Source organism: Glandiceps talaboti, chromosome 16 (genome assembly GCF_964340395.1).
Source record: "Glandiceps talaboti chromosome 16, keGlaTala1.1, whole genome shotgun sequence".
Lineage (NCBI taxonomy): Eukaryota > Metazoa > Hemichordata > Enteropneusta > Spengelidae > Glandiceps > Glandiceps talaboti.
Genome location: NC_135564.1, coordinates 21,231,743 through 21,375,921, shown reverse-complemented (window position 1 = coordinate 21,375,921; position 144,179 = coordinate 21,231,743). Strand labels below are relative to the sequence as shown.

General features: G+C 36.3%; 6 protein-coding genes across 8 annotated transcripts in view; 3 read left to right on the top strand and 3 right to left on the bottom strand.

The window, feature by feature from the left end:
• LOC144447234 (transient receptor potential cation channel subfamily M member 2-like) overlaps nt 1-10,823 on the bottom strand; it is a 24,411-nt gene extending 13,588 nt beyond the window's left edge. Inside the window, exons 1-11 of the mRNA XM_078137136.1 lie at nt 10,685-10,823; nt 9,376-9,514; nt 8,771-8,826; nt 6,903-7,062; nt 6,106-6,286; nt 5,262-5,440; nt 4,295-4,481; nt 3,727-3,916; nt 2,884-3,077; nt 1,741-1,829; nt 511-645 (exon numbers count right to left, since the gene is read on the bottom strand). Coding sequence (XP_077993262.1) covers nt 511-645; nt 1,741-1,829; nt 2,884-3,077; nt 3,727-3,916; nt 4,295-4,481; nt 5,262-5,440; nt 6,106-6,286; nt 6,903-7,062; nt 8,771-8,826; nt 9,376-9,483 — 1,479 coding nt within the window. The 5' untranslated portion in view covers nt 9,484-9,514; nt 10,685-10,823. The remainder of the gene's footprint in view (nt 1-510; nt 646-1,740; nt 1,830-2,883; nt 3,078-3,726; nt 3,917-4,294; nt 4,482-5,261; nt 5,441-6,105; nt 6,287-6,902; nt 7,063-8,770; nt 8,827-9,375; nt 9,515-10,684) is intronic.
• Nucleotides 10,824-24,425: 13,602 nt separating this feature from the next.
• LOC144447547 (uncharacterized) lies at nt 24,426-29,286 on the top strand. The gene is made up of 4 exons (XM_078137595.1): nt 24,426-24,826; nt 25,609-25,680; nt 26,199-26,614; nt 27,699-29,286. Exons 1-4 carry the CDS (start codon nt 24,499-24,501, stop codon nt 28,062-28,064), a joined length of 1,182 nt encoding a protein of 393 aa, XP_077993721.1. The 5' UTR covers nt 24,426-24,498; the 3' UTR covers nt 28,065-29,286.
• Nucleotides 29,287-31,952: 2,666 nt separating this feature from the next.
• LOC144447828 (hematopoietic prostaglandin D synthase-like) lies at nt 31,953-51,568 on the top strand. 2 transcript variants are annotated; one of them, XM_078137932.1, is made up of 5 exons: nt 31,953-32,198; nt 38,928-39,020; nt 49,511-49,629; nt 50,021-50,131; nt 51,009-51,568. In XM_078137932.1, the coding sequence occupies exons 1-5, from the start codon at nt 32,054-32,056 to the stop codon at nt 51,171-51,173; spliced, it is 633 nt and encodes a 210-aa protein (XP_077994058.1). In that variant the 5' UTR covers nt 31,953-32,053; the 3' UTR covers nt 51,174-51,568. The 2 variants fall into 2 exon arrangements, with proteins under 2 accessions (XP_077994058.1, XP_077994059.1); XM_078137933.1 differs by lacking the exon at nt 38,928-39,020.
• Nucleotides 51,569-51,912: 344 nt separating this feature from the next.
• On the bottom strand, nt 51,913-63,054 carry LOC144447826 (uncharacterized). Its single transcript, XM_078137931.1, has 4 exons — nt 62,839-63,054; nt 58,370-58,463; nt 56,201-56,282; nt 51,913-55,493 (listed from the first exon to the last, which is right to left on the bottom strand). The coding sequence occupies exons 1-4, from the start codon at nt 62,918-62,920 to the stop codon at nt 52,431-52,433; spliced, it is 3,321 nt and encodes a 1,106-aa protein (XP_077994057.1). The 5' UTR covers nt 62,921-63,054; the 3' UTR covers nt 51,913-52,430.
• A 7,301-nt stretch (nt 63,055-70,355) lies between these two features.
• Nucleotides 70,356-88,649, bottom strand: LOC144447364 (carbonyl reductase [NADPH] 1-like). The gene is made up of 6 exons (XM_078137348.1): nt 88,527-88,649; nt 81,916-82,176; nt 81,167-81,279; nt 80,762-80,890; nt 74,180-74,321; nt 70,356-72,004 (listed from the first exon to the last, which is right to left on the bottom strand). Exons 1-6 carry the CDS (start codon nt 88,545-88,547, stop codon nt 71,837-71,839), a joined length of 834 nt encoding a protein of 277 aa, XP_077993474.1. The 5' UTR covers nt 88,548-88,649; the 3' UTR covers nt 70,356-71,836.
• A 32,205-nt stretch (nt 88,650-120,854) lies between these two features.
• Nucleotides 120,855-143,368, top strand: LOC144447603 (aspartate aminotransferase-like). Of its 2 annotated transcripts, XM_078137680.1 has the most exons (13): nt 120,855-120,901; nt 128,359-128,647; nt 129,960-130,097; nt 130,874-131,001; nt 132,199-132,262; nt 135,292-135,331; nt 137,961-138,051; nt 138,698-138,763; nt 139,993-140,106; nt 140,539-140,621; nt 141,325-141,478; nt 142,314-142,490; nt 143,227-143,368. In XM_078137680.1, the coding sequence occupies exons 2-13, from the start codon at nt 128,383-128,385 to the stop codon at nt 143,272-143,274; spliced, it is 1,368 nt and encodes a 455-aa protein (XP_077993806.1). In that variant the 5' UTR covers nt 120,855-120,901; nt 128,359-128,382; the 3' UTR covers nt 143,275-143,368. The 2 variants fall into 2 exon arrangements, with proteins under 2 accessions (XP_077993806.1, XP_077993807.1); XM_078137681.1 differs by lacking the exons at nt 120,855-120,901; nt 128,359-128,647 and adding an exon at nt 129,407-129,479.
• The last annotated feature ends 811 nt before the right edge of the window (nt 143,369-144,179 follow it).

The following is a 144,179-nucleotide window of genomic DNA, read 5'->3' as shown; positions in this document are numbered from 1 at the left end:
ACATGATATATTGAATCGATTAAGCATTATTGTGTCAATTTGGGGTTCTGACGTTGAAATGTGATTTTTCATAACTTTATATATATGACATGGTGTATATTAAACAGTAAACATCCCAAAATCTATCTTCGAATTGTGGAAAAATTGACAATTGACCAAATGCATTCATCGATTGATTCATCATTGCATTGATTTTGACTTTTTATCTAATTGATTGATTGATTGATTGATTGATTGATTGATTGATTGATTGATTGATTGATTGATTGATTGATTGATTGATTGATTGATTGATTGATTGCTTTGATTTGATTTGATTTGATTTGATTTGATTTGATTTGATTTGATTTGATTGATTGATTGATTGATTGATTGATTGATTGATTGATTGATTGATTGATTGATTGATTGATTGATTGATTGATTGATTGATTGATTGATTGATTGATTGATTGATTGATAGATACGGCTAAAACAGCCTTTTTACCAAATGCAAGATAGGAAACCTACCTGGTTATACAGACAGCAAAGTATTTCACTTTGGAGAAATTCCTGTAGACAGACTCCATTTTCAAGAAATAACTTTACGAATTCCTTTTGGCCGTTTGTAAGAGCAATTTGTAAAGGTTTACCTAACATATCCAGCTGTAAAAAATAATAGAACTTAATTATCAGAGTTTAACAAATATTCTGACTTGTATTATGCAATAAACAGTCTTTCTCAAAACATGCTCGCTTTGGCCGAGTTCCTGTGGGAGAAACAAAGGTCACACTGGATCGAGTGTTTTAAGCAACACAATACTTAGATAATGTTATTTGATATATCTGTATAGTTTTGTATTGTATCTGCATTGACCATTAGCTACACAGGGGCAGATTCGTTACTTACAATGATAATCAAACAAGTTAATGAGGAATATAACATAAATAAATGCTGCTAGGAAAAAAAGAAGTGTACACCAGATTTAAACTGAATGCCTTCCATAAGGGTACAGTCTTTCAATTTCATGATTTATGCAAGAAATTTAGCTCTATATGAATGAAAGTTAGTTGTCAAAAATGTTGTTCCTATTATCAGCACAGGAAAGCTTGCCATCCTCGCATTGCTAGTTTTTACAGGCATTTGTTGTTTCCCACTGTTACCCCACTACCACAGTCAGTTTGTGTATGTATTAAATCAATTCCTACAGTTGAACGTAATTGGCTAAGCTGAAGGCCAGAACTCATATAGACTAGATGAGCACTTAACTAACTACCCCAGGACCGAGTTAAATCATCTCCACTCCACCACATTATCCCCCAATATCTTGCTACGCCTCTCATCACACTACCACTGACAACTAATTCTGAATCACTGCATTTCACTGATACATTGTGATATTATTTTATAATGGTGGTAGTAATACGTGGTGGGAATGTGGTAGCAGTAGGATTTGGAACTGGTGGCAGTGGTGGGATCATGCCAAAATCACACAATAGTGCAAAGTTAGATTTTGAATATGAAACAAAGTAAAACGTTACCCTCCCTTAACTTCCGTTTTCTATTATATGGCCCTCCCCCGAGGACAAATTTGTAAGGAATGACTCATCCCCTAATTTCCCCTTGTCATTACTGAAGGTTCCCTTAACCTCTGTTTATGATCGAGAAATGTTAAGCGAACTTCACATCTTTGAGGTTTGTTTTACATACGTTTTCTATTAGTTAATGACGAAGTCTGACATCATATCAAGGCGTCTTACCTTGTTCCATTTCTTCGAATCCGAAAACAATAACTCTGACGCAATGTCAATTCTGTTCCAGGCTACTGCTAAGTGCAACTCGTTGGTTTCTGGAAAATAGAATATGTTAAGCATAGTAGTAATTCATAATTCGTCAATAACCTTACAGAAAAATGAAAATGAATTTGTACTTATACTTTCTCCACTTTACAATTAACAATTGATAAAATGTTGTTTTGCTGTTAATTCACAAGATTTTGCTGAATTTTGTCCTTAGCCTCTATCTGCCAGTAACTTATGATTTGAATGGTAATTATCTTTCATAAAAATCGAACGATTTGTTAGTTCACTTTGAATATGAAGATCGGTGTCAAAGCTCAGTGTCCGGATTTTAAGGTAGCCCCTATAAGCATAGGCTCAAGACTTTGCATGGTGTCCCTCGATACAAAACTTCATATGTTATTGAGAAATTTGCTGTGTGACCTTGAGGATGGCGGTCAGGGTCAAAGGTATATGTCATTGTATAAAAGAAAATTCGCCTTTAATAACATGGTTCTAGACACGTGGGGAGTCTCTATATATTCAATTCCTGATTTTTAATATAAAGAGAATTTCGGCTATTTTCCCTCAAAGATATTGGTCAATGTCAAAGGTCAAGGTCTCATTAGAATGCTTACGATTTATAATATGAGGTAGACACCTGAATGGTGTCTCTATGTGTAAAGCATTTTGAGATAACAGCCAACATTTCCATTTTGTCACACTATGGCCACCGTATTTGTCAGACAGGTAAAGTCGTTAAATTAAATGACGTACTAGGAACCGTGTAGTGTTTGATTTTTTGTCAAATATGGTTGAAATTCAGTTATATGTCAGAAATATTGCTGAAAACGCACACACGTACAGACAGACAAGGTCATTCCTGTAACGTTGCTCGTTTGGGTTAATAAAAATTAACCTGACTGCCAAGAAGAAAGAGTTGGCGTAAACAGTAATGGTTTATGACAGGGTATGCTGCCCTACAGTAAGATTTGGTATCGCTGTTGATTATATAAATGTGGTAGAGTAATGGCTGTGCCTGGATAGATGGAACCAGTTACAATAGCCTCCATCATGCGGGACACATTAAGAGTTTTCCTTTTAAATCACAATAGTTCTACTCACTCTTCAAATTAGGTTGGATTTGACTTTTCTTCAATACTGCTTTCAATAACGCCAAATCGAAACCTATTGTTGATCCCTTTGAGTCCAAGTCAAATATCGTTATGAGAGCTAGGTTCTCTGGTTCCAAGCAAACTTTCACAGAGTCACTCTTGTCAGTATTTCCCAAAGCTTTCATCAGCCGTTCTTTCAGTCCTCTACGAAAAGTTATCAATGCCAAACTGATATTTATCGAAACCATATTTAAACTACATAGGAGTACAGATGTGCCGTGTATGAAGTTCAGTTACATTATTTATGATATTTTTAAAACATTGGTAATTGTTAACTAAGTCTTGTGCATTCCGAGATAAATTTCGGTAATATGTAATATTGAAAATTAATCTCCATTCGGTCAAAATCTGGATTAAGGCCATACCACAAAAGTGCATTGGTTTGATAAGTACAATAACCCTTTATGTCCAGCTATACACACCATTTACATACCTGAGCACAAAACAAAGAGTTCTAATTATGAGTGATACGAAGTTACGGGTCCATTATGAAGGTTAGCGTTTTATGAAGATTGGCGTTTTATGAAGGTTAGCGTTTTATGAAGGTTGGCATTTTATGAAGGTTAGCGTTTTATGAAGTTTGACATTTTATGAAGGTTAGCGTTTTATGAAGGTTGGCATTTTATGAAGGTTGGCATTTTATGACGTGACCTAACCTTACCTGACCTAAGTGGGTCTAGCGCGTGATCCTTCAATGTACTGAAAATCACGTGAACACACAATAGTGTTGTTACGAAATATAGAATCCCACTAAAAGTTGGTTCATGTGTTAAGTATTCAGTGTTTTACTCACTGATCAAAACTTCCATCCTTTTTGTGCTTGGTTGCCTGTTTTACTGCCCATGCGAGTACATCAGCTGCACGCCCTGACCCCGCGACGATGACAACTGGTATCTTTTTTGATAAAGCTGATTTAACAGTTTCAATCGTTCCTGGCCCACCTTCTAGCGCCAGACATACTGTGGGTATTTTGATTTCACCATCTTGTGATAAAATAGAATAGACGGACTTTAAAAAAATGGAGTTGTCTCCGTCACCAACAAATATCCAACCTCTCATGAACTGGTTGATACAGTTTGCATGTCATATAAAAGATCATCAAAATAATACATGAGATTTAAACGACGAACATTTTACACTGAATAAATAATAAAAGGCAGCTGAAGAACGAATATTCATGGCGTTTTCACCGAAGGTAATTAGTAATCCGGATTTTGAAATTACGCGTGATGTAGATCATGTAAATCATGAATTGACTAAAGTTTATGAAAATATCTTTATTTCCTGGAGTAATGTTCCCCATTAAGGCATACGATAAGTTACTTACCAACTCCCATTAAGGCATACGATAAGTTACTTACCAACTCCCACATGTTTCTTAGATATTGCCTCCTCTATTGCACTACGTAAAGATATTTCTGTTTCAAATTTGTATTCGGTACCATCATCTACCAGTATAAAATGTGTATGGTTTGGGTCGAGGGACGCTTCGTTTCCTTCTGGGTCATCAACTTTGTAGTGCACCGGTTTCAAGTCACGTGCACGGTTCTGAAATATAGGTTTCATTCTGTAAAGACTGCGTATACATACTGCACTGAATTTTTTTTTTCATTTTACTATAGTGGAAAGTTTCGAGTCTCTTTTTGAGAAATAAAGAAATACAAAAACACAACCATTTCACATCGTCAACAAGAGAATCGATAGTGATGGCGAAGGTGCAATCTTGTGAGAGACACAGTATATCGAACGCCCTGCCTGGTGAATTTATTGGAAACTTCAAAGAGGGAAGTCTACTGGGACAGGTTACATATCTGTGGTGGCCCAGGACTGCCATACATGTCTGGGAACTGAACTCTTTTCTACATTACATACTCACATAACTTAATTCAATATTGCTTTAATGAAGATGCAAGCAATGAACCACTAATTCCTCACTAGGATTTATAAACAATTTGTTTTATCAACATATGAACAATTATTGCACACCTGTATTTTTCGGGAGAGAAAGTGATTTTATTGAGATTGAAATTAATGTTTGTATATGTGCAGTCCCCTGTGCTCTAATAATTACCGTCATAGGGGTCAAGCAGTACGAGATTTCATATGTTGATTTGTAGGTAATATTAGTCTTCATTGTACGAGTTATAGAAACCAGTGACTAGTAATACCTAGGCATGTTTCAGTTAATACTAAAACATAAAGTAACGTATGATCATGATGAAAGGAAAACGACGAAACATACGTACAAATTCAAGGCCATGTCCGTTTACTGTTAAAATGCAACATAATAGCACAACAGAAACCCAAGAGCTTTATATATTTACTCACAGTGTCATCCTTGTTGATAAGTGATGTATTTCGGTGATGTACAATACCCCACGGAGCAATACCGATAGTGACAATACTTGATTCCTCCGTTGACCGACTACCCATCGTATAATCACGTACTGTTTCCCCTACATGTTTCATAATACCAGTATGTGTACCACCAGTTATAATCCACACATCTTAGAGACAAATACACAGAATCTCCAAATCAACGCACATAATTGTAAGAAGTACCAGGGTTAAGAAAGACCAACATCTTGACATGGAAGATTGTCGGTTTTTAGCAAGAAAATCAATTGATATGCATGGATGATGAATAATCTATTGAAAGCATTTTGGGCTGTTGAGATGACTGTGTGATTGACACTAGTTAAATGATAGGTAGGTAGGTAGATAGATAGATAGATAGATAGATAGATAGATAGATAGATAGATAGATAGATAGATAGATAGATAGATAGATAGATAGATAGATGGGTGGGTGGGTGGGTGGGTGGGCGGGCGGGCGGGCGGGCGGGCGGGCGGGCAGGCAGACAGACAGACAGACAGACAGACAGACAGACAGACAGACAGACAGACAGACACGTCTAGCACACCTTCTTTAAGCTATGACAAACGCATGATTACTAGCAAATTAAGTACACGTCCGAACAAAGGCAAATACAGCCATGTGATCAAAGGGAAATGTAGCATAAATTAAAAGGTAAATAAAAAACATTGTCAAATTTTTATGTCAGATGGTTCATAGTCATATGGAATAAATCGATTTATACATTTTCTAATCTAAAATTATTTATAGATAAAGTCATTTGCCTTAACAATTACTATTTATTATATTGCTTACTTGTGCTCAGTGCAACTTGTGTCAAACCACGACGTAAAACCTGTTTCAGTTTACTGGTCATAGTAAAGTCTTTGGCACCACCAGTGACAGATATCAACAGACTTGGCAATGTCAAATTCCATTGTCCAACTAGTAAATCCACAATCTCGTTGGCTTTGGTCTTGTAATCCAATCTGATGTACTGTAAATACATAAATAAATGCATAACTCTTCATTGCAGTGCAGATCAATTAATTATCACATGCTATTTAAACCCTCAATTTTATTTAAGTTTAATATATTAGGATTAAGTTGTTGATAGGTATATGTTCTTCTGTTGTTGTTTACTCGGTCCTAATACTTATAAATATCACACCAAGTTTGTGAATATGTACGTGTGTGGACATCACTAGTAATGGTGAAAAGAATTAAATGCATTCTGATACTTGTTCTTTGAATACTTCAGTAGATGCAGAGCAGACAATGTCATTTGTGAGATTATTCCAGTCATTTACGGTGCGGGAATAATAGGAGTATTTGTATGTATTTGTTTTTGATGATATTCCATGGAACGTGTGTGAATGAGATCGTCTGGTTGGTTTTGTTGTACGTTTGAAGAAGTATTGTTCTGTAGTGTCCTTCACTGAAATTGAACAAAAAACAACAACAACAACAACAACAACAACAACAACAACAACAAATGTAAATGCAATTATTGTGTACATAATCCTCACAAAAATATTTATATATATAAACGAAAACATGACATCATATTTAATACATCACATTAAGTGGAATTTCATAAAATATATATTTACCCTAGCAGGTCTTTTACTATAACCAGGAAATTCAATTTCTCCATATGCATCTGTTTTAGATGTTTGTGTGTGTAAATCACGATTCCATGTTTCCTCTTCCTTCAGTATTTTTGCGTGCTTGGTCTGGCTTCTTCCACATCCGCAAATTGGATCTTGACCCCTTAATCAACAGGAACATACAGATTGTTGTAAAGTGTTGTCTAATAAACATATCATCATCATCATCATCATCATCATCATCATCCTCCTCCTCCTCCTCCTCCTCACCATCATCATCATCATTAGCAGCAGCAGCAGCAGCAGCACCACCACCACCACCACCACCATCACCTATCATGTTGAGTTCAAGTTTGGGTACGTTTACACGTGAAGTCACGTGAACTCTACAATGTATGTCTAAATTAATTTACAATTTGTCTGCTTTAAGTTGAAGGGACGCAAATAGCTATGATGAGGATGACGACGACGACGACAAGGAAGATGATAATGATGATGATGATGATGACTAATAGATAATGCCTAGGAAGAGGAAGGAGAAGAAACCAATGGGAGGTCATGAACACGTTATAAATATTAGTAAAGGGAATTTGTAAGTTGTTTCTGTTTAGGCTGCCTTGTCACGTTTTTCTTCGCCTTAGGGGGGGGGGGTGAATTGAGCGAAGAAAATAAGACTGTAACATACTGAACAGTGACAAATAAATATTAAACAAGGATCACACACCACTTGACAGGTCTAGTACGTCATTTTGCTATTTTAATTTGAAACCAGAGACATATTATTTCATAAAGTAACAAAAGTTAAGTTTGCTTCAATTTGTTCAATGAAAAATATCCATTGCAGCTTTTAATTAGTGTTAGAATTTATTCATAGGTAGAAAGTTGTAATCTTGAGCGAAAAGCTTGGTTTGAAATCCAGAGGCATTTAGTTTTGATTTAACCACACACACACACACACACACACACACACACACACACACACACACACACACACACACACACACATTCGCTTGGCCATTGAATGCCTCATAATTAAATGTATGGTAGGTAACCGAAGTGAACAATTTTGTAAAGTACAAGGTAAACGACTGCTCCTGAGATTTGAATGTTCCAAAAAGTCTCCACAGAGAGAGATATGATAGAGCTAGAGAAGGAGACATACAGAGACGGAGATGAGAGAGAGAGAGAGAGAGAGAGAGAGAGAGAGAGAGAGAGAGAGAGAGAGAGAGAGAGAGAGAGAGAGAGAGAGAGAGAGAGAGAGAGAGACAGACAGACAGACAGACAGACAGACAGACAGGCATAGGAAAGCATACACTTAGACAAATGCATTCGCATGGCTGTCAACCAACTCAGCACTGAATATAGGCTGTAGAAGTAATCGCGGCGAAGCCGCGAGAATTTGTTTAAATTTACTCGGTAAACAGCAACACAACACAACACAACACAACACAACACAACACAACACAACACAACATAGCACGACAGCACAGCACCATACAATACAAAACACAACGCATCACACTACACCATGCTACAAAATACATCACACAACACAGCACAGCACAACACAACACAACACAACACAACACAGCACAGCACAGCACAGCACAGTACAATACAATACAATACAATACAATACAATACAATACATAACGCAACACAACACCACACCACACCACACCACACCATGCTACAAAAAACATCACACCACACCACTCCACAAAGACAAGACAAGACAACACATAATGGAACACTACACTACACTACACTACAAAATACAACATAACCACTCCACATTACACCACACCACACCACACAACACAACACAACACATTGTGATGATAATGATGGTGGGATGGGCATAAACGTACCTCGATTTTTTGTCTTGTATAAAGCATATGCATTCTCGTTTTTGAAATTTAGACATCTGAAAGAAACAGTTGTATTAGAATTAGCAAACCGTTACACTTCCATACAGTTGTGATTTACGTACAGAAAAGATGTATAAGAGCACACATCAAAAAATGCTCATTTTGTTATTTTGTCTAAGATATTTACTTATTTGATTTGATAGTTTGATGTGATGATTAGTTTAAAACTAAGAGCACATATTCGTACAAGCTGACGTTTCAATAGTGCGCGGATGAGCGTACTGATAATTTATATCTTGTGCTATTATATTTTTAGGAAATAAAATTTTGCATATTTAAACCCATCGAATTGTTTCAGCCTCCATGTCAATTTCTCATGCATAGCCACGCATTTATATCTAATTATATGTTGGGTGAGTCATAACAAGAGAAGTCATTCATTACGGAGTAACAGATGGTAATCGAGGTCAAAGGTTATTCTCGTATTATTCTGACATATCATGGATATCTTGCATAACTGAAACCTTGCTGGGTTTCTTTATACAGCATTACTGAGAACTGTGTAACCTGACCAATAGTGAAAGGTTAAACATGAGTTTACTTACCGCAAACACTTTTTGAACTGTACGTCTGAAAAGGCTTGGATTGTACTTAGATCTTCCAACATGTCGAGATAATGCCTTGACAGCGAGGGGTTCCATTGGTACCTCCATCGATGATTAATTTGAAATATCAACCCTTAGGCTGAAAGAAATGAAATGAGAATTTGAAGTATAAATTCCAATATTAATATTTATCCGGGTGGTGTGGAAAATAAAAGTGAACGGTTTACAATCATAGGAATCAGCGGTGAACTGACACATTACGTGATAAAGTAAAATAATAAAAGTTTATTCTCTCGCTTCAAAGTTTGTGTCTGATGTTTTATTTGCCTATTCCGAAGTACTAATTTTAATAACCATTTATTTGTACAACTCTAAAGGATAATCCCGCACATTCTATCTGGACTGGACAAATGACATTTATTGCATTGTAAATGTATAGACGAAAATCGAAACTTTATCTCGTCATCTTGTTATCTTTATTAACATTCTGCGATTGTGCAGTTTTTTTTTATCCCATGTAATTTTAATGCAACCTTATAGAATTTCATATAGAATGCTATCTCCTTTCATGTGCCTCTTATAACAGTCATCAATAGCGTTGTGAAAACCTTTGAAAATTTATAAGCACTCATATTTACGAATCACAACCTGTGGTGTATCTGCACATGCACGACACAACGTTCAGCAACGTTCAGCAAGGTTTTGTCAATACAGGTTCATTATACATGGCTTCCAGATAATGTGATTATTATGGGATAGTACATGCTTTAGTAAGTACAATAACATAAATAAAGTTCAATATAATGAACAATTTAAAAGTATTGTAGCAATCTTTGCTGATTACACGTGATTATTTTGATGATTAATAGTTTACATTGTATTGCATCGTCACAAAATGAATTCAGAAATGTTAGGATTTACATCTATCAAGGGCGTCGTCATTATATTTATACAGTAGTATTTTTCACCAATTCGACAAATATACATTCAAGTTCTTGTGATACATAGAGTGACATTTTTGTCGAAATACCTCCCTCCTCCCCTCCATCCAAAAACCACGATCCTCTCCTGTTAATGAAACATGATCGAAGCCCTGCCTTAGCATAAACTTACATTATGTTAGAAACGTCATAGTTATATCAGTTGCTGATCGAACTTGTTAAATCCCCCGATCTGGTGGATTCATGTTCGCTTTAATTGTTTCAAATCCACATAGATACATTGTAATAGGACATCTATTTACTTCATTCTAAAAATTACACAAACGTTACTATCCAACGAGTGGATATCTAAAATAAAATAGACCTACCCTTCCAGATTAGTTCTCCCCAGGCACTGCCTGTAACATTTGCTCTCTTACTATTAACTCGTCACTGCCAGCAGCACAACCGTTGCTGTCACGATGTTTTCAAAAGTCAAAGCTTGTAGAACCTTCGAGTACGTAGCAGTTCTTTTAAACGAACTAATACGTTTGTCGTTTTGTGGCTATTTAAGGAGAGGATGACGGTATTACATATTTGTATTTCTTCGAAGTAGAAACCAAAAGAGAAAGTTTCATCTGAATAGGAGTGTGTGTACTTCCAAAAACTCGTTTATACCGCAGTGCTTCATATATGAATAGTTGTATTGGCTCAAATAGACAGTACATTGTAAATCAAAACGTCACTACCACTGTGTGTAATGAACACCGGACTACAATATTTCCAAGTAATATAACCCGGTAGAAGATGGTCGTTAATCCGAAGAATGCATGTTTGACGTCTAAAGCATATACAGTTCACAGTGTTTTTTTGAAAGTGCTCTAAACTTACAATTGGATGACGAGGAAACACAAGTTTTAGTATTGTAAACAGCTGGAGTATATCTCTGTTACTGGTACTAAAGCCAGATACCTTTTAGCCCCCTTAAACTATCATGAACTTAGTATATGCCTTGATATTAAGAAAGTACTCCAAAAGGTTTCTAGGTAAAAGGAAATGGAGTCCCAAAATATTGTATCATTACACATGAATAATGAAAAAAGTTGATATTCATTGGTGCAAACTAGTCTATTTGATATAGAGGGGCCACATAAGGAAAGTATTACCTAGTTGTGTGTAATTTGAGATCCCTAAAAAAAAAGTTATATCCTTCCAATTTTTTTTCTTCCCAGGCAATATGCCTGCAGCATTTGTTCATTCCAAACCGTGAGGTAAACCGTCGTTGTAACGATGTTTTTTAAAATGAAAGCTAGGGGCAACTTAGAGTAGTAGTTCTTTCAAACAAACTAGTACTGTGATCGTTTTTGTGTGTGGCTATTTAAGGTCAGGATGACGGTATCACATATTTGTATTTCTTCGAATGAGAAACGAAAAGGGAAAGTTTCATCTGAATAGGGGTTTGTATACGCCCAAAACGCGTTTATACCACAGTGGCTAAAAGTATAGCAAATCGAAAAGTCACTAACATGTAATTTGTACATGTGTAATAAACATCAGACCACAATATTTCCATGTAAGACAGCCCGGTAGAAGATGCTTGTTAAACCGGAGAATGCATGTCTGACGTCTAAAGCATATACAGTTAATACGTGTAATGTTTTAATGAGAGGGCTTTAAATAAACTTATAAACCGAATGAAGAGGCAACACAGATGTTATTATTGTAAACAGATCGAATTATATATCTCTGTCATTCAGCTTCACTCCGATAAGATTTACATCATAGCATTAGCAATAACGGTATAAAATAACAAGTCTTCTAAGTAAGGCAGTATTGTAGTATTTGTTACTAACGACATATACCGTTTAGACCCTTTAAACTATCATGAACGTATCAGATTACCTGATGTAATCTGAAAGTGCTCCAAAAAGGATGGTTATGAAGTCACAAAGTATTTATTATAATACCTGAATAATGAAAAAATAAATTGTTAATAATTGGTGTAAACTAGCCTATATGATGTACAAGGGCTACATAAGTAACATATGCACTAGCTATGAGTAATTTTGAGATAATTCTTTTTTAAAAAGTTATTAATTATAATGTTAATTATGCAAATGACCAGATTACACTCACGAAATGAACATTTGCCAAATATTTTGTTATTTAATCAAGTCCTTGATAGTGACACATAGAAAATGAACACATTTTGAAAATGATTATTTTATTTTGTATTGTTGCATTTGGTGGTGAGGATATGATATAATATAATAGGTGAGGATATGATATAATATAATAGGTGAGGATATGATATAATATAATAGGTGAGGATATGATATAATATAATAGGTGAGGATATGATATAATATAATAGGTGAGGATATGATATAATATAATAGGTGAGGATATGATATAATATAATAGGTGAGGATATGATATAATATAATAGGTGAGGATATGATATAATATAATAGGTGAGGATATGATATAATATAATAGGTGAGGATATGATATAATATAATAGGTGAGGATATGATATAATATAATAGGTGAGGATATGATATAATATAATAGGTGAGGATATGATATAATATAATAGGTGAGGATATGATATAATATAATAGGTGAGGATATGATATAATATAATAGGTGAGGATATGATATAATATAATAGGTGAGGATATGATATAATATAATAGGTGAGGATATGATATAATATAATAGGTGAGGATATGATATAATATAATAGGTGAGGATATGATATAATATAATAGGTGAGGATATGATATAATATAATAGGTGAGGATATGATATAATATAATAGGTGAGGATATGATATAATATAATAGGTGAGGATATGATATAATATAATAGGCTTCAAGTTTATTCTTATAGATAACAGACATGACCATCTAACATAATCTGAAATAATTATGTTGCTGACTCAAGTCTGAAGATTTCAATGATAACTAAACAGGTCAGAGTGCTCCTTTGGACAATAACAATCGATTGTGTCGATACAATTTCTTTGTTGAATACTGAATAGAAATTAATAATAATACATTTTACATGATGTAATCGCCTTGCTGATGACAAACATAAATATGTCGTTCTTAACTTTACACTCAAATATCCCTTTAACTGCTTAATATATGTCTCTGACATAAACTGCAAGCCACATCCGAACGACTGACAATAATTAAAAAGAATCGTGATGGAATTTTTAAGAGAAGAAATGTATTGACAATAATGCAATTATTCTCTTCTTCAATTTGATAAGTTCAAAAGTGATATGTACACCACTGAATACTTTCTTTGACCATACTAAACAATACATATATTTGAGTTTCCACTAAACTGTCAACAGTCGTCTTGACTTTTTTGTTATTTATCTTTAATGATATTGTGGCCGCTGAAATTAATAGAATTAATTATTAAATATGATGTGCGCTGGGCGTTCCATAAATTTTGTCATAGTAGGAATGATTTCCAGAACGGTTTACAAACGAAAACGTCATAATTTGAACGAGAGTTTTTTGCTCATTCCCGATCTAACGCATCTATTTCTTGAAAGTAATACCGTGTTGTTCACGCGTAAACTGGCTAAGTAGGCAACATATGCTTAGAGCTTTTGTCCTATCAGGAAGAGATAGACATTTTGTGCTGTAATTAGCTATTCTCTCAAGCCACTCTCTGTCAGTAGCTGTGACTTGTTAGCAACTTTAATGAATATTCAGTAATCAATGCGTAACTTGCGTGGTCAACAACAAAGGCCATGTAGATATGAAATCACTGTGGACCCTCTATCCATGCCATGGTATAATTCTAGGTACACTCTTATCACATTATTCACAGCTTCCCCTATACACTTTGTTTGACACACATATCAACCTGACCACCAGCGCAACAGAAATAACAGCCGACTTTAGGAATCTGATAAACGTGATAGCCATGATTTATACCCTACTGAAATTACACAATTCCTTCAGAAGAATGGTCTCGAATAACGCGGCCGAGTCCCTGCGAGGACACTCATGATCAGTATTATAACTATTAGTGTCGACATTTTGATATGTTATTAAAACTAACTTCTATAATAAAGACATTGTGAATATTCCCTCTTCCGTTTATTAGTTGCAAGCCTAACCTTCATTCTACAACAAATATAATGTACTTGTGTCATCTCTGTCTAGCAACATTCCCCATTGCCATCACACTCAGCTTTGCAATCACCATCCACTACATGTATTTCCTTTAATTACGGTATGAACTAGTCTCAGTTGTATAGTATTCGCATAATTAACTCCAAATGCAGAATGCACGCACGACGGATATTTATCTTCTATGTCACTTAGTTGTGTTTTGACAGTTCATTGCGTTGATATCTGCTTTGAATTGCTGAATTGTAACGACTCTATCGGGGGCAAAAACCTTTATTATTATATTTTAAGCATTGGCTCTGGCACTAAAATGGCTTTGAAAGTTATTTACAGATTTGGTGGATGCGGTTAATTTATTGATTATAGTGACATGAGGTTTTGGCTCAATGGGCCTATACAAAGTCACTTTGAAATATTTACAAAATAATGAGGGAAAAAGTACAAATAATCTGAATAGTAAAATAAATAATATTTAAATGTGTCTATGCGAACTGTTTTCTTCTTCTGAGAAATGCAGCCATAATGAATTTATACTAGAGGTAATTGAACTTTATCATCGAGTAAATATTTCAGAAAGATTTACAAATTTAATGTCATCGGCAAAATCAAACTACAGTGCTCCCAAATCAGTATAAAAATCACAACTCAAAAGAAAATGTGTTTCATCTTCAACGGCATCCATAGCATGACAGAACTCACATATACTCTCCTTCCGACAGGTTCATGTCGAAACCTACCGATGTGGAGAGGCAACACACCTGAAAGTTGAGCCATGAGCGGGCGTTGACTCCTAGAGAGATTTAACACTACATACAGTTCAAAACTGATTATAAAGCTGAAAAGTATGTATTGCTTTAAGTTCGTAATCTAGTTTTCTGAATGGCTTTCACCAACCATTCGGACTACATAAATTGACGCCTTACCAGGGAGAGATAAACATACAGTAAATAAAAAAATCAGCGAATCCAAAATATATCATTTTGTCAATCTCTGTTCATCTAAGTTGAGTAGCCTATTCCAGTACCGTAACAGTATATTGATATGCCTGTAACTCCTACATGAGTTCCACACCGTATCGCCAGTAACTGTGTGCGTTGTAGTAAAACTGTCTATTTCAAGGTAGAACTCTTTTTTGAACTGTATCACATTTAAATTTGTGTCATGGATAATCACACTAGTATTTAATTAAGAAATGAAGGTAGTAGTGTCTGATGACGACAATTTTGATTTTGAGAAACGGGTCAAAGTAGCCTTCTGGGCACTTACTAGTCAAATTTTATTTGCGGTATTTTCCCTTTGTCTGTCTCCAAGCGCAACACATACTGGTAAGATCATAGTAGAGAAGAAGCAATACACTATCATGAAATATCGGAAAATATGTCCCTTTTAGAATATTACAAAATAATTTTTTATCACTAGACACTTTTTCCTCTGGACCAACTTGAAATCAAGTTTGTCGATTGCTTTAAATGTGTAAAAATTACAAAAAAGTGGACATGGGTCTACCTTCGGCTTCATCCCATTCAATTGAAAATTAATGTAACTTTAAATGATTAAAGTAACCTCGTACATAGCTTATATTTTACTCTCGTGTAAAACAAAACGAGGTTAAAATGTTATAAACACAAAATACAGGCCATAACAAGATTTTTAGGATTGTTTGCGATACTGAGGTAACAGAAAGATATTGAAATTTAAGGCCAAAAATGTAAACTACATTGTGTAAAAACTTTAAACGCTGGGGAACAGGCCATCCATTTAACAGTCATTTCCCATCTTACCCTTGCTCAACATCTATAGCTAAGGAACCGGTCAGTTTCTTCGGCCTAGGAGGGGGGGGGGGTGGGGGTGGATTGGGAGGGGGTCACCCTGTTTTTGAAATTGACAGGGGGGTCATGCTGTTTTGAAAATTGTGGATAGGGGGGCATTGTGCTTTGGATTGTGATGGAAGAAAAAAATCCCTTTCTACAATGGCATATAGCCTGACTGAACTGACTGGTACATGTATAATTTATTATTGTCCCTGTTTCTTACATAAATTCTTTAACGTTACTTCATGTAAGAGTTCAAACATAACTATACATATACATATATATGTATTATCTACCTACCACACTAGTTACAGAACATTTCATGTAAATGCTTGGCTGTTTCACAATCAATGCTTCACTTATATTGCAGTTTGGGGCAAAAGTGAACTTGAAGGTTTCGTAATGGTAATCTTCAGAGATAGTTTATAAAAGAAGTTAATCTAAATCGTTCTACTCTTCAGTATGAAGAGGACATGCACTTTCTATTTTGGACTCTACATGTTATCAACACTACAAATCACCGCATCTCATCAGATTCCAGTTTCTATTAAGTATTATACACTAGGTATGACCACCTAAAGTTCTCTAACGTACCAGTAACTTTACTATACATGCAATATTAATGCCCCATTTAAGTAAGATTTGAAATATTACCACAAAGGCTATGAATAGCATAAAAATTGCCTTAATAGAACCAAATATTCTCCGGATCTAGCAGGGGAGACCCCTAGGACTCCCTCACCTCCAGAGGTCACTCATGCATTCAACCAACCAACAATCAGTATGGTATTAAACTTTTCTTAAGGATTTTCACCCAATGCTAATTTGAGATGATATTGTCTTTTAAGATGTGAAATGTTTGCCAAGATAGTCAAAAAAATTGCCTTAAAACTCCAAATCTCTCCTACCAATGATACTACCATTAGATGTGCTGACCTTTACTATAATGATTAAGAACATATTTCAACTCTATGTAAGTATGTAAGTTATAAATAATAGTGTGTGATACTTGATGGTACTGTCTTGTAAAGCTTGGAAATTATTGCCTGAAAGTGTCTGAATAGCCTAAAATGGGCTTTAAGAGTAAACAAAACCTGTAAAGCTTCTAGGGGGAGACCCCTAGACCCGTATGTATGTATGTATGTATGTATGTATGTATGTATGTATGTATGTATGTATGTATGTATGTAATATGTATGTATGTATGTATGTATGTATGTAGGTATGTATGTAGGTAGGTAGGTAGGTAGGTAGGTAGGTAGGTAGGTATGTATGTATGTATGTTTGGTTTATTGATTTCACCAGGAAAAAAACATACATAACAAATAAATTAACAAAATATATAAATTAAATTAAGTCAAAGAATATTCAATCAAATACATGTACATCAGTAATTACATGGACCTGGTGGGGGTTGTAGGAATAGTTCTACAGAACTAGTCAAGCCCACAACCCTTACAGAATGAGTTATAAAGTCGAAAATACTGGGTAAAACTCAGGTAGCGGAAAAATAAACAAAATGTGATAAGAATAATTGTCAAAATAATGCTTGCATGAACGAATAAATAGGATTTACAACAACAACAACAACAACAACAACAACAACAACAACAACAACAACAACAACAGCAAGATAGACATACATACATACATTGAAGTACCTATTACTAAGTACTTACTTACTTATTGAAGTAAGTAAGCTTTTAAGGCATGTTTGAATGAATGTCTGTAGGATATGTTTTTTATGTAGTCTGGGAGTGAATTCCAGTGTGTTACAGCTGCATACTTGATATTGTGTTGACTATGAGATAAGCTAACTTTAGGGACAGAGAAATTATTTTGAGTCGCGAAACGGGTGGGATACATGTGAGGAGGTTTTTTAAAGTAATGCGTTATATCATGGGCAAAGTGATTATTCAACAAGTCAAAGATGAAAACGCATGTGTGCAGTTTACATAGTTTATAAATGTCTAAAATACCAAGTTGTCTGAAAAGAGGGTCGCTATGAGCATGAAAGTCAGAAAAAGTAATGAGGCGAGCAATTTTCTTTTGAAGTAAAAGTATTGGCTGTAAGGAAGTTGCATAGGTATTACCCCATATTTCTAGGCAGTAAGTAATGTGTGGTAAAATGAGTGTGTTATATAATAACAAGAGAATGGCTTTCGGTACATAGTGTCGCAACTGTGCAATAAGTCCAACTTTTCGGGTGATAGCATTAACAACATTTTGGATATGTGATTTCCATGTAAGATTGCGATCAAGAGTAACTCCTAGATAGGTTGATGACATGACGCACTGCATTTCATTCCCGTCTATTCCTATATTACCCTCAACTGAGATTTTCCTGTGGGATGTATTAATAATCATGTAATTTGTTTTTTCAGCATTGATCGTAAGTTTATTTGCTTGACACCAATCATAAACCTTTTGAAAGTCACAATTGGTTTGGGTAAGGTTTATATTATTATCCTTCATAAATTTAAATAAATTCGTGTCGTCTGCGAATAGACGGAATTGAAATTGGTCAGTTGCATTTGCGATGTCATTAATATAAATTATAAATAAAATGGGGCCAAGAATCGATCCTTGTGGAACGCCACACTGTAACTGTCTATAGGGTGATGAGACACTATTAATTGTTACGGACTGTTGTCGGTTACTGAGATAGCTTTTAAACCATGCTAAAGGGAGACCTCTAATCCCATAATGATGTAGCTTACTGATTAATATTTCGTGGTTAATAGTGTCGAACGCTTTTTTGAGGTCAATAAAGACCCCAAAAGTAGAAAACCCGTTGTCAAGATGATCACTAATTTCTGAGACCAAGTCTGCCATGGCAAGCTTTGTACTAAATTTCTTACGGAAGCCGAATTGTGTGTTAATGAGTATATGTTTAATGTCAAGATAGTGAACAAGTTGCTTGTTAATGATAGATTCAAAGATTTTACTGAAAATTGGAAGAATTGAAATAGGTCTGTAGTTATTGATTTCTTCAGCGTTGCCTTTTTTATAGATTGGTATTATTTTGGCTATTTTTAGTGAACTAGGAAAAATCCCTTGGCTCAGTGAACAGTTGATAACATGTGCAAGGGGGCTTGAAATAACATTTCCAGCATGTATAACTAATTTTGGATGAATTGTATCAAGGCCAACGGCTTTGCGTGGGTCAAGACTGTTAATTTCATTCAGGACATCTTGTTCGGTCACTGGGTGAAAGAAAATTGACTCACTCAGGATAGTTGCCACGAAGATACTGAGAGAAGTTAGTAGATGAAGTAATGCCTGCTGCTAGATTTGTGCCAATATTTACAAAGAACTCGTTAAATTCGTCAGCGATATCAAGACTTTGGGTTACAGCACCTTTACCAGAAATCTGGGAGTTTATTTTACGTGGAGAGAGTTTGTTAGTAGTTTTATTTAGAACTTCATTGATCACTTGCCATGTTTTATTTGTGTTACCGTTTGCCCACTGAAACCTGTTCATGAAATACCTTTTTTTGGATGACTTCAGAAGCCTAGTTAAAATATTTCTGTATACCTTGTATTTTGTTTTGTGATATGCATTGTGAGAATTATCTCGCATTACTTTGAATAGTCTATGTTTTGTACGTATCGACTTGATAAGTCCGTTTGAAAGCCATGGTTTACGAGTAGGCTTAGACTGGTTATTATAATTTTTATAGGGAAGGTGTTTTGAATGAATTTTGTAAAAAATGTCATAAAAGGCTAAGTATGCACTATTAGCATCCGTGCAATTATACATAGGTTGCCATGACGTATTTGTCAAGTCATTTAAGAAGGCGTCCTGGTTATACTTATTAAAATTGAACAATGATGCGGGGGCTTCCTGATACATTACAGAGTTGAGTTGATTAATAAGGCAGAAAATAGGATAATGGTCTGATATATCTGACTGAATTGTTCCAAAGTTGATAAAATAGTCCATGATGTTTGAAAGGCAGTGATCAATGATTGTTCGAGAAGTTTCCGTGACACGGGTGGGGGAGTTAATTAACTGATGAAAGTTGTAAGAATTTAGGAGATTGTTATACTCAGGAACAGGTGTGTTATTCATGGATGTATCAATATTCACATCTCCAAGGATTATACAAGCTTTACCTGTGACAGACAGCTGGTCAAGACACAAATCTAGACTATTTAAAAATTCTTGGTGGGATGTATTTGGTTTCCTATAATTAACACCAACAATAATCGTTTTGTTGTTTATGACTGTCTCCATGTATGTATGTATGTATGTATGTATGTATGTATGTATGTATGTATGTATGTATGTATGTGTGTGTGTATGTATGTATGTATGTATGTATGTATGTATGTATGTATGTATGTAGGTAGGTAGGTAGGTAGGTAGGTAGGTAGGTAGGTAGGTGTGTGTGTGTGTGTATGTGTGTGTATGCATGTGTGTGCAGTGTTTGTAATGTAAATAAATGAATTTTCCGAAATTGTGACTAGACATCACACCTTTTTGATATGTATTGTACCTTTGTATATTTTCCACCGACAGGTTCAAGTTTTTATAAATTTTATGATTGTGACGTATTCTATGAAATTGAAAGCCAAATAGCATTGTTTCAATCCCTAGGCAAGGTTATTGTCGTAGGTGATACTAATAGTCGAACCCGCCTTTGTAATGATTTTATTCTGTTGGATACTTTACATGATTCTGTTATTAATAACACTGATAATTTGCTAAGATATGAGAGTGATACAAATCTATCACCTCGTGTTAATCCTGATACAGGATATAATGAGTATGGTTCTAGATTGATTAATTTATGCAAGGCTACTGGTTTACGAATTTTAAATGGTCGACATGAAAAAGGTCAAAGTGGTGATTTTACTTTCAATGGTGCACGTGGGACGAGTGTTATTGATTATGTGTTGTCACCAACATAAGTTTTTCCTTTGATAAACAAATTTATAGTTTCTAACTTTACTGAATATTCAGACCATGCATCTTTGCATATCGAACTGGTGATAAAACATCTGCATATGTCTGAAGATACCAATGGGGATACAGACATCGGGACGGTACGTGAAGTGTACAGATGGTGTAGTGATAACACACCACAGTGCCGCGAGGCAGTTAGGGTCAACCTTGACCAACTGAAATCATCTTACAACGAGGCTGAAATTGTCACACAAGCTACAGTGGACAGTAACATTAACAGGTTTACAGAAGCTTTGACTGGGATTTTCAAACCATTTTGTAAAACGAACCAAGCTAGACATCGCTCAAATGAAACTGGTGCATTTAATCGACATAATTTGACACAGTGTGTACCTGACAAACCTTGGTTCAACGATGAACTCAAACGTTGTTATCGAGATTACAAATATGCACTTAAGCAATTTAATGGTAATAAAACAAATGGTCATCATGTTATACTAAATGACAAGAAACGAAAATATAAGACATTAGAACGTAAGCGTAAGAGATCATACTTACGTACAGAGGGTAACATGTTAGACAAGTTGAAAATGAATAATCCTAAAGAGTTTTTTAAAAAGTTTTCACGTCGGAAAAGGGTGAAAACTGAGGTAAATTTATGTAATTTTTTTGAGTTTTTCAAAACTTTATCTTCAACCGATGTTGATGCGGAGCCAGTTGCTGAAAACCTGGTAGACTCACAAAATATTCTTTTTGATGAACTTGAGAATGATATTTCAGAGGATGAGATTCGTAAGGCTATTTATAAGTTGAAAAGGGGTAAGAGTCATGGACCAGACGGTATCCTAAATGAGCTTTTCATTGAGTGTAAAGATTTTCTTCTACCAATTTTGCAGAGAATATTTAACAGTGTACTGATAACAGGGTACTTTCCTGAAAGTTGGTCGTCTTCAGTAATTATACCTATCTTTAAAAAAGGAGACTGTAAAATTGCCAATAACTATCGTGGAATTAGTCTGGTTAGTCATTTAGGGAAACTTTTTACATCAATTATAAATCACCGACTTTTCACATGGTCTTCATCTCAAAATATAATTACTGATGCACAGTTTGGGTTTATGCCTGGTTTTGGCACAGTAGATGCTATTTTTGTCTTAAATACCCTTGTCTCTAAATCGCTGTCATCTAAGAAGCGCCTATATTGTGCTTTCATTGATTTCAAAAAGGCATTCGACTCTGTAAATCGATGTAAACTGTTGCATAAACTTTCAAAAATTGGAATTAGAGGGAAGATTCTATCTATCATTCGTTCTATGTATGCCAACGTCAGATCTTGTGTTGCAGTAGATCATTTTATAAGTAAAGTAGGTTTAATGCAAGGGGAAGTTTTATCTCCTATATTATTTTCTATGTATATTAACGACTTAGAAATGGGTTTTCTAAACAATGATTGTATACCTCTAGAGTGTAAATCTCTAAGTTTATTCTTGTTGATGTATGCTGACGATTTAGCTTTATTTTCGGAAAGTGTACAAGGATTGCAGCAACAGTTAAATTACCTTTTGGACTACTCGAGAAACTGGAATTTAGAAGTCAATATTGAAAAGACAAAGATTATGGTTTTCAGGAATGGTGGTAGACTGAGAATTAATGAGCAATGGGTTTACGATGGACAATTTGTCGAAGTTGTTGATAAGTTTACTTATTTAGGAATGTTGCTGAGTTATAATAACAAGTTTTCTTGCACGGAAAAACAATTTGCGGACCAGGGTAGGAAGGCACTTTTTGCATTACACCGTAACACCTCTTCACTATCCCTGAACCATGAAACTTTGTTATTTTTGTTTGACTGTTACGTTGGTAGTATTCTCTCATATGCGTCAGAAGTTTGGGGATTACACAAGGGTCAAAATATTGAAAGAGTTCACCTTGATTTCTGTAAACGCATTCTTGGAGTAAAAAAGTCGACATGTAATGTTATGGTATAGAGTGAGCTTGGTAGATACCCTCTTAAATATACCAGAACTTACAATATGATAAAATATTGGAGTAAATTGTTAGTTTCCAGTAACTGTATTTTGAAATCTTGTTATGAATACATGTACGACAGAGTTGAAAACTACAGAGAAGTTAACTGGGGTTCGTTCATAAAGCAGGAACTGCTATCTCTAGGTTTTGGTGAAGTTTGGATAAATCAGTGTACTAATAAAAGTCATCTTGAAATTATAAAGCAACGCATTTTTGACCAGGCACAACAAACTATCAGAGCTCAAATTGAAGCTTCACCAAAGTGTATATTATATAAGCATTTAAATGATTTGTTTTGTATTCAATATTATTTATGCAAATCCCTACCACTGCATTTAAAGAAGTTAATCGCTAAATATAGATTGTCGTCACATAGTTTAGCCATAGAAACCGGACGCTATCAAGCTACAGCCAGGAATTTGAGAAATTGCCCAAAGTGTAACAATGACATTAAGGACGAGTACCATTTTGTTCTTAAATGTCCTTTCTACACCGACCTTCGCTCCAAATACATTAAACCATATTATTGGAAGAAACCATCTGTGTTCAAACTTGTACAGTTATTCTCTGTCCGTAATGTAAAGCAAACGTATAACTTAGGACAATTCTTGAGACATGCAGGAAATTTAAGAATCCTGTAAGGTGTTATTTGCAATATATATACTTTTGGGGTTTTTGTTTTTGTTTTTTTGTTTTTTCATTCTCCACGATATGTTTTCCTGTGTACAGTCATGTATATTTTTCTTGTTTTTTGTACGTTACTGATGAGCAGTAATGCTCAAGGTGAATAAATAATTGTAAATAATTGTAATTGTACACTGCTAAATGACGGCGTATATCATTCTCACGCAGTGAGCCCATGATAGTAATTCTCGTGGGGGTCAATGGTCGGGAAATCCCCGATAGTTTCCGTATTTTACACTTCTTTCGGAGGGGTGTGCTAATGTACTTCGCGTACAAGTAAGTACGTCTGGTATTCACAATTACGGGCTATGTATATGAAGGCCGTGACGTCATCAACTATATTAATATATCAATCATTTAACCCTTCTTAACTGGAGATCGCTGAATAAGTTACGGTTGAAATACATTTTGTGTGATAGTATATACGGTCTTCCTTACCCGAACATTGAATAGTTGTACCCTACATTGAAACGCCCCTTTGTTGTATGAAATCTTGAGTCGTACGTACGATGTGACAGACCGCAACAACAACGATGAATAGTTGGCAACGCGCGACATTATTCCCTCGATATCTCGTCGTAGTTTTTACGAGTGTAACATAACTCTCGATGCCTTTACCGACACAACTGACAATCGGCAGCGTGCAATTTCAAAAACTTCCCTTCTGTGTTGAATTGAGCCAAGAATTAAGTCTATCTCTTGAAAATGAACACCCACTAGGACGCGACTGTCGTTTATTAGCAGAAAAGCTAGGGATAGCACTGAAATGTGTGAATTACCTGAGAAGAAATAAGCAAGCTACTCTTGCAATTTTGCTTGAATGTTGGAAGGGAAGCCTTGAGGATCTTGTACACGCTATAAGACTGATAAAACGAGAAGACTGTGTTGAACAAGTGAAAGAAGTCATTGTAAAATATTTCAATGATGATTCAACAGGTAGGAACAAATTGTTTGATTAAGTGCCACTTGGAAGAGTCCTACAATTGTTTTTATTTTGCGCACTTTGCCGTTTTTTTTTCAAGACTTGCCAGTTCATTTTGACGGCGATCAGTCATAGTTGTTGACAGAGGCACATCATTTTTCTGACACTAAATGCACTCTAGCCGTCAAATCATGATGATACGAAGTGAAATGCTACAAAGTACCATGGACTCACGGCAATAAATACTAACAGCATAATATGAATTTATGTTGTTTCCTTTACATTCAACAAGTTGTTAACACACAATGTAGATTAAAACACGACGTACAGACAACAACACGTTGCAATATCTTGTGACGTGTTTTATTAGTTATTATTGTTATATGTATTTATATGTATTTGGGTCAGCAGTGTGCAGCTAATGAGAGGGCGTCTTGGGCCCAGGTCTGTTATTGAACACGTGATTCGTCTATGGACTATGCATGTCCATACAGGTGATGAGTTATCAGTTGCATGAGTCACCTTCACATGACTACAGATCTAGATTAAATGGTTGTAAGATAGCAAAATACACTATGTAAAGGGGATGTGTACAATCACTACCTGTGCGTTTCCCAACTTATCGTGAACTACGAGGACACCACCACCACCACCACTACAACCACCACCACCACCACCACCACCACCACCAATACCACCATCATCATCTTATTATATAACATCAAGTATACGAAAGATTGCCACTTTGCATAATTAAACCATTACGTTGACTGTCATGTTTTTTTTCTTACCAAAGATTACAGTGACTTGACAATTGAAGATATCTTGAATCTACGGAAAGACATCTTACCTGGCCAATCATTTGCTCGTAAGTAATACACGTATATTGTCATTTAATAATTGTCTTTTATTTTATAACATCACAATGAATTATGATAGTGTCAGCCATAAAACGATCGTATACAGGTATCTCAATAAATATACAACCAAGTTACTCACAATAGATCTAGAATTAATATCGAGAATTACGACTACCGACATTGCTGCTGCTGCCGCTGCATCACAACCCCAGACAACAACAACAACAACAACAACAACAACAACAACAACAACGACGACGACGACGACGCCGACGACGACGACGACAATAACAACAACCCCGCCGCCGCCACCACCATTATCATCATCATCATCAACAACAACAACAACAACAACAACAACAACAACAACATTACGACTCAGTATTACTACCAGCACTATAACAGCAGCTACGACAATGACGATGATAACAACAGCAACAACAACAACACGCAAGTCAATACAGTAAAAACATTTTGAATGTAAGTTAACTTAGGTTTTTAATCCAGATTACTATCATTTCCATAGGTCAAAGTCCTACCGATTGTCACGAATGTCGGTACCCGATAACACCTATCATAATGAAAGCATTGACCGCCTTATTCACCATGCTACAAACTGAAATGGTTTTTGTTGGCAGAGCTATCGATCGCAATATTAAGTTCATTATGTCTAAATACATCATTCGGCGTCGAACCGATGATGGTTTTAAGTCCTTCGTTCTCTCATCTCTGACGACTGCTGAGAGGTTCGTTTTAATCTTCCTTATCTTCAACGACATTGTTGTCATGACACCAGTATGGGAGACCGTGCATGCATTCAGTATATTGGAGCATCTGGTGGTGATTTTGCCTGTGTATGGAGCCTGGTTCATGGAACCAAAAATCAAAAAATTATATGCACTTAATAAGAAGAAAAGTGGTTGGAATCTTCTCAGGAGAATGGTAAGCTGAGCGTGTAACTTGGTTTTGCTGTATTGAAGTACTCTCGTCTATCAGCAAAACGTTTGTACTTTTCTTTAATTCATAGTATCCGAATTTACATTCTTACATGGCTTCTAAAGTAAGGAATTCATAACATCAGAATTTACAGTCTTGCATGGCTTCTAAAGTAAAAGGAATTCATAACATCCGAATTTACAGTCTTGCATGGCTTCTAAAGTAAGGAATTCATAGCATCCGAATTTACAGTCTTGCATGGCTTCTAAAGTAAGGAATTCATAACATCAGAATTTACAGTCTTACATGGCTTCTAAAGTAAGGAATTCATAGCATCCGAATTTACAGTCTTACATGGCTTCTAAAGTAAGGAATTCATAACATCAGAATTTACAGTCTTACATGGCTTCTAAAGTAAGGAATTCATAGCATCCGAATTTACAGTCTTACATGGCTTCTAAAGTAAGGAATTCATAACATCCAAATTTACAGTCTTACATGGCTTCTAAAGTAAGGAATTCATAGCATCCGAATTTACAGTCTTACATGGCTTCTAAGTTATATTGTACGTTATGATGAAAACTCATCAACACAGGTGAAATAAATTAAAACTTTGTTTTTCATCAAACATAACCCTATCTTTCAAACTGACTCGTCAAGTCATCTTTAAGGACGTGAAATCATGTTGAGTACGCATGCATGACTTCAAAATACTGTCCCAGACAGAAAGTAAAGTGTACAACCTTAGAGATGGTTGCAATGTTCTAATTGACATAGCTACATTGATCCCTCTAACAAATCAGTCCTGTTCTCTATCTAGGATACAAACATTGTCCATCCCACTATATAGTTTACATAAGTACCGGTAACACTTCAGTATTTCGCGTAAAAGAGTATTCTTTTCCAGTGCAGCATATTTACAACTCAAATACTTTAATCATGGAAGCACGCCATGTTAATAAAATATGTAGACTGCCTTACCGTATTAATTTTACTTTAAAAATCCACCGTGAGCTATCTATTTTACAAGTTTAGTATTCGTAGAGTGGTCATTGGTTGAGTAAAGTATATCAAATATTTTACATTTTAGGGGTCATTTGAAGAAGAGAACATGATATGTCGCAAGCAGATATCAGAGCTAGAAGACGAAGAAAAGAGTGAGATGGGAGAAATTCGGAAGGCCCTCTTCTGTATTTTACCATCTCAATTTATGGTTTTGATAGCATGTTTCTGGGCCTCAATGTGTGACACGGATCAGAACCCTCGGTGTCTGAAATACCAAAGTGATTTTTTCCTAATGATTATCTTTATTCACTTGGTTGATTTTTGTTACAAGGTTATATTGTTTTATTGTCACTACATAACCCTTGACCTGAATGGCCGTTTTCATTACACGTCACATGACTTGGAAACTGAAGTTGAAAACATTCGGAAAGAAATGAATGCTGAAATGTAGTATATATCGAGTTCTATTTACAAGATATTTAATCAAGTAACATCTGAAACGGATAGCTGTAACTAAATTTAGGTTCAGAAGACTACATGTCCAAGTACTTGATAACTTTTACCATATCAGGGATTATTTTCCCCGATTACTGTCTGTACCCGTTCCTCCTTTCCCCTCAAACATTTCGTTTGTTTCATCTGCATCTAAATGAGGAATATTCTCTCTCCCTCGCCTCAGTGTCTCCGCTTTTTCTTCCTCTCTTCCACAACCTTCTAATGTCTGTCTGTCTGTCTGTCTGTCTGTCTGTCTGTCTGTCTGTCTGTCGATCGATCGATCGACCAACTTATGGCACTCAGTCATTAAATATTGCCCTTTTCCGTCCGCTTTTTCAATGTGCAACTTATAGATGCAATGCAATTCACTGCCACTTAGTCACTGACTTACTTTTGCCAATCAATGCAAAAAGACCAAATTAAATTTGTACATATTTGTCATCTGCTTCAGTTTAAACATTTCCAATCATTTGATGTAGTATACTGTCGGTTAGGCTTACTTATGACACACAAAAAGTTTAGAAATAAAGTCATTTTTTATTCTCTACATCAACTAAATATTGAATGATTTCCGTTGTCGAGACCGTGTCAAATCTTACAGCTATTCGACTTCATAATGCTATTGTTATCGAATTTGAATATCAATATAATACTAATCAATGTAAAATAAGTAAATTGACATGATTTTGATGTAGTCACCCCGATTTGTTATAACCGGAGAACTAGTTCATCGCTTGGTCTACGACAAATTTATTGGAAGTGTGATAGTCTTAAACTTGTTGGCGCATCTTTGATTGATACAGGGATACGATGTAAAATAAAACTTGCCCGTAAAAGTACGAAGGAATGTGACATTTTCCGCTAGTAGATTGTGCATTTTTTCGTGCCTTCTTAAGAGTTTTGAACAAGGTTGTCATTTTAGAATTTTTCAAGCTGTTTAAACCTGCAGTGCAGTCATTGTGTACAGTTTAAAGATGAGTTAATTAATCAGTTAGTCTTAATTAATGGCAGTTAATCAATTAGTCTTAATTAATGGCAGTTAATCAAGTAGTCTTTTTTGCGTCTAAACTTTTACGGATCGACAAACTTGACATTTTATTGTATTTCATAGCAGTTCATGATTTTCTGTTACTTTACACATCCCACGTCATAACTTTGTACATTTTATGAGTCGATATTAAAGAGTGAAATCACATGTTTATATCTACACATACTTTGAATTTGGCGTATTTTCATTCCGATGTGCATCTTTGTTGTCCATTGTTGATGTCAATCAAATTCGATAAAGACTGAGTGTGAAGTATTAGGCTATACTGTCTCCGACAGCAAGTGAACGATTAATTTAAACATTGTAGTGATATGATTCGATATATAAATTTTGCAATTTTACTAGACAGTTTTGTTTACATTCATATCTTTCATAAAAGGACTTCACACACACACATACGTATATACATACATACATACATACGTACATACATACATACATACACACACACATACACAGATAGACAGACACACACACACACACACTCGTGTTTTCAGTCACCAAATCTTGCATTGACATCACATATATCGTGATATTTTACCCTCTGGGACATTGCAATAGGGAAGTATACACGACAGAGTCTTTACTTGCTGAAGCATTTTCGACTAATTTAAAATAGTACTGTGTTGGAACGTGCTTTGATCAACTACTTTAAATGTTTGGTCCAGCTAATGCTTTGTTTGTTTGTATTTTCTTTTGAGACAACATGTCCATACAAAGCAGGATACATGCATATAGCTTGAGGTACCGGTTGCACCTCCCCCTCCCCGTCCACGCATTGTCCCAAATGTCGAATGCAAAAACATGTCACTTCAGAAAGATGCACTTTGTAAAGATGCAATCATGTAATTATATCGTCCTAATCTTTAAACCATCCTAAATGATATTATGATAGTTCTACCTTCATTTTACTTCCCCTTCAATATTTTGTATGCCACTTTTCAGAACCAATCAAGCCATCGTGTATAATAACTCTGTGATTGTTGTTTTCACTTTTATATAAAGACGACTGTCACATTCTATCTACATGGGGCACAATCGTGGTATAGATCTCCCAAAGGACGTTTGTCGTTCAGAAAAAACCGACAGTGGTGAGGATCAATCTTGAAGATTTTGAGGTAGCCGCGCCAACCATTTGATCATGTTAGATTTGATTACTTTGATTTCGAAAATTATAGCAAATAATACATTAACACAAATCAACCTCACATCACAACTAGGTAGCAATATTTCGTGGATTGGGCATGTGTGTGTGTGTGTGTGTGTGTGTGTGGTGGGGGGGATAATGACAGATAAATCTGTCGAATTGTTGGAAGGTGTTGCGGACCATTGTTTGAATATCTCCACTTGGACGCTTGACGTACATGTACATACCATCTAGTGATAAGAAAGTGGTTAACTTAGATGTTGGAGGCAACAACTTTCGCTGCGCTCGTTTCATTTTTGACAAACTGTTTTATGTTGAATTTTTTCTAGATATCTATCAACAATACGCCTGAACTAATCGTAGCTGGCGCGCCGTGATTTGACACAATAATCACACGAGCAGCGTGATGAAAGGACATGAGAGCATCTTCAGCAGTGTCAGTGACAGCATCTTGATCGTAGATTGAAATATTTACTTTGCATTCAATATAACGGATTTACCGATATAACCCGTAATAATTTGAATTGTAGTATACTCAAAATGAAGAAAAAAAAACTATTTACACAACATTTCTACATGGGAATAGAAAGTCACAGAACAGATCAAAGTATAAGCCCTATTTCAAACAGACAGTTTGAGATATATTCTTGTCCTCACCAATAAGTGTAATAATTCCGTTTCGAGGTACTCTCTGTCGTGATCCAATTATCATAATCTTCTACCTACATTAATGGTTACTTTCAAGCTACTACAATATGTTTAAAGGTGATTCAAAATGCTCAGATTCACAATATTGACGTCGGCAATCAAGGTCGTGACCCCAGCACATGATTATGAAAGAATGCCTGCAACTAGATACTTGGCTAGCCACGTCCGGTCCAGTTTCTCAGGGTTTGTTTTGAAGTTAGAGACGTTATTTCTGTACGACTTGAAGAATTTTACAATATATCTGATTGATGGATTACATCAACACGTGGATAAATTTAACCCGACACGAATGTGCGCTGTGCTCTCCCGATTCCATACGTACATTGTACATACACTGCTTCAGCTTTGATCGGCGGAACTATTCTAGTATAAGCTTACTGCCGCGGCCGCGGTGACTGCACAAAACTTGACAACACTACCCCTCTACCGATATATAATAATCACCTGTATACCGTGATAAAAACAAGCAATAATTCGAGTCCCCAACAAGTCGATGAGACCTACTTCTGTTCTGTCCGATCCGAATGCGAGTTTCTTAGGTTTTATATGGGTTTCAGACTCGGACTAGAGTATTACGCCCTAGACAATAATAGATGTAAACTCGTGTTCACAAGCCAAACATGTGACAATACAAGACCACAACGAAAACTGTGAAAAATTTACAGGTCACTCTCATTTTATATATGGACAACAAAATTAGGTCGGTCACAGTTCCATTTACATGATGCATTGACTCGGAGCGTACTTCCATATGCTGGGAGCAAATCGAATCAATTAGTGTATTATGGGACCAACAAATATATTGTGGCACTGTCGCACATGTCCCCATACGCCTTCTTGAATGTGAGCATTTTGAATCACCTTTAAGGTCAAATGTCATGCATATGAATGGCCTATGACGATCGGATTTGCATACAAATACATGAATGGTGAAGTAAGGTCATCTCACTGTGTGACTGTCTGGCTATAGTGACTCGCTACGTTGACATGCAAGTTATATATCTACCCTTCTATCAACCGGGAATCGAATCTTAAAGTCACAATGCCTCAATATCGACTGACATATTACAATTGCCGTAGCATTGCTGAAACAGCACGGTTGATATTTGCTGTCGCTGGTGTGGATTATGAAGATGTCCGTTTTGAAATTAGAGGCGAACAGTGGGCGAAAGAAAAGAAGACTGACAGTAAGTACATGGAATACATACAAATAGTGACAATGCTTCAATGCTACTGTGTCTAGTATATATGGATAGTCCATAAATAGCAGTACTCGTAGAATAAACTATAGACGTTGCATTTACATTTATTATACACCGGAATTATTATTCACATTGTCCAAGCCACCATAGTCGTCACTTAAAGTGGCTTAAGCTGAGTTTATAAGCTATTTGACAAGAGTGAAAAAAACCCACTTAAAACAAAGATTCAACTGTAGTCGTACAAAGTTAATGTCATATGCTGTCATGACACTGGCATCGTGTTATGTTGTTGTTAGCATACAATAGAATAACACTTATAATAAAATTATATTATCGATATCGTATGTGTGTTATTTCTAAATACCTGTTTGGGTTCTACCAATAACAGGTGGTAAGAGAACAACAAGAATCTTTTAATCTACTACAAAATTGCGCACCCCAACCCTAAAAAAACAACCACGGTATAAAACTCAGCTTATGTCCCTTTATAGTCCAGTCATTTTATGCCAAAAAAGGTCAACACATCACTAATTTGAACAGAATTTATTTTGTCACCACATATCTCACAAATGTCTGCAAGTGGTGGAACAATACCTAATTTACATAAATAGAATATGGCCGCCACTATTTTGTAGTTCACTATGATTGACCATATTAACTATTTAAACCTATTTCAGCGTGTAAATATGTTTTGAATACCTAATATTGCAAAGTAGTTATGTTGACACAATTGAAAGTTGAAATTAAGGAAGTTTATCAATCCAAGTTTAATTTTTTGTTTAAATATTACAAATTCGTGTTGGTGTTCTGTAGTATTATTTCCACATTTTTCAATAGTTCGCCCATATCTCAAATGTAAACCTGCAAATTCCTAATGTTGGACTATTCTGTCTCTTCCCCTTAGGTTAATGAAAGAAGTTCAAAAACTTCATATCTTGCTATCAAATAAGCAACCTATGTGACTGTATACAGCATACTTGTATTGTCAGGGCAATCCAATGTCATTAACAATACTGCGTATACACTGTATAGTGTTTGCGTAATTAATTTTAATTTTAACTTTATTTGAAACATCAAGATAACATAACAGTTTACAGTAAATACGTGCAGAAATGTAGGTCATATTCTTGAATTGACCCTGCCATGAATTAAGTACAATTTATGTATCACAACCATTATCTCCATCATCACCACCACCACCACCACCACCACCACCATCGCCGTCGTCGTCTCGTCATCAACATCATTGTCAATGCCATCGTCATCTATGTTTGTCACATTGGTGCACACATTTCTGCAATGACCACATCCAGTGGAACAATCACGACCATGCTTTCTACAGCTGCACTACCTAGTGCCACAGCCTGTCTTGCAGTTACACCTAATCACTTCCAGGAGTTTTATTGGGGCAGCATCCTTATCAGTTACAACTGGCACTTACTTCCTACCTTGCACATACCATCCCCATTCTTCCCCGGTTTTCAATGTTCTCTGCCCATCCATTGCTGCACTTGCAAGTAGACATTCATGCTGTGGAACTTGGCAGCTTTTGATGATGAGGGAAGCACCTGTAGCTGCACACAGGGTGTACTCATGCCTACCTTTGGTGGAACCGCTGCAGTCCTAGAAAATCTAGTTGAACATGACAATGGCATTTTCACCAGCTGCTATTACATCCACTTTTGTGCTGTTTTGATTTGTAAATACCTCCGCAATTTCCCGGAACAGTTGACTGGTACACATCAACTTCAGTGCAACTCCTTTCCCAACCCATAGCTGTGAGATGTGGTAGCACACCCTAGAATAGCATGTATGAATAATACATTATCACATACTTGTGGGCCAAGTACAGTTCTCAAGAGAGTAATATTCCAGCATTTTGGTTAGTCTTGCTGCTAGACGTTCGGGCTTTCTTTCGATACTATAAGCGAACGAAGTTCGCAGTGAGGGCTTGCCCGAACATGTTCCATCCTCGATAACGATGTTCGGTCGTGTGTCGTATTCTATCGGAAGAACATCCGAGGTCTAGCAGATAGACTACATTTTGGTGTGCTATTCATGCCATGATGGGGTTGTGGTCTTAAGTGTACATTTGATTTTGTGATCTGTGAATGTAAGCAAAGAAGAATCAGGAGATCTGTGTCATCACAAACAAGGACAGTTGGCTTAAGTTGTCGCTTGTGCAGAAGCCATGTCTGTATGATTAAGAAGAGATCAGCATCCCCCTGGCATACTTTGTGTGACATCCCTGACGCTCCAGGTGTCAATTCACTGAGCAGTGTAAGGAATCATTTTTTATTCTCCTTGTTTGATATGAATTCTTTCTTGCTTCCTGTGAAAAACATGGACTCTGAAAAATGCACGGTTGGTCAAACTGCTGTCCTTGTCCTCCTTTGTTGGGTGGTGTCCTGTGTACTTGTTCCGCCCAGATATCCATCAAACACTACTAGTACTACTGGCCGACAATAGTGAGACTCCAAATAACTGCAGTACTGCTGACACATTTCGTCATATGTTGATCCACGATGCCATGGGATTCTATGTAGCAATGCCCCTCCATCTAATATGCACAGAGGCAGAGACAGAGGCCGCTCGCCCAGGTAGACGGACTGGAAACTTCGTGTCCAAGAAGTCACAGTTTGCTGCGGTCTAAACTGTTCGAGAAACCGTTTATCATGAGCAATGACTTCATAAGTATTCAAAGACACTAAATGTTATCTCGGCTAGTTTTTGTTATCCTGCATCTGTTATTCCAGAGAATTAGAAGAAATTGCGTGCTAGTCAGTGTACGTGTTGTATACACGTTTTCAAGATGGCGGCCGCCCGTATCACAAGGAGCAATGGTCTGTCATGGAAGTATAACCCACTTCCATGGTCTGCCGAAGACAAAGTCTATGAAGGAAGCTCGTAACTGTGGTACATGTAGCAAAGAAGTGAGTAGTAAAGAAGATATTCTACAGTGCGAAGTGTACATGTGTATGTCAGTCTTTCATACAAAATGCCAAAGTATAACAAGTGAACTCTATACAGTTTTATCGTCAACTGACCCTGACAATACAATACACTGGTTTTGCAAAGGCTGCAGCAAAGGGACAGTGAAGCTGTTTAACGTGATGAATAACTTGCAGATGCGACAGGCAAGACTTGAATGTGATGTACAGGATTTAAGAGAAGAATTCCACAGCTATAAAGAGTCAACATGTAGAAGAAATGAAGTTGAACTACTAGTTTCTAAAGCATTACAGAAAGACAAAAGAAAATTAAATTTGATTGTAAATAATCTGCCAAAACCGGATGAAGACATAGTAACACAGGGTATATGAGCGAGATGAAAATATAAATGGTCTTTTAGCTGATATTGGGCTGGATGACGTAGGTGTGACAGAGATAGAAAGAATACCTGCTGGTCAGAAGAATACAACTACGAGTAGAAAGCAACCCAGACTACTGAAGATTAAACTAAGATATATGAAAGCAGAGCGTACAATTTTACAGAAAGCCAAGAATTTATCTAAGTCTTCAAACAAAGTGTAGAAAAATGTGTATATCTCCCCAGACCTCACTTATGAGCAACGTGAGATAGACAGAAAACTAAGAGAAGAGCTTAGAAGTAGGAAAGAGAATGAAGAAGTGAACATCAAGATTTACAAAGAAAGAATTGTCAACACTCAGCACCGAGATGAAAGAGGTCCATCAAAAAACGACTAACTGACAAAAATACAAGTAAAACTGTAAATGTACATGTACATAATCTAATGTAAGTCTGCTGAATAAATTTGATGAATTTGAGCTGTAGTAAATGAATTACAACCTGATATTATTGGAGTGACTGCATCCTGGGCCACAGAGGATCTTACAACTACTGAACTAAATCTCCAAGGATACAATGTGTTAAGAAAGGATAGAATATTGGAAGGAGAGGTGGGGGTGTACTGCTGTATGTAAAAGACTGTTTTGTAATCAGTCACAGAGAAGACCTGTCAAACAGTGGTTTTGAAGAGAGTGTATGGTGCGAGTTAAAATGTAACCATAGAGACAATTTAATAAGGCTCTCTTCCCTGTCTTGCCATGGTTAATTTACAACCATGGCAATCACGTTAAATCACGTTAAATGTACTGAATATTCTCTGATGGCACAGGTATGTCATGAGGCATCATCTTCCAATGAGCACTTGCCAGGAAAGCTTTATTTGCAAGTCTCGGTGTGTATTTATTGTCAAACAGACATAAATAATATCGTCAAAACTAATATAACCGTTTTCGGATATTGAAGGTTTTTGTTCAAAACATGGTGCAGTGTTAGGCTGTGTAAGATTGGTTGTATATCAGACTACGGAAAACAAGACACACATTAGGCCTGTACAACAATAGGTTTATCTACTTTTATTTATGATAATATATTTATCGCCTACATGTGATGACTACTAAATCTTGCAAACATTTGTTGACAAATGCCTTTGTTTGAACCAAAACAATTCATAGAGCACTAGTTTAATATTTCAGTCCTACCGAGTGCGTCGTGCCTATATACACAATGCAATTGCAAAACGCGCAAATGTCCTTAGTCATGTCCTGTAAACAAATTTAACAATTGACATCCTCTACATCAGGATTAGTAAAAAAGTGACTTTTTTGTCATCTTGGTGGGAATTATCATTTATTGCCGAAATTGAGAACCTTTAAAAAACAAATGACTTTAATTGTAATTTCTAAGTCATCTAGTAAATTATAGCCGCCCAAACAGCATTGAAACTTATAATTCAAAATAATCAAACCTTTATTCAAAAGTAATTCTGGGAGATAGCTATTTCGAAGTGATTATTAAAAATAATCGATTGCATGCTGTTTGAATAGATAAGAACCATTGGTTGCTTATACGCTGGTCATGTACAAAACTGGCCACAGAGACATGAATATACACGAGGCGTTGATATGACATGACCTATATTTCGAACAGTTTGACAGGCCTAAAGAAACCAGATGAAATATGAATTCTTAAATACCCCAAATCATTAAATATACAAATTACTCATTTATTCAAATTGCCGCATGACGAACAAGCTCCAATGGACATGAGTAACTGTTATCGTCGACTTTTGTACTAAATTAGATGACATTTGTTGATAGTATCAATTAATTGATATAATCGTTACGGCCCAGATAATGGTTTTTGCGAGGTTGTATGGCAGAAGGGCACGACTTTAAAGAGGGCCTGTACTATTTAGTGATTTCTGTTTGACATTACTTAAAGTTGCCATATGTGGATGACGATTGGGATTTATTTTGGATTTTTAATTTATAAACGATTGTATCATAACTTCCTACTTGAAAAAGATAAATGTGAAACAACAGTGTCTAAGTCTGTGTTTGTAACTCAATAAATTGCAAAATGACAAAAACAACGTGTAAAACAGTTTGTTATTGTATGTACAATAACAAACTTTTTACACATTTATTAACCTTGACTTAATTTGTGTCTGTAGTAATGTGCATTACACATTAACTTAATTTGCCTGTAGTAATTTGTATTACACCTTGACTTAATTTGCCTGTAGTAATTTGTATTACACCTTGACTTAATTTGTGTCTGTAGTAATGTGCATTACACCTTGACTTAATGTGTGTCTGTAATAATGTGCATTACACATTGACTTAATTTGTGTCTGTAGTAATGTACTTGACTTAATGTGTGTCTGTAGTAATGTGCATTACACCTTGACTTAATTTGTGTCTGTAGTAATGTGCATTACACATTGACTTAATTTGTGTCTGTAGTAATGTGCATTACACCTTGACTTAATGTGTGTCTGTAATAATGTGCATTACACATTGACTTAATTTGTGTCTGTAGTAATGTGCATTACACCTTGACTTAATGTGTGTCTGTAGTAATGTGCATTACACCTTGACTTAATTTGTGTCTGTAGTAAAGTGCATTACACCTTGACTTAATTTGTGTCTGTAGTAATGTGCATTACACCTTGACTTAATTTCTGTCTGTAGTAATTTGTGTTACACATTGACTTAATTTCTGTCTGTAGTAATAATGTACTTGACTTAATTTGTGTCTGTAGTAATTTGTATTACGCCATAGGAGCCAGTGTTGACACATCGACAAAAGTGATATTCTTATAAACCAGGGCTGGAATTTCACACAATTTGATCTGAGTCTCAGTCTGGGATATCAAAGAACATTGAGTTCAGGAGAGATGTACAAATGTACCTTGAATTCTGGCAAATTTGGGAAAGATGTACGTAACCTTGAAAGCTCGCCAAGATGGCTTTGAAATTTCGTAAATTTAGGAAAAATGTACCTTGAAATTTCGTAAATTCGTGAAAGTCTCACCTTGAGATCTCGTCAATTCCCGTTACCAACCTTATGATGCATTTTAGTTAAAGTGCATTCAATGTGATATTAATGGGAAATATTGTTGTCAAATTATCTTATATTTGACTATTGAACCAATAGCTCAAATTATTGCACTTATAATCATGCTTTTACAAGTAACCACAACGTGTATTATCAGGATCAATTACTGCAGTAAGTTCACCAATAAATTGCATGACATATGACACCTTTCAATTTATTCCATTGTTACAAAGTACTGCAGGAACAAGTTGATGATACCCTAACAATAGATCCAGCATAGAATCACACGTATACGATGAAGATAACAGCAATGCTTGTATTATTCTTGAACTTCTCTTTTGTAGAATATCCATTTCGTCAAATACCGATTCTCGAATTCGATGGTGTGGTCCTTGCACAATCAAAAGCAATATCTCGATACCTTGCCATGGAGCACGGTAAGTACTTGTATCTCGATACCTTGCCATGGAGCACGGTGAGTACTTGTATCTCGATACCTTGCCATGGAGCATGGTAAGTACTTGTATCTCGATACCTTGCCATGGAGCACGGTAAGTACTTGTATCTCGATACCTTGCCATGGAGCACGGTAAGTACTTGTATCTCGATACCTTGCCATGGAGCACGGTAAGTACTTGTATCTCGATACCTTGCCATGGAGCACGGTGAGTACTTGTATCTCGATACCTTGCCATGGAGCACGGTCAGTACTTGTATCTCGATACCTTGCCATGGAGCACGGTGAGTACTTGTATCTCGATACCTTGCTATGGAGCACGGTGAGTACTTGTATCTCGATACCTTGCCATGGAGCACGGTCAGTACTTGTATCTCGATACCTTGCCATGGAGCACGGTGAGTACTTGTATCTCGATACCTTGCTATGGAGCACGGTGAGTACTTGTATCTCGATACCTTGCCATGGAGCACGGTCAGTACTTGTATCTCGATACCTTGCCATGGAGCACGGTAAGTACTTGTATCTCGATACCTTGCCATGGAGCACGGTGAGTACTTGTATCTCGATACCTTGCCATGGAGCACGGTCAGTACTTGTATCTCGATACCTTGCCATGGAGCACGGTAAGTACTTGTATCTCGATACCTTGCCATGGAGCACGGTGAGTACTTGTATCTCGATACCTTGCCATGGAGCACAGTCAGTACTTGTATCTCGATACCTTGCCATGGAGCACGGTCAGTACTTGTATCTCGATACCTTGCCATGGAGCACGGTCAGTACTTGTATCTCGATACCTTGCCATGGAGCACGGTCAGTACTTGTATCTCGATACCTTGCCATGGAGCACGGTCAGTACTTGTATCTCGATACCTTGCCATGGAGCACAGTCAGTACTTGTATCTCGATACCTTGCCATGGAGCACGGTCAGTACTTGTATCTCGATACCTTGCCATGGAGCACGGTGAGTACTTGTATCTCGATACCTTGCCATGGAGCACAGTCAGTACTTGTATCTCGATACCTTGCCATGGAGCACGGTGAGTACTTGTATCTCGATACCTTGCCATGGAGCACGGTGAGTACTTGTATCTCGATACCTTGCCATGGAGCACGGTAAGTACTTGTATCTCGACACCTTGCCATGGAGCACGGTCAGTACTTGTATCTCGATACCTTGCCATGGAGCACGGTGAGTACTTGTATCTCGATACCTTGCCATGGAGCACGGTCAGTACTTGTATCTCGATACCTTGCCATGGAGCACGGTCAGTACTTGTATCTCGATACCTTGCCATGGAGCATGGTAAGTACTTGTATCTCGATACCTTGCCATGGAGCACGGTCAGTACTTGTATCTCGATACCTTGCTATGGAGCACGGTAAGTACTTGTATCTCGATACCTTGCCATGGAGCACGGTAAGTACTTGTATCTCGATACCTTGCCATGGAGCACGGTAAGTACTTGTATCTCGATACCTTGCCATGGAGCATGGTAAGTACTTGTATCTCGATACCTTGCTATGGAGCACGGTCAGTACTTGTATCTCGATACCTTGCCATGGAGCACAGTCAGTACTTGTATCTCGATACCTTGCTATGGAGCACGGTCAGTACTTGTATCTCGATACCTTGCCATGGAGCACGGTCAGTACTTGTATCTCGATACCTTGCTATGGAGCACGGTAAGTACTTGTATCTCGATACCTTGCCATGGAGCACGGTCAGTACTTGTATCTCGATACCTTGCCATGGAGCACGGTAAGTACTTGTATCTCGATACCTTGCCATGGAGCACGGTGAGTACTTGTATCTCGATACCTTGCCATGGAGCATGGTAAGTACTTGTATCTCGATACCTTGCCATGGAGCACGGTAAGTACTTGTATCTCGATACCTTGCCATGGAGCACGGTAAGTACTTGTATCTCGATACCTTGCCATGGAGCACGGTAAGTACTTGTATCTCGATACCTTGCCATGGAGCACGGTGAGTACTTGTATCTCGATACCTTGCCATGGAGCACGGTCAGTACTTGTATCTCGATACCTTGCCATGGAGCACGGTGAGTACTTGTATCTCGATACCTTGCTATGGAGCACGGTGAGTACTTGTATCTCGATACCTTGCCATGGAGCACGGTCAGTACTTGTATCTCGATACCTTGCCATGGAGCACGGTGAGTACTTGTATCTCGATACCTTGCTATGGAGCACGGTGAGTACTTGTATCTCGATACCTTGCCATGGAGCACGGTCAGTACTTGTATCTCGATACCTTGCCATGGAGCACGGTAAGTACTTGTATCTCGATACCTTGCCATGGAGCACGGTGAGTACTTGTATCTCGATACCTTGCCATGGAGCACGGTCAGTACTTGTATCTCGATACCTTGCCATGGAGCACGGTAAGTACTTGTATCTCGATACCTTGCCATGGAGCACGGTCAGTACTTGTATCTCGATACCTTGCCATGGAGCACAGTCAGTACTTGTATCTCGATACCTTGCCATGGAGCACGGTCAGTACTTGTATCTCGATACCTTGCCATGGAGCACGGTCAGTACTTGTATCTCGATACCTTGCCATGGAGCACGGTCAGTACTTGTATCTCGATACCTTGCCATGGAGCACGGTCAGTACTTGTATCTCGATACCTTGCCATGGAGCACAGTCAGTACTTGTATCTCGATACCTTGCCATGGAGCACGGTCAGTACTTGTATCTCGATACCTTGCCATGGAGCACGGTGAGTACTTGTATCTCGATACCTTGCCATGGAGCACAGTCAGTACTTGTATCTCGATACCTTGCCATGGAGCACGGTGAGTACTTGTATCTCGATACCTTGCCATGGAGCACGGTGAGTACTTGTATCTCGATACCTTGCCATGGAGCACGGTAAGTACTTGTATCTCGACACCTTGCCATGGAGCACGGTCAGTACTTGTATCTCGATACCTTGCCATGGAGCACGGTGAGTACTTGTATCTCGATACCTTGCCATGGAGCACGGTCAGTACTTGTATCTCGATACCTTGCCATGGAGCACGGTCAGTACTTGTATCTCGATACCTTGCCATGGAGCATGGTAAGTACTTGTATCTCGATACCTTGCCATGGAGCACGGTCAGTACTTGTATCTCGATACCTTGCTATGGAGCACGGTAAGTACTTGTATCTCGATACCTTGCCATGGAGCACGGTAAGTACTTGTATCTCGATACCTTGCCATGGAGCACGGTAAGTACTTGTATCTCGATACCTTGCCATGGAGCATGGTAAGTACTTGTATCTCGATACCTTGCTATGGAGCACGGTCAGTACTTGTATCTCGATACCTTGCCATGGAGCACAGTCAGTACTTGTATCTCGATACCTTGCTATGGAGCACGGTCAGTACTTGTATCTCGATACCTTGCCATGGAGCACGGTCAGTACTTGTATCTCGATACCTTGCTATGGAGCACGGTAAGTACTTGTATCTCGATACCTTGCCATGGAGCACGGTCAGTACTTGTATCTCGATACCTTGCCATGGAGCACGGTAAGTACTTGTATCTCGATACCTTGCCATGGAGCACGGTGAGTACTTGTATCTCGATACCTTGCCATGGAGCACGGTCAGTACTTGTATCTCGATACCTTGCCATGGAGCACGGTTAGTACTTGTATCTCGATACCTTGCCATGGAGCACGGTTAGTACTTGTATCTCGATACCTTGCTATGGAGCACGGTCAGTACTTGTATCTCGATACCTTGCCATGGAGCACGGTCAGTACTTGTATCTCGATACCTTGCCATGGAGCACGGTCAGTACTTGTATCTCGATACCTTGCTATGGAGCACGGTCAGTACTTGTATCTCGATACCTTGCCATGGAGCACAGTCAGTACTTGTATCTCGATACCTTGCCATGGAGCACGGTCAGTACTTGTATCTCGATACCTTGCTATGGAGCACGGTAAGTACTTGTATCTCGATACCTTGCCATGGAGCACGGTCAGTACTTGTATCTCGATACCTTGCCATGGAGCACAGTCAGTACTTGTATCTCGATACCTTGCCATGGAGCACGGTGAGTACTTGTATCTCGATACCTTGCCATGGAGCACGGTAAGTACTTGTATCTCGATACCTTGCCATGGAGCACGGTAAGTACTTGTATCTCGATACCTTGCCATGGAGCATGGTAAGTACTTGTATCTCGATACCTTGCCATGGAGCACAGTCAGTACTTGTATCTCGACACCTTGCCATGGAGCACGGTGGGTACTTGTATCTCGATACCTTGCCATGGAGCACGGTGAGTACTTGTATCTCGATACCTTGCCATGGAGCACAGTAAGTACTTGTATCTCGATACCTTGCTATGGAGCACGGTCAGTACTTGTATCTCGATACCTTGCCATGGAGCACGGTCAGTACTTGTATCTCGATACCTTGCCATGGAGCACGGTCAGTACTTGTATCTCGATACCTTGCCATGGAGCACGGTCAGTACTTGTATCTCGATACCTTGCCATGGAGCACGGTAAGTACTTGTATCTCGATACCTTGCCATGGAGCACGGTCAGTACTTGTATCTCGATACCTTGCCATGGAGCACGGTCAGTACTTGTATCTCGATACCTTGCCATGGCGCTTGGTAAGTACTTGTATCTCGATACCTTGCCATGGAGCACGGTGAGTACTTGTATCTCGATACCTTGCCATGGAGCACGGTCAGTACTTGTATCTCGATACCTTGCTATGGAGCACGGTCAGTACTTGTATCTCGATACCTTGCCATGGAGCACGGTGAGTACTTGTATCTCGATACCTTGCCATGGAGCACGGTCAGTACTTGTATCTCGATACCTTGCCATGGAGCACGGTCAGTACTTGTATCTCGATACCTTGCTATGGAGCACGGTCAGTACTTGTATCTCGATACCTTGCCATGGAGCACGGTGAGTACTTGTATCTCGATACCTTGCCATGGCGCTTGGTAAGTACTTGTATCTCGATACCTTGCCATGGAGCACGGTGAGTACTTGTATCTCGATACCTTGCTATGGAGCACGGTCAGTACTTGTATCTCGATACCTTGCCATGGAGCACAGTCAGTACTTGTATCTCGATACCTTGCCATGGAGCACGGTGAGTACTTGTATCTCGATACCTTGCCATGGAGCACGGTCAGTACTTGTATCTCGATACCTTGCTATGGAGCACGGTCAGTACTTGTATCTCGATACCTTGCCATGGAGCACGGTGAGTACTTGTATCTCGATACCTTGCCATGGAGCACGGTCAGTACTTGTATCTCGATACCTTGCCATGGAGCACGGTAAGTACTTGTATCTCGATACCTTGCCATGGAGCACGGTCAGTACTTGTATCTCGATACCTTGCCATGGAGCACGGTAAGTACTTGTATCTCGATACCTTGCCATGGAGCACGGTCAGTACTTGTATCTCGACACCTTGCCATGGAGCTTGGTAAGTACTTGTATCTCGATACCTTGCCATGGAGCATGGTAAGTACTTGTATCTCGATACCTTGCCATGGAGCACGGTCAGTACTTGTATCTCGATACCTTGCCATGGAGCACGGTCAGTACTTGTATCTCGATACCTTGCTATGGAGCACGGTCAGTACTTGTATCTCGACACCTTGCCATGGAGCACGGTCAGTACTTGTATCTCGATACCTTGCCATGGAGCACGGTGAGTACTTGTATCTCGACACCTTGCCATGGAGCACGGTCAGTACTTGTATCTCGACACCTTGCCATGGAGCTTGGTAAGTACTTGTATCTCGATACCTTGCCATGGAGCATGGTAAGTACTTGTATCTCGATACCTTGCCATGGAGCACAGTCAGTACTTGTATCTCGATACCTTGCCATGGGGCACGGTGAGTACTTGTATCTCGACACCTTGCCATGGAGCATGGTAAGTACTTGTATCTCGACACCTTGCCATGGAGCATGGTAAGTACTTGTATCTCGATACCTTGCCATGGAGCACGGTCAGTACTTGTATCTCGACACCTTGCCATGGAGCTTGGTAAGTACTTGTATCTCGATACCTTGCCATGGAGCACGGTCAGTACTTGTATCTCGATACCTTGCCATGGAGCACGGTCAGTACTTGTATCTCGATACCTTGCCATGGAGCATGGTAAGTACTTGTATCTCGATACCTTGCCATGGAGCACGGTGAGTACTTGTATCTCGATACCTTGCCATGGAGCACGGTCAGTACTTGTATCTCGATACCTTGCTATGGAGCACGGTGAGTACTTGTATCTCGATACCTTGCCATGGAGCACGGTCAGTACTTGTATCTCGACACCTTGCCATGGAGCACGGTGAGTACTTGTATCTCGATACCTTGCCATGGAGCACGGTGAGTACTTGTATCTCGATACCTTGCCATGGAGCACGGTAAGTACTTGTATCTCGATACCTTGCCATGGAGCACGGTCAGTACTTGTATCTCGATACCTTGCCATGGAGCACGGTGAGTACTTGTATCTCGATACCTTGCCATGGAGCACGGTGAGTACTTGTATCTCGATACCTTGCCATGGAGCACGGTCAGTACTTGTATCTCGATACCTTGCCATGGAGCACGGTCAGTACTTGTATCTCGATACCTTGCCATGGAGCACGGTGAGTACTTGTATCTCGATACCTTGCCATGGAGCACAGTCAGTACTTGTATCTCGATACCTTGCTATGGAGCACGGTCAGTACTTGTATCTCGACACCTTGCCATGGAGCACGGTCAGTACTTGTATCTCGATACCTTGCCATGGAGCACGGTGAGTACTTGTATCTCGATACCTTGCCATGGAGCACGGTAAGTACTTGTATCTCGATACCTTGCCATGGAGCACGGTAAGTACTTGTATCTCGATACCTTGCCATGGAGCACGGTAAGTACTTGTATCTCGATACCTTGCTATGGAGCATGGTAAGTACTTGTATCTCGATACCTTGCTATGGAGCACGGTAAGTACTTGTATCTCGATACCTTGCCATGGAGCACGGTAAGTACTTGTATCTCGATACCTTGCCATGGAGCTTGGTAAGTACTTGTATCTCGATACCTTGCTATGGAGCATGGTAAGTACTTGTATCTCGATACCTTGCCATGGAGCACGGTGAGTACTTGTATCTCGATACCTTGCCATGGAGCACGGTAAGTACTTGTATCTCGATACCTTGCCATGGAGCACGGTAAGTACTTGTATCTCGATACCTTGCTATGGAGCACGGTGAGTACTTGTATCTCGATACCTTGCCATGGAGCACGGTGAGTACTTGTATCTCGATACCTTGCCATGGAGCACGGTAAGTACTTGTATCTCGATACCTTGCCATGGAGCACGGTCAGTACTTGTATCTCGATACCTTGCCATGGAGCACGGTAAGTACTTGTATCTCGATACCTTGCCATGGAGCACGGTCAGTACTTGTATCTCGACACCTTGCCATGGAGCTTGGTAAGTACTTGTATCTCGATACCTTGCCATGGAGCACAGTCAGTACTTGTATCTCGATACCTTGCTATGGAGCACGGTCAGTACTTGTATCTCGATACCTTGCCATGGAGCACGGTGGGTACTTGTATCTCGATACCTTGCCATGGAGCACGGTAAGTACTTGTATCTCGATACCTTGCCATGGAGCATGGTAAGTACTTGTATCTCGATACCTTGCCATGGAGCACGGTAAGTACTTGTATCTCGATACCTTGCCATGGAGCACGGTAAGTACTTGTATCTCGATACCTTGCCATGGAGCATGGTCAGTACTTGTATCTCGATACCTTGCCATGGAGCACGGTAAGTACTTGTATCTCGATACCTTGCCATGGAGCACGGTAAGTACTTGTATCTCGATACCTTGCCATGGAGCTTGGTAAGTACTTGTATCTCGATACCTTGCCATGGAGCACGGTGAGTACTTGTATCTCGATACCTTGCCATGGAGCACGGTAAGTACTTGTATCTCGACACCTTGCCATGGAGCACGGTAAGTACTTGTATCTCGATACTTTGCTATGGAGCATGGTAAGTACTTGTATCTCGATACCTTGCCATGGAGCACGGTAAGTACTTGTATCTCGATACCTTGCCATGGAGCACGGTAAGTACTTGTATCTCGATACTTTGCTATGGAGCACGGTGAGTACTTGTATCTCGATACCTTGCCATGGAGCACGGTAAGTACTTGTATCTCGATACCTTGCCATGGAGCACGGTAAGTACTTGTATCTCGATACCTTGCTATGGAGCACGGTCAGTACTTGTATCTTGATACCTTGCCATGGAGCACGGTAAGTACTTGTATCTCGATACCTTGCCATGGAGCACAGTCAGTACTTGTATCTCGACACCTTGCCATGGAGCTTGGTAAGTACTTGTATCTCGATACCTTGCCATGGAGCATGGTAAGTACTTGTATCTCGATACCTTGCCATGGAGCACGGTAAGTACTTGTATCTCGATACCTTGCCATGGAGCACGGTGAGTACTTGTATCTCGATACCTTGCCATGGAGCATGGTAAGTACTTGTATCTCGATACCTTGCCATGGAGCACGGTGAGTACTTGTATCTCGATACCTTGCCATGGAGCACGGTAAGTACTTGTATCTCGATACCTTGCCATGGAGCTTGGTGAGTACTTGTATCTCGATACCTTGCCATGGAGCATGGTAAGTACTTGTATCTCGATACCTTGCCATGGAGCACGGTGAGTACTTGTATCTCGATACCTTGCCATGGAGCACGGTCAGTACTTGTATCTCGATACCTTGCTATGGAGCACGGTGAGTACTTGTATCTCGATACCTTGCCATGGAGCACGGTCAGTACTTGTATCTCGACACCTTGCCATGGAGCACGGTGAGTACTTGTATCTCGATACCTTGCCATGGAGCACGGTGAGTACTTGTATCTCGATACCTTGCCATGGAGCACGGTGAGTACTTGTATCTCGATACCTTGCCATGGAGCACGGTGAGTACTTGTATCTCGATACCTTGCCATGGAGCACGGTGAGTACTTGTATCTCGATACCTTGCCATGGAGCACGGTCAGTACTTGTATCTCGATACCTTGCCATGGAGCACGGTGAGTACTTGTATCTCGATACCTTGCCATGGAGCACGGTAAGTACTTGTATCTCGATACCTTGCCATGGAGCACGGTAAGTACTTGTATCTCGATACCTTGCCATGGAGCATGGTAAGTACTTGTATCTCGATACCTTGCCATGGAGCACGGTGAGTACTTGTATCTCGATACCTTGCCATGGAGCACAGTCAGTACTTGTATCTCGACACCTTGCCATGGAGCACGGTGGGTACTTGTATCTCGATACCTTGCCATGGAGCACGGTCAGTACTTGTATCTCGATACCTTGCTATGGAGCACGGTAAGTACTTGTATCTCGATACCTTGCCATGGAGCTTGGTAAGTACTTGTATCTCGATACCTTGCCATGGAGCACGGTCAGTACTTGTATCTCGATACCTTGCCATGGAGCACGGTGAGTACTTGTATCTCGATACCTTGCCATGGAGCACAGTCAGTACTTGTATCTCGATACCTTGCCATGGAGCACAGTCAGTACTTGTATCTCGATACCTTGCCATGGAGCATGGTAAGTACTTGTATCTCGATACCTTGCTATGGAGCACGGTAAGTACTTGTATCTCGATACCTTGCCATGGAGCACAGTCAGTACTTGTATCTCGCTTTATACTAGTTTATATTTTGTGGATTTTGTGTAGCAAAGAATCTGGTACTCGGTTAAGTATTCTCTTCTTAATTTTTGCTAATTTCATCAACTTGGCATGTAATAAAAAGTGTTAATTTAATTGAAAATTTGTTAATTTGAGAAATGATATGAATGAGGAAAGGTTCAGAAAACTATAACGGTAGTTACATGCAGTAGTCGCAGCACTTGAACTTTAACTCGAAAGTATCATTATTTCTGAATCTCTGTAAGTATATACGATGGTATGGTCGTACTGCAAACGTCTGCACTTCTGACTAACTACCTTGTATCGCATACAAATGTACTTACAAGACAAAAATCATGTGATAACAGTTAGAAGGAAGGAGATGATTGGAAGATAGCAGCGAATGATGAATTTAATTGCATGAACAGAAATTAATAAGATAATTCCAGGTAACATGATAATGAAATGTGAATGTGAATAGAAATGAATACAACAAAGGAACACAGTGCGCTAAGTCACAGTGAGCCGAGGAAACGTGTTACAACAAACGAACATAAAGTAAACAACATATAAATTACAAACAATGAATAAATAAATAAATAAATAAATAAATAAATAAATAAATAAATATAAACGTGCAATGATTTTTGAAAATGTTGTTATTTGAAATTGACAGTAACACTACTATACACACGCTTTTTGTATTATATTGTCATAGGACTTGCAGGCAAAGATAACCTTGAGAATGCCAGAATTGATATGATTACTGGTGCAATTGAAGACTTGGTGAAAGGAATGTTGCAGTTTCATTATTATGAGAAAGACGAGGACAAAAAAGTAAGTGCCGCCGTTTAATAATTCACTATATTATAGTGAAGGAGGAGTAATGCTTCAGTATGGATGCAAGTAACAAATGGCATGTAAACTGACGTTGTGGACAACAGAAACAAGTTCAATACATACGGACTTTGGTGATTATAGCAAAAGTGATAGGTTATGTCAAGAGAGGGCACTGTCTCCATTCAATCACACATGAATGTAGTTGGACTTGAATTTTGATCCCGTTTGTCAACCCTCCTTACAAACATATCCCTGCTTAATCATATTTAATGGTTGCTCGTAACTAAAGATCAAGATTTATCCTGTGTAACCATGGAAATCCCATTCAACCCGGCCTCTCTTTTCCGCAGTACCCTGTCAACATCTCATTAATCTGTTTCACCTGTAGAAAGTACTAGAATCGGAATATAAGGCTAACAAAGAACCTGTCATTCTGAAAGGTCTGGAGAAGTTATTAAAAGACAACAACGGGGGAGATGGATACTTTGTTGGAGATGACGTATGTATTATCTATATCATGATAACTACTTGAGAAAATAAATGTGTTCACCACGTTACACACGTAACAGTAGAGGATGACGGTAGATACTAACCAACGTTAATGTGTTCAGTGACACTCTTTTCAATCAATGGAAAGCGTAGCATTATCAATTGCACTTGACATAGTAAAATAATAATACACTTGAAGCGGTATGTGAGAAACGTCGCTAATGACAGAATACTACTGTTACTAGTTACTTGACAGATAACACCTCTACACATTGTTTGACCTACCATTATCGTTTGGTTTGACAGATAACACTGCTACATTTTATAGTTTGGGTTGACAGATAACACTGCTACATTTTATAGTTTGGTTTGACAGATAACACCGTTACATTTTATAGTTTGGTTTTACAAATATTTTCTTTACAGGAGTTACCATTATTGTCGTAGGTCGCCATATATTGTGTACAATGTAGTGACGTCATTTGCAAAAAATAATCAGTGCACACATTAGACAGAAATCAACATGTTTTTTTCAATCTGTTCACATACTATATAATGATGTCACACCTCACATACAATGTAGTAAATGAATGTACAAAGGTTTCTTCTCCTTGACATTTGTTATCAGGTGTTTGACGATGACATTCTGATTCAAGTTTAATGATCCCAATTGTAGTATTGAATTCTTACAAGGCATACATCAACGTCATATTTGCCATTGGACACCTGGCTTTCACCGTATGTAGAAAATGACGTCTGAGATGAGATATTCATCGAGCTTTACTCTTTGTCATGGATGACCACCTATAAAGAATATATGACATATTTGTGACAAACAGAAATTATGACATTTTTATAACCGTACTTATTTCATAAACTTTCTACAGCTTACCTGGGCAGACCTTGATTTCCTGGCTGGGATTGAAGACAATATATCCAGGGATACCATGGTATTAGATAATTATCCCAAGTTGAGGGCGCTGCGAGAACGAGTGATGGCTCTACCGAAAATTGCCGCCTGGCTGGAGAAACGACCACAGACATATGTGTGATAAAACTGTTAATGGCAAAAAAAAATTAGTTTGATTGATTTGAAGAGAATTATTGTGAAAATTTCGATTCCTTATTAGTAACTACATATACAATTTATAATTAAGATTCATGTACATGTATTTGTGACTAGTGCTATGGATATGGTCTTGGTTGCTAGACATATTTGTAACTAGTGCTATGGACATGGTCTTGGTTGCTAGACATATTTGTAACTAGTGCTATGGACATTGTCTTGGTTGCTAGACATATTTGTAACTAGTGCTATGGACATGGTCTTGGTTGCCAGACATACTTGTGTTAGTATTTTGAAATATTACCTGACATCGACTATTTGAGTACTGAATCACACACACTGAAAACTCGTCTGTTACCCATTCATTATCATGAGTAATAAATATACCTCAAATTATTTGCAAAATTGTCTTTATTTACAAATCAATAAAACAAATGTTGCATTGAAGATATAACTCTCTAGAACAAAACATGTAAATTATACTTTGAAATGCCATTTTATTCCAACGACAGCTATAGCTTTGTTCACTAAATAAAAGTTTGACAATTGAATATAAAAATATATCACTGTGATACTTCATTGCACTCCATACATATTCAATGAAGTAGTAGCGAAATATGAAAAACTTAAAACAATGCGTCAAGTTCAGAATTAGACTTCCGTATGTATAATTTGAAATCGTACTTGATAGTGAGTGTTTTTATCCACACACACACACACACACACACACACACACATATATATATATATATACACACTAGCTTGTCTGTAATCATTCTCAAATACTCAACTAATTCACATGTAAAACTATAAACGTTACTGGCCACATTTACACATCCTCTGCTCAAGCTTTACACAGGTACTGTGTCTGCTGTATATAAAATTAGTTTGCTTTTCAAAGAAAAACATGTGACCACCCTGAATGAAAACTCTTAAGTTTTAACATGAAACGTAAACTATTAATCAAATCCGATGGCAATAAATAAAGAGAAGACTTAAATTCCTGTGGAACCCCCCTCCCCTACTGATGTACATGGCCATTGGTGCATATCTGTCTTAAAGTTAAAGTCTGATATTTGGGATGTATTTATTTGAGTCTTAACGTTTACCACCACCACTGTGATAATCAAATGTTCCAAGTCACACCGATCCGTTTTACTCCAAAACTATCCTTAGATGCCACAAACCATGAACCAGGGCGCCCTCATTGACCAAACTCTCTCCAGTTACCAAATCCTAATATTTAAGCTGCGTGAGTCTTGGCTCTGCAACATCCTGCAGATATACCACGTGATAACTTGAAGAGAAGGGCGACGATATATAATACCATGATGAAACAATTGACAGCGACCACAATATATACCAATATGATAACAGCAAGTTGACCGTCTGTCAATGTTACATTGGCGAAGTCCAAAAACCCTGCATATGCAACAGTGAAAAGTAAAATCCAAAGTGAAGTTTCCTCTAGGTAATTCTCGAGATCACTGCAATATGGGCGATATCGAAGTTGTAGTTGAAGACAGACTGCAAACACTATAATGACGCTGACAGGCTGGATGACAGAATAAGAGGGCACAGATGCCAACAACACGGCTAGTAACAACTTGCGAAACAAGAAGCCAACATCAACGTATTCAAAACCTACTTTGTAAGGATTGAAAAAACGTCCAAGAAAACTATTGATGTTATCAAAGGCAAGTTGACTATTTTCGGACTTGTCATCAATATGAGAAAGCATCCGTCTCCTTGGTATGTACACTTTCAATAAAATACAAAATATGATTGGCATAAATATACCATATATGGCCAAGGAAAAGGATGACAGTACCAAATACTCCATCCATAAGGTGCTGTAACATGGTACAGTTTGATAGTTATGCATGTAAGACACACCCGTCGCCTTTTCAACCTCACACACAGAGTGCGCCATCAGCGACAATTTTATGATTGGAAAATAGAGAAGACTCAAGATAAAAATGGCTATACCTCCGCACTGGTATGAAAATGTATGAAATGGTTGCCAGTCTTTCTCTTTTGATTTCGGTATGAGTAGACGTCTTTCTTCGCAGGTTGTTCTCTTCATACGAAAATTAAAGACATAATAACCGACAGCTGTGATACCAACCAAACAAAGAATGAAAACAACACTTACTACCGGTAAAACTAACATAACAATCAAGTGGCCCGGTGGTTTAAACAGTTTAGGGGAAACACACGCCATACTAGAAAATTGAAAGCTGAATGCATCCCGTATCAAATACAACACTTTATAAATTTCATCAGGTGCAACGGGGTATGTATGTAAAATAGCTTCAAGTAATTGAATATGGAATACCATTCCATTGATAACCCCCTGTGCATTACTACCAATCCCTGATAGGTTGGTAACGATGACCACAAAGGTAAGTTGAAACCCCCAAAATGGTGTGTACCCAAATACACACAGTATGAGATGTACAACTAAAGCTGCCACTTGCAATGCAGTAGTTGGAATAAATTGATATACAGACTGTTCTTTGACGCGCCAACGTACAATCCAAGCCAGGACGACAACTAAGACTGTTACACTGAAGATGCCAGCAAGAACTTTATACGAACTGTGTTTGTCTTCAAAACAGGGTCTACATGTTTGACTACTGTCGTGATAGTACTCCTCACTAATACAATCCAAACATTTTCGACCTGTGTGATTTTCTCTGCAAACACAGGATTGTTCACATTTCACAACTTCTTTTTTACTCTCCTTGTCAATTTCCAAATAACATTGACACGTACCTTCCACGTTGCATACTGGTTTCTCGACTTTTGAGACAGAACATGGTTCGAACACTGTTGCATTATCCGGTGACTTAGACGGCCAATAGTTTACGTCATACGTCATATTGCTAATGACGTCACGGCCACTGCAAGTACCATGTTCCATACATGGTCTACAACGACCAGCTTCGCCGAAATGGTGTTCATTACAAGTGCAGTGGTCATATGAATAATACGAGGGATCTAATTGGACAATGCATTCTCCTAAGTCTTGTTTCAAAAGACTTACTGCAGGACAAGAAAAATTCCTATTGGCTACAGCAACCATGTTTCCTATATGCACAGAAAACATTCCACCCAGACGTCTATTATAGCTATGCATCTTTGGATTTCTACGGATATCAAACATACGCAAACTTGTGAATTTAATGTATGACCTTGGCACCTCACCACTCAAGTCATTATTGTACAAAATAAAAGTAGTCAAGAATGGCATGTCATCCTTTAGGTTTGGAATTGGACCCGTTAAATTATTATGACTAAAGTCGATGTAGTTTAGATATTCGAAAGAGTACAGTTTTACGTCTATCTCTCCTTGGAGAAGACAACTGGAGACGTTCAACCAGCTAACAAAGGGAGAGTTAGTCAGTAACCACAGAATGGCAGATACGTTGGTTTGTAGAGGATTCTCAGACATATCTAGTAATCTCAGTTGTTTACTTCTGAACGATGTGGTTGGTAGAACATTAAAACTATTATTTTTCAACCTTACTTGGGTAAGATTTGGTAAATGTGTCAAATTTTCGGGCATTTTCCCCTGGAAATTATTAGACGCAATATCAAACCGCGCGAGATTCGTCATATATCCGACAGTTTCTGGAAGAAATCCGCTGAGATTGTTGTTTTCCATGAATATTTCAACAAGATTGGTGTAATTCTGTCCAAAGCTTGAGGGTAATTTCCCATAAAGACCCATTCCTGACATGTGCATTGACCGGAAATGACGTAAATATGTGAGCGACTTAGGGTACCGACTTCGCATTTTCGTATATTCAAAATCAAGAAACCTGAGGAAATCTTTGTTTTCACCCAAACATTCGGGTATAGGACCCGTGACTGACGTCTCGCCAACACTAAGCACGGTTAGGTTGGTCTTCTCACAAAGTTCGACAGGCAGTTCACCATCAATATCGATGTTGGTACTTAGTTGAACAAAACGAAGTGGCATATTTTTTATCAGACTGCCCAGTAGTTTCCCGGAAAGTTGATTAAAGGAGATTGTCAATTTCTCCAGATATGTCATATTAGATTTCAGAAAACGATTAAATTCACCTTTTAGATAATTTGAGTTTACGTTCAATTCTTTCAGAAACTGAAAGCGAGACAAATCAGGTAGTAAACCGTTCAGATTGTTTTTCACAAGTAATATTTTGAAAACGAGGCCCTGATGATTGCAACATACACCATGCCACATACAGTGATCGACAGCTTCGTTTAGCCAGTCATCATTATTTGTCCAATTCGTACCGTTGGTGGCGTGGTATATCTGCGGGAAAGAGAAAAACACTTCCCTGGTTGATTTTCAAAATACAATAATATGATATTTGACAGAGTCAACTGTTTGATACATCAAATATAGAAATTGTCATATTATATTCAAATCATGGGGTAACTTTGACATTAGCGATCGACTCAATATTACACCAATCTCAAGACTTAAAGATGAAATTAATTCTAAACAACTATTCTAAACATTTTAACTAGGTATATCTGTTACGAAAAGGAATGTCAAACAACATAGACCAAGTCAGTATGTATGAATCAAGAGAAGATATGACATTAACTCCAGACTTTTGTAAGAAAGTAATCTGTGCATAAACTTGGTAAAACAGCCAATCACTACACCTTTGTGCGCATATGCGTATGTCGTTTCCCCAAACATCAGTAGTTCAAGTATCTAAACATAATTAATACTTCCTGAACTCCCAGGGGAGCATACAATTCATGTCAGCCTCTATAAGCGCACATGATTAAACTTATGTTATTTTATGAATTAAAATTTCCATTTAGATACCAATGTCTCGGCCACATTGCGACTTTAAGTATGCCCACCTTTTGGAGTCATGATAATTGATCAGACTCCATGGAAACGAACACGAATAACACCAAAGGTAATATTCAGATACAACAACTGCTGGCGTAAACATCATTTTTAATTGACTTGATTAAATATAACATAATAAAGGAAATTACCTCCGATAAAACCCGCTTTTCTAACTGTCGTTGCTGGCAGTGTTCAATCCAAGGTCCGTGTTCACACTCTACGTCACCAAATCTATTTGTGTTTAAAGAGGAGAATTACCGTCCGAGTGAGACAGACAATACCTACATACGATGTGTATATGGATCACACGTAATTTTCCTGAATCTAACGTGACGACAACAAAACGACAAACTGTAGTGTAACAGTTGTGAATTCAAGATTATGTTCACAATATTGAAAGACTGTAACATAGATAAATTAGTGTTATATATGCTATTCCGGTTTCTTATTTTCTTTTAAGTCAAGGTGAGTATACACAGTAATGGTTGCTATCCTTTACTACATATAGTTAAAAGCGTGTTAGGCTGCTTTCACAAAAACTTGTTAGGGGGGGGGAGATTTTAGGGGGGGACTTGAAAATATATGGATAGTGTGTGTGTGTGTGTGGGGGGGGTACCTGAAAAAATGTTATGGGTTGTAGGGGGGGGGGGGGTACCTGCATCATGACTTTTCAAACATGGGAAAATAAGCTTTTAAAATGTTGGTCTTCCTTTTTCAACATCATCAACAACAACAACAACAACAACAACAACAACAACAGCTACAAACAAAGAAACAGTGACATTTCCAAATTGAAAGTGAAAGAACTTGATAAGTACCTTTCCAACTATGAAATTCCAGCTGTGACAGGAATGCACAAAATAGACAAAGTTGAGGCTGTAAGATGCCACTATTATCAATCTAAAGAAAGTGAGAGTGATTTGTCATCTGATGACAGTGACAGTGAGAATGATGATACACCTAGTTCCAACTCTGATGAAGTTGAAGGAGAAATTGGGTCTGATGATGATGATGATGATGACAATGCCATGTTTATATACACAAGATCTGGAAGGCGAGCTACCACTTGGAAATCAAAAATTTAAATAAACACATTCTGAGACTTTGTTTAAAATCCTGCATTCACCTTTGTAATCTAACGTCAAAACCAGTCCAATAATCAGGCTCTTACAAGGTAAATGTATAACCAGGTTCATTAAGATATACAATTACTATGATAATAGGGCCATCTTAATTATCATTACCACTAATATATATCACGTGATTCCTATTCTGTTAGATGAAATGTGGCTGGCATTTTTGAGTCATACGTTTATTTTCTTTTGACAATATATTGAACAAATTTACATCAAACAAGAACGGGATACATGGCAATGCATTTTATTAAGAGTTTTTTCAGTGTTTAATATTTAGACCAATTTGATTTCTTTTAGCACACATTTAGGAAACTGAACTGGAACAATACAGTATAAAACTCTCTTTAGATAACATGTGCATCACAATATTTGCAAATACAACTAAAATGACATTCAACTGATAACACTACTAGTATAATGTACTAATACAATATTGTACAGAAAACAAAGACTCGGTTGGTCTGCTGATCATTTTACAAGAGTTATTCAAAGTGTAATTCATTTACAAGTATATGTTGCTTTTTTGGAAAGGCAATGCACTAGTTAACATAACATTTTGTTTTAACAGGTGTTTGTGTATATATATACACACAATATACAAATTGATTATATATATAATGGACAAAGTTGGTATTAAGTGTATTATGTACAGTTTTGTACTTGGTATGGAATGTTAACGCACAGGAAGAGTATTCCCAAAACAATTTATTCGGGTGGGGAGTACTTTAAAATTTATTCGGGTGGGGGGGGGGATTTGAAATATTTGGAGCTTTGGCAGGGGGGTACTTGAAAAATTTTGGAATGTGGCAGGGAGGGGTACTTGAAAAAAAAAAGGGTTTTACAAAAAATCTCCCGACCCCCCCCCCCAACAAGTTTTTGTGAAAGCAGCCTTATTAGCCATTTAAACCTGACATTGAGGCACGATTTATACGTGCCAGGTTTCGATCCCGTATAATATCAAGGAAACGCATTTATATAAGGACATGGAGTGTGCTAACATTACAATCACACTATTATTAATAACTTCTGAGACATGCTGTCGGTATTAACATTATACCACGATCGATAATGTAATCAAGCGTTCATGCAACTATTTTAACCAAGTTAAAACATAATAAAATCAATTTGAGCCATTTTAACGACCAAATGACATTGTTATATTATAATATATTTATGACTTACCTGTACTTGTGACCAATCAGGCCACGCATCAGTGCTTTGTTATATTTCTGCTGATTGGCTATGGTCAGGTGACTATCATGTGATTCACAACTGACTGGAAGTAAAAATTAGGGATACATTATTATTAGTGTTAACATGATTTGTTTAACACGAGATATTACTGGAGAAGTGGTGGTAGCGCACAGTTTGATTGGGTATTATTTTATTTATTTCACCACAAAATTTCCCCATGCATAAAATATGCATAAAACTTCAGAATAAATCTTTGACTTGATGGCACCAGAAACCCTCATTTCAGTCGTACTTTAATAGTTCAGCTACTGAGTCGTGGAGGTTTACAAAATATGGTGTTTGAGGGCGCTTTGATAACGAAACCTACGACAAACTTGACATGTGCCTTCCTTCCATCAGGAAGCAGTATTATGGGGCGGAGGGCTCTATTATGCGGTCTTTCTATCAGACCATTCACTCTAAAACATTAATCTTTACAATGTATATGTCTGCTCTCTCTTTCCTTTTATCTGTATATTATTTGACTTCTTAGAACCTGGCGATAGTTTGGCTTCAATGAACAGACGTGAGAGTTTAGCTTTCAAGACGATATATCAACTTACTGCAGGTCACGGTGTTGGTTTTCCCGTTATGATATCTAATGTTGCGTGGGTTTTATTTTGACCAACGTTTCACAATAACGAGATTGAGGCTCTCTCTCCCTCCCTCCCCCCCCCTCTCTCTCTCTCTCTCTCTCTCTCTCTCTCTCTCTCTCTCTCTCTCTCTCTCTCTCTCTCTCTCGCTCTCTCTCTCTCTCTCTCTCTCTCTCCCACTTCCACTCTCTCTCTTTCTCACTCACACTCACACACTCTCCCACTCCCTCCCTCCCCCCTCTCTCTCTAGCTCTCTCTCCCTCTCTCTCTCTCCCCACTTCCATTCCCCCTCTCTCTCTCCCTCTCCCTCTCCCACTCACTCTCTCTCGCTCTCTCTCTCTCCCTCCCTCCCCCCTCCCCCCCCCTCTCTCCTCTCTCTCTCTCTCTCTCTCTCTCTCTCTCTCTCTCTCTCTCTCTCTCTCTCTCTCTCTCTCTCTCTCTCTCTCTCTCTCTCTCTCTCTCTCTCTCTCTCTCTCTCTCTCTCTCTGTTATCATTGAAAGCCTTTATAATAGATTACTGGATATATTTCTATCTCCTGATTTTGATTTGTTGAAGCAGGGATCAAACTTTATCAATATCTCCCAAATGTAATATTTTTGTTAGCGAACAATCATGTATGCTCTGAAAATATTGTAAACTGTTTACATACGGACGTCATGCAGATGTACACAGTACCACAACGCCAGGTAATTGGGTTGATTAAAGATTTTTGATTATTTTGTGCATTTTACAACTGTTGAGGTAAAAATGAGGAAAACCTGTGAAAATCTTTAGCACAGAAGAGAGGGAGGGTCAAGTCTTATGCGTTAATTCGGTGACATGCCCCCCCCCCCCCAACACACAACAACATGTATTCCAATTCATGTATTGAGCTGGTGTATTTGCTCAGAGTTAAGAAATTGAATTAATGTCTGAAATATTGAAATATGGTCCTATAATCTGATCGAAAAGGTTACGTCTTATAATACAAAAACAGGCTGACCCCCACCACCATCACTTAATTCTAAAACATGATGACCCCCCCCCCTCATATATAATATTCATTTGACAGGTATTTTATATGTTTTTAAAAAGTTAAATGGCATCATTATATACATGTAGTAAAGGTCAGCCCATCTAATGATAGTATCATTGATAGGGGAGATTTGGAGTTTAAGGCAATATTAGACTATCATGGCAAACATTTCACATCTTTAAAAGACAATATCATCTCAAATTAGAATAGGATGAAAATATTTAAGAAAAGTTTAATACCATTATGACAGTAAAGAGGTTGTTGGTGCATATGATTATTGGTTGAATGCATGGGTGACGTGGGGGGGGGGGGGTGTCCCCGCTTGCAGATCTGCAGTTTTGTGCTTCTATTAAGGCAATGTTCAGGTTATTCATAGCCTTTTAGGTAATATTGCCAAGCTTCGAATAGCTGACGTAAATATAAGTTTTAAATGGGTTTCCCATGTCACATAAAAATTTGCCCGTAACATTGGTATAGGGCATTAATATTGCATGTACAGTAAAGTCACCGGTATGTTAGAGAACTTTAGGTGGTCATATCTAGTGTATAATAGAAACTGGAATCTGATGAGATGTGGTTATTTGTAGTGTCAATAACATGTAGTGTCCAAAGTAGAAAGTGTATTAATCCATTCTGACAAGTTCATACCGAAGAGTAGAACAATTTAGATTAACTTCTTTTATAAACTATCTATGAAGATTATCATTACGAAACCTTCAAGTTCACTTTTGCCCCAGAGTGCAATATAAGTGAAGCACTGATTGTGAAACAGCCAAACATTTACATGACATGTTCTGTAACTAGTGTGGTAGCAGGTAATACATGTATATGTATATGTATAGTTATGTTTGAACTAATAAGTAATATTAAAGAATTCATGTAAGAAACAGGGATAAGAACAAATATTTACATGTACCACATTTCAGACAAGGCTATATGCCATTGTAGAAAAAGGATTTTTTTTCTTCCATCAAAATCCAAATCACAATGACCCCCACTCATCCAAAAATTTCAAAACAGCAACCCCCCCCCCTCCTTACTACCAATTTCAAAAACAGGACGACCCCCTACAAATCCACCCCAGGCCGAAGAAACTGGCCGGTCCCTTAGTTGTAGTAGTATTGGTTTCCAACTTTGTCTCAACATTTGCTACAACTAGTAACAGACATTGTCGAAGTTACTCTAAAACTTAATAATATCTGCAGTAAACACCAGGGTGCACGCACTTTAGTGGTTGCCTTGTCTGGAAATACTAGTCCCATGTATTTTTGAATGATATAGCTTATACAACAGTAAGTAGTTCTACTTTAAAGATGAGCATTTTTCCATAGTTATAATTTGCAGGTATTTACATGGACTCATTCAAAACACAAAATTGATGAGTATATATCTCTGAGAAGAAAGCAATACTTTGTCAAGGAAAGGCAGAAAAATCCTTGCACAGTGTTGTCTATTCATTCAGGCAAACCCACTGACTGCTTGTCAGTATCCAAATGTGATAAGATCATAAACATTGCAAGTAATTTACTGTACACTTCGACAAGTGAAGTAAACTTGTATATAACTTTGAAACCAATACTACTTCAACATCTATGTAAACATTATCGTTTTTCGGCTGTAATATTATACAGAAACACTGGTCTTTGATTCACATGTCCTAGGTCCCTTAAACCTGTGCTCTGTATGTTGTAGACACTTATTCAATAACTGCGTGCCAAGAAATGCCAACCATTACATATCTTGTGATTAATTTGGGTTGATATTTATAAGTTTATTCGTGCTTTGAAATTTGATAGGCTAGGGAATAACATAGTAGTTATATATAACGCATGTATTTTCGTCGCAGATTGTTCCCTAGTCTAGAATTCTAAACTGATACATTATTGCGTTTTAAAATCTTCATTACTAATACCATGGTATTAGTAATTAAGTTTTTAAAACGTAATACTGTACCATTTTAGAATTCTAGACTAATTGTTCCCCTTTTCATACTAAGTGTAACCAAAGGCTGTCCCATAAGTAGAAATATACACATAATTGAGAATTTGATTAAAACTTCCCCATTCTACTCAGGTTAATACTAGATGAAATGTAGGCCTACACCAGAAAATTAACAGAAGTCACCTTCGTGAAATATTACAAAATATATTTTCAGTCAAAGTATTTCCCCCAAAACATGAGTCATAAGATGTACAGTGTACTGATGTACACATTGTCATCAAATATTCAAAACTTACACATACAACGAAAGAAAAATATACCAAAAGTAGTTTGTGTTCTTAGATACCAATATACTGTTGTATTGAAATTCTTATTTAGTAACAATTTTATCTTATACATGTATGTTACATGTACAATATAGAAAACAATTTACATGGGATGGTTGGGTGTATTTGCGTCGGGATGGGGGGGGGGGGGGTTCCCGGAGGTCAGGGGTTGGGGGGGGGGGGTTTCATTTTTGTAATATGGGCCTTTACTGAAGTAACTTTGGCTTTAGTCATCAGAACGGGTGGGGGTAGATGATCAAAGTTAATGATAACTGAACCCTAAGATTTGTTCCGAACAATGAACCGACATATATTTTTAAATATATCATTTCTTAGTATAAGTTAGTAGACAACCCCAAAGGTATATTATAGTAATATCATGTTACCACGTTTTAACCATACTGTTTTTGGCAAATATCATCTGCTTTTTATACTTGTTGTAATTACTCACTAACAGCGTGCTTTGTTATCGTTAAATTCTAAAGTAAGCTTACTATTCATGACTTAGCTTAGCGATTATAAACAGAAGGACAAGAACGTACCGCTTAATAGCCAGCATCCAAACATTAGCATATATGGGTATGTTGACATCACAGAGCTTATCATCCTGTCAGTTGCTGTCATCTGTACCCTAGAGCTGGTAAAACAGGATATGGTTACTAACAAGAAACTGAAGTGAAACCAGCTCCGATCCGAATCACTGGAAAACGGATGTGTAATGCTTGTGACGTGCTTCAAAGTATTATATAAAAGGAAAGTAGATATAATACATAAGATGGCTGCCTCTCTCTGAAGCCCACACGCATATATTAACAGTTCCGGGAAATTCCCTTATTCATATCATACATGTATATACTTGCTTAGTTCTCAATTGTTGTAATTACTTTGCTTTTACAGAATATTATAACACCATATTTATTCTACATTCTAAAATCATACTAAAAGTTCATATTCATAAAAAAAATTATTACGCCTAATGTCAGACCAACAATACAGTTTATATATGTGTACTTTTATATTCTATTCAGTATAACTATGACCTTATACCGCTACAAAACAGCCGTAAAACAGCACTAGGTATACTGGAGTATTATTTTTTGATTGTACAGCCAACAATATATTTATTGAAAATTGTTAAAATACCAATAATTAGACATTGTACTTGTTAACTAGAGGTTGATTTTATCCATAAGATGTACAATAATAACAGGTTGAAATCATGATCGCCATTTAGCACACTATATGATTTTATGATGAAAATGAATGTGATTATATATATTTAACCATATCATTAGTACAGCTACACAAATAAGTTTACCCCTAGGAGAGATTATATGCTGTTCAGAGTGTATCCTTTTAAATGTCATAATGTCGAACAAATCAGTTAAAACAATTCCTGTTACAATTAGTACGGCTTTAAAGTTATAGGTATTCTAATACAGAAACTGTAAACTGAAAATATTCAGTTAATAATAATACCGATGACGTCATCTATACATATGGCGTCAACATCTAAAAGTATTAGCTTTTGAAATGATGACTCATAAAGAGCTCGGTCGTGTTGGGAATGAAGTAGCAGACTGCTGGGGGAAACCCCATGATGTCACGTCTGACTGACTACATGTATGGATGACCCCGGGTCAAAGGCCGGGTATTATTATACCACCCGACAAGCCGATCAGCTTTATGGGAAAGTGTGAACAGAACCTCATTGACAAAGAATAAACGACCGACTATCTGAATGCCGTGTTTGAAATGACAGATTACTGCATGTTTTATGTTATCTAATGATGTTATGCTCGAAGTATGTACCAAATTATATTGAATTTGAAATATGCATTTGAAGATATAGCCTAATTACTGAAAATCGTTAATTATGCAAATGAGTCATTAAAATCAAAACTATATTATCAAACTTGATATGGTACATGGAATTTGTTACCATCAATGTATGTACCAAATTATATTAAATTTGAAGGGTTCATTCTTAAAATATAGTCTGTTTAATTATGTAAATGGCTCATAAAAACTAAGTGTTACCGAAATTATCGATTATCGAAATTTATTACCAATGAACTTTTTTTTTATCATCAATGTATATCAAATTATATTGAATTTGAAATGTGCAGTAAGATATAGCCTAATTACCAACAACTATTATGTAAATAGCTCATCCATATTCATGGTATAATTAAACAACACCTAATCAGTTCTAGCCATTACCCCACAGGGGGCTTGAAGTTGGCCACATTTATTTACAAATTGCTGCTTTTTTGTTCATCGTTTACATTCTTTTCTTACAAAAAATGAGTTTTTTGTTTGTTTATTGTTTTAGTTCTTTGTAAAAGTGTCCGGCTATACTGAAAAAGTGTCCGCTAAGGCTGCTTTCACAAAAACTTGTTAGGGGGGGGGGGGGGGTCGGGAGAATTTAGGGGGGGGGGAGACTTAAAAATATATGGATAGTGTGTGTGTGTGTGGGGGGGGTACCTGAAAAAATGTTATGGGGTGTAGGGGGGGTACCTGAAAATAAATTGACATCATGACTTTTCAAACATGGGAAAATAAGCTTTTAAAACGTTGGTCTTCCTTTTTCAACAACAACAACAACAACAACAACAACAACAACAACAACAAAAACAGCGGCTACAAACAACAGTTGCTCACAAGTTAGTAAAATGAAAAACAAAAAGTCAAATTTTAATTTTCTTTTAATAAACTGTTAATGTAATGATAAATTGAAATGGGCGAATTGAGTGGTACAGATTGTTTTACCAGTGTCTTTCATGTACACTACTAATCTACTGAAATTTGGTTCATTTAATGTGTGAAATTACCTTTACACTGTACTGAAAATATTCTTTGTGACATGACTGTGTTTTGGTTTGTGGTTATCACAATGATATGTAACTTTTTCATGTAAATTCTTACTAGTATTAAATGACAGACAAATATGACAGACAACATTTTACATTTGCAGCTCTTGGAAGTTAAAAAAAAAAGAGAGTTGGAAAAGGTTCATCTCAGCCTGCCATCAAAATGTAAAAGATGCACCTGCACTAAAACATACTTGACAAGTATCAAAAACTTCTGTGCAAGGTACTTTTTCATCCTATAGATATGACTATAATTTTCAACACAAACTTTTAAATACACATTCTAAATATTTCCTAAAATTAGCATATTGGCAACGTCTGCTACATGTGAAACAGAAGACAATATCTCACAAGCTGAGTTAACAGAGAAAAAGTAAAATAAGTTTTTTGCACATACTTTTCAACTTTGCATGAATATACTATTACTTGTAAATATAAAGATAAATAAATAAACTTTGACACTATATGGATGTATTCTCAACACCATTAACAAGAGAGGATGGTAGTATAAGACCACCAGATGACTTCCAACCCCGTGCACAACTAAAACACCTGTATAGTAAAGGGTTAGTGTCAACTTGAAGTAAAAATGTTGAGAAACTTGACGAATTGAGCAAGAAACTGTGTGTCAAGAAAGAGATATAAGGGAGCAATCCTTCATTTAGAACAACAGAGAACACTTGCCTCTACGAGGGAAAGAAAAAGAATGAAAGAAAGGGAGCAACATGCTGAAATAAATTTGATGAATATGACTGGGATGCGCTTGTCAGAAACGGTGACATTTCCAAATTGCACAAATGCACAAAATAGACAAAGTTGAGGCTGTAAGATGCCACTATTATCAATCTAAAGAAAGTGAGAGTGATTTGTCATCTGATGACAGTGACAGTGAGAATGATGATACAGCTAGTTCCAACTCTGATGAAGTTGAAGGAGAAATTGGGTCTGATGATGATGATGATGATAATGACAATGCCATGTTTATATACACAAGATCTGGAAGGAGAGCTACCACTTGGAAATCAAAAATTTAAATAAACACATTCTGAGACTTTGTTTAAAATCCTGCATTCACCTTTGTAATCTAACGTCAAAACCAGTCCAATAATCAGGCTCTTACAAGGTAAATGTATAACCAGGTTCATTAAGATATATAATTACTATGATAATAAGGCCATCTTAATTATCATTACCACTAATATATATCACTTGATTCCTATTCTGTTAGATGAAATGTAGCTGGCATTTTTGAGTCATACATTTATTTTCTTTTGACATTATATTGAACTAATTTACATCAAACAAGAACGGGATACATGGCAATGCATTTTATTAAGAGTTTTTTCAGTGTTATTTAGACCAATTTGATTTCTTTTAGCACACATTTAGGAAACTGAACTGGAACAATACAGTATAAAACTCTCTTTAGATAACATGTGCATCACAATATTTGCAAATACAACTAAAATGACATTCAACTGTAACACTACTAGTATAATGTACTACAACAATATTGAACAGAAAACAAAGACTCAGTTGGTCTGCTGATCATTTTACAAGAGTTATTCCAAGTGTAATTAATTTACAAGTATATGTTGTTTTTTGGAAAGGCAATGCACTGGTTAACATAACATTTTTTTAAACTGGTGTTTGTGTATATATATACACACAATATATAAATTGATTATACATATAATGGACAAAGTTGGTATTAAGTGTATTATGTACAGTTTTGTTCTTGGTATGGAATGTTAACGCACAGGAAGAGTATTCCAAAAAAAAAATTATTCGGGTAGGGGGTACTTGAAAATGTATTCGGGTAGGGGGGGGGGGGGGGTACTTGAGATATTTGGGGCTTTTGCAGGGAGGGGGGGGGGGGTACTTGAAAAATTTTGGAATATGGTAGGGGGGTACTTGAAAAAAAAATTAGTGTTTTACAAAAAATCTCACGACCCCCCCCCCCCCCCCCCCCTAACAAGTTTTTGTGAAAGCAGCCTAAATGTAATTAAAAACACAGTTGAAACAATGGGGAAGAGTCAGAAAGGAGTACAACTTCTGTTATGTACATCAAAAGAAATGCCACAATAATATTACTATATAAACTTCAATAAGCCTCAAATATATATAAAATAAGCAGATATATTGTAGCCACTTTAGGTATTAACTGAGAGGTTGTGTTTATAATCATCGTCTGATTTCTATATACAGTGATGTCAAACATGATTAAAGGGGAACAAGCTGTGTTGATACGTTTTTTGGGGAGATGTATTTAAAAGTCACAATACTCATAGTATTCTACTTGTACTTACTGAAGCACACGTAACTACCAGTTGTAATTGACATATGTCAAACCTGATATAAAGATATTTTAACTATCTGATGATGTAATTTTTGATACATACCAAATACATTGAGGAATCCATACTTGGCAAACAACTGTTCTAACAATGCCAGAAGACAATTATAATGTCATAGAAGACATGCATCAACATTAATATTATACTAGAATAGTTTAATCAAGGTTTTATGTAAGTATTTTCAGGCGAGTAAAAGTTTAACAGTTCTAAATTCAGCGTGTGCCACTTTAAGATAACTATCATTTATGATCCTTGTTAGCCTAGTTATTTGATATTCTTTGTGTTACATGTACATGAAGTTGTTAGTCTCGTTATTTGATATTCTGTCTTTGTGTTACATGTACATGAAGTTGTTAGTCTAGTTATCTGATATTCTGTCTTTGTGTTACATGTTACTCGTGATCAATCAATATGCCTTTCCTAAATTTGCCATGGTGGCGCTATACTTCCTGTCTGTGTGTGCCTTAAGGGTATACATAGTATAGGTTACTTGGTTAATCGTACATGTAGAACCTAGAGTACTGCTGCTTTCCTCTAATACGAAAAACTTCCCTGAGCTGGTAACACTTCTACAGAATACCAAGGGACAAAGCTCTTTAAGAAACAGTACTATAAGGTGATGATATCCCCAATTTGAGCGAGGGCGCTGTATTCTCAATTTTCTATTTGCGGTTAGGAATGGCCTATTGATATGTTACTGTAATTCACAACAACAAAAACAAACAAAAAGCCTAATATAAAGTGCACAGCTCCCACGTAGAATTATATATTTAACGTGATAGGTTGAGTTATTACTGTATATTGACACAATGAATATTAAATTGAAGTAGGTAACAGATGCTGTACACGCTGTCCTGTATTTACCAATCGTAATCAACCTATTAACATGTTAAATACATCACATTTGCAAAAGCCTTGTCTGTAAAAGGACGTTAAATTTGGAATATCTCGGTAATATTTGGCATTGTTCGCGTCAAGACCTGATCATAGATCAAGTCCAATCGAAGACGAGTATCGTTTGAAAGGTAGCATTACTTTATACTTTGCTTTATGGAATTAACCAGACATGCGTATGCAATAGTAGAACCTAAATATTGATAAACACTTGTAATCAATATTTAGGTTCTGCCATTACATATGTATACCTGGTTAATTCCATGAAGCAAAGTGTGCCCATGACAAGGCCCTACGTGTACACTGGACAATGACTAAAGAACATACTTCAATTTGTTTCTGTTTTTTTCTGGCAATAGCATGTTATGCTTGTGAATGAAATAACTCCACAACTCAAATGTTACAAACTGCCTTTATTCCCCGGAGTGGCATTTTCTTATAACATATTAAAACAGGCATGTGAGATAAAATTACCTGTAAGCAATTGTTTCAACTGTAAAATTCAACGCACTGTCACTACGTTGTTACCAACCACTTATATGGGGAATCACACTCACTTGGCTAGCATTAGAGGCACTCACTCAGGAATCAATGCACATTGACCAACAGGATGCTTGTAGATAGATTTATTTCACCGCTTAGCGGCGGTCAGAGAGAGAGAGTAACTTTACACAATTCAAGGTAGTCTTTATATACACTACCGAAATATGACATGTCTACTAAATATATGCAAAATAGTTATTCCATGATGTTCATGATCATATTAAGACAACTTTACAAGATGAGTGTGGTCTTGTAGCTAGGCATATGTGCATACATTTATGGAAACCTTTTTCACTTGCCTCTCTTTCCCAGTTTTCGTCTTTGCAATATAAACCATCATTTGGTTGTTGCTATGGGCGTGGTCTCGTTGCTAGGGAAATGTGCATACATTTTTAAAATCTTCATTCACTAACCAACCTGTCCTTGTTATCATCTTTGTAATATGCATCATTTCACTCTTGCTAAGGGGCATGTTCGTGGTTGCTAGGGCCAGTTTTGTCAACATGTTGTGAATAATAACTGCAGACTAACACTTCCAGAAACATTCCCACCAAGTTTCAGCCCCATTCCCCATGTAGTTTTCGAGATATAAGTTTTTGACCAAAATGAAGACTTTTTAGACCTTATTTGCATATTGCTGATTGGATCATTCATACCAACAACTCACTAAAAAAATACTTAGATTCTGGTGTTTACCAACACAATGATCCCATTGTACACAATGTTGTCTGTACTCACTTTAAATTTGGACACTTGAACTCAATACAGTGATTGTTATCATTCCTTATGTAAGACAGTCTGGCTGTTTCATCTATTGCAAAGTATCCACCGGCCATGTTTGGCATACATACAGTGCACATACATAATTTTTAATGCAGCACAGTAGTGAGGTCAACACAGGAAGTACAGTGTTGTACAATGTACAATGTCATAGCTGGTGATGTGACTCGGTTGAAATGGAGAACAATTACTTTATGCCTCATCTAAGTCTAAGGATTATTACTGATAAAATGTGTTAAAGTAGACTTAGGAATATATAGTTTTGGAATGATTGATTTTTGACCGAAAAGGCAAATTCTTAGACCTAATTTGTGTATCGCTGATGGGATCATCATGTCATGAACAATTCTTAATCTAAACATCCCTAAAATTGTTCCCACCAAATTTCAGACTGATCTGCCCAGTAGTTTTTTAGTTTAAATGTTTGACCAAAAAAACATATTTTTTTTACGCAAACCACACACCGGTGGTAAGATCATTTTGATTTCAACAATTTCCCAACTAGACACCCAAGGTAATATACCCACCAAGTATCATGGCAATCGGTCCAGTGGTTTTTATCTTTAAGTTGTTTACACACACGCACACACACACACACACACACACACACAGACAGACAGATTTCCATGCCTATACACTACTGACCCTAAGAAGGTCAGTTGTACTAAAAAGCAATTTAATTAAAAATATTTCTATAATTCATATCATTAATGGCAACATTATAATCTCTAATTCAAATATGGTAATTTTGTATGTTTTTTTCTACTTTAATAATTCTTACAATCATTAAACAAAGTTGTAAGATCTGTTCAGGGTGATATATTCATCAAAATACTTTGACAGTAACACCATGTACACAGAATTATCCCAACAATTGAAATGTTCAAATAATTTACCCTTTTAAACTCTTATAACTTGCTCTAATTTTAAAATCAAGAAGGAAAATTTCATTTTTATCTTTAACACTTCCAATTCCAATACTGTTGAAAAATCTGTCTGCTATAATATGTCATGACTAAAAAATATGACCAATAAGAATGAACATTACACAACATGTGTATAATGGGAAAAACATGTCCTGTGCATATGACATGATAGAGAGACTTGCATGGTGAATGGGGTTCATCTGTGATAATATTCCCAGGCCATTTACAGCTTCAGTGAAATGAATTTTCTTTCAAATTAATTCAAATAGTTTGTCGACAACATTCACATCAACTGGATTAGAAGTAAATAACAATATGTCTTCTATTTAAGGCACACTTTCATTTACTTTCATCTACTACAGGGCTACTACTGCCCTTTGTAAAAATCACATTTTTTACCCAAGTCACACACACTGGTGGCAAATCATTTTGATTTGAACAATTTCCCAACTAGACACCTAAGGTAATATACTCACCAATATTATGGCAATCTGTCCAGCGGTTTTTGACTTTAAGCTGTTTACAGACAGACAGACAGACAGACAGACGGATGGACAGACACCATACCATGCCTATAGCACTACTAAACCTTATCAGTTCAGTTGTACTAAAAATGTATATCCACATGCTGCTCCGGCCAAGTCGTTCGTTATCTATATAATATACACTAACATTTTACTGTTGCCATCAGTGGTTTCTTAGTTGCTGGGTGACTATATATCAATTTTGTGAATATTTACACACTTGCCTATCATGTTTTAACTCAATCACACACTTGTACTAAAATCACTTTCATTTTAACAATTTCCCAACTAGACACCCAAAGTAATATCTCCATCAAATACCAGTAGATTTTAAGCCATGAACAAACATGCACACATGCATGCACACACATATACAAACACACACATGCACTTTGTCATGCCTATAGTACTACTGAACCTCAGCTCAATCATGCTTAAAATATTTCAAATTTTATCTGCCTTGATCTATAAATTTGCCATTCTTGATAGGTTATAGCTTTATAGTACTTATTCAATTCAATTCAATTCAATTCAATTCAATAGAACTTTATTCATCCCAGACATGGGCAATTAAAGGTGTGGATCAAATACAATACATACTTATGAAATTTAGGAAACTTGGAGTTTCATCCTTATCATGTTTTTACATTGATCTCCAAGATATCACTTTATCATTTTTAAGGAATTCTCCTTGTGGTTTTCCAGCATTTGGTGGTAGTAAAGCCAGATACACAGACATTGTTGCTCCTTCATCTGGTGTTTTATCACCTGTATGGGTAGACATGTCAGTCTGTACAGCTCCAGGACAACACTGCAATTGAAATGGGAACAACAGTGAGGCTGATGTTTTTATCTTTAATACATACAGCTGCATTCATTTATACTTAGGGGTTATAAAATTTAGTCATTTTTGCCAACCCTGCATTGCATGTCTTCTCTAACACCAAGTTATCAAATTTAGTCATTTTTGCCAACCCTGCATTGCATGTCTTCTCTAACACCAAGTTATCAAATTTAGTCATTTTTGCCAACCCTGCATTGCATGTCTTCTCTAACACCAAGTTATCAAATTTAGTCATTTTTGCCAACCCTGCATTGCATTTCTTCTCTAACACCAAGTTATCAAATTGGTAAACCAGGTTGTTGTTCACCGAAGTTAACTTCTGAGGCTGCCATACAGTTAAAGTGTTAGTTTGTGTTGATTTTATCTACATAACAACTAAATGTTTATCCATCCCTGTTTTTCTCTTTGCAATATCAGTTGGTCTTAGCTATGGGTCTTGTTTTGTTGCTTGGCATAATTAAAAGAACTGCTTTGGATATTGATCCACATGCTTGTTACTATCTTCGCAATGTACATTTAATGTTTATTCAAGTGCCTACCCAGTAACATCGTTATCTTTGTAAAATATACTTGGGTATTTTTACTGTCACCAGTGTATGTGCATGGCTGCTAAGACCAGTTGAGTCAATGTGTATTGATCGGGCTACATCAACACATTGACATCTCTACAGATATACAAACCAAATTTTGGTTCTGTCTACCAAGTAGTTTTTTGAAACATAACTTTTTGGACCAAAAAGTAATATCTTAAAAATATTTTTATACTTAATTTGCATATCAAAGATGGGATTATTATAATCAGTATAGTCTTTCAGCTACACCCCCCCCCCACCAAAATATCCTTACCAACAATGTAACACATAGTTTCTCAATTATACACCAAATATTCATTTCTTATAACTAATTTGCATATCACTAATGGGATCAATTTACTATCAATCTTTTTGTATTTATTTCTTTATTTTTTTACTATGAATTGCTCCTAGTGATTTTCTTCTTTATGCAGACAAATACAATGACACAATGCTACAGAGAACCATTCAGCTTTGGGACTACATGACAGGGTTATGTTACATGCTCTATATCACGTCACTATGGAACTGTCAAAGCTCTCGCAATGCACAAGCTATCCCGGAGTCACCCAGACCCAGCAAACATAGCATCTGCAGGCTCGTGTGAGTAATAGTCCCCACTTTTTGAGTCATTACTCCAGGAGTCCCCCAAATTCACACATATCTTGCAAGTGATACATGGCTGAGTGATACTGCCAACCACCCATCGAGTCTGTAGAACACTCACCACGGTTTGGGTTGGTTACAGAAAAATCCGCCATTTCCAGTGGGATTCGAAACAATGACCTCTCGACTACTAATCCAGAATGCTAACCACTATCCCACAGGGAGCCAGTCATTATCAATTCTTTATCTGCACATCATACAGAACATTCCCACCAAATTTCAGGCCAATCTCCCCAATAGGTTTGGAGTTTACATTTTTTAATGAAAAGTCAACTTTTTTCGCCTGTGGTGTGATTATTTTGCTTTGAACAATTTATCCATCTACATACCTTAAAGTGGCCATACATGATTGATCAGGATTGGGTATTTATTTTGAATTTTGAATTTATCATGGCTTCCTAGTTAAAAAATCAATATGAAACAACATATCCAAAGTCTTTGTTTGTAACTCAATACATTGCAAAAGACTGATAAATATTTGTTATTAACAAACTTTTTTTTTTTTTTTTTTTATTTTTTTTACACATTTTGAGTTTTTTGCAGTGTACTGAGTTACAAACACAGACTTGGTATATGTTGTTTCATATTGATTTTTAAAGTAGGACACCATGATAAGATTATTTTATAAATTAAAAATCCAAAATATATACCCAATCTTTATCCATATGGCCACTTTAAGTAATGTCCTAACCAAATACAATATTGTCATGTGATTCTGGATATTTAACATGACACACACGCACACACACATGCACACACACACACACGCACATGCACACGTACACACACACACACACACACACTGCTGAGAACCTGATCAGCAGAGAGTCTACTAACAGTGACCTTTTGGAAAGCATTGGCAATACATGTAAACCATTCCATAACTGAGAGAGGTTGTACTTACACAATTTAGTAGTATGTCTTCCCTTGGATCTGACTGTAACTCATTGCCCAAAATGTACGTTAAAGCTAAAACACCAAGCTTAGACATCCCATAGGCAAGGTTTGGCCAACCTTTCTCTTTGTGGTTACCAGCCTTAGAGTCACTAACAAATGAAAATATGGAGATGTTAATTTAAAAAACCTCTACATGCAGTGATCTACAGACAGGTTTAATTTCGTCAATACTGGCATTCCTCCTAACTAGTCTACAGACAGGTTCAGTTTGGTCAATACTGGCATTCCACCTAACTAGTCTACAGACAGGTTCAGTTTGGTCAATACTGGCATTCCTCCTAACTAGTCTACAGACAGGTTCAGTTTGGTCTATACTGGCATTCCTCCTAACTAGTCTACAGACAGGTTCAGTTTGGTCTATACTGGCATTCCTCCTGACTAGTCTACAGACAGGTTCAGTTTGGTCAATACTGGCATTCCACCTAACTAGTCTACAGACAGGTTCAGTTTGGTCAATACTGGCATTCCTCCTAACTAGTCTACAGACAGGTTTAGTTTGGTCAATACTGGCATTCCTCCTAACTAGTCTACAGACAGGTTCAGTTTGGTCAATACTGACATTCCTCCTAACTAGTCTACAGACAGGTTTAGTTTGGTCAATACTGACATTCCTCCTAACTAGTCTACAGACAGGTTCAGTTTGGTCTATACTGGCATTCCTCCTAACTAGTCTACAGACAGGTTTAGTTTGGTCAATACTGACATTCCTCCTAACTAGTCTACAGACAGGTTCAGTTTGGTCAATACTGGCATTCCTCCTAACTAGTCTACAGACAGGTTCAGTTTGGTCAATACTGGCATTCCTCCTAACTAGTCTACAGACAGGTTTAGTTTGGTCAATACTGACATTCCTCCTAACTAGTCTACAGACAGGTTCAGTTTGGTCAATACTGGCATTCCTCCTAACTAGTCTACAGACAGGTTCAGTTTGGTCAATACTGGCATTCCTCCTAACTAGTCTACAGACAGGTTCAGTTTGGTCTATACTGGCATTCCACCTAACTAGTCTACAGACAGGTTCAGTTTGGTCAATACTGGCATTCCTCCTGACTAGTCTACAGACAGGTTCAGTTTGGTCAATACTGGCATTCCTCCTGACTAGTCTACAGACAGGTTCAGTTTGGACAATACTGGCATTCCTCCTAACTAGTCTACAGACAGGTTCAGTTTGGTCAATACTGGCATTCCTCCTGACTAGTCTACAGACAGGTTCAGTTTGGTCAATACTGGCATTCCTCCTAACTAGTCTACAGACAGGTTCAGTTTGGTCAATACTGGCATTCCTCCTGACTAGTCTACAGACAGGTTCAGTTTGGTCAATACTGGCATTCCACCTAACTAGTCTACAGACAGGTTCAGTTTGGTCTATACTGGCATTCCTCCTAACTATAGTCTACAGACAGGTTTAGTTTGGTCAATACTGGCATTCCTCCTAACTAGTCTACTGATAGGTTCAGTTTGGTCAATACTGGCATTCCTCCTAACTAGTCTACAGACAGGTTTAGTTTGGTCAATACTGGCATTCCTCCTAACTAGTCTACAGACAGGTTCAGTTTGGTCTATACTGGCATTCCACCTAACTAGTCTACAGACAGGTTCAGTTTGGTCAATACTGGCATTCCTCCTAACTAGTCTACAGACAGGTTCAGTTTCGTCAATACTGGCATTCCTCCTAACTAGTCTACAGACAGGTTTAGTTTAGACAATACTGGCATTCCACCTAACTAGTCTACAGACAGGTTCAGTTTGGTCTATACTGGCATTCCTCCTAACTATAGTCTACAGACAGGTTTAGTTTGGTCAATACTGGCATTCCTCCTGACTAGTCTACAGACAGGTTCAGTTTGGTCAATACTGGCATTCCTCCTAACTATAGTCTACAGACAGGTTGAGTTTGGTCAATACTGGCATTCCTCCTAACTAGTCTACAGACAGGTTTAGTTTGGTCTATACTGGCATTCCTCCTAACTAGTCTACAGACAGGTTCAGTTTGGTCTATACTGGCATTCCACCTAACTAGTCTACAGACAGGTTTAGTTTGGTCAATACTGGCATTCCTCCTAACTAGTCTACAGACAGGTTCAGTTTGGTCAATACTGGCATTCCTCCTAACTAGTCTACAGACAGGTTTAGTTTGGTCTATACTGGCATTCCTCCTAACTAGTCTACAGACAGGTTGAGTTTGGTCAATACTGGCATTCCACCTAACTAGTCTACAGACAGGTTTAGTTTGGTCTATACTGGCATTCCTCCTAACTAGTCTACAGACAGGTTCAGTTTGGTCTATACTGGCATTCCACCTAACTAGTCTACAGACAGGTTTAGTTTGGTCAATACTGGCATTCCTCCTAACTAGTCTACAGACAGGTTCAGTTTGGTCAATACTGGCATTCCTCCTAACTAGTCTACAGACAGGTTCAGTTTGGTCTATACTGGCATTCCTCCTAACTATAGTCTACAGACAGGTTCAGTTTGGTCAATACTGGCATTCCTCCTAACTAGTCTACAGACAGGTTCAGTTTGGTCAATACTGGCATTCCTCCTAACTAGTCTACAGACAGGTTTAGTTTGGTCAATACTGGCATTCCTCCTAACTAGTCTACAGACAGGTTCAGTTTGGTCAATACTGGCATTCCTCCTAACTAGTCTACAGACAGGTTCAGTTTGGTCAATACTGGCATTCCTCCTAACTAGTCTACAGACAGGTTTAGTTTGGTCAATACTGGCATTCCTCCTAACTAGTCTACAGACAGGTTCAGTTTGGTCAATACTGGCATTCCTCCTAACTAGTCTACAGACAGGTTCAGTTTGGTCAATACTGGCATTCCACCTAACTATAGTCTACAGACAGGTTCAGTTTGGTCAATACTGGCATTCCACCTAACTATAGTCTACAGACAGGTTCAGTTTGGTCAATACTGGCATTCCTCCTAACTAGTCTACAGACAGGTTTAATTTCGTCAATACTGGCATTCCTCCTAACTAGTCTACAGACAGGTTCAGTTTGGTCAATACTGGCATTCCTCCTAACTATAGTCTACAGACAGGTTTAGTTTGGTCAATACTGGCATTCCTCCTGACTAGTCTACAGACAGGTTCAGTTTGGTCAATACTGGCATTCCTCCTAACTATAGTCTACAGACAGGTTGAGTTTGGTCAATACTGGCATTCCTCCTAACTAGTCTACAGACAGGTTCAGTTTGGTCAATACTGGCATTCCTCCTAACTATAGTCTACAGACAGGTTTAGTTTGGTCAATACTGGCATTCCACCTAACTAGTCTACAGACAGGTTCAGTTTGGTCAATACTGGCATTCCTCCTAACTAGTCTACAGACAGGTTCAGTTTGGTCAATACTGCCATTCCTCCTAACTATAGTCTACAGACAGGTTCAGTTTGGTCAATACTGACATTCCTCCTAACTAGTCTACAGACAGGTTCAGTTTGGTCTATACTGGCATTCCACCTAACTATAGTCTACAGACAGGTTCAGTTTGGTCAATACTGGCATTCCTCCTAACTAGTCTACAGACAGGTTTAGTTTGGTCAATACTGGCATTCCTCCTAACTATAGTCTACAGACAGGTTCAGTTTGGTCTATACTGGCATTCCTCCTAACTATAGTCTACAGACAGGTTCAGTTTGGTCTATACTGGCATTCCACCTAACTATAGTCTACAGACAGGTTCAGTTTGGTCAATACTGGCATTCCACCTAACTATAGTCTACAGACAGGTTCAGTTTGGTCAATACTGGCATTCCTCCTAACTAGTCTACAGACAGGTTCAGTTTGGTCAATACTGGCATTCCTCCTAACTAGTCTACAGACAGGTTCAGTTTGGTCAATACTGGCATTCCTCTTAACTAGTCTACAGACAGGTTCAGTTTGGTCTATACTGGCATTCCACCTAACTATAGTCTACAGACAGGTTCAGTTTGGTCAATACTGGCATTCCTCCTAACTAGTCTACAGACAGGTTTAGTTTGGTCAATACTGGCATTCCTCCTAACTATAGTCTACAGACAGGTTCAGTTTGGTCTATACTGGCATTCCTCCTAACTATAGTCTACAGACAGGTTCAGTTTGGTCTATACTGGCATTCCACCTAACTATAGTCTACAGACAGGTTCAGTTTGGTCAATACTGGCATTCCACCTAACTATAGTCTACAGACAGGTTCAGTTTGGTCAATACTGGCATTCCTCCTAACTAGTCTACAGACAGGTTCAGTTTGGTCAATACTGGCATTCCTCCTAACTAGTCTACAGACAGGTTCAGTTTGGTCAATACTGGCATTCCTCCTAACTAGTCTACAGACAGGTTCAGTTTGGTCAATACTGGCATTCCTCCTAACTAGTCTACATACAGGTTTAATTTCGTCAATACTGGCATTCCTCCTAACTAGTCTACAGACAGGTTCAGTTTGGTCAATACTGGCATTCCTCCTAACTAGTCTACAGACAGGTTCAGTTTGGTCAATACTGGCATTCCACCTAACTATAGTCTACAGACAGGTTCAGTTTGGTCAATACTGGCATTCCTCCTAACTAGTCTACAGACAGGTTCAGTTTGGTCAATACTGGCATTCCTCCTAACTAGTCTACAGACAGGTTCAGTTTGGTCAATACTGGCATTCCTCCTAACTAGTCTACAGACAGGTTCAGTTTGGTCAATACTGGCATTCCTCCTAACTAGTCTACAGACAGGTTCAGTTTGGTCAATACTGGCATTCCTCCTAACTAGTCTACAGACAGGTTCAGTTTGGTCTATACTGGCATTCCTCCTAACTAGTCTACAGACAGGTTCAGAGTGAGCATTTACTTTGTCCATAGCAGCCTGTAATCATAGTATGCAATCTTTGGTACTCATGAAACACTGATAGAGAAAAACTGCAAATAAACTAATTGTCATTGAGTTATAATATTAATAGGCACAGTTTAAAATTGAGCTCCTAGTAGTGTTGACATTCAGCACTGACTTGTTGTCAAATTCAAATGAAATGGGAATGGTGAATTTTGCTACAATAATAAATTGCAGCAATACTGTATAAAAATGAGGTCATGGAAAGTAATCAATTGATATCAATGTTTGTATGTGAATGTTTCAAATAGCTTTATTCTGACACCTAAGTCAAAAAATGTATTATTTGTGAGAAATATTTCATTTATCCCAATCCACAGGTTTAGTAAAACTGTTCATGTTTCTCAAGGATAAAAGTTCTGTTGTGTTGAATTATGTTATTATTACATTATTATGTACCAGTTATTGTTTTCATCATTCTTTGCATGATATTGGTATTTTCACGGCAGTGTAATAATGAAAACACTTTTGTATAATTATGATATACAAATGAGAGCTCCCTGCCCCATATACTATAATGATAACACACACTGTCTACATTTCTATAAAATATAAAATACAAGACCGTTTGGCTGTTGCTATGGGCGTGGTCATGCTTACTAGGGATATTTGCATACATTTTTGGAATGTTTACTCACTTGCCTACCAGATGATGTTGTTATTTGAGCAAAATATACTGCCATTTGGTTGTTGCTAAGGGCGTGGTCATGGTTGCTAGGGCCAATTGTGTCAAAAGATTTTGAAGAACATCTGCACAATAACACTTTTAGAAACATCTCACCAAGTTTCATTCTCATTGACCAAGTACTTTTTGAGATATAAATTTTTGACCAAAATTCACATTTTTATTTTACACCTAATTTGAATATTACTGATGAGATCATTATATGCTTAATATTTCTTCATCTATATACCCACAGATGCATCCCTGTTAAACTTCAGTCCAATCTGCTGAGTAGTTTTGGAGTTATAGGTTTTTTTTACCAAAAAGACACATTTTTAGCCCTAATTTCCATATTACTAACTTAGGGAATCATCATGTCATGAACAAATCTTAATTTACTCACATCTAAGAATGTTCCCATCAAATTTCATGCCAATCTGCCCAGCAGTTTTGGAATTTAAGATTTTTGACCAAAAATCACATTTTTTGACCCAAAACCCAAAACCCACATGTCTGATGCAATCATTTTCATTTGAACAATTTCCCAACTAGACATCAGAAGTAACATGACCACCAGCAGTTTTTGACTTTAAGTTGTTTACACACACACACACACACACACACACACAAACACACACACACACACACACACGCACACACACACACACACGCACACACGCACGCACGCACGCACGCATGCACACACACACACACACACACACACACACACACACACACACTTTGCCATGCCTATATCACTACTGAACCTTCAGTTCAGTTGTGCTAAAAATTTGATGTTTTGTTTAAACGTTTGTAATATAATAACAGAACACCATATGCATGACACAGTGCTAGTGCGGATACTTGGGACATTTGCACTAATGCTTGCTGTGTTTTCTGCTGCACTTTCACTCACTGTGGCCACAAAGCACCCCAAGTACTTGTACAAAGATACCAAATAATCCACACTGGCACCTTGGCATTATGGTATTCTGTTATGCTACCTTACAAATTGTTCCTGCAATGATATCAGTTCTGATTCTGTAAGACTTGATGCCTGATATCTCTTCAGTAACTCTCGGTTCATTTTCTCAATAGCCCATATACCAGCTATGCTTGCCACGTTTACAACTCTGAGAAATGAAATAAAATCTAAATATTGTTGATGAAGGAAGGAAAAAAAAAACATTTATTGATTAAATCATTATGATAATAACTAATAAATTATGTAATTGCATCAATGATAAAATCATAATAATCAATCTGAAATTAAAATTACTATTACAGGACAATCGCTTGAAAACATCTGATTCATTATCTGATGGGTATTTTATGAAAAAAAGAAAAAGGGAAATAAAAGTAGCACCATTTATAAATAGCACTGAAAACAACAATATAAATCACCTTACCTACTATGTGGCTTGAGGAGTGGAAATAATGTCTTACAGGTGTTTAAAGTACCATAAAAGTTGCATCCCATTGATACTTCTGCTTGCTCAGAAAATGGTTCGGGACTAGCTACCTACATAGAGATTGTCAAAAAAGTATTGTTTGGTAAGATCACACTGTCAAAAATATGGATTATATAAAAAATATCAATGATATCCAATGTTGACTGTAATTAGCATCAGCCATTTCTTGTTTTTCAGTTACACTAGATACAGTGTCATGTAAGGATTTTTAAATATCAACCAAGTACATGCACTGCAAAGAGATACCAGTGACATAGTGAACTCAAAAGGAGAGGACGAAAAGAACAACATGAAGCTCTACAGTGGCAATAAACTAAGACAAGTCAGCATACTAAATATAAGAAAACCTACATAGAGGTAGTCCAATATGTACAATTGTTCAGTTTTAAGTATAAATTATGTTAATTTTTTGGTAACTAAATATTATGCAATCAACTTAGAAATGCAACATGAACATCACCATCATTTAGAAATCAACCTCAAAGACTAAAATGAAAATAAGAAAATATCCATACATTCAATCAGAAAGTGTCCCCCCCCCTCTCTCTCTCTCTCTCTCTCTCTCTCTCTCTCTCTCTCTCTCTCTCTCTCTCTCTCTCTCTCTCTCTCTCTCTCTCTCTCTCTCTCTCTCTCTCTCTCTCTCTCTCTCCATCCCTCCCCTCCCTCCCCCTCATTATATATCATACCTTATATGCGATACCTGCATTATTCACCAAGATGTCAATCCCTCCATAATTCTGCTCTAAAAATATCTTCAATTTGTTGATACTGTCTTGTGATGTGATGTCCAGTTGATGAAACTTAGGATGCAATCCTTCTTCTTCTAAACTTTTGACAGCATCTTTGCCACGACCTTCATCTCTAGCAGTTAAATACACATCACCATCAAATTTCTTGCATAGTGCCCTCACAGTTGCTAAACCAACACCTTTGTTGCTACCAGTAACCTAGTAAGCAGATTAAATACAAGATGACAAAAGTATAATTAATTTATGTTACAAATATACAAGTGAAATCAATAGTAGACACATAAACATGCTACCTAGTGCATGAGTGTGCCACACAATAGCAAATATTTTTGTGTGTATTCAAACTTATAACAAATGTCACACAAGAGCAAGAAAGTTAACTTTTGGATTAATACATATTATAGAAAATTGCTAATATACTTTGAATTTGAAGGTCAAAGTCAAATCTGATAATATTAGAGTAGACAATTGAATGATGCACCTATGAAGAATATTTCCAAAGTTACTGTAGTTTCAATTTGACTGAGAGACCAAACACCTTACAGTATCTAGTTGTTATATGCATACATATAATACTTGATTGGAGTCTCTTGTGTATTCAACCTCTTGATTTGAGGTCAAAATTGTTCATTTTTACAACAAAAATATGATGAGTCACCAATGGTCCATTCCCTAAAGAAAAGTCACTATACAGTCTAACCCCAGGTGAAAACCATACTTTGGAAGCCTTTCTAGATGCAGTAGAAGAGGATGTTCTCAACACATCTCATTGGAATAAGATATACAACAACCTAATTAAAGAAGAACATGAGGCACTAAGACAACTCCGTAGCAACGATGACATCATCATTAAATCAGGGAGGAGGAATTGTTGTTATGGACAAAAACTGGTATGTAGAACAATGCGAAAAACAGTTGAATGATTAACGTTACTACAAGCAACTTGACTGCGACCCTACAGAAGAATTATACCTCCAAGAACTCGAACGCAATGTCAACAAATGGAAAAGAAATGGTTGGATAACATTGGACATACCCAAAAAGTTGATACCTTCAGAACCCAAACCAGGACATTTCTAAGGCCTCCTAAATATCCATACAGAGAATACTCCTTTGAGACCAATCATACCACAATGCCATGCATTAACCACACCACTATCTCAATACTTGGACTACCATCTTAAACCTCTAGTTGAGATGTTACCATCATATCTTAAAGATACCACACACCACCTTAACAGTCTACAGGATACCCAGATAACAAAGAACACCACCATGGTGATGTTGGATGTAGTGTCCCTCTACGCCAATATACCCTATGACTTTGGAATTCCTGCTGTCACAGAAATGATGGACACTGAGTCCAAAATACATTGACCATTCCAAATGGTCAATTTCATGGTCATTATATGCACAAAAAAGTGGAAATAGGCTATTTTTCTTCACCACTTTGTGCATAATATGGGTGATTTTGAAGGTCTGTGGCTGGAAATTCCAACCAACCACAGAGACCTATGAACCATCTCTGGTTTGTGGCTTGAAATTCCAGCCAACCACAGAGACATAATTATTATGAACCATCTCTGGTTTGTGGCTGGAAATTCCAGCCAACATCAGACACTTATGAACCATCTCTGGTGAAAATGAGAACAAATTTGTCAAAAACCTAACTTTTAAGGTGGGTCATTATGCCTTTGAAAAGGTCAATGTATTTTGGACTCAGTTTTAAATAGGTAAATAATGACATGGATAACCCATGACCAGAACTTGTCGCAGAGATGCCGAAATCTGTCTCTACTAAGAACTACTTCATCTTCAATGGCAAATTTTACCTGCAAACTAAAGGTACTGCTATGGGAAGCAAGATTGCACTGTACAAGATTTTACCCACAACTCTCCCTGATTTGTACTGTTGGACATCAGCTCATTGAAGTCAGACAAATCTCACCTGTGTACAGGATTTTGTATGAATATTTTTGCCATTTTCAAAACTTAGAATTGACACTGATGAGTTTCTGAATATATATTTTCATTGGTTTTGGTATCAATGATTTATTGTAGAAGGAGTAGCAATTTTAGAAATTTGTCAACAGATTTTCTTGAAAGACATGCAAAATATTTTCCACAAAACTAAGGAAAATATTTGCACCTGTTATGACTTTGCCAAAGATATAGATTTATTTGAATAGGTATGACAAAAGAAATTTACATACTAAAACTCATCATACACACTGACTACCCAAGTTATTGATACTTTGACATTGAAAAGTGTTTTATTTACAGTACATGTTTCATTTACTTGTTAGCACATTTTATGCAAAATTTAGAACTTTATTTTTGATTCCCCAAACGTACTTTTGTTACATATTAATTAAACGTAATTACTATGCTTAAAATGTTGGCAAATATGGGTTATTGAAGAAGTTATAAAATAAGGAACTTCCAAGCATACCAATCAGAGAGAGTTGTGGGTAAGATATTGCACAGTGGATTGCACCAACATACGCCAACATAGTCATGGGCAAAATAGAGAATATCATCCTTGACAAAGCACCATATACTCCGGAACAATGGAAGAGATTTATCGATTTCTTTGGAACCACAGCGTCATTCACTGCCAACAATTTCACCAAATATGCAACTCCATCCACCCCAGCCTACAATTTACATTGGAATACAGTAAAACGGAACTCTCATTTCTTGACACCAAAATGGCACTTGAGGACAACACCATGTAGTGTTCCACAAACCTACGGACAGACACACCTACCCCAGGACACAATCCTGCCACCCTAGACACACGTTTAAATCGATTCCCTGGGGACAGGCCTACGATATCGCAGAATTTGTTCTGACGAGAAGATTTATGATCAAGCATCACAGAAACTTGCACACCACCTCAAAAAAGGGGCTACAAAGAATCACTACTACAGGATACTATTAAGAAAGCCAGATCCATCCCCAGACAAGAAATGCTTACACAGAAGTCACTAAACGTCTACTGCTCAAAACAAACAAGAAAACAGGATACCATTTGTCATAACATTCAATCCATCACTACCCAATGTTCGTTCCATAATAAATAACCACTGGCCGATTCTTCAGTCTAATATTCGCACACGTGACACATTCGAATCAAAACCCATTATTGCATATCGACAACCCCAAAACCTTCAGAAGATACTGGTTCGGGCCTCTGTGAAATCTCCTCATAATCAAAGTGGTAATCGACCAAAAGGCAGAAGTCACCCATGCAACAACTGCAATCAGTGTCCACACATTACTGACACTGACACCATCACCAACACCATATCTGGGACAAACAAAGAAATCACAGGAGACATCAACTGTAAATCACAAAATGTAATATACGGTATAATATGAAAGCAATGTAATTTTCTTCTCTAAATTGGTGAAACTGGTCGAAAATTACGAAAACGTATGTATGAGCATCAGTATGACACAAAGTCAAACAGAAATACACTAGTTGTCAAACACTTTAATGCCCATAACCACAGTTTCACAGATATTACATTTATTAGTATTTCCAAGATCTTTTCCCGTGATACTCGGATCAGAAAAATCCTTGAAATAAAGCACATGATTGCATTCAATACACTCAGTCCACCAGGCATCAATAAAAAAGACTGGTAGTCATTTAGCTAGGGAGCCTCACCTCCCCCCTTTTTTATAAACTTAGGGATACTTTTACATTACATCACTTGACCTGCTCTCCAGTTTTTTTTAGGTAGGCCATTTTTACTGTTCTAGTCTCTTTAACCATTTTAGTTTTTGTTTTTACAAAGTTCATTGGATTTATTTTAGCTTTTTGTTCGTTTTCTGTATTCCTATTACTTTTTTCATACTTTTTTTTTGTTTTTTAGCCCTTGAAAAAGACTGTCTGTGCACAGTCGAAACATCGGGATTCAAATAAAGCAGAAGTTTTAACCAGACTTGTCCTTTTATTCAAACTCAAGTTATGCCATATAATACTCAAGTCCATCTGTGTTGAAAAGTTTGTCCTACCATATCACTGTAGTTGGACTGATACTTGTTTGTACTACGAACTCAAATATGATGGATGTATACATGTAGCTATAATGGTTAAAGTCACCAATTTTAAATGACGCGCATTATGTACCCTTGGTTATAGTGTCTGCCATATATTTGTGTCAGGTTTGGAAGTGAAATTGAGTTGTGGTTTTTGAGATGTATTGTTGGAAATATATGCTCTGTATGTGAGAACTCTAACAAATTCCCATTTTAATCCAGATATATCAGAGTTAAATATCGGAATGCTTATTTCCAGAGTTAGTCAAGATATAGGACTGCATGCATGTCTACAGATAGACCATGGTGGGAAATTTATATATATACCATCCAACAGGCATCACCAAATATCGGGAGGAGGGTTCAATGTTGCTAGTGCAGAAGGAATGTTGATAGTGTAGGAGGAAACCGGAGTACCTGGGGAAAATCTGTGTTGTTCAGTAAAGTCAAACTGAACAACACTCTTCTTACTTACAGTGTGGTAAATTTAATGGGTTTGAAACCGACCACAGTGGTAAGAGCACAGGGAACTTGTGTTTACAAAAACAAACAAACAAACAAACAAAATAAACACATAAATAAATAAATACTGACAAACATTAACAATAGAGTTATCGTAAATTAGTATCAACAATAATGAATGTTTTGCAATATCAAGAATTATTGAGTGTATGTTTTCCTATGTGTAAAATAGTCACAATTCCAAATACCCCCAGAGTGTTGAGACTGATCCCTACCAAATGTGAGTAGTATATTTTTTATGTCCTAAACAAATGCCATAACGATTTAAATTAGCTATTCAAATTGTGTGCCCAGGTTGGTCAATTGCACGGTAAATAATGTGAATTCTAAGCATATTCGTTCTAGCGTAGTTGATTTTTACTGAACGGAAGTCTAATTATGGCATTTGTTTAGGACATAAAAAATATACTATTTTACACATAGGAAAACATACACTCAATAATTCTTGATACTGCGAAACATTCATTATTGTTGATACTAATTTGTGATTACTCTATTGTTAATGTTTGTCAGTATTTATTTATGTGTTTGTTTGTTTTTGTAAACAAAACTAACTGAGCCTGAGTTCCCTGTGGTAAGAGGCAAATGATTTAACCACTCAGCCATTGGAACCCCCAATGGTATAAGTCTGGTGTATATGCATCAATATAGTCAAACATGATATTCATATAAAACAGATTGAATATAACTTAAGGCTAAAACTGAAATATTATTATATGTAAACACAATGCTTCAATTGTTAAGTTCTAATGACTATTACTATACACATTATATCACTAACTGAATACCCTTTGACTTTTTCATGTGGAACGTGTGCATTTACCTAAACATCACATTGCTGCAAAAAATTAGGATGTACGGAGGACATTAATTTTCACAATGTTTTCATCAATTTTGCAAACTGCCAAAGGTTTACCCTCTGAGTTAGGGCAACAGATTTCCAGTCGTGAAACAGAGTCACTTGCTAGATGGTTATTTATCTTAAGGATGACACACACTTGGACTAATCATCACTGTTGGGATAGTATCCCCAGATGTTTTGTTCTTGAACGAACAGTTGTCACTTCATTTAGTCAAGCCATTTTCATACGCACGTTCTTGACCTAAGAATATTGCAATTGTACGTTTTAGTTGTGCAAATAGTATGTAATGCATACACGGTCTGTCTGTAATAATGGTAGCATTATTTACATTTATTTTATTTACTTATTTACTTACTTATTTTTTATATTTTTTGTAGCTTTTGAATGTCTTGTTGAATGATAAAATAATTCCACTATCCTCCAAAGAACGATAAAAAAGCCAAGAAACAAAACCAACACAACTGTTATGGCAGTTAGACCTTGTTAATGTTAGCCATATTGCAGAGTTGACACAGGACTCAATAATTATGACGGCCGTGTGGAGAGTACTAACCAGCACTTATACGTACAGTTACCACTTTTAGGTATCAGACACAGGCACTCGAATCAATGTGTATGATTTTTTTTTTTAAATGTAGTGAATATTCACTACATTTAAAAAAAAATCATATACATTTTTCCTCCCCAAATCATACAGATTGATTCGAGTGCCTGTGGTATCTGAGGTTGACCGCAGGCAAACACTAATGTAAACTACAAAGAAATCAGCAAGTCATCTTGAAATAGGCCATGTCCACAAGTACGCGCGCTTGCACGCTAGGTCACAGTCGCTTGTAAACTGTTATTCCTTTTGGTTTTATTCTTGTCTATGACGGTCCTAATACAGAACAATGACGTTATTATAGGGGGGTATGACATCGCTACCGATTTTATAAGAATATCACCAATCCCTATAATAACGTCATTGTTCTGTATTGGGACCGTCATAGACAAGAATAAAACCATTTAGGAAAGGAATAACAGTTTACAAGCGACTGTGCGCTAGGTCCATTCATGAAGTACTACATGTACCTATGATTATTGACAAATACTACTTAAGACATAAATGCTTACCACTGCTACACGTGTTGCCATCGTGAAATTAATTACTAACAAACCAATGCAACTACTAAATAGACCCCTTACGTTGTCGGACGTGTCTGCTGACTTGTCAGTGAAAACACGACTGTTTTTTCCACTCACTGACCTTGGGTAACCTCTTTCCACCTTTCTCACCAACAGAGCGCCCTCTCTCAAGATATGTATTTAGGCACAGACAAGTAACACAGTTACTTATCTACGATTTAGGTAAGTATTGTGACCAATGAGTAGATCTTGTCTTTGGGTCGAAGTAATTTAAAAAATGACATGTAAAGTAAAATAAAATCCCGACATGTTATCGGAAACAAACTTTTTTTTTTTTTTTTTTTTTTTTTTTTTGCCTTATTATACTTTCGTTTTCCAATAAAATATCGAGTTTGGCTCCACCACTAATGGAAATAATAAGTTACATCACGGCCTCAAGTAAACGAATGTATATATTTTAAACATAACACAGGCACAGAACTAGTCTTAAAGTTGGTTTTAAGAGTAAAACCCTCCTAAGCTTCACAGGGGGCCGGGGGAGACCCCCTAGGAACCACAAGAAGTGGACATATCCTTGTCTAAAGCCCCCCCCCCCCCCATACTGTCATCAAGATGCTAAATTTCAACCTCCAGCAGTAGTTGCGTCCTACATAATGGCGCTGTCTTGTAAAGTTTGGAAATTTTTGTCTAAAATTGTAAATAATAAACTGTAAATAATCTCCAGGGCTTCTAGGTGGAGAACCCCTAAGACCCCCTCCCATGATTGGTGTATATATTCCCATCTCAAGCTTCCTCCATAGTTTTTATATGCATACTATTAAACAGAGCTATTAAACTATCAAAACACTTTCAACCAGTTGCTAATTATATGTTGGTGCTGTCTTGTAAAGCTTGGAAACTTCAATGACTGTCCAAAAGGGTCTGAACATCCTAACAATTGGCGTTAACCAGAGCTTCCGGGGGAGACCCATTGGGACCGCATGAGAGGTCTGCACATTCTCATCTCAAACTTCCCCCTACCCTTTACAGTCAAGATGCTATTAAATTCATTTTTCAATATATTTACCCTGTGAAGTCGCTAATTTAGTATGATGCTATCTTATAAAGTATTTAGTCAAGCAGTCCACTCTGAGTCACGATCAAATACCTGTAAGGGTGGCCCTTTTATTTTTATGTTTCTCATCTCCCGACCGACCCTAATTTGCAGCTCCGACATCAGGGAAAAAAACACTTTTTTTTGTTTCAGACCGACCCCTGAGTTCAACACAGCAGGATTGTAAGGTTCGAACGAATATCAAACGTTCCTCATGGCGACATATACCAAGGAATTCAATAAAGAGAAGAGAAAAAGAGAAAAGAAGTGGGAGAGAGACTTACAGGACATAAAGGACAGAGAATAGAACTGAAAAAATACAAAACAAATTCTTTGCCCCCCCCCTTTATTTCGCCCCCCCTCCCCATCGGGAAGGGGGGTGTCACTATGTTTTAGAATTAAGTGATAGGGGAGTCAGCTTGTTTTCTGTTTAACAGATAGGGGTGGGGTGGGGGGTTCGTCGGCCCGATGGAAAAATCCTCCGACCCCCCTCCCCGGCCGCCGAAACTGATTGATCCCTTATGTGGTTTCAACTTAGCAATAAGCGAATGAATGAATATTGCAAAGAGTCTATTGACCAATGAGGATATAAATAATGTTATATTGTAAACCTTTCTTGTTGTGTTGATCGACGTCGATGAAAATTCTCGTCATAAATCACACCCTCTTTTACGATACCATCTTATTTTACATTCATCTGAACATAGTTTCCTGAATGTACTTGTGGGATAAGTCGATTGTTTAGAAACAGGTTCTAGAAAGGAATGATGTCCACACACAACCAAGTACTATAAGAACAGCTACTCGTACTTTATTGATATCTAACAAAACTCCTACAGATCACACAGAAATAAGGGTTTATATAGGTTTTACTACATTCCATACATATTGGCGCGAATTTGGTATTGACCTTCATATGATTGGTCAATTATGAAGAGAAAGGATTGGTAGTAAAGATTGTTTGAACTTGAGATTATCTAATTTGACATAACTTGATTGGTTATGGAGATTGTAGTCAGGATCCTAAATTTGACTCAAGCTAGCTCAGTGTATATTTCATTCCCGATAGTACTGCTCACCATAAATGATTCAATTTTGGTTGATCCCGGCCGTGGATCAAAAACCAATGATGGAGATAATTAAGTTGCGAAAGCCCAAAGAATCCGTTACATTAAGTGGCCAAGTGATATACCTATTGAAAATCCCAAATAGAATATAGACATTTAAGTAAAATCTCCATATGTCATTACGTGTCTTATAATATCTGGATAAATTTCACCCAATTGCGATTTTTTCAAAAATCGGATATGAATGTACACAAGACCATTCAATTTTCGAAACGATAAAACCCTCTCAGCCCTTCTTTTAGTGGCGATTTATTCCTCGCTATGTGATCTGTCATATGGTGCTACCAATTACGGATTACGAATGAAAGTGCGTTAGAAACGTATTGTAAATAGTAAATTGGTCAATAGACGTATGAGCCTCTTGCCACTCAACGCAATGTAGACGTGGCTTTCATGATTCTCAGCATTGTCAGTCTCGTCAACTTACTTTCCCATCTGCACATTAAAAGATGTAACTGATAAGGTTATGAGCATTGGGGGGGGGGGGGGCTGTGTAAAAAATAGAGATAAGGAGTCTAAAATGGGGTCCACTTTACATTATTTTCGATTTTGTTTAAAATGGGGGTCTTGGAAGGAATCACATAATAAATTATTGACTAGTTCGAAATTTCTTTGATTTTCCCTCGGAATTCCTCCAGCTAATTCGCTGGTGACGTTTTCATATAGGTCACAGTGATTATATTTTGGTCAAAATGGGTCTAAAATGGGGTCTGGAGCAGCTTTGGCCGCAAACCCCTATCAGACCTGGCCAGTCGGGTACCCCCCCCCCTCCCACTCCCGGGCAGTTACCTACCATACCGTGACTTAACTATGACGCTGTAGTCAATAGCCAAGCGAATGTGTGTGTCTGCCAACATGTCGGGATTCTCAGTATAAGTTAAGATGGAGGTAATATAGGCATACAGTTGTATAATAATGTATTGAGAGTAAAATTTGGGTATTGAAGACAATTTTCAAGTACTCTATGGCTTCCGATAATGTGTATGGTTTGAAATTTATGCCACTAAATGGCCTGCTTCAAGTCCTTATTTTCAAAAATGTTCTTAGCGTGGGAGGGTGACACCCCCTCCCACACCCTACCCACTAGCTATCATGGGAGATGCTGTTTCTGCCCAGAATTAAGATTGAAGGAGAAAACTCTAGCTAAGTATTTCCAAGTACAGGTTATCCCAATGTGAGACTATTTTCTCCGCATGTTTATGTATGTACGCTGAAGTTGATTGCCACTTACAGTGTGTAATGTAATGTACCATAATGTAAATCTCTGAAGTGGGGGGGGGGGGGGTACTGTATAATTGCACATTAGAATATGTGCAGTCGGAAGGGGGGGGGGGGGCTTCGAAAACTCTTTATAAGAGTGCGATGGGGCTGTAATTTTTTTTTATTTCTCCACAGCGCCCCCAGCCTAAACTAGGGAATAATCTATCGCGATCATATGATTTTGAAGGAGATATGTGATTGGTTAAAATTATAATAATATGGACGTTTAAATTTTGTATTGAGTTAAAGTGGCGATTGTGTTGTTAACGCCACGCCCCCTTTTGATAGCTTCTCAATGTCATTGGTAAAGAGCTTTTCACTTTAATATGAAAGACCTGGTGGCCATGGTTAGCATTTTGAAATTTGAGCACTGATAAATTTCCCATCATTTACGTGGGTCTGGATATAATCTTTATCCACAGGGCACCCAGGAACCGTGACAAACAAAACAAAACAAAACAAAACAAAACAAAACAAAACAAAACAAAACAAAACAAAACAAACTATCAAATAAATGACAAATGAACAAGCAAACGAACGACAAGTATAGGGACAAATAAAATAATTAAATAAACCAGCAAATAAACAGATACTCGTGGGGGTATACCTAGATACGTTTTTTGTACCCATCACTATACAAAAACACGTGATTTTCTGCATTTACACAAGTCACATTAGGTTGTACGAATCGTACTAACCAAATTGTGATTTTAAATGAAAAATTGGATTGCCAGTTTGTGTACCTCTATTGGTTTTGATTTTAAAGTTAGCGATTTTTTTAGTTAAAATATTTGTTGCCCATATTTGAAAAATATGGCGAATCTTTAATGAACGAATGTCATCTCCGGATCCAACACACAAAATTGATAATTTTGGCAAAAATTGATTTTGAACTTAACAAATCAAATCGGTATATCACTTGGCCACTTGATGTCACGGATTCCAAAGCATTTGAATTCTATAAGAAGGTATTTTCATACTTTTCCTGCTTTTTAAATTTACAGATAAATTATATTGTTTTATTCACCACCCGACGACACAGGCACTTGTTTCCCGAGATATGTATCAGAACGTTTCTATCAGAACACAATAAAATGTTGATAATATCGTATTTAGCCAACTATATATGAAAGGAGTAAAATTGCACTTACAATCATGTAAGTCCCGAGATATGTATCAGAACGTTTCTATCAGAACACAATAAAATGTTGATAATATCGTATTTAGCCAACTATATATGAAAAGAGTAAAATTGCACTTAAGCTTGTTTCTGTGATCGCGCAAGTTCAGTCACAGCGAAATATTAGACTAACTTGCGCGATCACAGAAACAAGTGTAATTTTACCCTTTTCATATATATATATATATATATATATATAGCTGGTCAAATACGTCAATATTATCGATATTTTCATTATTTTCTTGTATTTTGATAGAAACATTCTGATAGATATCTCGGGTAACAAGTGCCTGTGCCAGACGATCACGACTTCATGTATTAAAATTTGTTCCGCATTCGAATCAGCGGTTTGTATACACACCATCTATGGCGTAGAATGCCTGCCAATATTCGAAAATACAATACTGCAATGACTATATGCAATACTGCAATGACTATATGCAATACTGCAATGACTATATGCAATACTACAATGACTATATGCAATACTGCAATGACTCTATGCGATATGACTATATGAGATGACTATATGCGATATGACTACATGAGGTGACTACATGCGATATGACTACATGCGATGTGACTACATGAGATGACTACATGCGATATGACTACATGAGATGACTACATGCGATATGACTACATGAGGTGACTACATGCGATGTGACTACATGAGATGACTACATGCGATATGACTACATGAGATGACTACATGCGATATGACTACATGAGATGACTACATGCGACATGACTACATGAGATGACTATATGCAATACTGCGATGATGACATGATATGCGGCGATTTTGTAATGACGTTATGCCATTCGTAGATTATTCAATACGCATAATACGAGTATTAATATGAAACAGGCTAGGGAGTACTCCTCAGCATGTTGCACGTGGTAAGAGGTGGACCATTTGATATCCTGGGGGGGGGGGAGGGCTTGGAAGATTTTGGGGGAAAAAAGATGCCAAATGGATTTGCTTGAAAAAAAATCCGGATATGAGAGGGTTATGGAAAAAAAAGATGGACCACTGCTGCTAGAAAAAAAATGTCTTGGCAGGGAAATGATGCACAGGTTCGAGTATACTGTTCAAATTGCTCGTACCTCTCCAACCAGGACACTTGTCAAATCATGACAAACAGTTTCAAACACATGTCAGGGACCAGTCAGTTTCGTTAGCCTGTGGTACATATAATATTTGTTCTTGTCTCTGTTTCTTTCATAAATGGTTTAAATATTACTTCATGTAAGGGTTCAAAAATAACTATACATAAAAAATATACTAATACATGTATTACCTAGCTACAACACTAGTTACAGAACATGCCATGTAAGTGTTTGGCTGTTTCACAATCAGTGCTTCACTTATCTTACACTTTGGGGCAAAAGTGAACTTGAAGGTTTTGTAATGGTAACCTTCATACTATTGGATAGTTTATAAAAGAACTTAATCTAAATTGTTCTAGTCTCTTCAGTATCCCTCTCCGATGCTAAAGTATGACCAATTGAGAACTTCCCAACCTCGAAAATCCGAGGTTAGTTAATATGCTAAGCTGTTAGAAATGTGTTAATTGGCCTCATCATCTATATCAACAGAAATAAAGAAGTGTCGGGTATTTGCATAATCTTCTTTTCCATCTTTTCATTGTATGCGTGGTGCGCTCAGACCACTATAGAAAGAGGTTGTCTTGCTGCTAGACGTTCGGGCTTCTCCCGACGAAGTTCGCTGTGACGGCGAACGCCCATCCTTGTCGTATTGTAAATTCGGAATAACACCTGAGGTCTAGCAGCTAGACTAGGACATGAGTAGCTGTGGCCAGATTCATAGGAAGTATTTATAGTAGGAGCACAGAAACTTCAAAGGCTTATTTATTCTTTATTGTTTAGTATAATGTCGTAGCGTTATTTTACAAATTGTGACGCGAACTTGGCCGCTTTATAATGAACACGCAGGACAATAGCCACCTTAGCTCTGAAATATGATTTGAGAACTCTCTGTCAGCAGTTGTGTCGCAGTTCTCTGAGTGCACATTTCCAAACTTTGACCCGTCTTTTTTACACCTGACCCCATGAAGACGCGACATTACACAAATATCCATTATCGGATAAAATCTGATTTTAGACTCTAGGTTAGATGCTTGCTCTGATTCACTTTTTATGATATTATCCTATAAAAAGTACTCTGTACGTGCGAAGAGTAATATTAGAGTCTAAAATTCGATTTTGTTGGCGTCTGTCAAATCGCTACCTAATCTTGCTGCTAGATGTTCGTGCTTTCTTTCGATACTAATTACTATAAGCGAACGAAGTTCGCAGTGAGGGCTTGCCTTGGATGTTCCATCCTCGATAGCGATGTTCGGTCGTGTGTCGTATTGTATCGGAAGAACATCCGAGCTCTAGCAGATAGACTAATCGCTACCATGAAAAGAGGCCAATGGTTTGCGTGATGTTGAAAATAAAACATCCATATGATTATTATATTGAAACGGCTTAGTGAATACACACAACTAGCACTATAAACGGAGATGTGTTCCAACTCAGACTCAGACCACTAATGAATATTTTCAGTGATCTGAGGTTACACAGACAAGGAACACAAAATTGCAGTCCCGTGCTTTTAAGTTTTATAATGTTTTGCACTCGCAAATCCGTGATCAAAGAATGTACACTTGCTATTGGATCCAGGATGAATAAAGTTTAAACGTTGTAAACCTTTCTCGAATATATTCTGACAGTGATGTTGAATTTGAGGGAAAATTCTGTTTGACAATAGAATAGACTAGCCAAGATTACTGACTACATAGCTCTTCAATGTAAGTGTGAGCAGTGAAGTGAAAACAGCTAGTGTACTTCCCGTTTCTCGGACAAGGCAACATTATATCGCCCTTCACATGCTATTGTTTGTAATTGATAAAACAAAAGGCGTTCTATGGAATATCATATCCCTTCGTCGCTAAAATTAACAGAGACGAGAAAATGACGGAAATGCAAGTTATCGAACATTCAGAACAAACACCTTTTTCAGTTAGAAAAACGTCCCTTTTTGAAACGGAGATTAGTCCCCAGCATCATTTTCACAAACCTGCGAAGAGGCCTTGATTGACACAACATTGTACAGTCATGGACACAGTCTATCTGATGAGAGACATTCCTTACTGTTCAAAAATACAGACATTTCTACTAGGCTACATCCATTTCGTAGGGTCTATGATCCATCTCAGACCGGTTGACCACTAGTGGTCTGAGGGTCCATGTCGCCCTGCTTGCATACGGAGTAAGTCGCCTACAAAGAGACAGTTGTGAAACCCGGGCTTACCTGAAATGCTAGTATAGTAGTAACTAAAGATTTAACGCATCTGTGTTCAAATATCAGCAATAAATCGACTATTTAGTAATTTTACCTCGCCTTGGCTACAAAAGTACTAGTCCCAGTCCGGAGGACCAGAAATCCCGAAATCACAAGTTCAATCGTAAAATTTATGCCCAAGCGGACGCCCGATCAAATGTGGCGGAGTTTGTAAGGCGGGACTTTGAAATCAGTCGGAACTGGAAAAGTTCCGATTTCGACACCTTTTGTGATCGTACCAGCGACTACTATCGTCAAAAAGATGTAAAATGAGTACATATTCGACCGATTGCTAATATTTGATAGCTTTATAAAAAAAATTATATGTAATTATTTTGTTATTGGTGCGAAAGTATTTTGTTTTCGCACTCGCTATAGGACGGTTACATTTCGTAGGACGGTGTTGAGCGAAACGCGTGCACCGTCTGCAAGCAGGACTGTGAGCCATGGTACAACATCTGAGCACAGACAAGGAACACAGTTTCTTGTCTGTGATGTGAGGTACAACTACTGACCATTATCGGATTGAGAGGTGTCAACGAGTTCCAGCAAGATGCTTAGTTTAGACAAACAAGTTTTATTTACACATAGCCCCAAAGCATAGGCTGGTGGCGTTATTCACCATATGGGTACAGGTGTAAGAAGGTGCTAAAAGGTGTTACTTTTAGCATCGGCAGAATTGTAATGTGAATTTGTCAAAAGGGATGATATACTTCCTATTTCAGACACTACATGTATCGACACCACAACTCAAATTCAAGTTTATATTGTACACTAGGTATGACCTCCTAAAGTGCTCTAACACATCAGTAACTTTACTATAAATGCAATATCAATGACCCTATACCAATGTTACAGGCCCACTTTTATAACATGGAAAACTTATGTAAAAAGTTATATTTACTTTAGCTTTTCGATGTTTGGCAATATATATCTCAGAGGCTATGAATAACCTAAAAATCGCCTAAATAGAAACAAAAAACTGCAGATCTGGCGGGGGGGGCCTTGGACTCCATCACCCCAGAGGCCACTCATTCGTTAAACCAACAATAAGATTCACCAAAATTGGTAAAAAAAACCTTAAAAAGCTTCTAGGGGAGATCCCCTAGGACCCCCCCCATAAGAGGTAGACATGTCCAAGCCTCAAATCAAAGTTCTTCCCTCCACCTCTTACTGTCAAGATGCTATGAAATTTTATTTCAAAAATGTTTCAACCATGTGTAGTTGCTTTTTACATGTTAGAGCTGTCTTGTAAAGCTTGCAAATTATTGTCTGAAAGTGTCTGTGAATAGCCTAAACATTGCTTGAGAAGTAAAAAACCTCGAGGGCTTCTAGGGGGACCCCCGAGAACCCCCCGTAAGAGGTAGACATGTTCCAGTCTCAAATCAAAGTTCTTTCCTCCAACTCTTACTGTCAAGATGCTATGAAACTTTATTTCAAAAATGTTTCAACCTCACAGAGTTGCTATTTACATGTTAGAGCTGTCTTGTAAAATTTGTAAATTATTGTCTGAAAGTGTCTGTGAATAGCCTAAACATTGCCTTTAGAAGTAAAAATCATCCAGGCCGTTTTCTAGGGGGAGACCCGCTAGAACCCCCCCCCCCCCATTCACAGACACTCGCACAAGAGGTGGACATATCCCAGTCTAAAAGCTCTTCCTTCTACAACTTACTGTCAGATGCTATGAAACTTTATTCAGGGGGGGGGGCGGGGGGTCAGTGACTTTTTGTCGGCCCAATGGAAAAAAACACTGACACCCCCCCCCCATCGACCAATCTGGAGAAACTGACCGGTCTATCTGAATGTTTGAGCTCACCAATCAAGTTTCCGATTTGTATTTTCAGTGTGTCACCATACCATGGCATGCTTATTTAATTGAAAATCAAACATGTATGAAATATGTAGTTTTTTAAATATAATATGTGTGTGATAGAACAGCATCTTTTTACTCTCTCTATTACCGTGTGCCAAAACCAAACAGAAAATTGTGGCAACAAATGTAGGTGTTCAACATTGACGTAAAAAAAATACGGATATCTCAAAGAAGCAAAGAAAAAAAAAGTTGCCAGCATAGGAAAAGGAGAAAAAAATAATTCTCAGGCAAGCAGGTGGGAAAAAAAATAATGACTCTCCACCAATCTTCCAAGCCCCCCAGGATATCGAATGGTCTACCCCTTATGCATATTGAATAATCTACGAATGGCATAACGTCATTACAAAATCGCCGCATATCATGTCATCATCTCGCATCGCAGTATTGCATGTAGTCATCTAATGTAGTCATATCGCATGTAGTCATCTCATGTAGTCACATCGCATGTAGTCACCTCATGTAGTCATATCGCATGTAGTCATCTCATGTAGTCATATCGCATGTAGTCATCTCATGTAGTCACATCGCATGTAGTCACCTCATGTAGTCATATCGCATGTAGTCACCTCATGTAGTCATATCGCATGTAGTCATCTCATGTAGTCATATCGCATGTAGTCATCTCATGTAGTCATATCGCATGTAGTCACCTCATGTAGTCACCTCATGTAGTCATATCGCATGTAGTCATCTCATGTAGTCATATCGCATGTAGTCACCTCATGTAGTCATATCGCATGTAGTCACCTCATGTAGTCATATCGCATGTAGTCATCTCATGTAGTCATGTGTGTCATTTAGATTTATTAATTGTCATGTGTGCATCATTCGCCTTGTGTGTGCGTCATTTATAGTCACGAGCACAGGGCACGTATTATTGCTTAGATTGCCGCCCTGGATCGCCGTTTTCTTAGGAAAATATCGTACGAATCCTGCTGCTACAAATGTGTCAATCTCTAAAGTAGCGGAAATGTTTTTTCCTTACTTACAGGTAGGAATATATAGTCAAAAGGTTGTTATATCTAGTCTGTAGACCAGGAAAACAACAATCTAAGAAATATTACACGCCCCTGTGGTCATACGTGCATTACTTGCCTTATGTGTGTCATTTATTTCCATACGCTTGTCATTTGCCATAAGATGTGTGTCATTTGCTCTTACGCATACATAATTAATTTTGTGTGTCACTTACGTTAGACTGTAAGATACGTCCTGACGTTCCGCCCTCACCGGCGTGGGAGGGGTTGGCTGAAGTGTGAGGGCGCCCCATCACGGCGTACCTTACAGACTACACTTACGTTCATCATCATCACACATCATGATCAAATGTAGACGAATAATAAAAAGTAAGTACCCTAGAGAAGACACTTAACACTCTAAGCCGTCAGATGTAGGTGATGTACACTTGATATCTTGTAGATGTAATAGAAATTGCCTTGAATGACAGCCACAAAAGCCAGACGATAGTACTTTCAGTAGGTCATTATATGTATAGACTATTTATAGAACTTATGGTATATTTTATTTCATTTATTTCATTCATCTAGATTAACTGGTATATACCGAGTACCGTTATGATATGGCAAGTCGGGCAAAAAAGTCCCCTGAACGTTAGATCCTTGATATTTTTATTGTCCATTCCTAATCCCAATGATATGATGTACAGGGTTGGTAGAACTTCACTGAGCTCTGTTGAAATGTGGCGCATGAAATATTGAATCTAACGTCCATATTATCTAGTCAATGCTAGGGGTATCATTGCTGCCAAGCAATTCTTTGTCGCTTCCTTTGAGTTGCCATACATACCCTTTTATATACAATAGGCCACAGTTTTTCCTTTATTTTTATTTATTACTTTTATTTATTTATTTATTTATTTATTTATTTATTTTTTTTTTTTGGGGGGGGCAAGTTTAATACACACACTCACAATGCTTGACAGCCAATAGTGAGGAGTTATGAGGGTATGGTGCCATTATAACTCTCAAACATGAAAACCTATAGTTTGTGTTGGTGTTGGTGTAAAAATAACTTGAATATGACACAGGGCGAACATGACGAATGCAGGTGGAGACGCGGGAAGGATGGTGAATGCAGATGAAGACGCAGCGAAGATGATGAATGCAAACGGAGACGTGGTGAAATTGGTGACAGTGGTGAAAGTGCGAAATTTGTGTCTGTGGATGTTAAGTATGAGAGAAAGTCCATAGCCAGGCAAGTGAAAATAATCCAAACTACCGACCCTCTGACCTAACCTAACCTGAGGACAACCCAAAATGAGAAGAAAAAGAAAAAAGATGAACCGTTTGTGTATATGTAATATGTGGTCATGCGTAGTGATGGCAAAAAAGGACCGAGGCGTGAGGTAGTTGATGGCGATGATGATGAAAATACGGGTAGTATTTGAAATGTGTAGGTTGGAGAGGGGGTTATAAGAACAACAGTCACTCATTTATTCAGAAAAGTAAAAGCATTTTAATTTCACAAGATTTTGATAATCATTTTCTTTGGCCTTTGTAACCATCTATTGTTTTGTTATAGTTCCATGCTAATGTTATAAAAAATAGTATAAAAATTAAAATTACTGAAAATGTAACATGTAAAATTAACTATATATGCAGTGTGCGTGAACAAAAAGAGTGTTTCCTGTCAACAGATGGGCAGGACATTGTGTTTTTATATTTGTCAGGGGGGGGGATTGTTTTGTGGATGAATTGCAGGGGGGGTCACTATTTTTAAGTACAACATGAACGGTTGCTAGTATTCAATTCCCACATTTCTTGCAATAGTGCTATTTAATACCGGTTGCTAGTATTCAATTCCCACATTTCTTGCAATAGTGCTATTTAATACCGGGTGCTAGTATTCAATTCCCACATTTCTTGCAATAGTGCTATTTAATACCGGTTGCTAGTATTCAATTCCCACATTTCTTGCAATAGTGCTATTTAATACCGGGTGCTAGTATTCAATTCCCACATTTCTTGCAATAGTGCTATTTAATACCGGTTGCTAGTATTCAATTCCCACATTTCTTGCAATAGTGCTATTTAATACCGGGTGCTAGTATTCAATTCCCACATTTCTTGCAATAGTGCTATTTAATACCGGGTGCTAGTATTCAATTCCCACATTTCTTGCAATAGTGCTATTTAATACCGGTTGCTAGTATTCAATTCCCACATTTCTTGCAATAGTGCTATTTAATACTTGGTGCTAGTATTCAATTCCCACATGTCTTGCAATAGTGCTATTTAATACCGGTTGCTGGTATTCAATTCCCACATTTCTTGCAATAGTGCTATTTAATACCGGGTGCTATTATTCAATTCCCACATTTCTTGCAATAGTGCTATTTAATACCGGGTGCTAGTATTCAATTCCCACATTTCTTGCAATAGTGCTATTTAATACCGGGTGCTAGTATTCAATTCCCACATTTCTTGCAATAGTGCTATTTAATACCGGTTGCTAGTATTCAATTCGCACATTTCTTGCAATAGTGCTATTTAATACCGGGTGCTATTATTCAATTCCCACATGTCTTGCAATAGTGCTATTTAATACCAGGTGCTGGTATTCAATTCCCACATGTCTTGCAATAGTGCTATTTAATACCGGGTGCTATTATTCAATTCCCACATTTCTTGCAATAGTGCTATTTAATACCGGGTGCTAGTATTCAATTCCCACATTTCTTGCAATAGTGCTATTTAATACCGGGTGCTAGTATTCAATTCCCACATTTCTTGCAATAGTGCTATTTAATACCGGTTGCTAGTATTCAATTCGCACATTTCTTGCAATAGTGCTATTTAATACCGGGTGCTATTATTCAATTCCCACATGTCTTGCAATAGTGCTATTTAATACCAGGTGCTGGTATTCAATTCCCACATGTCTTGCAATAGTGCTATTTAATACCGAGTGCTAGTATTCAATTCCCACATTTCTTGCAATAGTGCTATTTAATACCGAGTGCTAGTATTCAATTCCCACATGTCTTGCAATAGTGCTGTTTAATAATGGATGCTAGTATTCAATTCCCACATTTCTTGCAATAGTGCTATTTAATACCGAGTGCTATTATTGAAGTGTGTAATAGTGACCCACTTTGAGTGTTATATTATCCATATCCATATTATTGATAATGGTCTTTCTGAGACCTCGACCTTTGACCTCGACCTGTATCTTCAAGGTCAAATAGCCAAACATTAATCATAGTGCACAGTATACAGCAGAGATGCATAGACCAATTTCAATCAAGCCTGGCACAAATGTCAAACTTCACATTTTGTGCACAAGCTCAGTCTGGTAGCTTAATACATAGAAACCTAAATTAAATGACTTAATACCCATTTTATTTATAATGAGCTTTGAGACCTTGTCATTGCTTTGTTTTGTGACCTTTGCAATGATGACAAAATATTGGCCATATTTGTCATAAAAAATTCTGAATTTGACTTGGCTAGTAAGTTGAAATATTGAAGACTGTCTTTGATGAAGACTTGATGAAAATTTATCAGTTTATGAACAACTTTCAGATGAATATTTGAGGCTACATCACTTTTCATCTGTGTTCATGACAGCACAGATCAATTGTAGATGAACAGCAAAGATAAGTAAAGAACTTCTAGATGACGCTTACCATTCATAGCTTTTAGGTGTAAGTGATGTATACTTGATATTCTGTAGACGTACCATATAATAGATATTGTCTTGAAATACACAGCCATGGATACACTAAACACGACAGTACCTTAAATTCACTCAGTCATTAGTAGCATTTTTATGCCAACAATTATTTAGACTGAGAATGTAGTCATACTCGTATGGTAATTCTGGCTATATGGTCCCCTGGATTTGAGAGTTTAATTTGAATGTTTGTAGTGAAATTGACCAACCCACCCCCCTGATAAAAAGAGGATTAAATGTTTGATAGCTCTACTGAGCTCTGTATGCAGTTGAATTTAGGCCGCATTGGAAATTGATTACTCTAAAATCCATATTATCTAGTCAATGCTAGGGGTGTCATCGCTGCCAAGCAATTCTTTGTTGCCAATTTGAATCACCATACAAGGACACATACTTTTTGTTTTTTTTGGGGGGAGATGGTTAACATACATGCACATGCTTGACTGCGAATATGAAGAGTTGTAATGGATTTGTGCCATTATAACTCTAAACCATACAAACATACATACAGAAAGTTAAAATGAATGGGGGACTTTATTGTATTGTTGTAATGAATATGACGCACAACGGTGATGGCAAATAAAGATGGCGACACGGCAGTAATAGAGATGGCGGCGACACGGCGGAGGTTTGTGAGGTTTATGTGTGTTGGTATGAGAGATTAAGGCCATAGACAGCAAGTGAAAAATATGTAAAACCTACAAAGGACTAACCAACGAACCATTGCCAACCAACCGACCAACCGACCAACCAACCAACCAACGCCAACCAACCAAACAAAGTAATCAACCCTAGAGACCCACCTAGTCAGAGAAAACCAAAATCCACAAGAAACCAGACGTACGGAAAGGGATAACAAAAATCGAGGAGTGCTGTTTGTGTATGTCAATATGTAATATATGATCATGTGCAGCGAAGACTGCGGACCGAAACGCGAGGTAGATGATGGCGCAGATATGACAATTGGTGCCGGAGACGCAAAAATGATAGTGTATTTGATGTACGTATGTTGGAAGGGGTGAGGTGGGATAGTTAAAAGAGCAATCATTCATGCAGCCATACAAACTAAAAAAAACTCAAAAAACTTACTTGGTGCTGATGTCTGAAACTGTTTTTCTGTTCTTCTAAACTCCTCCAAAAGTTCTACTAATAAAATAACTTAAAAATACATTTCAATACATAAATTACATTTTAATAGATATACATAAATGCAAAATACACATCAGTATCGTAATAATCAAATACATCGATCAGTCTTGGGTCTTCTTATCACCACAGGCTAAAAGAAAGAAATTTAAGAAATAGTATAAGAATTGAAGTATTCACTCACAATGCAATTATATTATTTTCTAAATTTATTTTATATTGCAGACATGACAATCAAATAGAAATAAAGTTTCTAAATCTAACTTTCAATGTATTAAATATTAAAAAGACAGTTTTTTGACTCACATTTTCCATCATTTGTCCATCTTTGTCGAGCCTGGCTTCCTGAAAATAAACTTGCATGGAAATTGTATTAATACAGTTTGGTTAATATATTGTGTTTTATTTAATGAAATAATGAAAAAATACATTGAATATAAATTACATTTACCAAAGTGCTCCCATATGGTTGATATTAAATTTTCAAGGTTATAATTTGTAGACAATATTTTTTTATGAAATGGGGTGAAAGGAAGAAATCAAATCTTGACGAAGGTAAACTTGCCCAGGTTTGGGAAACCACTATAAAGAAAGAACTGTGTGTATAAATTTGCAAATACAGTATAATTAATTGATTTTTTATTGTTCTACTGTTTCTCCCTGAAAAATCGACCCCAATGGTTAGAAAAGCCAATGAGAATAAGTCAAGCAAAAACATTTTTATACTATTAAATTGATTATGAAATAATAACTGACTAAAGTTGCATAAAGTGGGTAGAATTTGTATGTGTTATCAAAATGTGTATTTTTGTCCTATCTCAGAGAATTAAATTTTTTTTGCAGAAGTAATATGGGAGGGGGGGGGGGGGGGGTGCACAACTCCCATAGGTGGGAAAGGTCTGCTGGAAAGCAGTGTTTTTTTGTATACTTTTCTGGGCTGGAAAACTTTGGAAAACCCTGCTCAGCTGGACTGATAGATTTTGCTTCAGTTGCAGCTTAGAATAAATCTATAAATTTCAAAACATTATTACAATTCTTAAAAGTGAGATTTCATTTTCCAAAAGACAATTAATTTGGTCAGTTTTTAGCTATTTCATCGTACAAACTGCCGCCTGTATCTATCATAGATCTGTAGAGTATCTATTTTGTGCTATAAAGTTGGTATTAGAAAGTGTCTCCATTTTTGGGTATGTAGTATGACAACAGTAAGGGCTTGGTAATCTTAGCAAAGCCTCCTAGTATCATTTCACACAGAGTTGTCCTGTCATATGAACATGTTTAATGAGAGTAATCCATAATGCCAATACTATTTCAACTTTAAGTGCAATTAATTATGAAAGGAGAATTAGAAATTAACAGTCATTGGTGCCTAATTATGTGCTTATTTACTATATATTAGTATTTATTATATATTAGTATTTATCATACATTAGTATTTATTATATTAGTACTTATTACTTATTAGTGATTATTTATTATATGTTATTATTATTACCCTAAAGTTATTATTATTATTGTTATCATTATTGTTATTAAAATAGAATTTAATAGTAGGGCCGGCAAAGAAAATTTATCTAAAGTGTGCTTCTTTGAACTAGTATTGGCAAAATAAACCACTTTCATTAATTTTGTTCACATGACCATATATCCCAGGATGAGGTGGGCAACTCTTTGTGAAATGACATAGGGAGGCTATGTTGAAACCCCCAAAAACCAAACTGTTGTCATACTACACACCCTAAAAATGGTCTGACTCTTTCTTATACCAACTGTATCACTCAAAATACATACTATACAGGTCTATAATACATGCAGACGGTAGTTCATATGATGTAATACCTAAAAACTGATCAAAAATAATTAATTTTTTGAGAAATGAAATCTTACTTTTAGCAATTGTAAGAATTATTTTGAAAAATATATCAATATTTTGAACTACAATTAAAATAAAATCAACCAGTCTAGATGGGCAGGGTTATCCAAAATCTTCTCGCCTAGAAAAGTATATACCCTATATCATACATGTACATGTACCTTATGACATATGCATACAGACTTTACAGCAGACCTTCCCCGTATAGTCCATGGGAGCTCAAGGCCAGGTTTCAAAATAAAGCTTGTTTTATGATTAATTATGCAGAAAATATTGATTTTTGATGACAAATATGGCATATTTTCCGAATGACATGTCACCTTTGTGTCAGTTTTGAAAGAAATCAGATATTGGAAGTCTGAGCCCATTGTAATAGTTTTAGTCTTTATAGCCCTAATTTGCATATCACTGATGAGATAAACATATCAAGAATACATCTTAAACTAATGATAGATTTTTTACCATAAAGACACATTTTTAGGCACTAATTTGCATATTACTGATTGGATCATCTTATTATAGACTTTTTTAAATAAAGACCTTTAGTTTTAGGCTTTTTAGCCCTAATTTGCATATCATCGATGAGATCATAGTATTAAGAATACATCTTAAACTAATGATAGACTTTTGACCAAAAAGCCACATTATTAGCCCCTAATTTGCATATCACTGAAGAGATCATCTTGTTATAGATGTTTTGTAAATATAGACTTTTAGTTTGAGGCTTTTTAGCCCTAATTTGCATATCACTAATGAGATAAACACATCAAAATTACATCTTAATCTAATGATAGAATTTTGACCAAAAAGACATATTATTAGGCACTAATTTGCATATTACTGATTGGATCATCTTGTTATAGACTTTCTTTTAGTTTGAGTCTTTTTAGCCCTAATTTGCATATCACTGATGAGATAAACACATCAAGAGTACATCTTAATCTAATGATAGACTTTTGACCAAAAAGACACATTATTAGACACTAATTTGCATATTACTGATTGGATCATCTTGTTATAGACTTTTTGTAAATATAGGCTTTTAGTTTTAGTCTTTTTAGCCCTAACTTGCATATAAGTGATGAGATAAACACATCAAGAATACATCTGAATCTAATGATAGAATTTTGACCAAAAAGACATATTATTAGGCACTAATTTGCATATTACTGATTGGATCATCTTGTTATAGACTTTCTTTTATTTTTAGCCTTCTTAGCCCTAATTTGCATATCACTGATGAGATAAACACATCCAGAATACATCTTAATCTAATGATAGATTTTTGATCAAAAAGACACATTATTAGGCACTAATTTGCATATTACTGATTAGATCATCTTGTTATAGACTTTTTGTAAATATAGACTTAGTTTTAGTCTTTGTAGCCCTAATTTGCATATCACTAATGAGATAAACACATCAAAATTACATCTTAATCTAATGATAGAATTTTGACCAAAAAGACATATTATTAGGCACTAATTTGCATATTACTGATTGGATCATCTTGTTATAGACTTTCTTTTAGTTTGAGTCTTTTTAGCCCTAATTTGCATATCACTGATGAGATAAACACATCAAGAGTACATCTTAATCTAATGATAGACTTTTGACCAAAAAGACACATTATTAGACACTAATTTGCATATTACTGATTAGATCATCTTGTTATAGACTTTTTGTAAATATAGACTTAGTTTTAGTCTTTGTAGCCCTAATTTGCATATCACTAATGAGATAAACACATCAAAATTACATCTTAATCTAATGATAGAATTTTGACCAAAAAGACATATTATTAGGCACTAATTTGCATATTACTGATTGGATCATCTTGTTATAGACTTTCTTTTAGTTTGAGTCTTTTTAGCCCTAATTTGCATATCACTGATGAGATAAACACATCAAGAGTACATCTTAATCTAATGATAGACTTTTGACCAAAAAGACACATTATTAGACACTAATTTGCATATTACTGATTGGATCATCTTGTTATAGACTTTCTTTTAGTTTGAGTCTTTTTAGCCCTAATTTGCATATCACTGATGAGATAAACACATCAAGAATACATCTTAATCTAATGATAGACTTGACCAAAAAGACACGTTATTAGGCACTAATTTGCATATTACTGATTGGATCATCTTGTTACAGACTTTGTAAATATAGACTTAGTTTTAGTCTTTTTAGCCCTAATTTGCATATAAGTGATGAGATAAACACATCAAGAATACATCTGAATCTAATGATAGAATTTTGACCAAAAAGACATATTATTAGGCACTAATTTGCATATTACTGATTGGATCATCTTGTTATAGACTTTCTTTTAGTTTGAGTCTTTTTAGCCCTAATTTGCATATCACTGATGAGATAAACACATCAAGAGTACATCTTAATCTAATGATAGACTTTTGACCAAAAAGACACATTATTAGACACTAATTTGCATATTACTGATTAGATCATCTTGTTATAGACTTTTTGTAAATATAGACTTAGTTTTAGTCTTTGTAGCCCTAATTTGCATATCACTAATGAGATAAACACATCAAAATTACATCTTAATCTAATGATAGAATTTTGACCAAAAAGACATATTATTAGGCACTAATTTGCATATTACTGATTGGATCATCTTGTTATAGACTTTCTTTTAGTTTGAGTCTTTTTAGCCCTAATTTGCATATCAGTGATGAGATAAACACATCAAGAATACATCTTAATCTAATGATAGACTTGACCAAAAAGACACGTTATTAGGCACTAATTTGCATATTACTGATTGGATCATCTTGTTACAGACTTTGTAAATATAGACTTAGTTTTAGTCTTTGTAGCCCTAATTTGCATATAAGTGATGAGATAAACACATCAAGAATACATCTGAATCTAATGATAGAATTTTGACCAAAAAGACATATTATTAGGCACTAATTTGCATATTACTGATTGGATCATCTTGTTATAGACTTTCTTTTAGTTTGAGTCTTTTTAGCCCTAATTTGCATATCACTGATGAGATAAACACATCAAGAGTTCATCTTAATCTAATGATAGACTTTTGACCAAAAAGACACATTATTAGACACTAATTTGCATATTACTGATTGGATCATCTTGTTATAGACTTTCTTTTAGTTTGAGTCTTTTTAGCCCTAATTTGCATATCAGTGATGAGATAAACACATCAAGAATACATCTTAATCTAATGATAGACTTGACCAAAAAGACACGTTATTAGGCACTAATTTGCATATTACTGATTGGATCATCTTGTTACAGACTTTGTAAATATAGACTTAGTTTTAGTCTTTTTAGCCCTAATTTGCATATAAGTGATGAGATAAACACATCAAGAATACATCTGAATCTAATGATAGAATTTTGACCAAAAAGACATATTATTAGGCACTAATTTGCATATTACTGATTGGATCATCTTGTTATAGACTTTCTTTTAGTTTGAGTCTTTTTAGCCCTAATTTGCATATCACTGATGAGATAAACACATCCAGAATGCTTCTTAATCTAATGATAGATCTTTGACCAAAAAGATGAGATCATAAGCCTTAATTTGGTTTTGAGACACATATATTTGATCACTATACCATGGGTATAACTGAAGCGGTGACATTATTTTGTATTGTAATTTATGAATGTTCTGACCATCACAAAACGAAAAATAAATTTGGTTCACATTGTTGGTTGTTATGTGGTTATTAGCTATATTTGTAATATTGTAAACAAACTTATCTTTTTCATCATCTTCAAAGAAGAATGTCTTTACGGAAATAACTCTTAAATTTGTAACATGAATGAAAAAAATATGCGCTGCAGAGCAAAATACACGGGTTTTCATTTTGTATGATTAGCATTTTATTGAAAGAAATATTTCGATTCAACTTTGTATTTCTTGAAAAAAAACTAACTAACCAGATTTTGCGAAAACTTTAACCCTAATTAGAAGTGGCACAGTCAGTATTTCTAAAAACAATCTATTTTAAGTTTACATTTAGTTAACTAGTTTTTGCGAAAGTTGTTAATTTTAGAATGGGAACCCTAATTAGAAGTGGCACAGTCTGTATTTCTAGGAACAACCTATTTTAAGTTTACATTTGGTTTACTAGTTTTGGGGTAACTTTAGTATGGGACCCAAAATAGAAGTGGTTTTCTGTGGTTATAGGCAATTATGGTTTTCAAGTTTGTGTTTCGTAAATAGTCTAATATAAACATCAATGATTTTTCATTTGAACATGGCAAAACTACAATTGTTTCGGTTGTGAAAGAAATGTGTATACCGGAGGTGGCTGAATTTATAGGAATCTGGGTACCCGAGAACAACTTTGTGTACATGACTATGTATGACGTATCTATTCAAATTTGTTTGTCGATAAATTTTGATTTGTATTTTTTATTCGTAGATAAATTTTGATATGTATTTTGCGTTCTTAATGTTTTCGAAAATGGGGAATATTACAGTCTGTGCCACTTGAACAACCAATGACAAACTTTCCTCCTGACAAAACCGTCTAAATCCTAACCTGTCAACCCGGGCCGCCACCTTCCCGCCAAAAAAGGTACCGCGCCGAAATTGCCACCATGGCCCCCATTCCCTTACAACGGGCCCAAATGCAGCAGAAAGAACAAACATAGCAAACCGACTTATCTCATATACCATCCTTCGACGTTCTCGCAGGGACCAAACCATGATAAATTGACGAACCAATACGCAAACCATTGACTTCCATTCTCGAACAGTCTCTATTGTACAGCGAACAAACATCTGAAGCAAACACAGCATCCATACGGTGATACACATTGCAATTTTTCCTTCCAACTTCCTCTTTTCGACCAGTGAGCGAAGTAGACAGCATACAGCATCCAGGACCCATACCAAACATCGGAATATTCTTCTATCATCCACTCTCAGCAGTACAAGGCTTCGGACATATACTATGACGACATAGACCAGGGTGAGCAGCACAATACCAGTATCCATCTTTGTTTATCGTTTGCTGGAGTCGCAAAGACAGTTTGAAAATGTATCACGCGTCATTTATATACCCAACCCAAGATGTTAGATTCCTGTCGAGAACCATGAACCAATCAGACCTAGAGGATCAAAATTTTCCTCTACCCCTCCAGGTGCACTTTAAAGGTGGTGGCAGGGAAAACTATTGTGTTTGTAAGACTAGTTAGGTGTTGTTTGTTTCAAATTGGTCAATCACTTGACAGGGAGTACACGTGTTACATTTGACAAACAACCAATCAAAAGTCCGGAGTTGATTTCTCCACATTCTTTTATTTTACAGGAATACAAACTTATGTAACGTGCACAGGGGTGAACACTGTGTAATGAAGGTATAGACTAGCGTTCCTCGCTAAATGCGTGCAATGACGGATAAGCACCGGTATTGTTGATGAATTATGAATGTATGTGTCGACCCCCGTTTGAATGAAAGTGTAATGTATAAAATTATGTGAAAACCAGGACGTGGTGACGGGGGCTATTGTCTTGGAATAATAAGGTGTTGTATTTTGTTACCAATTACTCAACTCGTTGACATACAGTTTATTTATTTATTTCACGGAAGGCCGGCAAGTCCCATTTACAGGCTCCTAAAAATGAAAAATTCAAGAATACAAAACACACAAGCATATCAAACAAACAAAACTAACTCAGGGATCACCCTGGCTCCAGAGCTGCATGAGCCAATGTCCCATTTGGAGAAAATGAGTGAGACAATTTGAAAACTGTGTGGGACGGAAGTAAAAATATGGCAACTGTATGTGCGTCATGTGTATATTATACTGGTATACACTGTAACACACACACACACACACACATATATATATATAATTGTGATCATAAGCCTATGGATTTCATATCAACTTTCATACTAGAATTTGCTACTGTACAAATAAACACAGTACATACACATCAACATATTAACTTCATGAAACATTTATTTCATAGGAAAATACCACGTCAACGGTCTATAACTCCTATACTTGTCTTGCATTGTACATCATTGTCCTTTTTTTTTTTTTTTTTTTTTTTTTTTTTTTTTTTTTTTTTATTTTGTTTTTTTTTACATCATTGTCCTTAACTGTAGATTTCTGCGAAGGTAGCAGATCATTTCTCCCTTGTCCTTATCGTGACGCAAAAACGACCCATACATAGCCAGCCAATTATTTTGAAATTTCCGGTTTGTCTTGCGACCTACACCAGGACATACCCATTCTTCGTCCTCACTAGCGAATGTAGTCGAATCCAGATTAGTTCCCAGCGAAGGAGTAACTTTTGTACAATAGTCCAAGATAGAGCATTTGCGTTTCTTGGTCCCACTCGTACCAATCTGATATTTGATATGCTGGTTTTCCTGTATTTACCTTTATTCCATCGTTATTGCGTCTTTTTCGTGAGTTTTTTTCCCCCGGGCGAATGCCAGTTTTTTTTCCCCCGGGGAAAAAAACTCACGAAAAAGACGCAATAACGATGGAATAAAGGTAAATACAGGAAAACCAGCCTATCTAATATCAGATTTTAATCAGATTGCACTCGTACTGGCACCCGACGTCTTTGAAAGCTCCATTACGTACACATGTACGTGTGACAAATCAGTAATGAACATTTACTGTATCAACTCCGTTGATTTGTCGATGAGCGCCTGCCTTCATGTCGGCAACCAATCATAGACACTGTTTGAAAGGGGCATGATGCAGATAAACCTTGCCGCCTGAGGGCAGCAAAAGACATGCGTAGTATGCGCCTTGTACGTTTGTAGTAAACAAAAGCTTAGATATGATGTCGCGTATCTATCACAGTGACGCGCTATTAGTATCGACGGTGCGATTTTGTGTCCCAATTGAGTTTTCTGGACGCGATATTTTTGTTTTTACAGCGCAAATAGCGCGTGATCGCGGCCCAGAGTGATCCCTGCTAACTTAATGCACATTAAAAACACATTTTTCGATTACTTATTCTCTAAGTATGTCAGTCATTTCATGATGAACGAAGAAGTCATAGTCAAATACAGCTGTAAGTCTTGCACCGTCAACCAGTTCAATTCTGATAGAAATCTTTTAAACAGTTCATGTTCTTTCCTACATTGCAATGTCAGATCCCTTACAAAAAACTTTGATAGCTTTGTTAACTTTCTAAGCATGTTAGATCAAAATTTTCTTTTTATAGCTCTAACGGAAACATGGTTACATCCCGATTCAAATTGCTGTCTTTATGATTTGCCTTCCTATACTTTCGTTACTTGTAATCGTGAAGCCTCACAAGGTGGTGGAGTCGCTCCGTATTTTCACAACTCGTTGTCCTTCTCTCGCATTAACACATGTAAAATTAATCACTGCGAATCCATCTTTGGGGAAACTATGATCAACAACAAAAAGATTGTTATAGGCGTTATCTACAGAAGACCCAACACACCTTTTAATGAATTCATTGACAGTTTAGAAGCATGCCTTGATCAGGTGTCAGTGAACGGGCGTGATTGTATTCTCCTTGGCGATATGAATATTGACACATCTTTAGATAGCCCACCCGTTACTCCACTTTATTGAGTCCGGTACAATTGAAACAGACATTTCAGACCACTATCCAATTTTCGGCATTATTAAAAGTCTGCATCACGTTTTTGAAAACAGTACCAAAACACACACCTACGATTTCTGGAATTACAACAAAGAGGCCTTCTTAGCTGACCTAAGCAATGTATCCTGGCAACCAGTCCACATGTGCGAAGATCCGTCTGAAGCATACAATATTTTTAATGATTTATTTCATACTGTTATCAGAAGACATCTTCGAATAAAAACATTTACAAGAACACAAAAGTCAATTAAAAGACCCTGGATCACAAAGGGCTTATTTACATCCATACATACAAAACATAAACTTTTCTCGAAAATGAAAAATCACCCAAGGAATAACCAAATTAAAAATATGTATACTAGGTACAGGAATACATTGACGAAGCTCCTTAGGTTGGCTAAGAAAAACTACTACACCAATAAAATTTCAAATGCCTCTGGCAACACCAACAAAACTTGGCTTATTATTAAAGAGATGTTGAACAAAACACATACCAAATGTTCTCCCGATAAATTAACTACAAACAACCCTGGAAACACATGCTTAACAGATACAAGAGATATTACTCAAGAATTCAATAATTATTTCACTGGTATTGGGCCCAATCTTGCTCAAAAGATTACAAGCAACAAAGACTTTAGACAATACCTGGATGGGAACTACCTCAACTCCTTTTTCTTTCACCCCGTGTCTGAAGAAGACGTCCTTGGAGAAATATTCAAGCTTGATCCCCGCAAAGCTACCGGTCAGGACACAATTAATCCCCTCTTAGTTATACACGCTGCTCACATTATTGCATGCCCTCTCACACATATAATTAACTGTTCTCTCAACAATGGTATTTTTCCAAGTCTACTTAAGATTGCCAAGGTAATACCTATTTATAAAAAAGGTTCGCCATGCGATGTTGGCAATTATCGCCCCATTTCAATTTTGCCCGTAATCAGTAAAGTGTTTGAATCTATTGTCAATCATCAACTTGTTATATATTTTGAAAAATACAACATCCTCATCAAAACTCAGTTTGGTTTCAGGAAAAAACACAGTACTAAGCTTGCCCTGGTTGACCTGATCACTGGTATTGCTAATAAGCTGGACAATGGATATCTGACATGTGGTATATTCATTGATTTGCGGAAAGCCTTTGACACAATAGACCATAGTATTCTTCTACAGTGTCAGAGGCTTGCCTTTACTTTGGTTTAAAAGTTATCTCTCCCAGCGTAAGCAGTGTGTCTGTATAAATAATGTTACCTCGCCATATAGCGAAATACAATGTGGAGTACCACAAGGCTCAATTTTAGGCCCCCTTCTCTTTCTGATTTACATCAATGATATTGTGAACGCTACTGATGCATTTGAATTTCGATTATTTGCCGACGACACAAACTTGTTTCAATTTATCAACAATCCCTCAAATATAATTCAGCTTGATCAACTCCATTTCGACTTCAGGAAAGTATGTGACTGGTGCGACGCCAATAGGCTCACTATCAATGTAGAAAAAACGAATTTAATGATTATTAAGACTTCGCAAAGATTGGTGAAAACGGAGGGAAGTCTGGGCATCAATCGCTCACAAATTTCACAAGTAACGTCAACCAATTATCTTGGCGTGTGTTTAGATCAAAATATGCTTTGGACATCACACATTGAAAAAGTTAGGAAAGCAATTTCTCCAATTAATGGCATAATTTCCAAAATTCGCTATTACGTACCTAAATCTACTCTTCTTCTGCTGTAACTCTATGATCTTGCCCCATATCTCATATCTCATATTGTATAGAGATATGGGGCAATACATACAATACATTTCTCAAGCCTATCTTAAACCTTCAAAAGAAAGTTATTCGCTTTATAACTTTTTCAAATATTGGTGCTCCCTCCTCCCCTCTTTTTCAGCAACTAGGAATTCTAAGTGTCCACCAGCAATGCAAATTTAATACTTCTTTATTTATTTTTGATTTGAGGGCCGGTCACTTCCCGCAAACAGTTAACGACTATTTCAACACACCACCAAATACGTATCACTCTCGGAATACAACGAGAGATAACTTTTACATTCCAAAAGTAAATCTTACTTTGACGCAACACAATTTTCAGTATGCAGCTGCAAAACATTGGAACTCCTTACCTGAAGAATTGAAAAAAATACAATCCAGGACTACTTTTAAATCTCAGTTAAAACAGTATTTGTTACAAAATTAATTCAGCTTTTTCTACCTTACATTGCATTGAATGCCAGTTGTTATATATTTTTTTTGATGAGAACGCGTTTTGTTTTGTTTGTTTTTTGTTTGTTTTTGTTTTAATTTCAAATTTGTTTTTGTTTTTGCTTTGATTATTTTATTTGTTTAATCAATTGTAGTATGGGCCACAAACTGGACTAGTTTGTTTCAAACTATTTCTGTGGTCAAGCCATAAACTCTGTATTCATCCATCAGTTTAATTGTAATATTTATTCCACTGTCTTTTGTACTTTCTCTCTTGTTATGTTGATATGATTTTGAGTTTGTGGCAAATAAAATACTATATCTAAAATACATTATGAGGCAAATATATAAAATCAATATTGTCAGGTGGACAATCTGGAAAATTAAATTTGATAAATTAAAGTCAATATTCAAAATACTACAACAAATACCACTATACGTTGTTATACATGTACATCTGTGAACGGCACAGTGTTTAAAAACATTAAATTTACTGGCATCAGGTTTGTAAACTTTCTAGTTCTCCGATCCGGCCTCTGTGGAACTTTAAAATGTAACTTGAAAAGCATATATATCATAAACATTACTTACACACTTGTAAAAAATACCATGTCTAAAAACATCCTCCGTTGCGCTGAGAGGGGATTGGCAAATCGAAAAACTTGCATAATGTGCATATTGTGTCGGTTAAAAATTATTCCGTTTAATGAATTTTCCAGAACCCTTTCAATGCTAGCCTGTGGTTTATTTTGGCAAGGTTACCAAATGATTGAGCCCTATTCCAGAATACTCCCCATGGGTGATCAAGCTATAAGGTATGCTGTTCCTGCGCCAAACCACAATTGAATGGGGTTGGCTAAGTATCTCCAAATATAGATTACGATCCAACCTCTCCTTGCAAATCCCACACTTATAAAGAAATATCTTATTATGTATGAACACTGAAGTCGATTACCACTGTTATTTTATACTAGTGTATCATACATTTGCACATCTCAGAATACGGGAAGTATGCCATATAACTGCACAAATGAAAATCAGCGACAACGTTTTTTTGTGAGCTTGAAGGGAAGAGGGAACTGGGAAACAATTTGTACAAAATATTTTCTCATCAGCCCCCACCCCTTCCCTAAGTGCTGTTCGTTCCCTCGGTTTGCATTTGCGCGGAAATGTAATTCAGGCCAGATATACTCTCTGTCTAAAATAGGTGGAACAACATTATCCACATATTAGGGCAAGAAATGGCAAGACAACTAGTTTATTAACTGTTGAAAGCTTCATAAGACAGTTGATTTCTCGGGATTCAATTACGATATGAGCAGTCAAATTTTTGGTCGCTTCTTTCTTTATGTGAGGAGGATTTAATTTAGAAGTGTTTAAGACGATTTTTATGAAGATAGCACACTCGAGTAAACATATAACTATCAATCCAACAATATATACCAATGACAACTGTCAATCAAACGTGTCACGTGAACTGATTGCTTTGGTAAATGAAAATATAATTTCATTGAGACACTGACCCGCCCCTGTGCTACATCCAAGTGGGACACACAGAAGTATCTTTATACGCATATAAAGTCCAGATACGTCCTGATAAAGGAAGTCAAAAGTACAAACCATGTTTGGCAGTGTCATTTTATTTTGGTACATGCAAATGTATAATTGTTTTTTCTTCTGAGCTAACATAAAATGGAATATTAATGCTAGTACCTTTAGAATTCAAACTGTTCTTACTACATTTATCAAGTAAACAAATATACCTCACGTCTGAATAAAGACTTGAATATGTGCTAAACAAGAAAAAATGAATCGATTAACTAGAGATTCTTACATTAATACTTTGGTGACTTCTGCACAAATGTTGAAGACATTCATTGACATCACTGTACCAGTCATTCTGTAACGTACACGTACTATAGCGTAGAATGCCTGCCAATATTCGAAATTACAATACTGCAATGACTATATGCAATACTGCAATGACTATATGCAATACTGCAATGACTATATGCGATATGACTACATGAGATGACTATATGCGATATGACTACATGAGGTGACTACGTGCGATATGACTACATGAGATGACTACATGCGATATGACTACATGAGATGACTACATGCGATATGACTACATGAGATGACTACATGCGATATGACTACATGAGGTGACTACATGCGATATGACTACATGCGATATGACTACATGAGATGACTACATGCGATATGACTACACGAGATGACTACATGCGACATGACTACATGAGATGACTATATGCAATACTGCGATGCGAGATGATGACATGATATGCGGCGATTTTGTAATGACGTTATGCCATTCGTAGATTATTCAATACGCATAATACGAGTATTGATATGAAACAGGCTAGGGAGTACTCCTCAGCATGCTGCACCGTTGCACGTGGTAAGAGGTGGACCATTTGATATCCGGGGGGGGGGGGGGCTTGGAAGATTTCGGGGAAAAAAAGATGCCAAATGGATTTGCTTGAAAAAAAATCCGGATATGAGAGGGTGATGGAAAAAAAAGACGGACCACTACTGCTAGAAAAAAATGTCTTGGCAGGGAAATGATGCACAGGTTCGAGTATACTGTTCAACTTGCTCGTACCTCTCCAACCAGGACACTTGTCAAATCATGACAAACAGTTTCAAACACATGTCAGGTACCAGTCAGTTTCGTTAGCATGTGGTACATATATATATATATATTTGTTCTTTTCTCTGTTTCTTTCGTAAATGGTTTAAATATTACTTCATGTAAGGGTTCATAAATAACTATACATAACATTATACATATAATACATGTATTACCTAGCTACCACACTAGTTACAGAACATGCCATGTAAGTGTTTGGCTGTTTCACAATCAGTGCTTCACTTATCTTACACTTTGGGGCAAAAGTGAACTTGAAGGTTTTGTAATGGTAACCTTCATACTATTGGATAGTTTATAAAAGAACTTAATCTAAATTGTTCTAGTCTCTTCAGTATGAATTTGTCAAAAGGGATGCTATACTTCCTATTTCAGACACTACATGTATCGACACCACAACTCAAATTCAAGTTTCTATTGTACACTAGGTATGACCTCCTAAAGTGCTCTAACACATCAGTAACTTTACTATACATGCAATATCAATGCCCCTATACCAATGTTACAGGCCCACTTTTATAACATGGAAAACTTAGGTAAAAAGTTATATTTACTTTAGCTTTTCGATGCTTGGCAATATATATCTCAGAGGCTATGCATAACCTAAAAATTGCCTAAATAGAAACAAAAAACTGCAGATCTGGCGGGGGGACCCCTTGCACTCCATCACCCCAGAGGCCACTCATTCGTTAAACCAACAATAAGATTCACCAAAATCAAATCAAAGTTCTTCCCTCCACCTCTTACTGTCAAGATGCTATGGGACTTTATTTCAAACATGTTTCAACCTTATGTACTTGCTTTTTACATGTTAGAGCTGCCTTGTAAAGCTTGTAAATTATTGTCTGAAAGTGTCTGTGAATAGCCTAAACATTGCCTTTAGAAGTAAAAATCCTCCAGGCCGTTTTGTAGAACCCTAGAAACCCCCCCCCCCATTCACACACACAATAACACACAAGAGGTGGACATATCCCAGTCTCAAAGCTCTTCCCTCTACAACTTACTGTCAGATGCTATGAAACTTTATTCAGGGGGGTCAGTGACTTTTTGTCGGCCCAATGGAAAAAAAACACTGACACCCCCCATCCCCCAAGCTTGAGAAACTGACTGGTCTATCTGAATGTTTGAGCTCACCAATCAAGTTTCCGATTTGTATTTTCAGTGTGTCACCATACCATGGCATAAAAACTGTCAACGATGTTTATTTAATTGAAAATCAAACATGTATGAAATATGTAGTTTTCTAAATATAATATGTGTGTCATAGAACATCTTTTTACTCTCTCTATTACCGTGTGCCAAAACCAAACAGAAAATTGTGGCAACAAATGTAGGTGTTCAACATTGACGTAAAAAAAAATACGGATATCTCAGAAAAGCAAAGAAAAAAAAAGTTGCCAGCATAGGCGAAGGAGAAAAAAATAATTCTCAGGCAAGCAGGTGGGAAAAAAATAATGACTCTCCACCAATCTTCAAAGCCCCCCAGGATATCGAATGGTCTACCCCTTATGCATATTGAATAATCTACGAATGGCATAACGTCATTACAAAATCGCCGCATATCATGTCATCATCTCGCATCGCAGTATAGCATGTAGTCATCTCATGTAGTCATATCGCATGTAGTCATCTAATGTAGTCGCATCGCATGTAGTCACCTCATGTAGTCATATTGCATGTAGTCATCTCATGTAGTCACATCGCATGTAGTCATATCGCATGTAATCATCTCATGTAGTCATATCGCATATAGTCATTGCAGTATTGCATATGGTCATTGCAGTATTGCATATAGTCATTGCAATATTGAATTTTCGAATATTGGCAGGCATTCAACGCCATACACCATCGTTAAAAGTGCTACCCTCGATCACAGGGGCGTGCAATATTGCATAGATTGTTGTTTTCCAGGTCTACAGACTAAATATAACAACCTTTTGAATATATATTCCTACCTGTATAGGGAAAGTATAGTATACGTAGTACTATAGATCGATACATTTGTAGCAGCAAGATTCGTATGATATTTTCCTAAGAAAACGGAAATCTAAGCAATAATACACGCCCCTGTGCCCTCGATGGCCCACACCCCCGTTTTTTTTTACTCAATCAACAATCGAACACGCAGGTCATTTTGACCAATCAAATTTCGCGAACGAAATGGTTAAACAGCTTTGTCTGTCAACCAAGATATCACAACAGTTAAGTCGTTGCAGTCAAATTCAGTGGTTGAAAGATTGTATAGCGAGCCCAATTGAGGTAAAGTTTAATTTTGAGCATTTTAAATCAGGTTCCGTTATCAACAACTTGTAGCAGTGCATTTTAATCTGTACTTTAGTTGTCACTGGTTGATTTTGTTTCTTAATATCTACACCCAATATCAGAGTAAATCGATCTGAGACCAGAATTTCATACAGTACGTGTGTACGTACGTACTGTAAGGTTGTATCGAACCTACGCGGTATCGTAGTACTAGTAGCGTGTGTGTAAACCTCGGGACACTATGCACTATACACTGTTTGCAGTTTTTATAGGTGGGGATATATTTAGAAACGAGTTTCGCATAAGCTTACTATTCGTATTACATCATTATCATAACAGTCACAAGCAGTGACGTTCATGGACACTGCCTAGTACGTCTACGTTCATACATCGTTGGACTAGTACTACAGATTCAAACACAGTGTTACCATGTATCTCGACCACTTTGTCCACGGAGTCCTTGTAAATAACATCTGTAAATCTAAACGAGCAAGGGGAGACGGTGGTCTGCTGTTTTATGCATGAACTACTGCCAATACATTGTATGGCGTCACTGTTATATAATCTTGTTGACATTCATCTAATATAAAGGGTAATCCAGGAGTACAAAGTCGGTATCGTACGACTCCGAGCTCCGTTCTCTGTCAGAGATACAACTGCTGTCAATTGAACGTGTGAACAATACATTGTAGTCTAGTTCCTGAAGAACATTATTCCGTACTACCAGTACAACGGAATACAGTCCGTCAGGAACTGGACTAAATACATTGAAATCACAGACACTTTTCTCCCCGAGATATGTTTCAGAATATACTAATGAAATATCAAATTAAAGTATTGACAATGTTGACATATTTGGTCCATAATACGAAATAACCGGGTTTCTATTATTATTTCAATGATCTTTTACCAGTAGTTTTGGACCCGAAGAGGCCCTGTTTACTCGTATAATATACTCATGGGTAGCTGAATCTTTCAGACTACATGTAGATCTCTGACCAAGGTCTGTCCTTACTTATATCTGACATTGGCGGAATTATACTGTCAGTAATTCCTGCGAGATCTGACTGAGAACGGCGCGCATAGCGACCAAACATAGTCTGGATGACCAGACTGGTTTCTAACCCAAACCCATGGAAGTATACGTCCATGGTCGTAGCTATACTGTATGAGAACTAGACTAGATCAAATATAACTGACTCTATCTGTACTATAGTAGTCGGTGCGTACTCGCTCAGAGCAGACTGGTGAGACTGTTAAATCCACGGTAATGCATTTGAAACAATATGAACTATTCATTTACATTGTATTTGTAAAGGAAACTTTGGGAAATGGCATTTTGCCTTCATTGTAGTCGAAAATAAGTAGTTGGGAAAAAGTGAACAATACTGTAAAACAGTTATCGTCCGATTGGCTTCGCTTGGCTCATGGAAGTATCATTGGGTGATACGTTCTTGCTTGGCTCTATCATAGACCCAACCCAACCCAACCCATGGAGTTTTTGACCCCCAAAATTATGACATTTTTACTAAGTATAGAATGCATGAATGGGGATGAAAAATATCCTAGATATGTGAAATCATAGCCTTCTCTCTCCAACGTCTATGAAATATAATTATGTGTTATTTTATTATGCTGTTCACAAAGAGACAGAAATTAAAGTTCCCCATTTTGCTGTGTTGAAAATCAATCAGCATTTTTTTCCAGCCTTGTGTTCTACATCATATGAGGTATTTAAGTTACTGATGCAATAATCAAATACTGTAAATTCTAGCATCATTAATATAAACTAATCAACAAAATTGTTATGATAGTCATTGTGGTATGATGAAGGTCAAAGTACATACATGTAATAGTGTTAACAGTTCATGATGCAATCACTGAATGTGGCATTGTGAATGTGTTCATGGTATGATGAAATACACTGTACAAGTGCATTTTATATACTGACACAGGCAAAATCCAATATGGACCAATCATCTATGTGATCGCCATCATATCATGATATTTTTACAATAATTATGTAAACTCTGACACATTTAAATGTGGACATTTCCAATATGTCTGTTCAACACTCTCAAGAACTGATGGAATGATAGGCTACCTGCTGACAGCCCAGCTTGATGGCATGATAGGCTACCTGCTGACAGCCCAGCTTGATGGCATGATAGCAAACTGGGGGCTTATATACACATGAGAGAACATATGATACAGATAGATTTGTAATGAAATGGACCATTCAAAATTGTGGATTTTCAGCAAATTTAAAAAAAGAAATCAAAACCATAGTAATTCATTCTATCAAAATGTTTTGCAGCCAGAGTAGATGTTTATGAGCCAGAAAATGTTTACACCAAAATCCATTGTTCTCATTACCAATCCCATAGCAACTGCTTCCACAATTTTTAAATTTTCTTGAGATGAAAATAAACATTATGACAGATAGCTTGAGGGGGCTAAATTATGAGAAAAAATCCCTAATGAGAAAAATTACCTGAATGATAATAATCCTTGACTCAGTATAGAAGTAGAGGTAATAATAATGAATACGTCTAAAACAACCATACAAAATGGTGATATCTAAAACAACCATATACAAATGGTGATATCTAAAACAACCATACAAAATGGTGATATCTAAAACAACCATACAAAATGGTGATATCTAAAACAACCATATACAAATGGTGATGTCTAAAACAACCATACAAAATGGTGATGTCTAAAACAACCATACAAAATGGTGATGTCAAAAAACAACCATACAAAATGGTGATATCTAAAACAACCATATACAAATGGTGATGTCTAAAACAACCATACAAAATGGTGATATCTAAAACAACCATATACAAATGGTGATGTCTAAAACAACCATACAAATGGTGATATCTAAAACAACCATATACAAATGGTGATATCTAAAACAACCATACAAAATGGTGATGTCTAAAACAACCATACAAAATGGTGATATCTAAAACAACCATACAAAATGGTGATATCTAAAACAACCATATACAAATGGTGATGTCTAAAACAACCATACAAAATGGTGATATCTAAAACAACCATATACAAATGGTGATGTCTAAAACAACCATACAAATGGTGATATCTAAAACAACCATATACAAATGGTGATATCTAAAACAACCATACAAAATGGTGATGTCTAAAACAACCATACAAATGGTGATATCTAAAACAACCATACAAAATGGTGATATCTAAAACAACCATACAAAATGGTGATATCTAAAACAACCATATAGAAATGGTGATATCTAAAACAACCATACAAATGGTGATGTCTAAAACAACCATACAAATGGTGATGTCTAAAACAACCATACAAATGGTGATATCTAAAACAACCATACAAAATGGTGATGTCTAAAACAACCATACAAAATGGTGATATCTAAAACAACCATACAAAATGGTGATGTCTAAAACAACCATACAAAATGGTGATATCTAAAACAACCATACAAAATGGTGATATCTAAAACAACCATATACAAATGGTGATATCTAAAACAACCATACAAATGGTGATATCTAAAACAATCATACAAAATGGTGATATCTAAAACAACCATACAAAATGGTGATATCTAAAACAACCATACAAAATGGTGATGTCTAAAACAACCATACAAAATGGTGATATCTAAAACAACCATACAAAATGGTGATGTCTAAAACAACCATACAAATGGTGATATCTAAAACAACCATATACAAATGATGATGTCTAAAACAACCATACAAAATGGTGATGTCTAAAACAACCATACAAATGGTGATATCTAAAACAACCATATACAAATGGTGATATCTAAAACAACCATATACAAATGGTGATGTCTAAAACAACCATACAAAATGGTGATGTCTAAAACAACCATACAAAATGGTGATGTCAAAAAACAACCATACAAAATGGTGATATCTAAAACAACCATATACAAATGGTGATGTCTAAAACAACCATACAAAATGGTGATATCTAAAACAACCATATACAAATGGTGATGTCTAAAACAACCATACAAATGGTGATATCTAAAACAACCATATACAAATGGTGATATCTAAAACAACCATACAAAATGGTGATGTCTAAAACAACCATACAAAATGGTGATATCTAAAACAACCATACAAAATGGTGATATCTAAAACAACCATATACAAATGGTGATGTCTAAAACAACCATACAAAATGGTGATATCTAAAACAACCATATACAAATGGTGATGTCTAAAACAACCATACAAATGGTGATATCTAAAACAACCATATACAAATGGTGATATCTAAAACAACCATACAAAATGGTGATGTCTAAAACAACCATACAAATGGTGATATCTAAAACAACCATACAAAATGGTGATATCTAAAACAACCGTACAAAATGGTGATATCTAAAACAACCATATAGAAATGGTGATATCTAAAACAACCATACAAATGGTGATGTCTAAAACAACCATACAAATGGTGATGTCTAAAACAACCATACAAATGGTGATATCTAAAACAACCATACAAAATGGTGATGTCTAAAACAACCATACAAAATGGTGATATCTAAAACAACCATACAAAATGGTGATGTCTAAAACAACCATACAAAATGGTGATATCTAAAACAACCATACAAAATGGTGATATCTAAAACAACCATATACAAATGGTGATATCTAAAACAACCATACAAATGGTGATATCTAAAACAATCATACAAAATGGTGATATCTAAAACAACCATACAAAATGGTGATATCTAAAACAACCATACAAAATGGTGATGTCTAAAACAACCATACAAAATGGTGATATCTAAAACAACCATACAAAATGGTGATGTCTAAAACAACCATACAAAATGGTGATATCTAAAGCAACCATACAAAATGGTGATATCTAAAATAACCATACAAAATGGTGATATCTAAAACAACCAAATAGAAATGGTGATGTCTAAAACAACCATACAAAATGGTGATATCTAAAACAACCATATACAAATGGTGATGTCTAAAACAACCATACAAAATGGTGATGTCTAAAACAACCATACAAATGATGATGTCTAAAACAACCATATACAAATGGTGATGTCTAAAACAACCATACAAAATGGTGATGTCTAAAACAACCATACAAATGGTGATGTCTAAAACAACCATAGTAATGGTGATGTCTAAAACAACCATATACAAATGGTGATGTCTAAAACAACCATACAAATGGTGATATCTAAAACAACCATATACAAATGATGATGTCTAAAACAACCATACAAAATGGTGATGTCTAAAACAACCATACAAATGGTGATATCTAAAACAACCATATACAAATGGTGATATCTAAAACAACCATATACAAATGGTGATGTCTAAAACAACCACACAAAATGGTGATGTCTAAAACAACCATACAAAATGGCGATGTCTAAAACAACCATACAAATGATGGTGTCTAAAACAACTATATACAAATGGTGATGTCTAAAACAACCATACAAAATGGTGATGTCTAAAACAACCATATACAAATGGTGATGTCTAAAACAACCATACAAAATGGTGATGTCTAAAACAACCATATACAAATGGTGATGTCTAAAACAACCATACAAATGGTGATGTCTAAAACAACCATACAAATGGTGATGTCTAAAACAACCATATACAAATGGTGATGTCTAAAACAACCATACAAATGGTGATGTCTAAAACAACCATACAAAATGGTGATGTCTAAAACAACCATATACAAATGGTGATGTCTAAAACAACCATACAAATGGTGATATCTAAAACAACCATACAAAATGGTGATATCTAAAACAACCATACAAATGGTGATATTTAAAACAACCATGCAAATGGTGATATCTAAAACAACCATAAAAATGATGATGTCTAAAACAACCATACAAATGGTGATATCTAAAACAACCATACAAAATGGTGATATCTAAAACAACCATACAAATGGTGATATCTAAAACAACCATGCAAATGGTGATATCTAAAACAACCATACAAATGGTGATGTCTAAAACAACCATACAAATGGTGATATCTAAAACAACCATACAAATGGTGATATCTAAAACAACCATACAAATGATGATGTCTAAAACAACCATATACAAATGGTGATGTCTAAAACAACCATACAAATGGTGATATCTAAAACAACCGTATACAAATGGTGATATCTAAAACAACCATACAAATGATGATGTCTAAAACAACCATACAAAATGGTGATATCTAAAACAACCATACAAATGGTGATATCTAAAACAACCATGCAAATGGTGATGTCTAAAACAACCATACAAAATGGTGATGTCTAAAACAACCATACAAATGGTGATATCTAAAACAACCATACAAAATGGTGATGTCTAAAACAACCATACAAAATGGTGATATCTAAAACAACCATACAAAATGGTGATATCTAAAACAACCATGCAAAATGGTGATGTCTACAACAACCATACAAAATGGTGATGTCTAAAACAACCATACAAAATGGTGATATCTAAAACAACCATACAAAATGGTGATATCTAAAACAACCATACAAAATGGTGATGTCTAAAACAACCATGCAAATGGTGATGTCTAAAACAACCATACAAATGGTGATATCTAAAGCAACCATATAAATGGTGGTCTAAAGCAACCATACAAATGGTGATGTCTAAAACAACCATACAAATGGTGATATCTAAAACAACCATACAAATGGTGATGTCTAAAACAACCATACAAAATGGTGATGTCTAAAACAACCATACAAATGGTGATGTCTAAAACAACCATATAAATGGTGGTCTAAAGCAACCATACAAATGGTGATGTCTAAAGCAACCATACAAATGGTGATATCTAAAACAACCATACAAATGGTGATGTCTAAAGCAACCATATAAATGGTGGTCTAAAGCAACCATACAAATGGTGATGTCTAAAGCAACCATATAAATGGTGGTCTAAAGCAACCATATAAATGGTGATGTCTAAAGCAACCATATAAATGGTGGTCTAAAACAACCATATAAATGGTGATGTCTAAAGCAACCATATAAATGGTGGTCTAAAGCAACCATATAAATGGTGATGTCTAAAACATAATAAAAAATATAAACTCAGTTTATTCCCTTAAACCAATCTGTATATTTCTTTCCAATCTGATTAAAATCTGATGTGGTGAAAGTGGCTAAAATGCTTTATTTACCTCTATTTCCATCATTTTGTGACATTTGTTTTTGTTCCGAGTGATTGTCACAGAAGGCAGCAATCACTCAGAACAAAAACAAACATCACAAAATGATGGAAATAGAGGTAAAGAAAGCATTTTAGCTGCTTCCAACACATGAGATTTTAATCAGATTGATTTCTTTCATACACAGACAGTAGTAAGGAAGATTGCAACCATGGAAACACAATCAAATTCCACCTACTCAGAAAATGGGAAGAATGAACAAGAAATAGAAACACATCCAGATATTCTTAAACCACACCTGAAGAATTACTGTCCAGCTTCAAATTTAGCATTCAATGAGAAAGTTCGACAAATGATAGCTGATGGACAAAAGATGTATCACCTGGCATTTGGCCAATCACCCTTCCCAATTCCAGAAGGAGCTGTGAAAGAAATGCAACAACATGCAAGTGAGAATTTGTATTTACCTGTACAAGGTGTGTATTTTATTATTTAGTACTTTATGCGTGTCTTATGTTTTGTCTAATAAGTCTGTAAGTAATGATATGTATGTGTGTCATATGCCAGCCTGTCAGCCAAACAGAAGTGTTAGCATAAGGGTGAAATGAAACAATTAATGTCTCTAACAGTGTATGATGTAATTCGTAAGATACAAAGAGAAAGTCATGGACAATGAATCCAACAACATGGGGTAGACTATTTATATTGGTACAAATGTATTTCCAAACACTATTCAACTAAGTTTATTTGAGATGCGGTATGATCATCAAATACAATGTATATGTTGCAATGGTAAAAGCACCAATGGTGTTGTAGCACAACTGTTGAGAGTAAACTTTAATTTTCTATTATGATTAAGTGGTCTTGTTGCTATTTATATTTGCATAAATTTTTTGAAGATTTATTCCCTTGTCTATCCATCCATGGTGTTATATGATGCAATATACGACACCGTTTAACTGTCGATAAGGGATACATGGTTTGGTTGCTAAGCATATCTGCATATATTTTTGGAATGTTTATTCATTTACCTTCTCTTCACTGGTGGTACATTGACATTATGTGTGACCATTTATCTGTCGCTATAAGCATGATCTTGTGCCTAAGGACATCGACACACCACAAATGGCATAATGTGTTATTTTTAGCTTCACAAATTCTGGCTACCGAAAGATCTAGAAAAATCAGTTTGAGAAATTTTTCAAACATTTATAAATACATGTATTAGAGAAGTTTGTCAAGTTTGAATCACAGTTTCAAAGAGATAGCTGATCTTCTTCACACTGATAAAGTTATGATCTTGAACAAGTAAGTCCTGTAAATCAAACTGTCAAAACTACATGATTGTTACTTATTAGAAAAAAGGGAAAAAAAAACACTACATAAAATAAATCAATGCTTTCTTGTATTATATTTTTACATGAATTTTTTGTCCTGTAACATTGGCTAATTGGATTGGCTGTCTGATATTATTAAGATATTTTTAACCCTAGAAGAAACTGATTGTTTCTTACCTCAATATTGATATTGGGTGACATCAGCAACTGAATTGACAAAATTGTGTCCAAATAGTGTCAGGGAGAGGTCTAGTTTGGGGTTTTCAAAGTGACAAATCCACATAAACCCCCCCCCCCCCCCCCGGCGCTTTGCACCCACAATAGTTTTCTGTCTATCTATAATTACTATTTAAGTGGCAATACTAACATTAATATATGTATGTACAATCTAAGATACATTAACATTAATTCTAATAATTTAATTGCCATATGATTGATGTTTTTTATTTAGGCTTGATGAAACTACGTACCACGATATGTGACTTTCATGCTCGGTTAGATGGTATAACACACTTGACACCTGATAATGTCATTGTAGCACCAGGCAGCAAGGAACTTATTTATCTGATGCTAGCTGTCTTCAATGGAGGTAAGACAAATATATGCCATAAATACTTTATTTCTTATTTGTTTTATTTGTATTGATCACTTTTACTAACTTCTGGAAATCTTTTCTTAAGAAAGTCATACATTCCTTTTTTGAAGAAATGTGAATTTTTGACAATCCATCAATGGCAATGTCTTCAAAATGTGACTGCAAAACCAAACCAAACCAAATTAAAATCATAATTACTCATATTAGTATAATTATATTCTATATCAAAGAAATACAGTGTATGATAGAAATATTACAAGCCTATGCAATAAAGTGTTTGGGCTTCCAAACCAAGAAGTTTAACTAGATCTGCCCTACCAATTTGGGTTGAATAGCTTAGTAGCCTGATCTTCAGAGATACATATCCACATTTATTTATTTACTTAATTTTCATTTATTTGAGGTCACATAGTATGGTTTCTTTAAAGTAAAAACAGCCACTATTTTGAAACAACAACTTCAAATTCAGTTTTATCCAACAGACTTTGTTTAATGGTTAGCCCTTTACAAATTATTGTTCTGATTAATTAATTTATTAATGAGTAGAGTCACGGAATTCTAAAATATTAATTATAATCTACAATTCAGATGTACAGGTAGAAATTCTTTTGAATAATTGATTGAACAATTGATGGATTAATTTATTGATTTATTGGTTTATTGACGTGGAGTGAATGCATTTTAAAATATTTATTTTTCATTAATTGATTTATTGATTATTATGATTTATTGAGTGAATGGATTTTAAATTTTGATGATCAATTTCTCAGATGTAATGGTATTATCACCATCATGGACTACTTATAAACCACAAACAATGCTGGCTGGTCTTAATGCTATAACCATACAGTTGAAGCAGGAGGATGGTTGGAGATTGACACCAAATCTTGTTGAGCAGGTCAGATAAATATAGTTTGCAAATTGATATGAATTGAATTGTCCTTGAAAAATTCATCTTAGACCTAAGAAAGAAAAATTGTTTGGTTCTGGTTACCTGACCCCACTTAGTTTTTCACTGCTGATCCTAAACTTTTTTAATGAATTCAAAAAAGAAATAATAAAATCACAAAAATTGTGAAATCTTGTAAGAAATAGTAGATGCAGAAACTGATATCATCTTAAAAAGACAAAATAAAACTGTTCTTCCAATCTGTAATGGCTGTACATCTGATGAGAAGAAACCAATAACAGTATGGGAAACAATGTAAAACATAGCTACTTGAACTAGACACTCACACATGAAAAAAAAATATATGTAACAATTAAAATAAAAACTCTATGTACCCCACATATTCTGAAATTGAACATGATTGGAACCACACAAATTTTTTAGTCTTATCATAAATTTTTTTTATTATAAGACTTTGAAAAGACTTTTATTTTTGAATTTCAATTCATTACTTTGATCATTGTCTATTGTCATCAGTGTGTGTAACCATCCATTAGTTATACAAACAAAGTCTAATTCATGTCCTTATAAAAAGAAACATTTTATATTAAGACTTACTATCTTTTCATAAACAGATTGTACCAATATCCTTAAACTGATATATTTGATGACTGATTAACAAACCACTGCAAAAAATTCTACATCTGTATTGAGGCATATTTCATATTTACAATTTTTATGTCACCATTGAGTAACTGATCCAATTCTGAATGTGATACACAATATGGAGAGATCTTTTTTTGAAAAATTGAGATCAGGATATCTGAGTAAACATGTCAATGTCTGATGTATACATATTTACTACCTCATCATTCTGATATTTAGCAGTCCAAGGTGATATTATCGGCCATGTTAGATTACCCATAATCCAATATACGGTCAAAATCCCTGGCAAACAAAAACTACCCATTGATATATGTAGCAAAATTGTCCATTCAATCTAACATCTGTGACTTTTCACTTACATTAACTATGCACTTTACTCCATTCACAGTTGTCCATTGTTTACCTTTTATCAAAGGGTTAAGAGTATACTCTGTAATTATGATGATGTTCAAGATAAGCTACAATGTAGTTTATCAGTTGATACAAATGTTGTGATTTTAATCGCTGTGAGTTCACTGTCCTTTATTTGTATACCTACAGGTCATACTAGAAAACAAGTTAGGTCCAAATCGACTTTTAATAATGTGTAACCCTGATAACCCAAGTAAGTATGCATAAATTCTTTATAGATAATATTTGACTGCAATTATGTCAACTTTTTCCATTTTTGGTTTTAGTATACATTTAAGTTTTAACAGCTGGTATAGCTTTGCTGGATTCTTTTCTAGAGTGATTTTTCCATAATAAGTTACTGCTGTAGAAGTTACTTCAGTGACATGTTTAAAAGTAATTAACAAAAGTAATGTACCTATACCTACATAGTATAAGATAAACTGTAGGGTGTACCAACAGAGTTTATGTCATATGTCACTTGGTTAAAGGTGCCATATCGTCGTGAATTTAAAGGTTCAATTGGATATTATATTTTTTTATGTATGACAAATTGACAAATTAATGTTAGTGTCCTAGTACATGATGGGGGGGGGGGGATCTTCTATACCATGAGGGAGTATTCTAGTAACATGAACAGCTAGTTTATGGATACCCCCAAAATTACAATAAGTGATACGAATATATTTCTTTTACACAGCATCCCAATGCTCTTTATAGGGCTACTAAATGTAGCATAGCTAGAATAAAAATAAAAATGACACTTTTCGGCATGGGCCCAGAATTTCAGATAATTTTTATAATGCTTATGACATTGGAATGAAATACACATCTTATGGAGGCGGTTATATGTGAGATTGTAGTAGGAAATGTTTATGTCATGTTTACAGTACTGCTTCATATATACTAGAACATACTTGTCACCATTTATTACCTGTGGCCAGTAGCTCTAACTATCATCAGCAGTGTCAAAGACATACTGTGACCTTCAACCAATAGCAGTTGTAAGTGCCACACAGGGTCATGATGCTTCAATTAAAGTTGAGTAACATTCTTTGCTGACACAATGCATCTATTGTGAGAGTCACACACTGTAGTTTTGAATATTGCTGAATACCAGGCACAGTGCACTCCTGATGGTGTATTATTCATAGGTATTTCTAAAGTTCTGAGGGCAGCTAGATATAAAGAAAACAGTATAGTCCTGATGTGTTAAAATAGATATGGTACAGCCATTTTAAAACTACAGGACCTATATATGCTGACCTCATGCTGTTTTGTTTTGTCTAGACAGCACATAGTAAATATACTCTAAATGATTTAAGTGAAATTTTTGAAGTTAAGTAAGACATACACACAGTCAAGCTATATTTGTATTGTGTGAAGTTTTGTGAGAGTATAAGTATTTGGTTATAAGGCTCAGGTCAGATTAGGGTTAAAATTTAGAGTAAAAGAAAACAAGTTGGTCCTGAACCAATTAATAAGCCTATATTTATAGTATCCTTTCTGGCTGCATTAATAAGACTTACACTCAAGGGACAACCTTGAATGGAAGCTTAGCTGCAATTTATAGATGTGATTATAGCATTAGTGAACAGTTTTGTTGTATATTTATATTGATTTTGATGTTACAAATGTAAGTATGGACCTACATGTACATGTACACACAATAATATTTGTGGTCATGTGTATATGTTGCTATTTACAAATTATGTGTATGTAAAGCTGCCACACACACATTTACATAATAATAATATGTAACAAAACTTACACCCAAATTCTCTAGTTATAATATGTAACAAAACGTACACCCAAATTCTCTACTTAGAGCTTCAATTTCTGCCATAGCATTAAAGTGGTGAAATATGGAAGAGAAATGGATATTTTTTTTAATTTTTAATTAAATAAAAGAACTTTACTTTGTTTTTGTACTTTAGAAACAATGTGTAACAATGTAGGCTACATCTCTGTTTGTAAGTCATTAAGTGCAAAATACTGTTATTGGCAAAAAAAAAGAATTGTTTCTGGTCAGAACGTTTTGTCTATAAAAGTGGTGTGTCAAAGACACAATATATGTTTTTTTTGTAATTGTCAAAGCTGTCATTCAATCTACTATTTATGGCAGTTACTGTTCTTTTTATTGTCAAACCTATCACTCAATCTACTATTTATGGCAGTTACTGTTCCTTTTATTGTCAAACCTGTCACTCAATCTACTATTTATGGCAGTTACTGTTCTTTTTATTGTCAAACTTATCACTCAATCTACTATTTATGGCAGTTACTGTTCTTTTTATTGTCAAACCTGTCACTCAATCTGGAGACTGCAGACTGCATGGGCTGGACAAACACATAAAAAAAAAGAAGATTTATGTGGGGTATTTAAGTGATGCATGATGATGTGATGTGAGGTGATGCTGACCAGAAACAATTCTTTTCTTTCTTTTTTTTTTTTTTTTTTTTTTTTTTTTTGGGGGGGGGGGGCATAGATACATGGGTATAAAAAGTTTGTTATATAGTACATAGAACTTAGAAGTAATTTGTAAACAAACTGAGTAAGTGTATGTATCACAGGTATTCATAAATAGTGAGGTTTCAGACTAGATGATGTAGTGGTTACCGTACAAATACTAACATTCTACAATTTTTAAATTTGTTTTTGCAATTATTGACTTACGTACATATAGACTTGTTCTATGTTGTGTCACATTGTTTTTCAAGTAGGAAAACATTGTAAAATTGGTTTGTTAATTATAAAGCCAAAATTAATACCCATTTTTCATCCATATTTACAGTTATTTTGGACTACATATGTTGTATTATTCATTATTCAAGCATCATGTAATTTCTATATTATTTTTATCAATTTAATTGATATTTCTTTCCATTTCCTTAAACAACAGTCTGTTGAAAAACTTTGTGCAAAGAACAAATATCCTGTACATTACATGGGAAAATTCTTTTTATGTAGACTTAGACATTTATCATTACAAAATCAATGAAGTACAATACAGCCATGCAGAAATTATTGTTTCAAGCAAGAATGAAATAGCTGAATATAAATAAAGTTAAAAAGCAATACAACATTTTTCAGGACATTTAATGGTTGCAAAGAAAATGAAATTCCAAAATTAATTATTAAGCCATGCAGAATTCCTTGGTAAAATAATTGTATAGAAGGAAAATTAAAATTCCTAAAAATGTGTGTGTTCTACACTGGTTCATGTTATTTTCCTTTTTCAGCTGGTACCTGTTACACGGTAGAGCACCTGAAACAACTCAGGTTGATTTATCATTCATTTTTTAATATCATTGCATACATTTTACTCAAATTGGGAAATATTAACAATTTAATCTGGATTTCTTTCATATGAAATGAAATTTAAAAAAAGTGAATTTTGCTCTGCATAGCTGTTTCTTGTAGTGCACTCTGGAGTTTAGAGTGTAAGTGGTTGTCCTACTGGCAGACATACTGACTTCAATTCAGACTCTGCATTACTGGTTGTCCAGTTGGTAGACCAGTGTAACTTAAATTCAGAGTGCACTTCTGGTTGTCCAGCTTGTAAACCACTGTGACTTAAATTCAGAGTGCACTTTTGGTTGTCCAGCTGGTAGACCAGTGTAACTTAAATTCAGGGTGCACTTGCAGTTTTTCAGCTGGTAGACCACCGTTACTTAAATTCAGGGTGCACTCTACTCGATTTCAGAGTGCACTGTACTGACTGGATAGAGTACAATACTGGCTGTTACTAATGGCTGATAGAACTCTGACTTCATGTCAGATTGCTATGCTCAGTGGTTCAACTGGTAGAGTATACTCTTGAATTTAGAGTGTACTTCTGCTTGTCCAGTTGGTTGAGCAGACTGCCTTGTTCAACTTCAGAGCACACTATGCTTGTCACTCTACTGATAGAGGTGTCACAATCTCACAAATTCAGAGTGTACTACTTGTTCATCTCTGATTTGATATTTGTGTAAATCACTTGTTTTCAATTTCATTTCTCTCGTACAAACATACTTGATTGAACCCAATTTATTCTCTATCCCCATGAGTGAAAAATTACATCCCTTTCTTGCTTTTAATGTAAATTTATTGTGGTCAGAATATATCATGTGACTTAAAGCGGGGACTTGTTTTTGCTTTGTTCTATCAATTTTGTGGTGTTATCAGTGCATATCCTAATCAGAGTTATTCTGGTAGCACTCTGACACTAACTGTGTTTATAATTGCATTTAACTTGCGGAAACACACATGTTGTTTCTTTACTTAAAGGAAAACAGCACTCCAGGAAATACAGGCATTTTCATAAACTTTGGGGTCTAGAAAGTGTTTTCATGTTTTCACATAATTTTCATTTGGTTGCGAAGAAACATAAAATTGAAATTCATTTCACCTGCACTGTTCTTTCAGTGATACCTGATAGGTCAATATTCTTGACTATACATCTGAAGAAAATAAGCTCTTTGGAGCCATGAATATTCAATGTGCATCTAATGAATAATCATCTACTATAACCAATCAGGTAGCATCACTGAAAAAAAACAGTGCAGGTGAAAATGAATTTCAGTTTGGTGTTTCTTAACAACCGAGCAAAAAATTATAATGTCCTGTGAAATCATGAAATGACTTTCCAGAACCATAAGCTAATGAAGATACCTTTATTTCCTGGAGTGGTGTTCCCCTTTAATTGTTGTTGACAACTAAAGGAGCCTGTATGCTTCTGTGCTACCATAATAATGGTTACTAACTACATATAGATTTAACATATTAACACCTAATATATTCTGTGATTCCTTCATGCCTTGCCTATTCTCTTATTTTGGCTGCTTTGCATTTTGCTGTCTTTATTTTCTGACTTTATTAAATGTCAATACATGTATTTCTGTCACCTATTATCATCATATATTATTTTATTTTACATGCATATACCCATGGTTTCAGACATCTTAAACGTAACTATACATGTCAACAATTTAGAAATTATGATGGCTAAAGCTGAGTTTATTGAATTTTTTTGTGCAAAAACTATTTAGTGAATAACTTATTGATTAAACTAATCTAGAATGAATGCCTTCAATGACATGAAAGATCATCTTCTGCCATAGAGTGTTATCAAAGTTTATTATATTATAGAGATTTCCTTGATAGTTTACCATTAGATTCTATTGAATTATATTATCTAATTATTATGTACTACCTTTATCAAATTTTGTGTCCACTTTCTTTCTGGCTTGTGCCCAGTTTGTGTCCAGACACAATTTTCACTGTTTGGTAATTGCCTGGTATACTATCGACTCAGTTTCTAAAATTATTTTTCTGTCCGGAATGTGTCTTGTTTGCTCTCGACTTCAATTCCTGAACAATTTTAATGTCTGGAATATGCCCAGTAGATCAAACTTAGATTTTATGAGAAATATTGAAGTCTGGTTTGTGCCAGATCACTATTTAAATTTTATCTCTGATACAATTTGAATGTTTGATTGACAGTCACATATTGCTTCAAGGTCGAATCCACTCTTGATTATGATTTAGGTATGAAATAAGTTGTTTGCCAAAGCTATTAAAAATTGAAAGAGTTTGTGTGGAATAAAAGAATGACCCCATGTAATACTTGGGCAGGTGAGATATCACTTAATTCAATGGTCTGGGATTGAAAACTATTTTTTTGAATACCAGGTTTTAGTTCTGTGACAGCATATATGTTTACTTCATTTTGATATATGAAAATTACCCTCCAAAACATGTATAAACTCGGCTTTTGCCACTTTAAATTTCACATATTAGAAATTGTACCTTAAGAAATTATCAAATTAAATTTAGTAATCATTTATTTGAGCATGTGTATTTTTTCAACATCCTGGTGATTCATAATCTAATATTTGTTTATATTATTTAAATTCTTGTTTTGCAGTGAAGTATTCAGGAAGCACAAAATAATAGTTCTGAGTGATGAAATATATTCCCGACTTCATTTTGAGAACAATCATGCTTCATTGGCAAAGGTAAAAATTCTATATATTTACTGAACTAATATGCTGGTGATCAGTTTACAGATGAGATTTGTATGGTATTCTACCCAACTTTGGCCCCATTTTAATTATGTGATGCAGTTTTCCAATAAAAACACAATTATAACATTGTTGTGTTGCTCCTACTGTTTACATGGATATTAAAGACAAAAAATACACATGAAAAACCAACAAATTGATGTTACTGAAAGTGAAATTTGAACAGAAGCCATGAAAATGGGTGAAAACTCAATGAAAGAATTGAAAGCAGAGAGATAACAACAGAAAATAGAATGATCCAAAAGACAGATGACACCATTTGTTATGTATTTGAAGAAAATGTTGACATGTGAACACAGGAGAGATACAACATAAATCAGAAGGTGCTAGAATTGTCATTATTGAGTCTGAAAATAACCATATAGTTTTTACATGCCGAGTAAACATTTATGTTCTGTAGTATTCAATTTTATAATTAGGATTATTCACTCAGACAAATTTCCAAAATCAATAATTGCGAAATCAGTTTTTGACAGGTGCTACTTCTCTCATGCTCATTAATTTCCTTATGAGTTCCTCTCCCAGTTCTACATTATTTATATTTGAGTATAGTGTTTCCTTTGTTTGGTGTATGTTTCAGTTTTATCCAGAAGGTTGTATATTAAGTACAGGACTGTCAAAGTGGGCAAGTGCTGGTGGATGGAGGGTGAGTAAAAAGTGGGATTTTATATTTAATATTCATGTTGTAAAATCAAAATAGAATGACAAAATTCAATGAAAGTTTGTTTTTAAAAAAAATGATAAATTCAAGAGAAATCTAGGTAAACAATTGCAAGGATATGTTAAGCATGTCATGATGTCATAATTGATATGCAGATTAGGTGTAAAAATGTGGATTTTGGTTACAAACTTATATTTCAAAAAGTACTTGGCCAATGAAACTGAAATTAAGTGAGATGTTTCTGGAAGTGATATTATTCTGCAGATGTTGTTCAAAAATATTGACACAATAATAGGCCCATTACAGAATTGAGCCATTAGCTAAGGAAGTGGGCTTTCTTATCTTTCTTATCACTGAATAATGTTTGTTGGCAATATTTACAAATGTGATAAAGCACTATTACATACCACATCAGGCAAAGCTAAGCTCAATGTCATATCAGTTGTACTGACCCATTATCAGTGACATTGCAAATAGCTTTAGAGATGCAAACAATTTTTATGACACCCGACTTGCTGGCTCACCAAGTCGGGAAAGTAGCACTTGAACCGCTAATGGCCAATATCTGTCATGAAAAGTACTTGGCCAATGAAACTGAAATTACGTGAGATGTTTCTGGAAGTGATATTATTCTGCAGATGTTGTTCAAAAATGTTGATACAATAGGCCCTAGCAACCATTACTCTGCCATTAGCAACAACCAAATATATGTATATTTTGCAAATAACGACATTATCTGGTAGGCAAGTGAGTAAGGATTCAAAATATGAATACAAATATTCTAGCAACAAGACCACACCCCATAGCAACAGCCAAATGATTGTCTATCACAAAGATAACAGAAATCAATAGACAAGTGAATAAACATACAAAAAAAAGGTATGCAAATATCCTAGCAACAAGCCTGTGCCCATAGAAACAGCCAACTGATGGTGTGTATTGCAAAGATAACAGGAATTAATAGGCAAGTGTATAACAAATAAAAAAAATGTATGCAAATATGCCTAGCAACAAAACCATGCACATAGCAACAGCCAAATAATGGCTTATATACCGGTACAACAGGGCTGGATAGGCAACATAAACATGGACTAAAAGTGTACAGTTGTGCTACAACACCATTGGCGTTATTTTTTTAGTTAGCCTAAATGTAAAAGATAAAAAAACAACTTTATCTTGGGAGCAATTCTGCACTTTATTTGTTTATCTTACAGTTGGGATATCATATTTACCCAAGTGAGTTATCAGTGTTAAAGAATGCTGTGTGTAGTGCAGCCAGCCATACATATTCCTGTGCTCCAGCACCAATGCAACATGCTGCTATATGGGTAATCTTATCAAAATACACTAGAAAATTGTTTTCTTTTAGTCTGTAATCTTGAAACCTGTTTAATTGTTGTAAGGATTTGTGAATTTAAGATGTATATAGGAACTTTCCTATTTTGATACACTTCAGTGAATTGACTTATTTCAAAGTTTCATAGTTACAATCATTTGTTTTATTCTTACATTGATGTAAATAATTATGATCACACTGGCTTATTTGGCACTTTTTATACCTTAAACCTTTGGTTTCTCCATATTTTAATTTTTTTTCAAAATGAAATGCCCTTTTATGAAAATCTTATTGTTTTTTTCTTGTATGGAGAATTTTGTGATCACAATGACCTTATTTGGTACCGTTTCACTTTGGGACTTTGATTCTCCCTAATTTGGACATGAATTCGTAAGGAAATACCCTTATATGGAAATCTTTACAGCTCCATGAATGGTCAGAGGAAGTGAAAGATTATGTTGTGCATGAGAGACGAGTATTACAAGCTGCAGCTAAATACTGTCATAGGTATGTGATGGCTTCTTAAGTCTGAATATTATCTCTCATTGTTTCTGGTCCCCAGTGGGTGCTACCCAACACAACTATCTATATTAATAATACTGTCATAGGTATGTGATGGCTTCTTAAGTCTGAATATTATCTCTCATTGTTTCTGGTCCCCAGTGGGTGCTACCCAACACAACTATCTATATTAATAATACTGTCATAGGTATGTGATGGCTTCTTAAGTCTGAATATTATCTCTCATTGTTTCTGGTCCCCAGTGGGTGCTACCCAACACATGTACAATTATCTATATTGATAATACTGGCAACATATTCTTTTCTCATACCTATTGATCATAATTCTTGCTTTCACAATTTTTGTGCCAAAATTAAATTATTGTGTGCATATAATTAAGGCTGTGTAGTAAGTGTCTCAGTAATGAACACAAATATCTTCATGGCCATGGATATTTTTTTTATGGGGGGGGGGGGCAATTAATGTCTTAAATGAATTCTTTGATTATCTGTCACTGTAATATCAATTAAGTTGATAAAAACAAGTCTCTGTCTACAAACTTTGATTTGTTTATAGGTCAAAGGTTTCAGTTTTTGTCAAAGAAACCCAAGGTCCTACAATTTTCATAGAATTTAATTGTTTGTAAATATATAAAATCCACTTCCACAATTTTCATAGAATTTGTTTGTGCTGCCACTTTTTTTTGCAGAGAACTGACGTCAGTTGGAGTAAAAGCTGTCATGCCAACTGCAGGTTATTACATGTTTCCTAACTTTGAGATTTTACGACCAGCCATGAAGGCTAGGGGCATCACCACAGGTACACAGTTTTGTGACGCCATCTTTAATGAGGCACATGTTGCAGTAAGTAATCAGAATTTTCTCTCATCTCATGTATTTGAGTTGTTAGCAAATAGCTATTAGATATGCAAATAATGTCATAAATATGCAAATTAATCATAAGGATGCAAGTAAATCATAATCATGGAAACATAATTTTCAGATGATATAAATGTGTAGCATCATGGGATATGCAAATGATGTCAAACAATATGCATGTGACAAATGTATAGCATCAGAAATATGCAAATTTTATACAATATGCAAATGAAAATTCTGTGATATAAAATGTGGAAACAAAGTCATACAATATGCAAATGAGCATGTTTGACCTTTTGACATTACATTACAACAGCTGAATTGTTTTGTATATAAAATGGATCAGTTACATATATTGATATAGTGTGTATTTAATGACAAGGATTAGAGGATAACTTTGAACCTTTCTATGTGTTTCATTTTTCTTTCCTGACAGTTTTTAACATTTACTACTCAATAGGAAAACCATTTTGTTTTTTAATAATTGTTACATTTCCAAATAAAATATTAAATCATCGATAATTTTATTCCCAGAGATCTGATACAAGGTAAATTTACAATATCATTTATATGGTAAATAATCATTATGGGAAAGGGAATTGAAAAATACTTGTTTTGCATCTAGTCACCTCTTCCAGTTACAATCTTTTGAAAAATTGTCAAATTCACTTTAATTACAGTTAGACTAGAGCTTTGAAAGAATAAACAAATCATAAAGTTTTTACAAATTTATCAAATGAATACAACACACCCAAGACAAAACTAGAACTAAATAAAGGTAGAGAGAAAAGTAATGTGTGGGATATTTGTTTGTCTACAGCTGATGTCTGGAGGTCCGGCATTTCTACGTCCCATTGATGAATTCACAGTGCGTCTATGTTACATCAACTTTGATGGAACTAATGCATTGAAAGGCAGTAGAAAGGCTGATCCCAAGATACCACTAGGAGATGAGTTTCTAAAGGAGTATTGTTTATCACTGGTAGAGGCTATTCAAGTAAGCACATTCAAACTGTTTATCATGTATAACTATATAAAGTGCTGTCGACTACTATTAGTCAGCATACAGGGTGTGGTTGAGTAACTATACTCAACAGTCTAATGGTTGAATGACTGCCAGTGGGAGTGGTTGAATCTTATGAAAGAAAGCATGAATGAACTACAGAGGGGGTTGAATGACATGAAGGTTGAATGACATGAAGGTTGAATGACATGAAGGTTGAATGACCTATAGGGGTGGTAATGCATGAATGACTTGAAGGAGTGATTGAATGACTTGCAGAAGCAGTGGAATGACTTGCAGGAGTGATTGAAGGAGCTATAGTGGTTGTTGAATGAGCTACAGTTGGATTACCCATAGCTGAATTGTCTTTTTTATAGTTGGCAAGAAGTAACAACATCCTAAATCAACTCATTGCTTTCCTATAGAAAATATCATAGCAGTGTATGGTATATATAAAATTATCAGTTTGAAAAAATACAATTTGATAATTATGGGCATATTTGAGGTTTATCATGATAAACAATTTTAGACAAATTTATACCATATTGACGTAGCCTACTAAAATTTGTACACCAGTACCTATATATATAACTTGTACACCAGTACATATATATATAACTTGTACACCAGTACATATATATATAACTTGTACACCAGTACCTATATATATAACTTGTAAATGATTCTTGTTTCGTTCATTTTTTTCTAAACTTTATCTCATTCATTGCAGTCGCTGAAAAAGTGGGTTGTACATCAGCTTAAAAATGGAGATGTTTAATAGAGAAAGACATCAGCCAATGTTATATGCCGCAGGCTCCCATGGATTTTGCCGAACAGACTTTTATCTTTACTTTCTTTTTACCTTCAATATATCCCTCGTATGTATGTATGTATGTATGTATGTATGTATGTATGTATGCATGCATGCATGCATGCATGCATGTATGTATGCATGTATGTATGTATGTATGTATGTATGTATGTATGTATGTATGTAAAAGAATTAGTTGTAAACCTAAATCTCCAATTGAAAATTCTGTGAATATATTGTCAGTAACTGTTTCCTGGAGACTAAACTTTGGGCATTAACTAGTCGGGTACATTACATTACATTAATGTGTATTGTTTGATTACAAGAACGCATATGACATATTATCACTATTTTCTTTTCCTACCAGAAATAAGTAAAAATTTGGCTTTGATTATTTAGGTTTATTGTAGTTCTGAATGTAGCTAAATTGTTCGTAATATTCTCGGAATATACAATATACAAACATTGGTGATAATTCTAATATGACTTTGATTTTGTACTTTTTTCTGTACTGCAAAATTTATCACATTTTAAGAAATGTTGATAAGAAATGATATAATGTATATTGTACATGAGTACACACTTGATGTGTAATAGTATATGAATAGAGGCTTAGTAATTATTTCATTCAAATGCACAGTTTCAGAGTCATCAATGTCCTGGCAAATTTCAAGAAATTTCTGAAATAGAAGATAAATTGATTACATTTTAAATGATTTTATGAAAAAAAGGTGATAAAGTTGTGGGAGAACTGGTGAATCACTGGGTCTCTGATTGGCTGAATTATGGACATGCAGGGCTCTGTCTCATCCAATCAGAAAATGGGAATGTTCTCAACAGTAGATATTTTCAGGAGCATTGCAGAATCACTA

Bases quoted from the DNA above. Each gene is read 5' to 3' on its own strand.
- LOC144447603 (XM_078137680.1), top strand. From the start codon at position 128,383: ATGGAAACACAATCAAATTCCACCTACTCAGAAAATGGGAAGAATGAA. The intron at 131,002-132,198 runs GTCAGATAAATA...GTATACCTACAG, and splicing joins CACCAAATCTTGTTGAGCAG to GTCATACTAGAAAACAAGTT. The intron at 138,052-138,697 runs GTAAAAATTCTA...TGTATGTTTCAG, and splicing joins ATCATGCTTCATTGGCAAAG to TTTTATCCAGAAGGTTGTAT.
- LOC144447547 (XM_078137595.1), top strand. From the start codon at position 24,499: ATGCCTTTACCGACACAACTGACAATCGGCAGCGTGCAATTTCAAAAA. The intron at 24,827-25,608 runs GTAGGAACAAAT...TTCTTACCAAAG, and splicing joins TTTCAATGATGATTCAACAG to ATTACAGTGACTTGACAATT. The intron at 25,681-26,198 runs GTAAGTAATACA...TCATTTCCATAG, and splicing joins ACCTGGCCAATCATTTGCTC to GTCAAAGTCCTACCGATTGT.
- LOC144447364 (XM_078137348.1), bottom strand. From the start codon at position 88,547: ATGGCAACACGTGTAGCAGTG. The intron at 80,891-81,166 runs GTAAGGTGATTT...TTCATTTCTCAG, and splicing joins CTCCTCAAGCCACATAGTAG to AGTTGTAAACGTGGCAAGCA. The intron at 72,005-74,179 runs GTAAGTACAACC...TTTCAATTGCAG, and splicing joins AAGACATACTACTAAATTGT to TGTTGTCCTGGAGCTGTACA.
- LOC144447828 (XM_078137932.1), top strand. From the start codon at position 32,054: ATGCCTCAATATCGACTGACATATTACAATTGCCGTAGCATTGCTGAA. The intron at 32,199-38,927 runs GTAAGTACATGG...TCTCTTTTGTAG, and splicing joins GAAAGAAAAGAAGACTGACA to AATATCCATTTCGTCAAATA. The intron at 49,630-50,020 runs GTAAGTGCCGCC...TTTCACCTGTAG, and splicing joins AGAAAGACGAGGACAAAAAA to AAAGTACTAGAATCGGAATA.
- LOC144447826 (XM_078137931.1), bottom strand. From the start codon at position 62,920: ATGACAGCAACTGACAGGATGATAAGCTCTGTGATGTCAACATACCCA. The intron at 58,464-62,838 runs GTACGTTCTTGT...TTTTACTTCCAG, and splicing joins TGGATGCTGGCTATTAAGCG to TCAGTTGTGAATCACATGAT. The intron at 55,494-56,200 runs GTAATTTCCTTT...TCTTTCCCGCAG, and splicing joins AAAAGCGGGTTTTATCGGAG to ATATACCACGCCACCAACGG.